General features: G+C 34.9%; 11 protein-coding genes, 2 long non-coding RNA genes and 2 pseudogenes across 29 annotated transcripts in view; 4 read left to right on the top strand and 11 right to left on the bottom strand.

Moving 5' to 3' along the window:
- Nucleotides 1-2,003, bottom strand: part of LOC125216780 (uncharacterized) — a 4,055-nt gene extending 2,052 nt beyond the window's left edge. The window contains exons 1-3 of the mRNA XM_048118545.2: nt 1,856-2,003; nt 1,545-1,705; nt 760-1,084 (exon numbers count right to left, since the gene is read on the bottom strand). Of these exons, the coding sequence (XP_047974502.2) occupies nt 760-1,002 (243 nt within the window). The 5' untranslated portion in view covers nt 1,003-1,084; nt 1,545-1,705; nt 1,856-2,003. The remainder of the gene's footprint in view (nt 1-759; nt 1,085-1,544; nt 1,706-1,855) is intronic.
- Nucleotides 2,004-15,316: 13,313 nt separating this feature from the next.
- Nucleotides 15,317-20,681, bottom strand: LOC125213690 (uncharacterized). 2 transcript variants are annotated; one of them, XM_048114365.2, is made up of 9 exons: nt 20,209-20,681; nt 19,652-19,697; nt 19,507-19,576; nt 19,358-19,403; nt 19,172-19,270; nt 17,895-17,963; nt 17,487-17,808; nt 17,075-17,262; nt 15,317-16,986 (listed from the first exon to the last, which is right to left on the bottom strand). In XM_048114365.2, the coding sequence occupies exons 1-9, from the start codon at nt 20,551-20,553 to the stop codon at nt 15,577-15,579; spliced, it is 2,595 nt and encodes an 864-aa protein (XP_047970322.2). In that variant the 5' UTR covers nt 20,554-20,681; the 3' UTR covers nt 15,317-15,576. The 2 variants fall into 2 exon arrangements, with proteins under 2 accessions (XP_047970322.2, XP_088924437.1); XM_089068311.1 differs by lacking the exon at nt 20,209-20,681 and adding an exon at nt 19,847-20,166.
- Nucleotides 20,682-37,207: 16,526 nt separating this feature from the next.
- On the bottom strand, nt 37,208-38,375 carry LOC148930532 (uncharacterized). Its single transcript, XR_016136250.1, has 3 exons — nt 38,268-38,375; nt 37,526-37,601; nt 37,208-37,268 (listed from the first exon to the last, which is right to left on the bottom strand). It is a non-coding gene; the product is annotated as an uncharacterized LOC148930532 (long non-coding RNA).
- A 15,973-nt stretch (nt 38,376-54,348) lies between these two features.
- Nucleotides 54,349-61,652, top strand: LOC125215661 (uncharacterized). 2 transcript variants are annotated; one of them, XM_089069143.1, is made up of 14 exons: nt 54,349-54,578; nt 54,712-54,764; nt 55,227-55,424; nt 56,015-56,106; nt 56,412-56,605; nt 56,752-56,930; nt 57,769-58,107; nt 58,176-58,240; nt 58,924-58,972; nt 59,149-59,302; nt 60,373-60,457; nt 60,538-60,607; nt 60,798-60,938; nt 61,092-61,652. In XM_089069143.1, exons 1-14 carry the CDS (start codon nt 54,470-54,472, stop codon nt 61,380-61,382), a joined length of 2,019 nt encoding a protein of 672 aa, XP_088925269.1. In that variant the 5' UTR covers nt 54,349-54,469; the 3' UTR covers nt 61,383-61,652. The 2 variants fall into 2 exon arrangements, with proteins under 2 accessions (XP_088925269.1, XP_047973103.1); XM_048117146.2 differs by having other exon boundaries at nt 55,221-55,424.
- A 10,694-nt stretch (nt 61,653-72,346) lies between these two features.
- Nucleotides 72,347-73,910, bottom strand: LOC125212160 (mitogen-activated protein kinase kinase kinase 18). Its single transcript, XM_048112248.2, has one exon. It carries the CDS (start codon nt 73,799-73,801, stop codon nt 72,638-72,640), a length of 1,164 nt encoding a protein of 387 aa, XP_047968205.1. The 5' UTR covers nt 73,802-73,910; the 3' UTR covers nt 72,347-72,637.
- Nucleotides 73,911-80,224: 6,314 nt separating this feature from the next.
- LOC125212120 (uncharacterized) lies at nt 80,225-86,075 on the bottom strand. 13 transcript variants are annotated; one of them, XM_089068593.1, is made up of 5 exons: nt 85,933-86,075; nt 85,790-85,843; nt 83,647-83,910; nt 81,780-82,011; nt 80,576-81,647 (listed from the first exon to the last, which is right to left on the bottom strand). In XM_089068593.1, exons 3-5 carry the CDS (start codon nt 83,804-83,806, stop codon nt 81,458-81,460), a joined length of 582 nt encoding a protein of 193 aa, XP_088924719.1. In that variant the 5' UTR covers nt 83,807-83,910; nt 85,790-85,843; nt 85,933-86,075; the 3' UTR covers nt 80,576-81,457. The 13 variants fall into 13 exon arrangements, 9 of the variants coding, with proteins under 9 accessions (XP_088924719.1, XP_088924716.1, XP_088924718.1 ...); XM_089068590.1 differs by lacking the exons at nt 85,790-85,843; nt 85,933-86,075 and adding exons at nt 84,925-84,964; nt 85,068-85,783 and having other exon boundaries at nt 83,647-83,917; XM_089068592.1 differs by lacking the exons at nt 85,790-85,843; nt 85,933-86,075 and adding exons at nt 84,925-84,964; nt 85,068-85,783.
- A 1,087-nt stretch (nt 86,076-87,162) lies between these two features.
- On the bottom strand, nt 87,163-87,494 carry LOC148930531 (small polypeptide DEVIL 3-like). Its single transcript, XM_089066736.1, has one exon. The coding sequence runs from the start codon at nt 87,451-87,453 to the stop codon at nt 87,331-87,333; it is 123 nt and encodes a 40-aa protein (XP_088922862.1). The 5' UTR covers nt 87,454-87,494; the 3' UTR covers nt 87,163-87,330.
- A 1,396-nt stretch (nt 87,495-88,890) lies between these two features.
- Nucleotides 88,891-96,630, top strand: LOC125209579 (SNF1-related protein kinase catalytic subunit alpha KIN10-like; annotated as a pseudogene).
- LOC125209576 (uncharacterized) lies at nt 92,295-94,110 on the top strand. Its single transcript, XM_089068368.1, has 9 exons — nt 92,295-92,405; nt 92,516-92,587; nt 92,812-92,901; nt 92,949-93,030; nt 93,123-93,229; nt 93,383-93,478; nt 93,584-93,774; nt 93,862-93,928; nt 94,003-94,110. Exons 1-9 carry the CDS (start codon nt 92,295-92,297, stop codon nt 94,108-94,110), a joined length of 924 nt encoding a protein of 307 aa, XP_088924494.1.
- A 1,349-nt stretch (nt 96,631-97,979) lies between the features above and the next one.
- Nucleotides 97,980-100,420, bottom strand: LOC125210654 (uncharacterized). Its single transcript, XM_048110206.2, has 5 exons — nt 100,117-100,420; nt 99,118-99,274; nt 98,782-98,832; nt 98,554-98,646; nt 97,980-98,345 (listed from the first exon to the last, which is right to left on the bottom strand). The coding sequence occupies exons 1-5, from the start codon at nt 100,239-100,241 to the stop codon at nt 98,286-98,288; spliced, it is 486 nt and encodes a 161-aa protein (XP_047966163.1). The 5' UTR covers nt 100,242-100,420; the 3' UTR covers nt 97,980-98,285.
- A 10,867-nt stretch (nt 100,421-111,287) lies between these two features.
- On the bottom strand, nt 111,288-113,374 carry LOC125209113 (uncharacterized). Its single transcript, XR_007174308.2, has 2 exons — nt 113,095-113,374; nt 111,288-111,564 (listed from the first exon to the last, which is right to left on the bottom strand). It is a non-coding gene; the product is annotated as an uncharacterized LOC125209113 (long non-coding RNA).
- A 3,002-nt stretch (nt 113,375-116,376) lies between these two features.
- LOC125214021 (GDP-L-galactose phosphorylase 1-like) lies at nt 116,377-118,608 on the top strand. Its single transcript, XM_048114856.2, has 6 exons — nt 116,377-116,807; nt 116,881-117,005; nt 117,080-117,139; nt 117,257-117,499; nt 117,589-118,023; nt 118,098-118,608. Exons 1-6 carry the CDS (start codon nt 116,702-116,704, stop codon nt 118,437-118,439), a joined length of 1,311 nt encoding a protein of 436 aa, XP_047970813.1. The 5' UTR covers nt 116,377-116,701; the 3' UTR covers nt 118,440-118,608.
- Nucleotides 118,609-120,626: 2,018 nt separating this feature from the next.
- On the bottom strand, nt 120,627-121,928 carry LOC125215268 (Ribosomal protein L31). Its single transcript, XM_048116639.2, has 2 exons — nt 121,785-121,928; nt 120,627-121,035 (listed from the first exon to the last, which is right to left on the bottom strand). The coding sequence occupies exon 2, from the start codon at nt 121,027-121,029 to the stop codon at nt 120,799-120,801; it is 231 nt and encodes a 76-aa protein (XP_047972596.1). The 5' UTR covers nt 121,030-121,035; nt 121,785-121,928; the 3' UTR covers nt 120,627-120,798.
- A 12,322-nt stretch (nt 121,929-134,250) lies between these two features.
- Nucleotides 134,251-137,565, bottom strand: LOC125217143 (uncharacterized; annotated as a pseudogene). Its single transcript, XR_016136534.1, has 2 exons — nt 136,311-137,565; nt 134,251-136,099 (listed from the first exon to the last, which is right to left on the bottom strand). The product of XR_016136534.1 is annotated as an uncharacterized LOC125217143 (transcript).
- A 627-nt stretch (nt 137,566-138,192) lies between these two features.
- LOC125209581 (endoglucanase 11-like) lies at nt 138,193-141,419 on the bottom strand. 2 transcript variants are annotated; one of them, XM_089067331.1, is made up of 5 exons: nt 141,176-141,419; nt 140,897-141,109; nt 140,204-140,404; nt 139,663-139,929; nt 138,193-138,867 (listed from the first exon to the last, which is right to left on the bottom strand). In XM_089067331.1, the coding sequence occupies exons 1-5, from the start codon at nt 141,368-141,370 to the stop codon at nt 138,229-138,231; spliced, it is 1,515 nt and encodes a 504-aa protein (XP_088923457.1). In that variant the 5' UTR covers nt 141,371-141,419; the 3' UTR covers nt 138,193-138,228. The 2 variants fall into 2 exon arrangements, with proteins under 2 accessions (XP_088923457.1, XP_047965133.1); XM_048109176.2 differs by having other exon boundaries at nt 139,663-139,917; nt 141,176-141,418.
- Between the last annotated feature and the right edge of the window lie 2,760 nt (nt 141,420-144,179).

Here is a 144,179-nt window from a genome sequence, read left to right as displayed (position 1 = left end):
TCATACAAAAAATAATGCTTAATGAGAGTTAACTTTGTAAGTATGGTTGAAATGCATAGACATAATTAATGAGAAAATAGTTTAGTTAGATTGAGATATAAAACTAGCATCACATAAGAGACTTCACTGAACAAGAAAAAGCATTATCCCTTTTATTAATCACATAGCTACCACGATCTCTAGGAATTCTTTTTTTAGTAAGAAACAATAAAGCATTCTAGATATCAACATCAGCCAATGCAGAACTACAGATAGGACATGCAGAACAGGAGGAGGGTGTTGTTCTAACTCATTGGGCCTACGCCTACTATCAGCAACACTGCCGCTAGCCAACCACCCCCTGTCACCACCCTCCTCCTCCACTGTTGATACCAACCTCTGCCACTGATGCCACCTCTATCATTGTCGCTCTCATCCACCACTACCACCCTCCACCATCACCACCCTATCTTCCACCATTATTGCCACCTCCTCCATCAACGGTGACCCCCCAGAACTGCCGCCAGAGTTGATTCCCATATGTCAGTTAAAAGTAAAGAATGGGAATAAGAAGGAATTCAGTTCTCTTTGGAAATCATTTGTTTTTTCTTTTACTTTCCCTCTATGTTAATTCATTTCCCTTTCCCAATATCAATTTAACTAAAGTTGCGGAAACTATAAAGAGATGCATAAAAATCAAGCCCAACTAATAAAGCAAGGTCAAATGCTACAATTTAAAATCATGTGGAAATGGGAAGAGTTGAATATCAAAGAACATACCCAAGGCATTTCAGAAGCTTTGAGAGCCATTAATTTTCTGAGACCAAGAATCTGAGTCCACAAAGGCTGAATGTTATCAATTGCAAATTGTGGCATAGAAGGATCACGAGCAAGCCCTTTTAACTGAGTTATAATCTCTTTTTCTGAAAACTGTCCAAAAATTGAGCTGCATCGGATATTCTCCACACCTTTACTGGAAGAAGCTTTAACTTCATATTTCTCCTGTGCTTGATGTCCACTCATCTCTTCCAACACAAAATCACAGAAAACGATCTGTCACTCCTATTTCAAAACAATTCAAGCTTGGAGCTCCTAAACCCAGAACCTGGAACGAGAAGATCATAACAAAAAGTTATAAAACCAAGTCGACTGAAAAAAAACCAGATTCATTGAGCTTACAAACAAAATTTGGAGGATATCACATAGCATAAGAAATGCCTTGAGCAAGAATCTGAACAGTATCTGATGCAACAAAGCAACAGTTTAGCATATAAAATCAAATGTAAACACGATTCATGACCAATCCAAACAATCTATCAAAGAGACATTATATGATGAAATCAATGATTAGAACAATCGCAGTTTAATAGAGTCAGTATCTTCACATATGTATTATAGAAGCCCTATATCCTAAAATAGACACTTCCAAAAATGAAGGAAAACAACTAAACAATGGAATTCCTGAATTGAGCATCGTAGAGCTTGCACGACTCCTCCGTCATTAACAGCATACTTCAATGTTATATATATATAAATATAAATACTTCTGAAAAAGTAACACTTACTGTGCATCAGAAACATGATACGAAACCGAACGCAGCTTCGGGACAACTGGTGCGGAAAAAAATTCTGTCTAAGGATCAATTGGCAGTAAGATGAGCTGGAGATTACTCTTTCAGTTCAATGGGTCCAAGCTTATATGACATCCTTCGATCTTCAACTGGATCTGGTAACGAAATTCGATAAACAAATTAACAAATTGATTTTTCATTTAGTCATTTGCACTGTAGCTACTGCATTTCACTTTATGAAGCTTCTGAAAATTGCAATTGGATCCCTCATAATTATGTATTTTGGAATAGAAGCTAGGAATTACCTGATTTATGGAGATGCTGGACGATTAAAGAAGTTGGCGAATAAATTTTTCCGAGATGCAGAGAGAGACGAAAAAAGAGAAGAGGGGAAGAAGGAAGGAGCGGCGAAATTTTCTACAGAGAGAGAATTATATTTCATTTTAAATTAGCATAATGGGCTCGATCATAAATAAAATTCTTATACTCCATGTATTTGTAGATGGATATAGTAGATGGATTTAAAATAGTGAATGTTTATGTTATGAAGTATATTTGGATTTAAAATAGTGAAAGTTTATGTTATGTAGTATTTATTTATTACGACCTGTTTTTTTTATCAATTATTTAGTCAAAAATTATTTAATATTTATTTTAAATTATATAAATTAATAGTACTTAGTTCTTTATTTTGTATAATTATGATATGGTATTTATGGAGTCCTATTCTAATGCTTATAGGACCCTAATCTAAAATCAAGACTAAATCTTCACCCTTGGATTTTAAAATCAGTGGATGAGATTAAAGCTCACAAATCTCAATAAATAGTAGACAAAATATCAACAAAAGGGTAATATCGTCATTATGTTATCATATGATAATTTTCGTAGGTGTTTTTTTATATCAACATTGTGTATTACAAATATCAACAATATGATATTAGAATATCAATACAAGGACAAGAAAATATCAACACATTTTTATTAAGATTGGACATGCATAATATTGAGATTTTGCCTACAATATATTGAGATTTTTTTTTGCATTTGTTGATAAAAGCTACTTATCAACATGTACGAAAATTGAAATATAATTTATCAAATTCTTTCACCCGAATATCGTCGGAACATATGCAATTGAGATCTCGTTGGAATCCTTATTAAATTATCTTTAATTTGATATATTTTTTGCGAAAAAATAATTTAAATTGAGAGAGTTACGTAAATTTAAAGATTTGAGATGATTTTGAGAAGAGAGAAAGTAGTTAGTTATAATTACTACATATAAGATTTGACATTAATACCCTTTTAATTTAATTAATAATTATTTAAATTTAAAATATATTACACTTGGCATTATATTAGCCACAAGATCTTCTAATCTAATGGTTGAAAATTGGTCTCAATTTGAGATTGGTAATTAGTTAGCAATTGATTACATCCTTATAGGAAAATAAATTAAATAATACTCCTCATAACATAAACAATTGTATTAAATTATTTAATTATGTTTGGAAAGTTATTGATAAAGTGTCGTGGGGTTAATATGTAGTTTAAATAAATATTTAGGTAAGATTGAAAAAGTAAAAAAAGTAGGTGAATATGGATAAAATTTTAAGTATGAGTTTGGTGTAAATGGTTGGAGTAGAATTATTGTTTGATGTGACAGAACTGAAAAAATAGGTTTGAGTTTGGAGTAAATGGTTGGAGATGGTCTAAGCAATGTGCTTTTTTGGACACATTTCGGAATTTGGGTGCTGACTTTTCGAAATTTAGGATTAAATTTATCGACTTTACAGAATATAAGATCGAGATATTAGAAAAGAAGAAAGGAATGAGCAGTTCTTCAGCATCTCAAGTTGAGCCCTTTTTCCATATCCCAAATTCCCAATCCAACGAGGTAATTTTCCAGCCCCACATCTCTCTAATCTTTTATACGCACTCCTGAAATTTAACGACAGAAACCAGAAAGGAAAAAGTCTAGTTTCTTTACTCCAAATTCACAAAAGGTAATCCAAACCTCAAAGTTGTGGGTTGCCTCCAAAGAAAACTATAGATGTAATGGCAAAAGAATTTCGTGGAATTCAACATCTTGGTTTCACTCATATTGATTTAAAGAATTATTTGAGAACTTAGAGGACTTCGGAGATTAAACAAGGCGATTGTGGAGGTGTGTTACAATCTTTACAAAGGATGACAAGTGAGGGTCCACACTTTTACTATGCAATACAGTTGGACGTGGAAGATCTAATTACCAATATATTTTGGACCGATGGTAGAATTATACAAGATTTTGGTCATTTTGGTGATGTTGTTTGCTTTGATACTACCTATAGAAAACATCGAGATGGTAGACCAATTGTTTTTTTCGTCAGCGTAACTCATCACAAACAAACAATTGTGTTTGGTGCATATTATTACACGACGAAAACAATTGAAACCTTTGAGCGATTATTTAGTGCATTTGAAGATGTCGTGATGGGAAAACGACCAAAGACTATCTTAACAGATCAAGATCAAGCAATGAGCGTTGCTTTAGCTTCCAAGTGGCCATCTACTTACCATCGCCTGCGTGTTTGGCACATTTTTCAGAATGCAACGATCCATCTTTCAAGTGTTTTTTCGAGTTTCAAGAACACATTTGCAGCTGATTTCAGTTGTTGTGTGTGCGACTTTGAAGAAGAATCGGAATTCCTCAAGGCATGGAATGAGATGTTAGAGAAATACAACTTGCAAGATAATAAGTGGTTGACAAGAATGTTTTCTCTATGGGAAAAATGGGCATTGGTATATGAAAGAAATACATTTTGTGCTGATATCATTACAACTCAACGAAGTGAGTGTATGAATGTTGTTGTGAAACATTATGTAAATTACAAAAACAGTATTGTTGAGGTGTTCCATCATTTTCAAAGGTTGATAGATGAGTGACACGAGAAAGAAGCTGCAGAAGATTTCAAAAATGCTCAAAGTTCTCCTGTCATAAATAAGTGCATAAAGTCCCTGTCACGACCGCGACTTGCTAAGGATAGCATTGCTGGGTAAATCGTGACTCGGGGAGGGGAATAAGAAGAAGGAGTAGAAAGGGGATGAAAGAAATATCAATATGATAAGTAGATACTTCTTCCATCCCAGTTTAAGAGTCACATTTTGCCATAAAAGTCTGTCTCAGTTTAAGAGTCACATTTGAAATTTTTCATATTTGGACATAAAATTTTACCCCATTATTTATCAAAATTACACCCAAATGTCATTATCTACATAAAAATAAACCAAAAAGAAAAAAGAAACATCTTTTAAATCCAAAATGTCAAACCATTTCACTTTCCACCAACTCAGTTCATTTATTACACACTCCACCATCTCACTTCATTTATTACACACTCCACCAATTTTTAAAACTCGTGTCATAATTAATTCTAACTCCTAAACTGGGACGGAGGGAGTACTTAATAAGACAAAGGTGGTTCACAAGGCAATGAAAGATCATAAAATTAAAAAGAGTGTATAACACTAGTCATTCGCTACTAATCATTATTCTTGCGATCTATCTAGTACATTATACTACAATAGTGCACAGCGGAAGGAGTTGTAAACACATGGCCATATGTGTGAAGACATATGCCACGAGAACCCTATAAAAGATATGAGACGACCACCAACTCCACTCAGCCACCATTTCATCACTGCTCAACCTGCACATTCAGAAACAAATGCAGGGCTGAGTACGGGGTACTCAGTGGACACATTGCCGAAAGTACACATATATAAGAAAACGTTATCATTATCATGTCATCACAGTAACACACGAGGATTTTTCTTAAAGGCCCGAGCTTACTAAGTTCATTTCAATAAAGTTCGTCTGATTAGACTAAGTTCATTCCAGTAATCCTTCATATCTGATAGTTCATTGTGTGTCGGGAAGGTGGCCACCTTCCACGATCACATTGACCGGCCAACCCTTACGATGACTCACGGTTCATTCCTGTGTACACTAACTCAAATAGGATCTTGGTCCTATTGGAGTCTGAATTCGATTCATTCATTCATTCATTTGGCATCGCCAAACAATAGGTATCATAAAACAAATAATTTATGGCACGATAACATTTGAAAAAAAAGTAAGAGTGATTTTATCAAACAAAAAACATTTCATATATTTGATAATTTTATCCACACTTAATGTTTTGGATATAAAGCCCACCTCAAAGCTTCCAATTATAACTCTACACAAGCTCGTCCTTGAAAACAACTCCGCAAACACGCCCTTCTTGAAAGAGGATATTGATTCAATTAGTCTTAAAAACATACATAAGGTGCATGACATGCAATGATCCTATATGGTATATGCATCCTATGCTCGAGGTTCGATCAAGATAATTTCATTCCATCAAAACTTACGGCTCTCTATTTTAAAAAAGACTTTAAATCAGTCATTAATTAACAAATAATGAATAATTAAACCCAACAATTTAATAATAGGTCCATTCCTCACTTGGAGCCCAAAGCTATAATTAATGATGACCCAACATTTCTGTATCTTCTTCTTTAAAAAGAAACGGCCCACTTCCAAGTAATAAGCGATCACACTCAAAACACTTAAAAGGAGTGGAACCCAAATCAAATTGTAGTTCAGAGAAGATAGATTTCAATTTGAGAAAAACAAAACAAAAAAAAAAGGCCCCTCCTTCTCCCCAGAATCTCACGCCTCTCTCTCTCTTTCGTCGATTTGCCGGCGCTCGGCCAGCAACGGTGCCGCCGTTCACGGGTAAGGTAAGTCCTTTCTCTCTCTCTTCTCATTTTTCTTGTTGCACACTCACACAACACTCAGATTCCTCTCTCTCGGTTTAAATTTTCAGGCACCGGCTCGCCGAGTTTGCTCGGGGCAGCGGCTGCCGAGCGTGTATGCGTGTGTGGCAGCGGTGGCTGTTACGGAAGAGGCAGCAGCGGCGTCGTTCAGGGCGTCTCTCGGCAGTAGCAGCGGCTACAGCCCCAAGGGGAAAAACTCATAAAGCTAACTCCTCGTTTTGCCTCTTGCTCACTATGGTTATCGCAACTAAGTAGAACTTATTGCATCTAAGGCATTACTTAATTGATTCTTGGATTCCAAAGGATGATGGTTGATCCTTAAGATTTTCTTGGCACACGACACGAGCTTGAGATAAAAAGATATACATCTATGATAAATACTATGTTCATAAGCATCTAAGGCTAGTCATGATCGTGATGGTAAAAAAAAGTGTAAGTCATTGGATGAGATTTCAATAATGCATTTGATTTGGGGTGTTTCGTAGAAAGGTTGTTGGAAAGAAATGAAAATATAATTGAGCTTGCTCTAAAAGGAATCTATATTTGCATTATTTAGTTCTTGTTCATGCTTGGTCTAGGATATGAAATGCTATGAATAAGTTTGTTTGATGTTGAAGAATTTACCTTGAGGAAAGGAGAAAAAGAAAGGTAGTGTGTAGAGAATTGACTCCTCTTCTTCTAACACCCATTTGAGAATCATCACATTGTGATAAATTAGTTTTGGAGATTTTGTGGTGGAACAAAAAAAAAATCAAGAGTAGAGATGGAGTGGTACTTATAGAGAAAATAGGGTGTATGCAAATACATGGTTATAAGCTTGATTCAAGGAGGAAAATGCATTGTCCAAAGGATATGGACTTTTTAACATTTGGCGTAAGTTGTCACTTCTCTCATTCACAATATCATAAATGACAATAATATTACATCTTGTCGCTTAAAAAGACGTGAGCCGTCGTTTGATAAGCATGCTTGATGTGATGTGATTTTGTCGATCGTCTCGTCTTGATTTAACATGCTTCTTATCCTTTCGTGTAGATATCGGGGTTCAAGGCAGGACTATTGAGCAAGATCCGGAGGGCATGGAAAGTATTTATATTTTTATTTTTACTCTAATGTTGAACTCGATGTAGAACATGTACGAACTTTTATTTGAAGCTCGGTCTTCAAAAACGGACTATAAGAATATTAAATATTGTAAATAACCCTATTTTCATTCATCACTCAAATTATATTTCACAACGTTTGATCATATCGAGAAGTAAAAGAAGTTAGGTGCGAAACTAATATATATAAATAGGTCGGTTTCCAAAAGTCTTAGGGAATAAAAAGGGCGGGTGTTACAGTCCCATTAAGTGAAATACAAAAATTGGACTAAGCAATTTAAATGAAATACTACATCCGTCTCATTCAAGATGTTCACCTTTTCTTTTTATTTTGTCACACTCAAGATGTCAACATTCTACATATGGAAATAAATCTTTCTTTCCTCTTTCTTCGTTAAAGTAATTAACTACATTTTCTCTCTATTTACTCCACCTAATAACTCTTCCTAAAATTTCGTGTCAATCAAGAATATGAACATTTTGAGTGGAACGGAGGGAACGGAGGAAGTACAAAGTATCTTGAGGCCAAGTTAATAATATAATTTAGGCCAAGTTAATAATATATTAAAGAGTGAACTACATAAATGGTACATGATCTTTCACTTTCGCACGCAAATGGTACCTGATCTTTATTTTATATCGTTTTTGGTACCCAGTGACAAAAATAACCCTAGGTACCAAACTTGTGATTATTTTGTTATGGAGGATATTTTTGGAAATTTCCATTAAATAGTATACCAAACATGTGATTATTTTTTTCTTCATTTCTTATTTCTTTTTTTCTTCTTTAGTTTCTCCTTCTTTCTTTTTTCTTCATTTTATTCTTTCTTTTTAGTATTTTATCTTCCTTTCTTCTTTCTTTTTTCTCATTAGTTTATGTTTCCTCTTTGTTCTTTTATCCTCTTTTTCTTCTTTCTTTTTAGTGTTTTATACATACATCTAATTACATCCATAATATAAATCAAGAACAAAATACCTAATTAAATTAATTATTTAAAATATTTAAATCAATTAAATATTTTGTAATGAATTGTTTTATACTCATTTTATGGTTCCTAACTACAAATATTCAACTCTTAATATCATTATAAATATAATTCACAATTTTAAATTTTTATTAAGATTATTTTGATTAGTTATTAGTTTAATGTAAAATAATAATAATAATAATAATTATTATTATTATTATTATTATTATTATATAATATTGTGTGATTCATAATTTAAATAATTATATTATTATTATTTATATATTACAACTAGTTTTTAGTTTATAACAATAATATTATTACAATAATTAAATATAATTATAACTATAACTATAACTATAATTAAGTAGTATATTTGAATGATATTAAAAAATAAATTAATTATTAATTTATAATATCAAAATAATAATTTTAATATTGATTGATAATAATAGTATAAAGAGTGAGAAGAATGAGTGAAGAAATTATAATATCACTTTTGGTACTTAGTTTTGTATACCCAAAATAATCTTAATGATACAAATGGAAATATATATTTGTTTAGAGGGCATTTGGGATCAAAATTGCATCAGGTACCAAAAATGTGATTTATAAGTACAAAAAACGATATAAAATAAAGATCAGGTACTATTTATTTGCGAAAGTGAAAGATCATGTACCATTTATGCAGTTCACTCTATATTAAAATACTATACACCAGAGAGTCCAAATTCTAAATTCTTTTTCTTGAGCGCAAGTACTTCATTAAGTGTAATCAGCACAAGAAATCTTTTTCCACCATCATCACACGTTAACAACACCTCCCCTATAATACGCAAAATAAATCCCAAATTTAGTACTCATGAATCAATTCATGAGTTTATTCTACCTCACCCTAATTTGCTCTATAAATATTCACAGCCGCCCTCTCCCAACCACAATACTTTGTTCAAAATTCACAATCACAATGGAATCTAAAATAATATAGGAGTAGTAATTTTCTAACGTGAACAAGTTGGCTCGAATAAAATTATAAATGAAAGAAAATAAAAGTTTTTTTTTGTCAAGAACTCAACTAAATCACTAAAAATATATACTATATATATGGTTACATTACAATTTATTGTGATCAATTACAGCTACAAACGGTTTGGTAATTAGGGGTTCTCTATTATAGTATTTAATTTGTTTTTTAGTTTTTTTTTAATTTGTTTTTTAGGCATGATTTGGGGAACTCTATTAAATTAATTTCCTAGGAGTATTAAAATTAAGATGATAGAGAAAGAGCTATTGACGCAGTATAACCATATATCCGTCATTACCTTGTGAATATGATTTACTTCCCTTATTACTCTATTTCTCTTAATTTTTTTTCGTTATTATGATTTATTTCTAGTATTAGATTTGACCTAATTTACTTCCTTGTTATAGGATACCTCAAGTATTATAAATAAGAAGATTTGATCGCCTCTCATGTCATCAAATCTGCCGTTTTCGTTCTCAACTTTGCGCCCAAATTTTTCTTGACAAATTGTGATTTTATTCTCAGCATAATATTAATACTACTATTTGCAAAGAAGAAAGGAAGGAGCAGTTCTTCACCATCTCAAGTTGATGCCTTTTTCCAAATTCCCAATCCAACGAGCTAATTTAGCAGGCCTCACACCTCTCCAATCTTTTATACTGACTTCTGAAATTTCATGACAAAAAGAAAAAGTCCCGTTTCTTTACTCCAAATTCACGGAAGGTAATCCAAACATCGATCTCTTCTTTTCATAATCTAGTGATAGGCTTAACATCATGCTTTTACAACCAACAAATTCGATAACCAAATTGAGACAGAGGAATGAGGGAGGGAGAGTTGATTTTGGATGTGCCCTAATTATTTTTAGAATGAAAGAGACGATGGAGAATAGGAGTTTCCTTTCTTTTATATTCCTTACTTTAAATGTTTCCAAAATTTACTCTTACTTTTAAAAGAGAGATAAAATGAAAAATTTAGTGCTCTACCATACTGTTAATAGTTTTTAGTTTTGCACGGCTATATCTATAACAATATTCAAGAGCAATGTTGAATCGTGACACCAGTTAGGTAATTATTTCATGTATGTACTAAATTTGATTGTTAGTTTAATGATTTACTACGATTTTATTTTGTAGTTCTTTATAACTGATTTTGTTAAATTTTGTGTAATATATAATTTAAATCTCTAAATGATATAGAATTTGATAAAAGCGTGTAAATATGCCATTGCACAACCAACTGCAAGTCTAAGTCTTGATTCGAATATGGGATTGGACTTTGAGTCAAACCTTAATATGGGGCCGAAAACCTCCATAGTAGGGCTTGACTCAAAGTCCAATCCCCTGTAGAATCAAGACTTTTTTCCATGCCTTTATTAAAGCCTGTATTATTTAGATATTAAATTATATTGCTCCATAGTTTAACAAAGTCAATCATAAAAACTACAAACAGAATATTAGTAAACTATGAAATTGACTATCACATTTACCACGTACTATAATTAACAGTGAATATGTATATCTTGTTCTCTTTTGAGTCACTCGCGAATCTTGTGGTACCCATCTCAACCGTATATAGCATCACGATTGGCATGTAGCATCGGAGGATGAGTACTTGATTTATTAAGAAGCTCATTAGGTCCTAAAGTTGTTGAGTATCTCATTTGTGGTCAACATTGGCTTTGTAGATCATCTTCCAAATTTAATGTCAAAGAACTTGTTCTAGATGTCGAAAAAAATAGAAGAGTATAATTAGAAGATTAATGAATAATGCATTTTAATTTATTATTCTCGATTATTAAATTTATTTTACTTGCATAACTCTTTTTTCCTTTATAGGTAAAGGAACTTTATTATCTCAAGCTTTAACAACTTAATCGATCTTCATTTTTATTTCAAGATTTATTAGTTCAGAAACACTTTTATTTTACATGATTGAATTCTCAAGCTTTTTTCAAGTTCAAAGACACTTTATTTCAACAACTTAATTCATCTCAATTATTTGCTTAAACTTGAAAGATATTGAGGACTTGGGGGATATTTTCCAAGGCACTTTATTATGGACATTCTTACCTTAAGTTTAAAATTTGAAACCCTTTTTGTTCATGGATTTGCTTTATTATAATTTGTTGTATGAAACTTTATTTTTGTTGCCATTTGAATATCTGTGTTGGTGGATTGATGTCAATCATATTATGGTTTAATGGATTTTTTTTTTTAAGTTTTTTATTTTTGAATATCTTTTGCAATTTTTTTATTTTTTGGTGTGGTTCTGTCACTACAAAAAAAAGAGGTGTTTTCCGAGCACCAAAGTGGTCGGCAAAAAGGGAAATTTGCTCGGCATATCCAACTTTACCGAGCACTTCGCGATTACTTTAGGTGCTCCGCATTCCCTTCGTTGGCATTTTTATCCAAGCGCTTCTTGGTGCTCAGCTAACTGGTCAACTAACAGCATTGACGAGCACCTATGAGTGCTCGCTATTTTTGAGATCAAGGTTTGGATGGTGCGAGCTTTGGTGCTTCGAGCAGGTTGGCAAGCACCTATGGGTGCTCGAAATGAAGCAAGCACCTAGTGGTGCTCGGCACTTTCGAGAGGTTAGACACGAAACAAGCGAGCACGGGCCTACTTCGAGTAGGTGTGCGAGCACATACATGTGCTCGTGATGCAGCAAGCACCTAGTGGTGCTCGGCACTTTCGAGTGAGAACTAGTTGCACCGACCACTTCGAGCATGTTAGCGAGTACGGCCATGTGCTCGGGAGTATATATATTCTGAAAATTTTGTATGTATAAAAATTTGTGGATCATTCACCATCAATATTAAAATCTATTTTGAACATAAAATATTAATTTTTTATACAATGCCGAGCACCATCCAAGTGCTTGGCAATTGCCGATTACCTCAAAAGTGCTCGGAATTATATAAAAATAATATAAATAATAATTATTTAAAAATAATAAAATTTTCAAACATGCCAATATTTTTTATTTGTATGCAGAAATATGTAGAAAATTTTGTATGTATGAAAATTTGTGGATCATTCACCATAAATATTAAAATCTATTTTGAACATAAAATATCAATATTTTAAACAAGCCGAGCACCTTCCATGTGCTTGGAAATTGCCGAGTACCTTAAAAGAGCTCGGAATTATATAAAATAATATAAATAATAATTATTTAACAATAATAAAATTTTTAAACATGCCAATATTTTTTATTTGTATATAGAAATATGTAGAAAATTTTGTATGTATAAAAATTTGTGGATTATTCACCATAAATATTAAAATCTATTTTGAACATAAAATATCAATATTTTAAACAAGCCGAGCACCTTCCATGTGCTTGGAAATAGCCGAGTACCTTAAAAGTGCTCGGAATTATATAAAAATAATATAAATAATAATTATGTAACAATAATAAAATTTTCAAACATGCCAATACTTTTTATTTGTATACGTATATATGTAGAAAATTTTGTATGTATAAAATTTTGTGTGTCATTCACCATAAATATTAAAATCTATTTTGAACATAAAATATCAATATTTTATACAAGCCGAGAACCTTCCATGTGCTTGGAAATTGTCGAGTACCTTAAAAGTGCTCGGAATTTATAAAAATAATATAAATATTTTTTATACAATGCCGAGCACCATCCATTTCTCGATTCTGAGTACCTTAAAAGTGCTCAGAATTATATAAAAATAATATAAATAATACTTATTTAACAATAATAAAATTTTCAAACATGCCAATATTTTTTATATGTATACAGAAATATCTAGAAAAATTTGCATGTGTAAAAATTTGTGGATCATTCACCATAAATATTAAAATCTATTTTGAACATAAAATATCAATTATTTTAAACAAGCCGAACAACTTCCATGTGCTTGGCAATTGCCGAGTACAGTACAAGTGCTCGGTATAATTATAATTAAGAATTATTTAACAATAATAATAATTTAAAACATATGAATTTTGAATAATTACATATGGAAATTCAAGGAACACTGCAATTAGTTAATTTCCCGAGAATAATTATACAAAGTGTGCTTTTTTGCGATCATATATTGAATAATTATACAATTTAGTTTCGGCGAGCACATTCGGTGGTGGTAGGCATTTTCCGAGCACGTTATAGGTGGTCGCTAGTTTTAAAATTTTCCGTTCCCTAACTTAAATTGCTAAACCGAGCACGTTGACTGCGCTCGGTATTGCTCGCAAGTTAACTCCCTCGTTCATGATATTACCGAGCACCATCAATTATGCTTGGAATGTTGCCGAGCACAGCTTGAGATGCTCGCCTTTTTCCGAGCACAATTAGATATGCTCGCTAATGGTGCTCGGTAAACAGTCTTTTTTTTTTTGTAGTGTACAATCATAATTATAAGAATAAATCCAATGCATAGCAGAGAGATAATGAAGGGTTAGTACGGAGGAAGACTTATCGTGGGGTTAGAAGTTGAATAATGTAGTTTTCCGACGTTACTCGTGGATCGTCGGTGTGATCAGATGAACAGTCGACCCCACCGGATCTTACCTGATTTATCCCTGATACTCCCTCCGTCCCAGATTTATAGTCACATTTAGTTATGGCACGGATTTTAAGGAATTAGTGGAGTGTGTAATTAATGAAGTGAGATGGTGGAGTGTATAATAAATGAAGTGAGATGGTGTAGTATGTAATAAATGAAGTGAGTTGGTTGAAGGTGGGTCCCTCTTGACTTTTTCGTTTTTTATTTTTATTTTGGTTTATTTTTGTCTTGATAATGGCATTTGGGTGTAATTTTAGTGAATAATGGGGTAAAATTTTATGTCCAAATATGGAAAATTCTAAATGTGGCCATAAATATGGGACGGATTTTTATGGCAAAATGTGACTATAAAACTGGGACGGAAGGAGTATTAGGTAAGAATTTGTTAAAATCAATAGATTGGGAGATGTACTTTAAGTCAAGATAGATCCAACAATTAGTATGAGGTATTGGAAAGTATAGATTAATGACTCTTTATTAGAAAAAAAAAATACTTCCTTCATCCCACTCTAAGTGGAGCATTTCTATTTTTCCACGAGATTTTATATAGCGTTGTTTTGTGAGTTAAATGGAGAAAAGAAAGTAAGAGAGGGAGAAGAAGCAGGGAGAGTAGTTTCCATGTTTAGAAATGTGTCGTTTAGAGTGTCACATCCCAAAAATAAAAATAGTTAACTTAGGGTGGAAAGGGGGAAGTACTTATCTTTATGAATAGAGTCGCGGAATAATATTTTCTTCATATTAACGGAGTGATAAATTGACGGGGAATGCATAAAAGTAGCCCATTTGGATAACACAACATTTTTTAAATGGCCGCCCCCATTATCAACATTTTTCTAAAAGAGATTTTTTAGCTATTTTTATTATACAAATCATAATTATTGATTTTAAATAGAGGGTAGACTTAGTGATATACTCCATCTTTTCAAGGTAATTGAGTCGCATTCTTTTTTCAGGTGTCCAAAGTAAGCAAATACTTCTTTCTCATTTCAACTTTGTTCTTTTTTTCTTTCTCTGTCCTACTTTTCTCTCTCATGCATTATTCTCTATACTTCAACCTTTATTACATCAATTTCTTAAACCTCCGTGGCCAAATGAGGTTCCAAGTGGATTTTATTATCGAACTTAGCCAAAGAACATACATTTAGTACCAAGTGGACTTATGCTAGTATGAAAGTACAATATGTCATCAAACCAATCACAACCCATAACAAAAATGAGCTCAATGAACATACATTTAGTACCAAGTGGACTTATGCTAATTTAGTGAAAATTGCAAATATACAAGTTTCACTTTTTTTTCTTGTAATTGAATTCATCCCATAGAAGAAGCGAAGCCTATAAATGTTGATCCCGTAACTTGAACATACATCTCCAACTCCAAGAGAAAGGAAGTTGCCAAAAATCAGATTAACGTCAGAAGCTGCAAATACTAAATTATTCTCTCTGCTAAAAAATGCAGCTTCCCACTAGAAATCAATACCCTCTTAACACAAAATGAAATCATACATATATAAACCAGCAGCCTCCCACCATTTTCTATCTCTTATCTACCCTACACCTAAACTGAAAAACCGGATAACTCAGAGCTGGAGAGCCAAATCAGGCTGCTGAGAATCAACCAGAACGCCTGAAGATGGCCTTCCTGGTGACCCCGATGATTGGAAGCCAATGTTCAAGTCGGGAGGCAGGGATTCCTGTTTCTGTTTTGAATGCATTTGCGGGCTCACATGGCGCCACGACTGGAACAGAGACAAGTCAGCAGGAGCCAGCTGTGGGAACATCATTCGCTGGTTCTGAAACTGTATTTGGTTTCCTACTAGCATCGGTATCGGCCCTTGTGGTACAAACGCATGCATTGGAGCACTGTTCTTGTCTGGCCGAACATGCATTCCAGAAGAAGGAAATTCTCCGCGGACGGGTGACTGGATATTACTAGGGGGGTTGTAGGCTGGATCACCGTACATGTGGTTCTTGTTCGGATTGGCATTTTCAGTGACTGGCCTTAGCCCTCCTGCCCCCACAGACATCCACGCACGTGCAGCAGCCATAGCTGCATTATATGGATCATTACCATTCCACCCATTGCTGCCCAAGGGCGGTTGTGATGTTAAAACTTGAGCATTGCCTGATGGCTGAGTCGAGGATTTTTGTTGATTGTGATCTGCCAACATTCTCATCATCTGGACTGGGTCGCTGAGACCCTGACCTTGTTCGCGGGAATAATAGCTAGGCGGTTTAGTCGAATCAGCAGACGAACTAATCACTGCAGTACCATCCACCTTATTAAGGACGGCTCTTCCATTACTATGATTGGGCTGTTTAAAAGATCCAGATTCCGAAAAGCTAATGTTCTTTGGAGAGAATTCCACAGCCCGAGACGCTTCCACTTCCGAACTCCTAAGAAACTGCCTGTTGCCAACTGAATCAATGGCAGTTCTACTTGGTGTCCGTGGACTGTTTGACTCAACCTTCTTCTGAGCCTTTGTGTCAGATTCGAACAGATCTCTGGATTGTAAATTCTGATTAACGTAACTGAGATTATGGGAACCACTAGGTCTGATCCCAGGAGACAGAAAGAATGGCGGCTTTGTCTCTGACATACTCCCTCTGATTGGTTGAGCCATAGAAACAGGAGCAGGTGATCTAATTCCAGCAGGACCAAGGAACAGCAGCTTTTGTTCGAAGGAAGGTATATTACCTGGAATTTCCTTGGGAGCATTCGAGATTAAAGGAACCTTCTCAAAGTTCCTAGGTTCCACAGTAGGCTGTACTTTCGTGAAAAATGGTGGTTCCTTCACACTGCAATTTTCCAGAATCAATACTGGAGTTGGAAGTGGCTCATACTCCTCGACCCAACCCTGACCAAATTTGAATCCCTGAGGTAGTGCTTGTTCGATTCTTTTAGAAGCCACTTTCCAAACGACGGATCCAAGAGTTGCAGCAAATCGAGCCAGGCTCCTAGCATATGAATGATCTGAATAAAGCCCTACCTGGATAACCAAAGACAACAATACTTAATGTAACGAAAACTCATATACTTGGTAATAAAAGTGATACATAAACCCCTGAGATTCATACAGGCATCAAATGCTTGGTTTCACCGTCAAATGTTGAGAATATGGATGCCGAGCTGGCCACAGGCTGAGACAATGATATATTATATGTCGCACGGCGATTTTCGTCTTGTGATATGTTATATGTTGCACGGCGATTTTCTTCTTGTACAAATGATGATCTCCTGCCAAATCGGGATAGGAGGGCCCTACCTATGACAAGAAGAGCGAGTTGTGATCAGAACATACAGCAAGAAACCAGAAAAACTTGTGCTGGAAAGGAAAATCAAATGCTAAGGTCATTGGTTCTATTTCCCAGGGAGCCCTTAATGTTACAAAGCAAGCCGGTTCCACATGAAGAGGGACCAATCAAAATACTATCCATGCTGGTAACAAAGCAGATAACCAGATCGCAAATATAATAGGTCAGGAGGTACCTGGCAGTAAATCTTCCACTTTGTCCAAATTGTTGTCATTCAAGAAAGAACTTCCATCAATAAGCCCATCCACACCACCAGCTTTCTCAGACCCAACACCGACAACATTCTGAGTATTGCCCGGTGTTGCAAGAGTAGCTCCTGATGAAAAATCAGAGCAAATCGGTTCTTGCCCTGCCCGGATCACAGGTCTTTTCATTTGATTTTTCGAAAGAGAGCCAGATCTTGCTTTCTGCTCAGGTTTGTTCTCCTTATCATTGCGTTCAAAATTAAGCCTTATCTTGTTAAATTTCCGTTTTGCCAACTCTTGGATGGTGCGCGCCTTTTTAGATGAGTATATATTCATATCATTCAACAATAGAATTTTATAATAAATTGTCTTCAAAAGGAGCGAGAGCAGACATTTACCTGTTTGTGGTATATGGTATCCGGTGCATTATATTGCATTGCATTTGAGCAAATGAGGAAAACATCATCCTGCATAACAGAAAAAATATTTCAGAATATTTAAAGGCCATGAGAAAGGTTGCAGTTTTGGAAACAACATGTAACAAGAAGTTATTGAAAAAAAAATAATTATGGCCTTCTACCAATGACTAACTACTGGGATAGGTGAGAGAAAATGTAATATTAAATAGTACTCATTCAAGCTGAAGACGCCGAGGAATTAAATAAAATACCAAAAAAACACACCGAATGAAGAGGCCATGGTCATATTAAGAACATTCCAAATTGTTATTACAAAATTTACATGTGAAAGTGTCCCCCAAAATTGCAGAATAAAGCCGTTTAACAGACCATGTAGGCATAACCATATAACAGAGAACGAATATAAGATTTAACAAATCTTACAACCATCATATTACATACACCACCTAGTTATCAGGATACGGCTGCTCATTATCATAGATCCAATGTTTCAAATATTCTTTCCCAATTACTTGTATTTGAGCTAGTAAGCAGTAGCACAGCACTTCAAAAGTTTTAGTAGTCATAGAACAAGAAACTAAAATTAACAAAGGAAATTAATACCAGCAAAGTTGTCACTTATCCAACTTCTGGCCTATAAATGACAACTAGAAACAAAATAGCCCATTATTGCATTTGAAATGATAAGCACCAAAAGCAGAAAGTAAAATCGCATATACTCCATAGTCCATACAAAATGTTAAAGAAATTTTCCTCCCACAAAACACAAATAAAAACAAGTTTTTTCCATAGCAAAGCACACTGTATAAGTGTAGGCACACGATTTCATATTTTTTGTTTACAATAAGAGATGCGGGTAGACCAAAAATATCGCTGAGACATCAGAAGATAAGGACGCATATTTCAGCTTAGCTAACAGAACACCTAACAAACAGCATAAGAAATCATGCAAACATAAATCAGCCAAGCAGGATGGTTTTCGAAGAGTATGAATAAAAGACGGAACAAAACAGAAGATGAACAAGAAAATTGACAACTAGGTGACTCGTATTAGAAGAAGGCAAGACAAAATATGTTTGGCACAACCAAACAGATACACCGTAATCATTACATGTCGACCCTGCCTTTCTCAACCAAAAGCTAACACAGATAAATACAAAAAATTCAGTACATGTCTCCTCTTTAAAAATTGAAACAAAGGGACATTACAAATAAACAAAACAAAGTCAACAAATAAAAGACTGGCGGGATCTAACCTCAAACTGCTTGAAAGTTGCGTACAATCCATTTCGCAGATTGTTTCTCACAGTAGCAAAATCCATTGGATGATCAATCACATCAAAGTAATCTGGAAGCTACACCAACAATGAATCAACCTGATTTAGAAACTCAACGAAGCACACTGCATTGCAAAAGCATCTCTCAATGAACCCCGAGGTTACCTCTTCCGGATCAACCGGTTCTGCATAAACACCATAAATATCTTTCCTGCGCAAGAAAGGGATAAAAGGAGAGGCATTAAACATTACAAATATACTGCATTATGCAATCCTTTTTCACCATCCATTTCACAAAAGAACTAGCAGCACACCTCTGCAGCTTGTCCAAAATCAACTCCAATGCCTTCTTATCAGGCAGCGGCAGCTCAGATGGCGGCGTCCCTGCACCATCCGAATTCAATCCAATTCAAAATTTTATCAAGCTTATTCCTGTGAACATGATGAAAGAAACCACACCTGGTGGTGAGTCCTCTGCTTTGAGATGTCGCCTTGTTTCCCTAACCTGTGAAGAATAAAGAAAAGCCACCATTAAATAAAGAGGTGAAGCAACATAAACTAATAAATGCTAACCCAAAAACGCTACTCCTAGAGCGAAAGTCGGCGTGCCTATGAGACAAGAGTCAGAATAAGTGGGAACGTGAGTGTGCGTACATCACAATACATGCTGTCTGTAACATTCTGCTTAGCGTGATGTAGAGAGAGAATGTGAAAGAGGAGAGAGAATGTGAGAGAGAGCAAGATCAGATTCTGTGGGGGTTAGTTTTTGACAGTTGACCCGACCGTTACATATACATACACCATTCCCTCTCTTCCTTCCCAAATAGAAAAATATCTGAGCTGGAACTTTTCAGAATCCCTCTCACTACATCTTTGCAATTAATGGATAAATGAATCCACTCCACTCCAATTCAATTCCGCCTCAATTGAATCCCCAATTACTCAATAATTTCCCTTTTCCGCCAATATTTCCACATCCAGATCGAAACAATTATAAACTGATAATCATTAATCACCTCTTCTTCGTCTTCATCGTTATAATTTTCTTCCTCATTCGCGTCCTCGTCCATTTCCTGGTCGATTTTGCGCTTCTTCGAGGGCTTGCCGGCGCCGTCGTCGGAGGAGGAGCAGGAGGCGCGCCGATCAGTTGACTCCTGGAGCTTGAGCAGGAGGTCGAGCTTCTTCTCCCTCCGGCGCTGGTCATCCTCATCGACGAAGACCTCGTCCTCGTCGAAGTAGTCGTCGAGGTCGAAGACGTACTTGACGCTGCGGCGGCGGTGGCTCCGGCGCAGGTCGCGCTCCGCGGCGGGATCTGCCTTGGGAGGTCTACCTTTGTTCTTCTTCTTCACGATCTGCCCCATCTTTTCCGAGATTCCTTCGAGCTCGAGCTGTTTCTCTCTCTAGAGAAAAAGACAACCACACTCTCTCTCTATCTATCTATCTCTAAAATTATTTTTTCTGGTGACTTTCTCTCTCTTCCTTTATTCCATTATTATTATTTGGGGTTTTGGTTTGGCGTCAGCTTTATTGCTCTTTTTCGAAACATTAGTGGTCCGGACCTGGATCCGAAGCAAGGTGGCTCGGAGTGAGGGCGCTGGCTGCCCGTGATTCATTATCATTTGTCGATTAGCCGTGGCGCCTGGCCTCACCGCGCGTTGTTGTTACTGGCGCTTGTGACGTCGCTGTCGGGTGGGGGCCACAGCATTGAATTCTCAAACTAAAAGTGGTGTCTGTTTCTTCACCATTTCATATTTCAATATGTATTTTCTACGCTCAATACAAAAATTTGTTCAGTTTCTACACTGTTCAACTAAATTGGATTTTTTATTATATACTCCTTCGTTTTACAATGGAGTGACTCCTTCCGTCTCCGATTAAAAATCACATTTTTTCATTTTAGTTCGTCCCTAATTAAGAGTCACACTTCATTTTTATCATAAATAGTAAGTAGGTCTCACATTCCACTAACTCAATTCACTCGCATTTTATTATAAAACCAATATAAAAATATGGATCTCACATTCCACTAACTTTTTCAACCAACTTTTCTTTACATTTCTTAAAACCCGTGTCTGGTCAAAGTGTGACTCCTAATCAGGGACAGAGGGAGTATATTTGTATTTCGGGAAGGTTCTTCATAATTGAGTCATTTTCATATATGGTAATTTTTTTCTCTTTCTTACTTTACTCTCTTTTACTTTATTCTCTCTCTACTTTATTCACTTTATACTTTATTCTCTCTACCTTTTTCTTTCTCTTACTTTTTTATCTATTTCTTTAACACACCCAACGTCCTTTTCTTAGACTTCGTGCCCAAAAGTTCCACCTCAATTATAGTGAAACGGAGGGAGTACTTCCCCCGTCCCGTTAAATATGCAACATTTGAGAATCGGTACGGATTTTTATGTAGTGTTGTTTTGTGAGTTAATGAAGAGGGAGTAAAGTAAGAGATAATGAAAAAGTAGAGATAGAGATGTTTCCATTTTAAAAAACGTTTCATTTTTAATGGAACAAACTAAAAAGGAAAAGATTTCATTTCTAATGGGACAGAGGGAGTAGTACTCTATTCATTTTTCAAACAATACATTATTGCCTGTAATAAAGATTACTCCTTCCATCCAAAAAAATAAAATAAAGCACAATTACCATTTTTTGTCGTCCACAAAAATAGAGCACATTTATTTATAAAAAGTTTTCAACAAATAATAACCTTACACATAGGGGCGGATGGAGGGTAGGGCCAGGGGGGCCCATGGTCCCCCCACCAATTCTTAAAAAAAAATTAGGGGTATTTTAGTAATTTAACATTAATTATAATGTATAATACATATAATATTAAAGATTGCTTTCAACAAAATTTATATGAACTGTTTATCTTTAATTTAGCTTTCTGCTTCTGAGTTCTTCACCGTAGGTATAGGTATGTAATTTGAAATTCTTTATTTGATGCGAATGTGTTAATAGTTTTGTATATATACTATTTAATTTGTGAGTGTGAGTCCCAGTGTTATTAATTATTGTTTGCAACGCAAATTTTTTGATTTGAGCATATTGTATATTTTGGTTACTATTATTCTTTTAGTTGTAAGGTATAAGATGAATTTTATCCTTTTTTGTGTATGATTTATATTTTGCTAATCTTAGTACAGAAAATAACAAATATTTTGCAAACTTAATCAGTTTTGACTATTTTTATAGGTACGTGGATCGTTATTTCAAAAAACTTTCTTCCATTGATTCTTCGTCAGTTGAACCTCCACTTTCGTTGAGCATATGTCTGAACTTGAAAGTCAACTTGGGAACTTTATTTTCGATGTGCACATAAATAAAAAGTTTTCACAAATATCAGGAATCAGTGGTCTTGCTCAAAGATGGTTTCTACAAGGAAACATGGAGTTTTTCCAATGATTTATTATTAGTTAAGTTGTTATTTGATCTTACCAGTTGTCACTGCGTCAGTAGAAAGAGCCTTTTTAGCAATGAAATCATCAGACTTCTCTACATAATAGCATGGGAGACCAAGTATTAAATGACTGCTTAGTTCTTTCTATATATAGAAAATGACGTGTTTGTTAAAGTTACCAATGATATTATTATGCAGCTTATTTCAGAAGATGAAGAATAGAAGACAAATGTTATGATGTGATTGTATTTAACTTTTACATTTTGAACCTTATAATTTAATTTATGTAATTTGTTTTGAAATTTAATTTTGGATCCCCCATGATTAAATTTCTGGCTTCGCCATTGCTTACACATCATTCCACTAATACTACTTCTCACTTACTTTTTCTTCTTCTCTCTTATTTTTTTTCCCTTTCTCTTACTTTACCAATTCTATATTAAAATCCGTGTTATACATAAATTGCTCTATTTTTTATGGACGAGAGAGTATGAAACTTCAAAACCGTGTTGCTATATGAGAATTCTGTTTTTTGTATAGGAGGACGAATAGGTTATTGTATTGCACAAACTCATTGCGTGGTTTCTTTATATCTTGCAAGGGTAAAAATGACAGTATAAGAGCATTCCCAATGGAGGTGGCGAATTCTCGGCGATAAATCGCCGGTTATCGCCGAATTATCGCCGGCCATTGTGGCGAAGTCGGCGATAATTCGGCGATAATGTTGCCGTTGCTTCGCCGAGTGGCGTTCTAACGCCGGATTATCGCCGAGCGATCGCCGGCCACTGTGGCGACGCTCGGCGATAATCGGCGATAATTAAAATTTTTTTTTTTTTTTTTTGAACCCAACGGCTATTTTACATTCCACCCCTATAAATATTTCCTCCACTTCCTCCATTCATCACCCACAATCTTCATTCTCTCCATTTTCAATCTCTTCTCCCAATCTTCAATTTTCATCAAAATTATGAGCTTTTGGAAGAAAAGTTCCCGATCGGGTAAGGATAAGGGTAAGGGGAAAGAGTCGAGTTCACAAATTCCCAACACGGATGAAGCAAACGAGCAGTGGATGCAGTCGTTGTTGGCGATGGGTTCTCCTCCCGGCCAACTTCCATACGGGGGTCCGTCTCCTTTGCAGACTCCTCCGGCGCGGAGACTTTCTCCGTACTTCAACTCTGCCGGCAGAATGCCCTTTCCAGCCGACGATGTGTATCGGCCCCAGTTCGACACCCCCGGATCAACCCCAGGCGACCAAGAATCTCAGGCCGCGACACTGAGCGCGGAGGACTTCGAGGTGGAAGAAACGCCCACCGAGCCGCCTTCTAGGAGCGGGAGGGGGAAGGCGCCGGCGTCGTCGGCTGCGACTGATACGGGTTCCGATGAGAGGCCGAAGCGGGTAAGGACTACTTACACTCTGCAAGAGTCCGAGCTGATAGCCGACTGCTGGGCGGACACGTCACAGGACGCGGAGCGCAGCAACTACCAGACTGAGATCATATTCTGGGAGCGGATTGCCGCGAAGTACAGGAGCCACAAGACTGCCTCAATGAAGGACCATGGCAGCGAGGCGATCCGTCGGCATTGGGAGCGCCTCATGAGGGACTGCGGGCACTTCAACGGTATTTATTCTAACTTGATGACTCACATGACGAGTGGCCAGAACGAGCACATGGTCCGAGATGAGGCCATCCGGATGTATAGTAGCCAGTACTTGTCGACGAAGGGCTTCAAGTATTGGAACATCTACGATAAGCTGAAGGATCTCCCCAAATTCCGGACGGGAATGCACGACGCGCTGCACGGGAAATCGGTGCGCTCGCGACTTAGCGTTTCGGAGAGCGAGGGGAGCGCGGCCCACATCGACTTGAGTGGGGATGGTCCGCACGAGCGCCCGGAGGGAGTGAAGAAGGCGAAGGGGAGGCGGAAGGGGAAGGGCGCAACGTCGGAAGTCGCGTCGGAATCCGTCATCGACTTAGAAAAAGCCACTTATTCGAGCAATGTCGCCAATCTGACCCAGATGTACACGCTGTACTTCACCGGCGGCGGGACCCCTGAAGAAAAGGCGGCCCTCTGGAAATGCATCCAACACCTGCAGAGTACGCTGGGGCTCGATCCCGACGCCCCTCCGGCCCCTCCGTCTTAGATTTTTTTTTTTTAAATCTTTGTTTATTTGCGTTTTTTATTTGTAGTTTTTTTTTTCTCGTTGTATTATATTTTCCAATGATTAATACAACGATGAATTGTTCATTATTAGTCTATTTATTAAATACATTTGTAGGGAAAATTAAATAATATAAAAAATAATGATGTAAAAATGAAATGTTGAGTTAGGGAGAAATAAGGGAGAAATAAGGGAGAAACCAATGTAGCACTTGGCTAAAAACTGGGGATAAATTTTGGTGCTGATGTGGCGCTGATGTGGCAGGAGTTAGGGAGAAATAAGGGAGTTTTTAGGGAACTCCATTGGGAGTGCTCTAATACTCAAAATTTAATAAGTATAGTAGATGGCTGTAAACTTGATGTAATGATTATAAAAAGGATAGCTGAATCCAATATATAAAAAATCCAATCAGCTAGAACAATTTTTATACGAGGAATTTGCATTCTATTGCAATCCTATGCTTTAATAGCGATGCAATGCGGTAAAAATTGAAAAAAAAAACAATATTAATAAAAATTAATATTACTACTATTATTATTATTATTGAATTTCAAAATTAGTCTAAATATAGATTGACATTATTTAAGTCTCAAACTAGGAAATGTACTGTTTAAAATGCTTTTGATAACTATTTTATCCCTGAAGCTACGAAGGATCCATTTTGTAATTAGTACCGGGCAGATTCTTTATGATTGTATTCATTTCTTATTTTTTTATTACTCCCTCCGTTCCGGATAATTCGAGTCACTTTGACCGAGTACGGGTTTTAAGAATTGTAATAAAAAGTGGGTTGAAAAAGTTAGTGCAACGTGGGTCCTACTTTTATATATTAGTTTTATAATAAAATGTTAGTGGGAATGAATTAGTGGAATATGGATTCACTACCAAAAATAGTAAAGTGAAATGAGACAAATTATATGGGATGGACTGAAATGGGAAACTAAGACGAATTATCCGGGACGGAGGGAGTAAAAAAATATACGCGCGTAACGCATATGCAAAGCTATTTCTCTCTTTTACACTTTTTGCAAGAGACATTCCTATTTTTACTACTCCATGTCACACGCAAGATTTTCTCTTTCTTATAATTTTTTATAGATATTTAAATAATTTCATATTTTAATTAATTAAAAAATGATTAAATAAAAAAATTAAATATAGCACATTCAACGTTATACATTTATACTCCATGTGCTATAAACTCTAGAAGATTTAAATTGATATCGGTCTAGTTCCTTGGAAGCCGCTTATTAGTTGAATTTTCAGTTTTCACGAATATTTTTGTAAATTGTAGTCGTAATTTAGTAATGGTAGTTGAACAAGAAAAAAAAATTCTTTGAATTTCTTTTGCATGTATATTCTTTTTCTTATTTAATGTTTTTGAACGAGTGCCCTCACATCTCTTTTTACTGTATCATTGTGTAATAATTGAGTATATTTATATAAACCTCTTTTAAGTGATTAAATATGAAGAGACAAAAGTCAAAATCAGTCGAAGCACGAAAACGCTCGGCTAAGATCACCATACATAATTTCATGACAATGGGCAATGAGACAATTGGTGATTTTTTTACAATAACCCTATTTACCATCCATTTGTAAACGTTTTTACACCCAATAAAAATGCAAGGGAGAGAAAAAAATCTTACATATATTATATATATTTATCTTAATAACAATTGGAGTTAGAAAAATAAAAATAAATTTATACGCCCTTTATATATGGCCTTATATAGGGGCAAAATGGTCATCAAAGGTGCTTTACATAATGTTATGGTTGGATGGTTAGTAGATTGGAAATATAGAGAATCATTTCCAATTATTCATTTCAAATATCTGTTACGAATGATTCTATGATAATATGATATGCAACCAATGTTTTAAAAACCGAATCGGCCAGTGAATCGGCGAGGCTACTGGTTCACGGTCCAACCGGTTCAATCACTGGTCGAACCGTTTTACTGTTACAAATTATATATAATATATAAAATATATTCAATTTCAATGAATGATAAAATTTATTAAATTTTTTATCCATAATTATTAAATGTACAAATTACAAGTTAGTATGGATAAAATTTTTAATATTTTAGATATAAAAAAAGATAATTCATAATAATTCAAAAAAATTATATGACAAAATATATAAATAAATATGAATGTTTAATTAGTTTTGATGAAAATATACTATATAGTAAATAATTTATTATAAACCTTAGGTATAACTACTTATATTTACATAAGTATCTATATTATACAAATAATAGTTAATTTTAGTAAAAAAAGAGTGAATTTTAGATGATAAATATATTATCATATTAATACCTACTCACTATAATATAAATTTAAACTTGAATGGTTAGTTTGGGTAAATAAAAAAAATGTTTTAATATAATAATAACTAATGTTCATGTTATTAACAAGAAATGCTTGTGGTGGAGTGGTAATGGACTTGGTCTCTTGACCAAGAGGTCATGAGTTCGATCCCCACCAAAAGCACTTATTTTACAAAAATTTTAAACAATGAAGAAAACCGGTTTCCGGTTCCCGGTTAGACCCGTTCGACCGGCCGGTTTCGACGGTTCACGGCGGCTCAACATGCTAGCGGTTTTATGGAGAGAATCGGACGGGACCACTAACCGGTTGGCGGCCGAACCGGTCGAACCGGCCGGTCCGGTCCGGTTTTTAAAACACTGTATGCAACCAAGGTTCAAATCTCACTATGCCCAAAAAGTTTATTTAATTTTATTTTTTGAAATACAATTAATTTCACTATATATATAATGACTTTGTGTTTTTATTTTCTTAGAGCAACTCCAACAAAGAAAGGTAAATGAAAGAGGTATATCATCTATTTACTTTCTCAAAAAGTGAATTATACCCTTCCAAAAAGTAATACATTTCAAAGGAAAAAGGTATATAGAAAGGTATATCATTTTAAAAAATTAAAATAATAGTATAAAATGCATTAAAAGATATAAAATGTAATACCTTCTCAAATATCTTCCCCCTTGGAGAATGATTTTTCATGAAAAGAAGGCAAATATGGTGGTTATATGATTTTACCTCTCCATCAATGGAGAGGTAAAGATACCTCTACAAAATGAGAAAAGGTATAATACCTTCTCAGATACCTTTCCCCTTGGAGAATGATTTTTCATGGAGAAAAGGTAAATATGGTGGTTTATATGACATTACCCCTCCATTTACCTCTCCCCTTGGTGATAAGGATCCATGTATTTTATGATCCATTTCCCAAGAATTTACCCTTTGATGGTTGATCTAAAATATTTTTGTGAGGCTGTTTTCAATTTATCAACACAGGGCAAAAGATAATAGATGATCCAACCAAACAAGAATGGATGGTAGATTAGAGATGAGAAGCATGTGTGTAATGATGAGATAAAAGAGCTACAACCATAGGACCTTGACCAAAACAATAGAAACAACCCTAGGTAACTTTCATTAGCTCTATCACCCCTTGGCTCCACTACTCAATGGATACACCTCATTGATGCATACATCTACTTGAATCAATCTATGAAATTGAGACAAGCAACCTTCAAGGAAGGAATTGGATACATTCCTCAAAGAGGAAAAACTCACAAAGAAGATATCTTAATCACAATCTTCTCTAGCAAATGAAATGACATCAAAAGGTATTTATACTAAGGGTCCAAAATGTGGGAAAAGGCCCACAAAATCTAAGTCTCGGATGATTCACCCGGTCGGGTGAATTGCAGGGTGCAAAACACCCGCCCGGGTGTTCTCTCTGGACTCCCTCGTCATTTCGCCATTTCACCCGGTCGGGTGATTTTTAGAATGAAAACACCCGGCTGGGTGTTCCTTCTGGAACTCTACGCTAGTTCTGCGCGACTTCTGTAAAACCGCCATAACTCCCTCATTCGAACTCCGATTGAGATGTGCAAGATACCCACGTGAAGCTGTTTCCAAGACGAAGACGATGGTGACAGTTTCATAGCTTTCAAATATCATCTCGATAGGGCGGTTGCCGGTTGAATCCAGCTGTAGTTGAAATCCTTGACGCACGGCTTCCATGATCGTATCATCCCCCCCCTTCTTGGAAAGGATTTGTCCTCAAATCCAAGCCTTCTCTATTCCTCGCATCCTCGGGAGACCCTCTAGCTTTATTGAATCCTTGGCACGTCTTCACTCTCTTCCTTGGACCCCAATCAATCCATGGCTCACGTCGAGGTGAAGACACTTGACGTCTACCACACATGTTCATATCATTCTCCCCTTCCTGGAAAGGATTTGTCCTCAAATCCGGATTCCGCACACCTATGAAATGGAAAAAGAGCAAATCAAATATCAAAGTATGATGAAAAGGATTAAGACCACTAACGGCTCTAAGAGACAATACTACACCAAAGACTTTGTATGGACCTTCAAATTCATGTTCCCTCAAGCTAAAGGCCAAGTCACAATAAATATGAGAATACAAATTAATGAATCATTTCATGTCCAGATCCCACCCAAAAGGAATCAAGACAAACTCATCAAGATATCCTTAATACCAAAACTCAAACAACCTCACAATATAAGTACAAGATGTGGGTGCAAATAAACATAGGCATTCCTTCACAATGTAGTCCCAAACCAAGCCATTAGGTATAAAGTTCTTAACAAAAAGACCATAAAACATCTCAATTCCATTGAGCGGTTTGATGGACATGCAATAAAAGTAATCAACATGTCAAAACACATGCCCCAAACACCTTGTTTCTATTTGGCTCGATCATTCCCATGCAAATGATGCCCAAATTATTGAACATCTTGACAAAAGATTTAGCATTCTCATCAAGACTGAGCATATACAAGAAAGGATCCTCATAGTGTGTATATTCAAAGATAACCAAACAAGGTCTATTCACAACATTCATATTCTCAAGGTTAAGCAACAAAAGATCATAAGGAACCATTGATACATCATTCTTGCTCAAATAAGAGCTACTCCACAAATTGACAAGCTCATATTCAACATATAGAGTAGGTTCATCACAACACACATCAAGTTTGCAAGAAGATAGTACATTCAACAAGACAAGTTCATCATAATGGATCGAACCCTATTGCTCCAACAATTTTAAAACAAGACCACTATTATGGGAACAATGCAATTTTATGCCAATATTCACAACATCATCCTCAAGAGACATATGAGTGGAAAAATCCTTCACAAAACGGCCATAGAACACTCCAATCCCATTGAAGGGTTTAACCACCTTGCAATGAAAACATAGCAAACACCAAGTTCTAAAATCATTATCCATTTTACTCCTCTTGGTCCTACTATTCTCATCCACATACTCATGAAGCTCAAAATTACTAACAAAAGAAAGATTAGGCATCTTAGCATGAGAAGAAGTCACTCCAACATTTAAGGTAGATTTCACATGAGAAATTGCATGTCTATCAATGCTTGGATTTATCAAGAAAGGATCAACATATGAGGCAAAGATAGATTTAGCATTCAAAGATTCAAGCTCATGAGACCACTTTTTACACAAGTCATCAATAACAAATCTATCAACACAAAGGGACTTCTCTAGTATAATCATATGCAAGGGAGCATCACAAGGAGACAAAGATAGTGCACTTAAACCTTGGGCAAGGAGTTCATCCACTTGCCCTTGTTCCTCTTGGTCCTTCTCCGGAGGCATAGTTTCCAAGCCATGTGCAATTTGATACTTTCACTTTCATGTCTTCAATTAAATTTCCTACACATTCATCAACACAAAAAGACATAGAAAAAATGTTAGTGGGTAAGGACTTATTTTCCTCACCAAGGGCAAGAGGCAAAGGATCATTTGGTGCCCACCCAAGGTAGGCCTTAGAATCTAACAAGCACCCTTTACTCACTTGTGCTTGTGGTTTTTCTCTCATTTGATATTTTTCTTTTCTCTCACCCCCACCACTCTCTCTTGACTTTTTCACCTCACACTCTTATCTTTTATCACGCTCTCTTGGCTTTTTAGACTCACTTTCACTCTCAAGCCTTTTATCTCTCTCTCGTTCTTTTTCTCTACTAATTTGGTTTAAGCTCATCGAAGAGGGAACATTTACATACACATCAAGAGGCTTATGTGAGAAATGGAAAGAAGATGATGTAGTCAAATGATTTGATGGGGTACCCATGTGGTTTGTATCAACACCACCATGTCGATGGTTAGGCCTCAACCGAGCTCTATATGTGACTTCCTCTTCAATTAGCCTCTCAAACCCCTTATGACTAACATTATCTCTATCCCTCCTAGAATGCCACTCTCCATGAGACATTGGAGCTTGTTTCCCACCACTTCTCCTATCAAGTCCATCTTCATGGTACCTTGATTCATATCTAAATCTATCCCCATAGGGCTCAACTTTCCCTCGTTGGTTGCCCATCCCAAATCTATCATTCCCTCCATATCCTCCTCCAAAAGGCCATCGACCAACATTCTCCATCCCAAATCTCCCAAAGCCCCCATTCTCATCCCGATTTCTCATATTCCCTCCTTCAACTTCCCCACAAGACTCCACCCCTCCATGTTGGTTTCCTACCCCAAAACGACCTACCCTTCATTTCCTCCTCCAAACCGCCTATTGGCTCCATTACCCCTCGACACTACATGTTCTATGACGGGAGCTTTGAGATGTAGATGGTCACTTTTAGGAGTGACGGATCTTGATGCACGAACCTCCTTTAAGGCTCCAACCAAGGTGTTTTGAGCGGCAAGCATGCGAGCTTCGGATTCTCTTGCCCGAATATCCATTTGGGTCATCACCTTTTGTTCGAATTCCTTCATCATTCGGGACATCATGCTCACTAGATCACCTTCGGGTTTGGGACTACTTGAGCCTGTTCCCTTCCCTTCCTCTTCCTCTTCCTCGTGGATGTCCCCCATCTTGTTGGATCGAGTAATAGGAGGCATCAAAGTTACCTACAAACACAAAGAAGAAGACTAGAGACTAGCCTTAGAGATTAGTAAAAATAAGAAAAAGATATTTAAGAAGCTAACTCACCCCAATGTAGTATCCCAACCCCCCCCCCCCCCCCCCAAGTTACTCACCAATGTCACTCGGTAGGTTTTGAATATGGTGGGGCTAGTATCACACACTCTCGATCCAATTCTCACTCGTTAGCGCCCAGACAACTCAATCAAGGAATACACCTCAAGAACATATGGACACCAAGTAGTAAATACCAAGTTAATAATGATTAAGCATATGAAAGCAATGAAGAAAAGGACTACGGAAGACACACACACCAAAGAAAACGGGACATGGGATGAAGCTTTTTGTGGAAATTTAGCTGATCTTTATGGAATTTTTTTGGTATTGTTCCCCACGCCCAATTTAGATGAATTTTGGTGGATATATTTACAATCAAGTATAGACCAAGGGAAAAATATTCATATATAGTCAGATTTGATAATTGGATGGGTTTTGTATGGTTTTCCTCAACTATGCCAAAACAGGGCAATGATGTTAATCTCCACAGTTAACTAGGCAACCGAAGGAAGTTTTTGATAAAATTTTGCAGGTAGCTAGAACGCATAACATAGATCATAGAAACCGAATTTCAGCTTAATCCAAGCATATTTGACCAATCCGATCATCCCAACAAAAACAGAGCAAAACAACGAATAAAATAAAACTCAAGGTAGCAATAGATCAAACACCTAGTGGGTACTAGGCTCTGATACCAAATGATAAGGATCCATGTATTTTATGATCCATTTTCCAATAATTTACCCTTTGATGGTTGATCTAAAATATTTTTGTGAGGCTATTTTCAATTTATCAACACAAGGCAAAAGATAATAGATGATCCAACCAACAAAAATTGAATCTAAACAAGAAGGGATGGTAGCTTAGAGATGAGAAGCATGTGTATAATGATGAGATAAAAGAGCTACAACCATAGGACCTTGACCAAAACAATTGAAACAACCCTAAGTAACTTTCATTAGCTCTATCACCCCTTGGCTCCACTACTCAATGGATACACCTCATTGATGCATACCTCTACTTGAATCAATCTATGAAATTGAGACAAGCAACCTTCAAGGAAGGAATTGGATACATTCCTCAAAGAGGAAAAACTCACTAGGGAGATAGCTTTAATTCAATCACAATCTAGAATGAAAAATGACACCAAAAGGTATTTATACTAAGGGTCCAAAATGTGGGAAAAGGCCCACAAAATCTAAGTCTCGGATGATTCACCCGGTCGGGTGAATTGCAGGGTGCAAAACACCCGCCCGGGTGTTCTCTCTGGACTCCCTCGCCATTTCGCCATTTCAACCGGTCGGGTGATGTTCAGAATAAAAACACCCGGCTGGGTGTTCCTTCTGGAACTCTCCACCAGTTTTGCGCGACTTCTATAAAACCGCCATAACTCCCTCATTCGGACTCCGATTGATATGTGCAAGATACCCACGCGAAGCTATTTCCAAGACGAAGACGATGGTGGTAGTTTCATAGCTTTCGGATATCATCTCGATAGGGCGGTTTCCGGTTGAATCCAGCTGTAGTCGAAATCCTTGACGCACGGCTTCCATAATCGTATCACTTGGAGATGCTCTTAGGATAAAAATGAGTTTTTATGATGATCCAACTCTATTGAAATTATATATAAAAATATTTAATAATTTTCTTTAATATCCAAGTAAATACAATGTGATCAATGTCACAAAAGTAATGACCATGGGCATTTCACTCCCCAAAAAATGAAATAGCGGCCGAACATGCATTAATTTAGTTGCTATCATGTATAGTGTGAAGCATTCTAATAAGTGCAAAGTAGCTTTGTAATTAATGAAAAAATCAATACTCATTATGATTATACACTACTAAATCGCGTAATTCATATCTTAAGAGTAATGATTTTGGCCCTCTTAAATTGTTCTGCATTGAATTAAACTGTCGTCTATATTGAATTTGTCGTATTTGTTATTAATAAAGTTTAAAGAGTCTAGGTTATATATTGAAGTTTATTTATAGGAGTGTGAATCATACACGTGTACATTCAAAATGTATATTACTAGCAATTTAGCATGTCGCGAGTGAAGAGACTTCCTCTATTCAGTTTACTACTAATTTTTTTCAAGAATTTTATTTGTTGATTGATTTTCTGTTTTTTCCCTTTTCTTTTCTTATATTTTTTTAATCTATTTCTTTCATTAATTTTTCCCTTCTGAAATTTTCAGTTATTTGATTTTTTTTCTGTCTCTTAATTTATTTAAGTCCTTATTTTTCTTAATTAGGGTATAAGGAAAATAACTTTAACCCTTAAAATTTGAACTGAATCAAACTAAAATTAATGTTCTGTTCAGATTATTTGGATTTTTCGAACCGAATTGGATCAGGTTTCATTTTGAGAAATTTGAATTTTTAAATCGGATTGGATATATTAAAATCATATGAATCTAAAAATTGTAAGCATATATTTATAATTTTATATAATAATAATAATAATCATCATCGAGATTATGTTTTAATGTCCAATGATGTAAACATTGTATTATATCACATATAAATTAATTCTATTAATTTTTCTTTAACTGAGAAAAATATTTGATGAGTTTTTAGTTCGGTTGTTACATAAAAAATCGTGTTCACCTATAGTGAGTAAACGATTAATACTGGAAACCAGAGTTTCCTATAAATTTCCAAACTTTGGTTAGATTCTAACTTTATATACTTTTTAACTTTAAAATATGCTTAAAAGATTATAAAATTATTGATTTATTCTAATTTTGCGAACTAATCAAGATTTTGGTGCTAAGATGACTTAATATAAACTTTAATTCAACAAATAAATTTATTTAATTTTGTAATATGATATAGTTTCGCCACCTAAAACATGACACTATTTTGATTGATGTCTGGTAGTGTCATATGCGTAATTAAGCTATGTCAACGTCGAAATATTGATAAATTATAAAATTAACAAATTAATAATTTGATTGCAAAATCAGGACTAATCAAAATTTTGTTAATTTCATACAAACCTCCTAGAGGGCACCACTAGACATGGAGTATTATTTGATAGAAATAGGGATATAGATATACATGTTTACACTTTACACATATGTTGATGTTGATTGGACACGTAACCCCGCAGGCAACAGGTGGTTATTTCATACATTTTGAAGGAAACTTGGTCTCAAGGAAGAGCATAATGTTGTGGCTTTATCCGGTGCCGAAATAGAATTTTGTGAGATTAAAAGTTGCTTAATAGGGATATTATAGTTTCAAAATCTAATGTGGAAATCCGGTTAAACATAAGACCATCCGCAGCGGTAAGCTGTCCGTCCGTGCCAGCGGCACGGCTTACCGCTGTTCGCCGTTATAACTCGTCCGTCCGTGCCACTGAGCAGGCTTACATGGCGGGCTGCGATTGGCCAACGGCTTTAATTTTTTCTTTTTTTCTAATGTGGTAATCCTTGAACAAAATATTGGTGCAACCTTGTTTTTATAACAGCTCCCTCTGCATCTCATTTCAATAATGTGCAGGGTCACAGCGGCCACAGATCCACAATCCTTTTTTTTTGTTTTTAATTTTATTTATTGCAACTGTTTTCAAATGCATCACGACTCTGGCTTCTATGGAAAAAAATAGGGACTATAATATGTTATTTTAAAATTGTATTTTAAAAATATACTTTTGACTAAATTTAATTTATGACTTATTAAATTGTTATTTTTATTATTTTTCTACTTCTAAATTTAATATAAACTAAACTTAAAAGAAATTAAATTGTAGATAAAATGATGTTGATATTATAATTGACCTTACAAAATTTGTTTGACAAAAATGGGAATCACTGACAAGCTTGTAGGTAAACTTCCATACATAAATTTTAATAACTATAATTGTCGCTAACAAGCTTGTCTACGGAGGTGGTGTTTCCACCATTAATCTTTTTATAGTAGTAAAATCAAACAACTGATACAACCTTGCTCTAACACCACTTGTTAGGATCGTCGAGTCATTAGTTTGATATTGTCCGCTTTAAATCAAGTCCGTCTGTGCGGATTTATTTTTGGGTTACTCCCAAAAAGTCTCAATCTAATTGGACTTGAACAACACTTAAATATAACTTCCAACTTTGCTCACTCATCCGATGAGGGATGAGTTTGTAACTCAACAACCTTCCCTCAGGCCGAGACCACATTAGGAAGTCAAGAACGCAGTCGACACATCGAAACATTACACGCCCAACTCAAACTTGAGTAATCCAGAGTCCAATTCGAACATGGGTCATCTAGGCCGGCCCAAACCACCTCAACTCTGATAGCATGTAAAGATATATATAGAAGCAGGGCATATCGAGGAATAAGAGAGAACTGACAACGCAATTTCTTTGCTGAACACAAAATAAATAACAACAATTACAAAATATTTGAACAGAATCCTAGCATATGACTAATTCTGTTGTAACTCACACGTTTGCAGCTCTATTGCAGGGTCGATTTTTCTTAGCCGCCTCATTTTCAGCGAAACTGTTTTGCATCCCTATTGCAGAGTCACGGCTGCTACAACCCTTTTTTAAAAAAAAATTAATTTATTGCAATAGTTTTCAAATGCATCACAACTCAGGAATTTTTTGACGATTGGGGACTATATGATATTTAAATATATATGTTATATTCATCATAAATTTAAGTAATTTTAGTTTATGACTTGTTAAGTTGTTATTTTATTAGTTTTCTACTTCTAGAGTTAAAATATAAACTAAATTTGAAGTATTTAAATTGATAAATTGAGTTGTAGTTGAAATGAGGCTGATATTATGATTGACATTAAGATGGGAATTACTGAAATGTAACATATGAAATTAGAATAATATGGAGAAAGTAGTAAAAGTAAAGTTTAAATAATTTGGCAATCCCCAAACTTTGCATCATGCTAAAATCCCAACTTCAGGAAATCGGCTGTTAAATAAATGGCCAAATTTGTATGCTGACGTTTATAATTAATTAACTATTTCAATTCTTAGTTTATTCGTTTTAATTTATTCTTAATTTACATACACATATTCAAACTAAGTCAACTTCTAATAAATTAACTAATATTAATATATTCCTTAATTATAAAGCATTGACATAATTATTTAGATTAAAAAAGAGAAAACTGAAAAGAGAATATGAAGGAGAAATGGGTTCCTTTTCTAAATAAAATTCACTTGTCCAATTTATAATAGTGCATTAGGAAATATTGTCGCAAATACTTTGGCTAATCTTTTTCGAGAAATAAAAGTACATCAATTATTTTTGACGATTTTGTCGTAGATAAATAATACAAAAATAAGGAGCATATCAAGGGCATTTGGGGCCTCCTTCCTGAGTCTTCCAGTCATTGTAGCATGGGCAACAATCCTTGTTTCCATAGGTTCCCGGTGGCACACACAGACATTTCTCACAACATTTGTTGCAGAACAACAAACAATTGTTCAAGTGCTCTGTATTCGAACATCTACGATCACACTCATTTGCACAATCTGTCATAAAATCATCATCAAAATAGATTAATTCCTAATTAATTAATACTCCTAATATGTAGTACTAATATTTTTATATTCTTGATTTTTAATGATTGATTAAATCTAATTAATATATTAGAAGTTAGAAGTATTGTATCGGGTGATGCAATTGACAATTGTCAATTAAATTTTTATAAATCTATACAAAATAGATAAACGTTTAAATGTATAAAAAAGGACGATTAGAATATTAAAAAAAAAAAAAAAAGACTTACTGCTTTGAGGCACTGGACATGTAACAGCTTGATCAAGACTTGCCGTTGGGAAAACTGAGGGTTTAGCGTCGCCACCCTAATTAAACAAAGAATTAGTAATTCATCACATGCTTCTAAAATATCATTGTTTGGAAAATGTTGTTTTTATAGATTCTTTCTTAATTCCTTTTTTTTTACAGGTAATGTAATTATTAGAGATATTACTTTAAAAAATTAGAACATATTACTTTCTAGAGTAATTATATATAAACTCATCTCCTTTTATACTCTTTCAGGAGCACCATAAATATTCAATCTATATTAACATTATTTTATTAATTCTATATACTTTTGTTTCTAATACTCCGTATCTCACAAATTAATAACGTATAGCAGTTTATAAATTATACAAAATAGAAGTTCGATTTGTTCTTTAATTTTATTAGTTGAAGCTTAAGAGAAAGGAATAAATTGAGCTTCAAGTTTTATATATTTATAAAATTAACAATAAAAATTTAATGTATACATAGTAAAATAAAAATATAGTATTAAAATATATTAAATGTGAGCAATGCTCACAAATGATAATTAAAAGATTACAACATATCATTTCTCTTTACGTTCTTTTTTCACTCGGATATTAAAACAAAGCAAAATATGTGGGCTGGAACAAAAGAAGTAAAATCATAATAAAAATTAAATAAAATATTAAATATAAAATGCATATCTATTGGAAAAGAAAAATGTATTCATTAAAACTTACTAGGGAAGCCATGATAACTGATAAATACGAGGCAACACATAAGAGGAGAAAAATGCAGTGGAACTTTGAAGAGGACATCATTTTTTATGTCTTCTAAGTTTTGTGAAGTTTAAGTTGTGATGTTTTTAGTCTTAAGCTCTTTCACCTTTATATAGAGGAACTGGCCTAAAATTATACAATTTTATTAAATACAACTTTCTGTGGTAATTAGATACTTCCAATTCAAAGTTGTCAGATTTTGGAATTATTTGTATACATTAACATTTGCTTAGCAATCATGACTAATGTAGTTAAATCTTTTTTCTCATATTTACAAAATGGAAAGTAATCATTATTATATTTGAAGAATAGATATGTTAGAATCAATCTTCTAAATAATAATTTATTTGTTTCATGTTAATAAAGCCTTTTTTTTATTTTGAAAAATTCCAATCTAATTGGGTCAATTATTTTTGACAAAAGGTAATACCCTCTTACTTTATTCTCTCTTCATCTTTCTTACTTTATTCACCATCCACTGAACACATATTTTTAATCTCCGTGCCAAAAAAAAATGTCTCTGTTAACAAGGAATGGCGGAAATAGCAGATCTAGACTGGTTGCTAGCATATGAACTTTTTGCTCTTAAGATTTTCATACCAATCAGATATATGCTCCCTCCGTCTCAAGGAAGATGACCAGTGACGAAACCAGAAAAGTAGTTAAGCCAGGGCTGAATTTTTAAAAAAAAAATAATAATAGTATTAAATATATTTAATTTTACATGTAATGTCTGTTCAACGTTTACGACACACTAGATGATAACTATTTTCCACGAGTCGTCGTGTCTTGAAATGATCGAAGAATAGTCACATTTGCAATTTTTTTTAAAATACTCTATAACTAAGATATCATTCATCCATTCGGCCTTTCTTTCTATTCGCAAATATATCTTAATTAGTTTCATTATAGAACTTGCAATCAAATCATTCTTACAATAAAATACCAACACATAACTACAAATCATTAACAACAAGATTTATTACGAATAAATTTATTACTCTCTCCGTCAGCCATTAAATGTCCCATTTTTTTTCCTTTTTCGCACGTCCGCCAATAAATGTCTCATTTCACTTTTACCATATTTGGTAGGTGGATCCTACATTTCACTAACTCATTCCACTCACATTTTATTATAAAACCAATATATAAACGTAGGCCCTACATTCCACCAATTTTCTACCCACATTACTTCATAAAGTCAAATAATTTTTTAAAACACATGCCGGTCAAATATGAGACATTTAATGACGGACGAAGAGAGTGACTAAATCATTTTGTATTAATTCTAATTTAAATTTAAAACTACCAAGTGGTTCAAATCCAAATACCAATACAATAAGCATTGAGGCAAATAAAATACTCTTTAAAATACATGAGAGTAATGCACTAAACTATTGCCGCAAATAATAAGATTATTTTATTTGATAAAATACTTTTATAATTCTATCAAATAGTCAAATACATGCCTGATACCCATCAGTTTTTAATTGAATCAAGCGAAGTGCGCCGCTGCAACTCTCCGGCAAGCGACAACCGTGCATTGTGTGTAACTCGTAAAGTCTCTAGGCGTGAACTTGTTAGGATTTGGGCTAACTATGTCAATGCCTAAAGGCAACATTAGTTTATTATTGCCCAATAGGACAAACATGAAAAACAACCCAACAATAAAATATTTGGCCCAAATCTAATAAGCCCAAATTGTCTTCTTCTGCCCTAATCCTAATCCTAACCCTACCCCTAATTCATTTATCAATTTCAGAAAGCGGCGCTGCGGCTGGAGTACGGTTACATGGCTGCGTTGGGGCGGAGACTGCTTGGAGGATGGCTGTATAAGGTGGGGTCGGGGTCTGATGGCGGCCAAGCCCCCACGTCAGCATTTTATGTAAGGGCCTATCTCCTTGCATGGTATGGCCTATCTCAAGGCCTATCCCATTCTCATTTCATTTTTACATCATCCCTATTTTGTTTTAATTTTTTTTCACTTCTATATTTCATATTTTTCAAATTAAAATGCAAAAATATTAAATACGCAAATCTTCATTATATTACAATATTGGAAAAAGGAATACAACGAGATACAAATTTAAATAAAACTACAATAAAGCATCAGTGTCTCTGCCTGTATGCTCGAATTTCTTCAATCATATTGTGCTGGTGTGGATTGTAGGCTTCTTTTTGGCGCATGTCAACAAATGCTCGAAAACGCTTGGCATAAAAAAAATATTTTCCCACTTCCCAATAAATTATATCCATTTTCAATGCGCTTTTAATTTTTTTTCAATTTTTTTTCCCCAAAATTCACATTTTCATCTATAAAATACCTACACTTCAACACAAAAAAATTCCACCACACTACACAATTCTCATCTATTCTCTCATCTAAATTCTCATCAATTCTCATCTATTCTCTCATATAAATTCCTACCACACTACACAATGTTCGGCTCCGGCGATCACCCCTTCGACTCCCGCAGTTGGAACCACGAATGGTTGGGCTCACAACCATTTTCTAGTCCGGAAACGCAATTCACGACCCCTCCTCAAACCCAAGGTTCTCAAGTTCCCGGCCTTACCCGGTGGACGACCAAGATGCCCCCGATGGGAGATACGGGTGGGCACCCGAATCCGGCTCGGGAGGGAGCGACATCTCTACTTCTACTCCTACTTCTACTCCTACTCCTACTCCTCCTACTCGTGGTACCCGCACCCCGTACACTCCGGATGAGATGATCCAGTTATTCAAAGCCTACTTGGCAATCTCCAAAGATCTGGACGTTGGCACGAACCAAAGCGGGGAAAGGTTTTGGTGGCGCGTCACTCGTCTGTACAATGAAAACTGGTCGGAGGGAACCATATATCGCAATGATAGTATGGTGTGCAATTCAATCTACAGAGCTAACGACGCAATCTGTAAGTTCCAGGGGTATTACCTCCAGGAATAGCGGTCGGCGGGGAGCGGTAAGAGCGAGCTCGACATCATTAGTGCCGCCTTGACGACCTACCAATCCGTGAACTTGAAACCGTTCAAGTCCCTCAGCTGTTGGTAGGAGGCGCGCCATCATGAGAAGTATAGGAGTGGCGTAGTAGCATCCTCCTCCACTCCTCCAGCAAACGGTCGAGGTCGGTAGCCCTATCAGACGGCGCCTACGATGAGGTGGCTACCCAGTTTACCGAAACTAACTTGGGTAGCCCCGACGCTGGCCCGAGCAGTTCCCGCCGGCCGCAAGGAAGGAAGAAGGCGACGACAATCCCTGTCGCGCCCTGACTCCATTCGCTCCCGATCCCGCTCCCTTTGTGCCACCTCAACCCCCAACAACTCGTTGTGGACCCTCTTGGGTCAACTCAATGCGGCCTATAGGTCTAACATGACTCCCGACCAACTTGTAACCCATGTGGGAATGATACGGGGTCTCCGAAGAACATTGGGGATAGAGGACTAGTCTTCCACGAGAGTATTTTTTAGTCTTTAACTATGTAATTTTTAATTTGTAGGATTTTAATCATATATTTTTTATTTTCTAGGATTTTAATTATGTATTTTTATTTTTTAGGATTTTAATTATGTTATTTTTATTTTTTAGGATTTTAATTATGTAATTTTTAATTTTTTAGGATTTAATTATGTATTTTTTATATTTTAATGTACTTTTATATTGTAAAAATGTTTTTAGTAATTGAAGTATTTAAATTAAATAATAGAATGGTGAGACCCTTGAGCTTGTCCTTGTGGAAGAGCATGGATGTGGGTGTTGCGCTCTTGCCTAGGACAGAGAGTAAAAATGGGTTCGGGCCCATCTCCGTGCTCTTATTTAAGAGCACGGATGGGGATGCTAATACTCACTTCGTCTCTGAAAAGTATGAACTAGTATTTCTTTTTTGTTCTGTTTCTGGAAAAATATGAACTTTCTAAATTTGTGAACTCTTTTTTCTCTAACGAGGTGGGACATATTCTCCAATAAAAAATATTTTAATTACTTTTTCTTTCTATATCTTCCCACTTTACCAATCATGCATTAAAAACGCGCCGAACCAAATGTTCATACTTTTCAGGATCGAGGAAGTAAGACAAATCATGTCCGGTTTGACAAATACTCCCTCCGTACCCAGGAAGATGGCCCCTTTTTTGGGCGGCACGGATTTTATGCAAATTTATTTTGTGTTGAGAGAAGAGAGTAAAGTAAGAAAGAGAATAAAGTAGAGATAAAAGTGTTTCTATTTTAAGTAATAGATCATCTTAGTTGAGACAAACTAAAAAGGAAAGTGGATAATCTTCAATAGGACGGAGGGAGTAATATTTTATAACTTCATTATTAGTGGAGAAAGAACTAGTTGTCATGTAATTATATTTAATTAACTCTATCGACGTGATATCATAAATAATTTCTGTTTAGAATTATTGTGGTCTAACTTCACGAATTTTGAGCGTATTTAGTTGTGGCCAAAGTTTTTAAAATAAATACTTGTATGTTTTTGATATAACACCAAAAAAAATCAAAATTAAATTTTATAATCCGTCAAGAGTGAGAAGGGTGGAGTTGGTGAGGTAGAATTTAAAATTTATTTTGATTTTTTAATATATTTGCAAGTAAATCAGACTGTGAATACATTATATATTTAAGTTTATCTTGTTAGTTTTTACAATTTTTAAAATCGTGCGTAAAATCAAAATATATCCCTAATTTATGAATGTAGGCACCCATTACTCTTTTAAATTTTTTTATAAGGTTGACCAATATATCTACCTACCATAATTATGTAAATCACATAGTTAAGATATTCAAATCTAATTTAAATATCTTAAATTCATAGTACTATTAATAAACGACACTTGGGCACAATAAAACCTTACTACATGCAATGGATGAGACCATACTTTAGGAAGCTTGCATTCACTCCAATAATATGATGTCTTAATAATGTCGAATTGTCGATGAGTTGTTAACTTGTACGTCCGAATTTAGTGCTTGACGCCAAGATAAACGAATATTTCCAGACACTATAATAATTTAGAGCAGTGATAAATATGCATAATTGGATATTTTAGGTATTTCATCTTATAAACCGATTTATAATTTTAATTAATTTTAAATAAATTAGCATATTACATGATGTCTCTCCAGTGGCGGAGCCACGGTGGGGCCGGGGGGCCCTTGGCCCCTCAGCCATTCGAAGATACACTATATATATTATATGAGTCTGACAGATTTTATAAGTAAATGCCTAGCTAAGTTGGTCTTGATGCCAGTCTTTGGTCCAGGCCATCGTGGGATCAATTCCCCTCTCTGCATATTGTTTTAATATCGTTCTCTTGGATTAATAAGAATTTTGGATTTTAAGCTAACAATTTTGTTTTTTATTAGTATAAAAAATAATTTTCATAGTATAGGAATGGGAATTATTTCTTTAGTTCTATAAATATATAATTTGGAATATAATATTACTTAAAATCAATTGCAATGATACGCTCTTTATAAATACAGTAGTACATAATTACAATGATATGTTCTTTGATTCCATAAAAATGTAAATCAGTAAAATCAGTTTGAATAATATGCTTTTTATCATAAAAGATATTGTTTTTAATTATTTCGAGGTCGACATTGTCATTATATCTGTAATTTTTCCTCTAATTATTCATCATATTATCTGTCTCTTTCCACGTCATAGACACTGAAAATAGTTATTCCCTTTGTTCTACGGTAGTAGAGTTGTTTTATCATTTTAGTACGTTTCATTATAGTTGAGTCATTCCCGATTTTAGTAAAAGTGAGCACATTTCTTCTACTTACTTTTCTCTCTCTCCTACTTTATTATCTTTTTATTTAATACATTACACATTTTTTAAAATTTTCGTGCCGAAAAAAATACATCCACTACTATTGAATGAAGGGAGTAATAAATTTTAATAATTGTAATTTGGCCCCCCGGGACTAAAATCTGGCTTCGCCACTGTGTCTCTCCTTTGAAAATAAATAAGCTAGAAAACGTAAGAGTATTTTTCTCTCCTCCCTCTCTCCTCTCTCCTCCGCATATCTCCTAAAATCGTGTGAGCAGTTTCTCTTCTCTACTCTTCCATATTCTATCCTCTCTCTTCCGCATTTTTGCTAAGAAATGTGTGTGCAATTTTCTCTCATTCATCTCTCTCATGCAGTAGTATTTGGTACTCGCTCCGTCCACCGTTAGGAGTCCCAATTATGGGCGGCATGAATTTTAAGAAATGTTAAGAAAAGTGAGTGAAAAAAAAAAGTTGGTGGAATAGAGGTCACACTTGTATATATTAGTTTTAAATAAAATGAATGTGAGTGAAATGAGTTAGCGGAGGGTGAGACCCTATTACCATTTGTAGTAAAAGTGAACCGGGACTCTCATTCACGGACGGACTAAAATAAAAAAACGGGACTCCTATTCACGGACAAACGGAGTATCTGCTAAAATCGAGTTTACATTATTTACCAGATTCTTTTTCCTTGCCTACTATCTTCAATTTGAGATCATGGTGTTTTAAACGCACCAAGTAAATATTTTTTTTAATCAAATTTTTTAAACGCACGAAGTAGAGTATGTAAAACATGGTGCATTTTATTTTATTTTTTAGTGAAAGTACTATAATTTAATCAAATACAACTATATTTCAACGTAATTTAAAATAGTCACAAATTGTAATTGTGATAGTATTATATATTGTTTGTGTGATTTGTTTTTTGTCGTACACCATAAAAATTAGATTAAGTTTATAGATTAAGATATATTATAAAATTAAATTTAACTTATAAATTAAAATATTGACAACTTCAAAATTCTAATGATGTTATAAATATCGTTAGTATATCTTTACTTTTAAGTCTAACTACAATATGAAATCTTTTGTATATTTTGCTTATTTTATAAGTATAATTTATAAGTTTAATTAAATTTTATAATAATACAATTAAAAAATAAAAAGTTAAACTATACATCCAATTCTATTTTTCAGTCTCTCTATTATAAATACTGTACCAAATGAAAGTTCTAATTAATTTCAAAGATTTAGTGGACTTTTTTATTATAGTTTACATTGAAACTTTTTATTATCGATCCTAATAACAAATATATCGAATAAATATTGTAGACATTAATAAAGTTAAATGTGTCATTAAGTAAAAAATATAAGTAAATTAAAATTATATTTTAATTAAAATTCGATTGTTTGATACACTAGTGTTAACCCACGCGCTATGCGCGATTTAGAATATTTTTGTACTATTATTTTGATATTATATTATAAATAAATAATATAAAATAAAATAAGTGACATTACCATTACATAAGATTAGAAAAATATAAGAGTATATACCAAGAATATAAACAAAATATTAGGAGACTATAATATAGTTGTAAAAAGATAAAATGACGAACTACAAAACAAATAAAACAATAATTTAAATATTAATAAAACTACACATTAGTAAATAGAATAATAATTCGTAAGTTATGAAAAAAATTAGTTCTTTTTATAAACAACCTTAAAATTACAATAATAAGAATAGCATAATAAAGAAAATAAAATAGTAAAACAAAAACCCAACAAAACACACATCATCTGAGCGTTGTAACTTCTCTCCTCTGCATACTTTTAATCGAAACTATCGTTGACTCTTTACCTCAGCCTTATTTTGCTCCTTAATCTCCAAATTGATTATTTATGTATGTACACAAAAAATCTGATATTTTATGTCTTCATCTTCTTTGCTCCCTTTCGTCATTTCGTTGATTTTGAGTTTTTTCTTTGCATGAAACATGTGGAAGTAATAAAGTTGGCGAAGAACATGCAATTTAATCTTCAAAACATTGTAGATAATCAGCTTCTGCAATTTCTTTATTTGAGGGAAAATAACTACTATTATTATAACTAAGATGAAATATATTCAAACAAAACTAAAAAAAATAAAATAAACTAACATTAAGAAAATTTAAATATGAACTAAAAAGCACTCAAATAGAGAATGATCCTTAAAATAAGATTTAAAAGTGTTATTTTCTTTTCACCTTCTCTTACATGACCTTCTCACCACAGCTATACTGCCTCCGTCTCCATTAACCGTTGAAGAAGAGCTCTCATCGTTGACCGCTGGAGTTGAATCATTTGAGAAAGCATTTTTTAAATTTAACTAATGTTTGCACTGAAAAGATAATTTCACAATGAAAAGAACATGTATTTATAGACAAAAACTAAAGGCTAATAATAATTTCTAAAATCTTTTAAATTCCACTACACATTATAGAAACAAAAATGCATTTTCTAGGTAAACAATGATAATTAAAATGAATATTCATTTATGATTTAAAAAGTCAAGAAATGCATATATTGAAAACTCCTCATAAATCGATAAATTGAGTGATTTAGCTATACTATAATCACACTATAATTAGCGGTTACATATATGTTACATTATACTATTATGAATGGTATTAACATTGATTTGACCATAGATTTGAAAAGTCATCAAATTTAATATTTTCCCTACCCCATCAGCAGTTACATATGTTTAAATTATTATTTTATTAATTGCATTTACTTTAGAGAGTCATTATCTATAAAAGTAAATTCATGAAAATGTTTTGTAACATTTTATAACTATCACCCAAAACTTCTAAATATTTTAACCTATACCCAAAACTCGGCTTTTATATTAGTATAGATTTAATTTCTTTATCATCCATTAAATTTCATGATGGTGTATCAACTTTAACGCTAGTGGTAACAATCATTACATTTTTATGTAGTTTTCATATGTATCTCACGTATCCTTCTTTTAAGTACTCCATCCGTCCAATAATCGATGTCACACTTTCCTTTTTAGTGTGTCCCATAAAAGATATTACGTTTTCTTTTTTGAAAAAATTCTCTCTCATATTAATATAAATATATTATTTTCTCTCTTCACCTAACACACAAAACAACATCTCCTAAAATCTCGTGTAATTTTCCAACTCTGACAGCTATTATGGGATGGAGGGAGTAGAGAATTAACTATTTATAAATTTAATATATTTTTATAATAAAATAAATATTATATTAATATTCAAGTAGCTAGTGTCTGTTGATCGAAACGACTAGAATTTAACTACGATATAAATAACATTTAAAGTCAAATATATTTGAAAATTTTGTCACATATATGCAATAAGAATAAGCTATTTAAAACATATAGGTATAAAATGAAAAAAAATCTGATATGGCACAAATACATATTTAAGTAGCACGTACCTTAAATAAAATATAAATATATATTAGGTTGCATATTATTCATTTAAAAATTATATGTAAATTTAAATAATAATGGTTTCATCTATTTTCTTGTTATAATTAAGCATTTCAAAATAAATAAAAACTATAAAAAATCAATAAAATTAATTTTAGTGAAAAAAGTAAGTACAAAACTTATGCATTAAGTAAAGGAGTAAAATGTATAGATCTCATAAATATTTTAAATGTATATTTTGGTACAGATAGAACAAGATGCAATATAAATCTAAAAATAGAATAAATAAAAAATGGTATAAAATAAAAAATTACCTAAGAAATAAATAATACTCTCATGCCCCACAAAAACTGTCACTCTTATCTGTTTTGGTCTGTCCCACAACAATTGTCACACTTCATTTTTAGTCTCGCATTCCACTAACTCATTTCAGTCATATTTCTATTATAAAATCAATATTAAAAAAAATGGGTCTCACATTCCACTAACTTTTACAACCAACATTTTTTTACATTTCTTAAAATCCGTGTCACCATTAAGAGTGACAATTATTGTAGGACGGATGGAGTAGTTCATTGAATTTTAATTAATTACGTTAACTATAACTTATAAATTAATTGATATTTATGTCAATTGTTATACAAAAGTCTATATCGTCAAAATTAGATATATGAAATTCTTATTTTTAAGTAATTGAATAGTATTATTTAAATTATTAATTGAATATTAAAGTGAATAAATTAAATATGATTCAAAGACAATTCTATAAACTCTAGTGAGTTACAACTTGTCAAGTGATGTTTTTCATCAATGTTAATTAGTTGTTTTTTTAGTTAAATAGTACAGTTGCACCCCTAAAAATAACGTCATAATATATGTGCATCAATCTCTAGCCAATTCATATAATTAGTCATCGTGGCATTCTCTACATATTTTACAGGAGAGGTGGTGTGGGTTCGAAACTTGTCCGAGTAGGTATTTAGTTTTTTTTTTCAAATTTCTTGTGTTTTATGCAATCTATAATTCTATACCCTTATTTTTGTAGAAAAGATTTGATTTCGAGATTTGGACACCAAGTAAATGTCCCCTTCGTCATTTTGAAGGTTTAGAACAAATAAGCCTTTCTCGATTCATAAAAACTTAGTACTCCCTCCGTCCCGCTTAAAATGAACTTTTTCCTTTTTAGTTTGTCCCAACTAAGATGACATATTTCTTTTTTTGGTAAATTTCTCTCTCCAGTAATACACTCAACCATTTTTTCTCACTCCTATTAAAATATTCATATTTCTTTATCTCTCTACTTTAATACTTACACCCAATGGCGGATCCAGAAACTAATTATCGTGGTTCGAACCATATAGTAAATATTTATATAAAAAATATATTTTAATTTAAATACCGTAACTCATACTAGTATCGATATTCTAAAATAAAATATTCACCCTATCGCATAAAAATAGACTATATCGCCACTCTATAAATACACTTCTATTTTTTTTTAACTATTTTTCTCTTTTTTGAGACATGTCTTATTTTTCGCAAACAATATTTCAATCACTTTTATTTCTATATCTCTTCTATTTTACTAATTGTGCATTAAAAATCTCATGCCATCCCAAAATGTGTTAATGGGACGAAGAGTGTATAATTTTTCCGTAACATCTCCAATTTTGAAATTTCAAAACTAATTTTAATATGAATAATAAGGTTGAAAACTTAATTACTCCCTCCGTCCCAAAAGAATATACAATTTGGTTTTGGCTGTTCGGCACGAGTTTTAATACAAAATGGGTAAAGTAAGACATAGAGATAGATAGAAAAAATAATTAAAGTATTGTGAATGGAGAATGGGTCCCACCTCATTAGAGAGAAAAAATTTCCGAAATTGGAGAGTATCTTATGGGACGGAGATAGTATAAACAAAAATTAGATAAAATTGAGATATATTTATTTTATATTATAAGTATTTATTAAAAGTATTATGTGTTTATTTTAAATAAGTTGATTTATGGATACATAAAAATAATAATACTAGTACTTGACTACTTGTATATAACATTAATTGAAATTTTAGATTTGAATATATATTTAAATGACTTTCGAGAACTAATAGTACAAATTAAGAAAGAAAGAAAAGTTCAAAAGCACATTCTACATTTAGTTAATTCAATTTAATCCAAATTAAATTATGCAGTCACGTGTCATCTTTATTGATGTCTTTTAATTTATTTAATTTTAGTTTACAAGGTAAATATAGGGAAGATAATTATCTCTCTTCACCCAATACACAACCTACCCATTTCCATTTTTCTCTCTTCAAAGAAAAACGAAAAGGCAGGCTCTTCTTTACTCCATTTCTTCTTTCTCGACTTCCGCCTCATTTTCTTCCTTTCTCTCTGCTCAATCTCATCATCTCACACTGGGTGAGGTGGGGTCGGAGGCCGATGAAAGGAGCTTCCCGGCGGCACTCCGGGGCTGGTGGTGGGTCGGCCGACCCCGCCCGACCCCACCCGGATCCGCCGCTGCTTACACCCACCTTCTCTCTCCAATTAAACACTTTAACCAATATTTCTTAAAATCTCGTGCCGGCTAAGCAATGTGCCATCTTAGCTGGGACGGAGGGAGTAATAGTTTTTAAATTAAATAAAAGTTTCATAAGATAAAATAAGATAATAAAATTTAATTTGTAAATGAGACTTTGCTTAGCTGTATAACTAATCTATTAAAAATTAAATAAGATTTTTCTTTACAAAAATAAACCTTTTTAATAGTTCATGCATAAAAATTTTCGCTAATTAAAAAGACTAATTTTATTGTATTAAAGTGCCTTATTTTATTTTAGAAAAAAACTTATTTAATTTTATGTGATTAACGTTGTATTTATTAACAAATATTTTATTTGTATCTAGGTAAAGTTTAATCAGTTGTAAATAGAAGTATTATTTAAACTTATTGACATTTTTTTCGATTACATAATAATATTATTAACGTTAAGTATAAACGTTGCTCTAAGTTCTAACTATATCTAAATAATTTTTTCATTTTATTGTTTCTATTTGGGAACAAAATCTGCATAATTTGTAGCCCCCTCTCATCCAATTCTTATAAATCGCAGCAAAGTAGAAATTATCAGAGATTTGTGCTGGGTAATCCAAAAAACTTTCAAAATTGTCGGTCAATTTTATGTTTAAATCCACTTCTGACCTTATTTAATAGCAAGTGAACATCAAATAACTCTAGAAAAATATTTGTGCAAAGAAAAAAATACTCCGTAGAACAATGGCAGCGATGGAGGGCTGAAATAGAATTAGGAGGTTTGACTTTCGTTTTCTACCGAGTGGCGTCATGGCCTTGCGGGGTTACGCCTGGAATGTCACTGTAGTTTCTTACGAAGATGGAAAATTAAAGCTCCCTATGCCATATTGATAAGGATTCATGTATTTTATGATCCATTTCCCAAGGATTTACCTATTAATGATGCTTGATCTAACTATTTTTGTGAGATTGATTTTCAATTTATCAATAAAACAAAGGATAAGGTAGACCCAACCACAAAAGTTGAATCTAAACAAGAACGGATGGTAGATTAGAGATGGAAAGCATGTATATAATGATCAGATAAAAGAGCTACAACCATAGGACCTTGACCAAAACAACGGAAACAACCCTAGGCAACTTTCATTAGCTCTCTATCACCCCTTGGCTCCACTACTCAATGGATACACCTCATTGATGCATACCTCTACTTGAATCAATCTATGGAATTGAGACAAGTAACCTTCAAAGAAGGAATTGGATACATTCCTCAAAAAGGAAAAACTCACTAGGGAGATAGCTTTAATTCAATCACAATCTAGAATGAAAAATGACACCAAAAGGTATTTATACTAAGGGCCTAAAATGTGGAAAAAGACCCACAAAAACTAAGTCTCGGGTGAATTGCAGGGTGCAAAACACCCGCCCGGGTGTTCTCTCTGGACTTCCTCGCCAGTTCTGCGCGACTTCTATAAAACCGCCATAACTCCCTCATTCAGATGTGCAAGATACCCACGCGAAGCTATTTCCAAGACGAAGACGATGGTGGTAGTTTCATAGCTTTCGGATATCATCTCGATAGTGCGGTTGCCGGTTGAATCCAGTTGTAGTTGAAATCCTTGATGCACAGCTTCCATGATCGTATCATCCTCCCCTTCTTGGAAAGAAATTGTCCTCAAATCCGAGCCTTCTCTATTCCTCGCATCCTCGAGAGACCCTCTAACTTCATTAAATCCTTGGCACGTCTTCACTCTCTTCCTTGGATCCCAATCAATCTATGGCTCGCGTCGAGGTGAAGACACTAGACGTCTAGTACTCATGGTCATATCAGTGGCATTCTGCAATATTGATATTACATTGTCTCCGACTTATTCATTCATGATACTAACTAAATGGACTTGAAATAAAAATTTAGAACAATAAGTGATAATAGAAAAATAACAGAGGAATATGTTAGGAGAAGGAATGGTGAGCATGCAATTTATAGAACCAATGCAGGTTCCCATAAAAAACACAATAACTGGAACGACCTTAAATAAAAAATAAAAAATAAAAAATAAAAAATAAATAATAAAGAGCACATAATAATATTTTTCTTAGATAGAAAAATACTAGATTTCATTGATTTTTAAATTTAATTGATTTCTTTCTTGCTTATTTTATATTTTGGATAATCATTGAATTATTTTCATAAAGATTAACAACTAATTTCCAGTTTTATTCAGTATTGTACTTTTCCAATGATGATTCAATAAATTGTGCTTAATATTTGTATCAATTTATTGCAACTTCAAAGGAGTATCGCATGATATAGTTATTCTACATCAAAATGTTAGTATATGCAGAAGTTATTTTTCCTATTTCGCTCACGAATACTGTACTTTGAGACTATCCATAATTATGAACAAAAAATTCTTCTAAAAGTAACAAACAAATTTTATATGTTTCATTACTTTTCTAAGTTTCTTGAGCAACTATCGAGTTTCATAAATAAATATTGATGTTGTCTTGGACAGATCTTCATAAACCCAAATGATTAATTGTGTTGTTATTTATGATAAATAGAAACTGAATGTTAACCAAAACAACTTAGAATAATTTAAAGATTGTAGTATTATAATGGATTCAAATATAAGATTTTTGACCTTAAGCAGCATATATATAATTAACAAAATAGCTTATATTTTAACTCGCAGTATAGACATCCAAAGATAAATAATCTTGATAGGCATTAATGAACGTATGGATGACTAGTCCTTCCTTGTAAAAGTATAATCTTTATTTACGTAATAATAATTGTAATGTTATATAATCTCAATTATATCAGAATTGGGTGGTCATTTATTGGTACCCAACTTTTATTTTTGATTTAGTTGCAACATAAATATAGAATTATGCAATTATTATAGTATTTCTTTTTTGTTTATGTAGTTTGTATCAGGATCGTCGAATGATATAGGTATGAAATTGTCCACTAGGCAAGTATATACAGATTGGTTTTTGGGTTACTTCCAAATATTCTCTAAGCTAATTGGGGTTAGATAATATTTATATACTGCTTTTGGTGTTCCTTCAGTCTCTAAAGTGGTACTCCCTCAATCCACGGACATGAGTCCCGTTTACTTTTTTACACCCGTGTTTATAAAAATGATAATAAATAGTTAAAGTGGATAAACAATGAAGTCTCTCTTGCTTTACTATTTCTACACTTTATCTATTTATTATTATTTTTATAAAACAAGTGCAAAAAAATAAACGAGACTCTTATTCGTGGACGGAGGGAGTATGAGTTTGCAACTCAAAATATCTACCCTCAAACTGAGGGCTCATAAAAAACTCAGTCAACACATCGACACATTACATGTCCAATTTGAACTTGAGTCATCTTGGACCCCACTCGAACATTGGTCAACATGAGTGCTTCAGAGCCCAACCCTAACTGAGGCTCTGATACGAGCATTATTTAGTTAGTAAAATTAGGGATTTGCGTATCTTTTCCATGTCTTTGTTTTCTTGTTCATTAAATTAGTTATTAGCATTATAAATAGGAGTTATTGTAGTCATTTGAGAAATCAATCAAGAATATCAATATTATTTTTCATTCTCTTCTCCAAAGTGAGAAAATCGTCTTCCACAGTAGCAAAAGTTATCGATCGCCGATCTACAGACAACACTTATACATTGCTTTCAACTTCCCTCTATTTTCCAATGTTGTACTCCCTCCGTCCCATAAGAATATGCACTCTTTCCTTTTTAGTTCGTCTCGCAAGAATATGCATTTTCTAGTTTTGGAAACTCTTTTCTCTTTATTGAGATGAGACCCATTCTTCACTAATAATATTTTAATTACTTTTTTCTCTATCTCTCTTACTTTATTAATTTTGCATTAAAACCCGTATCGAATCTAAAGTGCATATTTTTCGGGGATGAAGGAAGTATGAGTTTGTAACTCAACAATTATGTGCACTTCAGATGATACATACGAAATTTATAAGATTTTAAGTTCTAGATTTAACTCATCTTGAATATATGAATCACGAGATCGTAAAAGAAAAATTGGAAAAAAAATAAGAGAATAATAGAAACAATAAATAAAACAAAACAAAGTGCTGAGAAATTTTGACTACTATAAAATTAGGAGGGATTATGAAATTTTAAAATTGGAGTGATTTAAACAAGAAATCTATTTGTTTGGAGTAGGTTATAAGTTAGCATAGAAACAAACACATAAGTCAAATATAAATCTGAATATTGATTGCACATTAATTGAAAATAAAAATAGAAAGTCGTAACTTTCACTACTGTGGAAGTTCCGCATCATCAGTCAGCAGATTTCTTCACGATTTCATCTCCGATTGCGGCTATGGCGTCGATTTTGTGAAAATGGAGGCTTCCTTCGTATCCCGAGCTCGGTCAGCCATCAATTCTGCCGCAGCTAAAGCGGAGAAGGCCTTCACGGACATTAAAAAATCTGATTCCAACGCGCATCGCGGTATGTGCTAAATATATGTATACGACTCTCCTATTTCTCTGCGCTGCCTCCACTCCCTATTTTGGTTTACTATTTTTAGGAATTCATTAAAAATTTTCCGTTTTTGGTGTTTTTCAATTGGACTTTGTTGAAGATTTGGATAAACAATCGCCTATCGCGTCAACGGCGGATGCGGATGAGCCCAAGGTGATTTTTCTCTTCGCTTCTATGTTAGATTCGCGTGCGAATTTCTGATGTCGCGATCGTGGAAAATGTTTGACCACGATTTTCGTAAAAAAAGGTTGAGTCTTTTCGTAGTGACAAAGACTCAGCTTTGGATAAAATTGGATTTGGAACCTGACTTTGATGTTTATAAATCAAGCTTGTTTGCTAATGATGTTAGAGTTGTATGCATTGTTGAGATTTCAATTTGTTTTTTAGTTACTCATATTTTAATATGATTTCACTTATCCGGTTATCCTTTTTATGGGTGAGTTGAGTTTGTTCCTATTGTTTTGAGAAAAAGCTTTAGTTACTTTCATCAAGTCCTTGCATAGACTTCCTGAAAATTCTATATTTGTGATTGAGACCTGCTTCCATGGTTGCTATATCATTTAGTTGCTGAGTTAGTGGATATTTGGATGGAAATCATTTGTGTTTCAGGTGCAGGATTTCGAAGGAGCAAACAATAAGAGAGTGCGGCCTCAGCCAATAAAAGCCAAGCAGGATTGGCATGAGAGATTGAGGAACTTGAGATTAGGTAAAAAGGGGGCTGACTCTGGGAAGCCCGATAATTCAGCAATGGCATACGCAATTTTTGATGATAATTTATACCTGATGCATGAGAGAGGATTCTCTCAGCCAAATGTAAGTTGTCAATTATTTACTTTGTTGATTTTTCTGTATTGCTCAAATGACTGCCTGCTATTTATTTGGTTTAAAATTGTGAAAGATATTTTAGCAGTCTGGATTCTCTCACACAAGTAGTAGTTGTTGTGAATGAGCTAGCTATATGTGTTGTTTTCAACCTACTTGAATCTAATAATTTCTTAGAGGTTCCGGACCCAAGGCAAAGCTCATAACATCTCGTGGTGGTTTATTACCATGTTCTTCTATTGGAAATAATGGTAAAAGAATTGTGCTCTCAATATCTTTAACCTTTTTCTGTATTATTTTAATGATGATAATCTTCTGGATTATACACAAATGCTTGTTGTAGTTTTTTTGGCCTCAGACGTTTAAGGCTATTTAATTTAGCAAATAATTGCAAGATTGCTGAAACTAATGTTTGAAATAATGGTGTTTTTACACTGTTGTGTTTACACATACTATATGATACTCTACTATTTTTTTGGGGGTAAACTAAAACTCACAAAAAAGCTATAGGCCTTGTATGCTTTGACTGAACTATTGAGTTTCTGCTCTTCAAATTACTGGAAGTGCTTGGTAAATTACAGGATTTAGAAGAGGAGCTGGAAAGTACAAAGGCTGCAAAGGCAGATATCATTCCATCATCTGCTATCTTGAAACAGTTAGCCGTAGCAGTCGAGTAAGCATTTATGTTAGCTGTTGAAACGTCTTTTTTACTACATTGTATATGTACTCCTCCATTTGAGCAGCTCGGTAGTCTAGTAATGATTTTGGCCCTATATTCTTAAAAACTGAAACTACTAGTTTTCTCTTTTGTCTTTCCAATATTTGATATTTAGGTTAAAACATGGACACATGGTTGACCTGCCATATGTTTATTAGGAGTACTATTTTAATCAATTTGAGTGATTTGCGTTGATCCATTTTAATCTGTTGTCTGACTGCTGATACTGATACAGTCTTTTTGACTATTGGACTCTTAAGGGCTGGAACTGGATATAGCACCATGAAGGATCTCCTTTCCTCTTCTAAAAGCTCTTCCCCCATCAGAGAAAAAGCTAGCATGAGCATTTCAGTGATGAAATCATTAGTTCTGCGTGAAAAGGATGATAAGATGATACAGGAGTTTGGTTCTGATGACAAGGTTCTTGGACTGATGAATGCATTGTTAAATGCAGGTAGATAATTTGGTAGCCTTGCAAAAATGTGTGCTCTATTACTACCCCCTCCTCAGTGCATGTGAATTATGATTGATAGTTTTCAAGCTTTTGATTATTCCTTGTTGATTTTCACTTCTGATTTGATGCTGGCAAGGTACTCGCAGAAGTAGAATTTACTGGTAGGACTGTCCCTGGTATGGAGACGCAGCTTAATTCCACTTCTCTAGTCAAGGATATCCATGGTGTGCCATTGGAGAGTTTTGTAGTCAAGCTCGCTGAAGCAATTAGTTGCTTAAAAACCCTGCGGAAAATGGCTTCATATTGGTCAAGGGTTGTTTCTGAAGTAAGTGGAGAGATGGAATTATATTTGAATCAACATGTTGTGGCTAACTTATGAATGCTTGGCCTTGTTTGTCAATTTAAGTAATTGCAGCAGCTAAATGTTCAAAATGTATCTATTTTGCTTGGCCATTTGAATTTAGACTATTAGGCCCTCTCAACAATTTCACGGTATTGGTAAGCTATGTCTTCATTTCAATTGAATTTCTTTAGAAACCTTGAGAAAATGACGACGCCGTGAAGTCTTTCCATCTGAAACAAACATACTCTATGGTTCTTTCAAGCGACGAGATGAGAACAATAAATATGCATTTTATTGATCAAAATAAAATATGAGGATTATGACTCTCGTACTACGCTTTATTGCATGGACTATAAGGAAAAGAAAACCCACGTTTTAACTACTGGAGAGCTTTGAGGATGTCTCGGGGTTGACTTCCAATTAACATGTTCGAAATACAACATATGTGGAAAGTTTTTAATAGATCATACAGTTTGATAACTTAGATGGTTCTTATACATAACATAGCTTTTGAACTAGAACTTATTACAGTAGTGCTGCACATATGCTGAAGTGCATATGCAAAATAAATTACTGATTGTTAGTGACTTCATTTCCTGTAAAAGTTCCATATGTGCAGTTGATTAAACATGACATCACTGAAAACATTGCAAGATGACATCTTGCACTTGTAGTCTAATGCATTTAAATATTTAACTGCTCCCTTGTTTCTTTGTTCCCGAACTTTAATCAGTATCCAAATCTGTTGATCTATAAGTATAATTCTAGCTTCTGTACTGTATCAGCCGATGATTTATTTGTTTAATCCTTCACCTTGCAGATCAGAAGACTTTGGTATGAAGGGCAATATATCCCAGGAATTCCGCCAGGAGATCTGCCTGACCTAAATTCATGTCTCTTGTACCAGCAGTTACAGGTCATCAACTGTTGCATTTCCAGAAAACAACGGCATACTGCCGCACTTGAATCACTGGAGTCTATTACAGCTCAAGCAGATGCTACAGGTTCTTCAGATTCTGAAAGCAGATGTCCCCTCGATCCTAGTTTATATGCCAAAACCAAGTCTGGAGAACTTGTGCTTAGATTGGGAGCTGATAAAAGGTTTGAGAACTTGACAATGCTTGAAACTGGTGAACCTATTTATTCACCTGTGGTGCAGGTTAGTTAAGTTATCTTAAATATAGGAAATTATGTCAATAAATGCTTAGCATATGGTCACATTTCTAGGAACTGCCTCTGTTGACTGAAGACTTGATCAAGGAGACTGAAGAGTTTGTGCTAAGGACAGGAAGGTTGGTAAAGTTGCATATAACTTTTCAATTATGTTTTTTAGGGATACTATTGTATTGTGTTTCCTGCCAAGATTAATGCTCAAGCACTATTATCAAAATCTAACTTCTCAGGGTCATATTTTCTCATGATTTGCATTAATGTTACACTCGCTTATGATATTGAATGCTGACTATTCTTCATGGTGGCCGAATGGTCATCACCATTGTCTGACATAGAACATTCATAAAAACTAGTCATTGTCAGTTATGATAATCTGAAGTTTTCTTTTGCTCTTTAACTCTAACTTCACTTGTTTAAAACTATCTATAACCTATCTCCCCAGCAGTCCACTCCCGTGTGCATGTACATGATATTATATGGGTTCAGTCATCCTCTTCAAATTTAACCAAATTCCATGAAATTATGTAGTATTCAAAATCTTTAATTGCACTATTAGAACTTAATTTAGTTCCAGTTGATGATATCTTGACATCACATTAAACATGTAAACTCCTCTGCTATCAGTTGATTATTCAGTGACTAATTAAAGAAACAAGTTTACGATTGGAAACCTATTTTATAATTTCGGCTAACAAACTTGGTTTAATGCAAACTAGTTGCTAGAGGACCCTGTTGAACCAATTTATTTCATGGCTATAATAAAATAATTCTCTGACATAAACTACCTGTTTTTGTTGCTCAGTGTTGGTGCAGGATGCTCACAACTGCTTTCAGATATGCAGGCCTTCAAGGTGAAGTTCCACTGCAGGCATGCACAGTATTGCTGCCCCCTCATTTCTTTTTCATCTTCATCTCCTTGTGTTATTTGTTGTGTTTGTGTGTGTCATGTAGGACTTTCTAGTTTGTATTCAGTTTATGTTTGAGGACACTACGATTGATACATAGTTTGCTATGCTATTTTTGTCAGGCAGCAAATCCAGGTTGCACATTAGAAGATTTTGTAAGATGGCACTCTCCTCCTGATTGGATGGAAGATGAGACTAACAGTGATTTGGATGATACCTCTGAGGGTGGTGGTGATTGCATCAAAGGTCAACTTAGTAGGCGAATGCAAAAAGAAGGTAAAAGCAATATTATTTCACTTGTTCTTTTGGTACTTTTGAGTTTCTATCTTCCTATTTAGGAATTATTTATGCATGCTAAATACTGAATGCAGCTTTAGCAGTAATGTGATTTTTTACCTTGCTGAAGTAAAAACACAATATCAAATTTTATTCCTTTCTTCTAAAGACCCCTAGAAGTCCTGGTACATGATCACTTTATGCGCCAGAAAGGCTTGAACCTGTCTATGTTTCAATAAAAATGACGAAAATGAGTTCTATGAGATAGGTTAGGTAGAATGCTGATGAAATTTGCACAGCTGGGTTTTTCCTGATAAGGAGGAAAGCGCTTAGTCTGCTAGAACTAAGGCATGCCAAGAGGGTGTTTAGTATGCTTATTTTGAGGGGCTTAAAGCTTCTATGCTTTGTGAGACGTTTCTATAACTTATAAGATGTCATCTTACTTAAAAAATTTGTTTGAGTGCTGAATAGTTGAACTTGTTAGATATTACTAGTAGATTGTAACTATAATGAGTAAAATATAAAACACTAATTACTTTTATAAAAAAATGCTTATAAGCACTAAAGCACAAGCTTAGCCACACACCATCCAAATGATGAATGGAAACTTTCTTTTATAGTTAGAACAGCTCTCCGAAGTTGAATATGCTTAATGAGTCAAGCTTCTTTTCTGCTGTTTTACTTGGTGTCAAGCCATTTAAAGTAATCAAAGTTAACCTCTTTCTTTTACTGTAGTCTATATAAGATCCTAAGCTCAGCCTTCAGGTTTTTCCTTACACGGGAAACATAGGTGTTATCCCAATAAGTGGTATTTGTCCGGTGAGACTTTATAGTTGTTATTATGGCTAGATATATATTCTGTATGAATATGAATAATTGTGTCAGAGCCTTTTCATGTAGAGAAATAGACGACATAAACAATTTCCTTGAGTTCACTACCATGGTCAAAAAGCTTTTTAATGTCACTGAACATAGCATTGAATGGGCTTATTTATTTTCCGAATTGACGATGAAGAGGGTGTTACTTCTATTCTGACCTAAAGATTTTTTTTTTGCTAATTGGTTGCTAGGCAATTTATGGCGTGAATTTTGGGAAACATCAAAACCATTGCCAGCCGTCAGACAAGCTCCTCTTTACGATGAGGACCTGGCAGTGTAAGCAAGCTAAAGTTCATGATATTGTAATCTTTACTTGTTACTGCTGTCAAATGAGCAATAATGCCACATCAATGTAGGGAAGGCATTCTTGACTTTCTGGAAGTAATTCCACCTTCTGAGCTTTTCACGCAGCTCTTCCTGGCTGTTGTAAGTACTCGATTTCTGTGCATTCTCTTTGATAGATATCATGTCAATACGGTAAAATGTGTGCCTGTCTAATACAAAATACTAAGTATCTTACAAGAGATACGTATAGATGTTTGCTTGCTAGACTGTTCATCTAGGGAGCACAGATTTTGTTTCGTTCCAACTCAAAATCTGCTTCCCGACTTTCCAGTTGGGTGCAGGACTGATAATTGGTGAGGCCATGCTCTCTACAAATCCAAATTTGTCAAATATTTTCAACAACTGCAAGAACTACATAGTTGTCACCTGTCAGAGCAGCACCTGGGTCGAGAAGCTTGACGATATATGCCAGGTGAGTTTTATGCAGCTGAGGCTTGTGTTGGCATCAATTTTGGAATTACTGTTCATAGGGATGTGGTGAAAGTAGAATGATATTTTTCGATTATTGTCTCCGTGCTTGGAATTCTTCACTTACACTACTAGGATGTTTTCTGCACTATAACAGGTTTATGAAACAGTGGAGACAATGGTCCACAATCCAGACGAAACAATAAACATAGCCCCTCAACAAGAAGAACCCACAACTACAGGCGAAGTGAAGAGCCGCTTCAAGAAGCTTACCCTAATCTTCGGAGGCAAGTCGAAGGGTTCCCCCAAAGACTCGCCAAAGACGACTGAGGAGAGCCCTGACAGGCAACAATTCTCAATATTCTCAAAGAAGCCTCCGAAACCCATTATGTCTCCGTCAGAGAAACCACCATCGGGTTCGGGGGAAAGTGAATGGACACTCGTGTAAGTATGAAGTTGGATTTTGCTCCACAAGGCAGCTCAAGGAAATGTGCAATATTCAGTCACCTCAAGTTGTTCCATCTGTAAAACAGAGAGCAACTGATTTCCTAGGGCTTCGTTGTGGACCATCAAACATTAGATAGCCTTATACCTTTTATTTATTCTCCACCTTATTGTTGAAATCAATTGTGACTAAAAACCCTAAACGAGTGAAATTGAGTTTTCATTTGCTCATTGTAAACAAGAAAAAGAAAAAAAAGTTGTATATTTTGATTTACTCCCTTCGTCTCACTTTAAGTGACATTTTCTCTTTTGGAATATATCACTCAAAATGACACATTTCTAAATATAAAAACATCACCACTCTAAATAAAATCTTGTGCCGAATTAGAATTGTTGCACTTAGAGTGGGACAAAGAGAATATATTTCAGTTTAAAGTTGATAGTTAGAGTCTGAATATGAGTCTAGGGGGATTGTGAAATACCCATGAGCGGGCCACATGAAGCATTGGTGCCCCTCCTAAAAAATTTATAACCGTTCTATTTTTTAAAATCAAATTTACTAATTTATTTGAAATTTCTTCTTTAAATACCCCTTCTCAATACTTCAAAATTTTGTTTATAGTATATTTTACCCCTCCTCACATCAATTTCTGGATCCGCCCATGAAAATACCCCCTTACTGTATCTAAAAAAATATCGAAAATATCAGTTTATCAGTATACTCCAATTTTTGGTACTATTATACCGTATGAAAAGATTTCGGAATGGCAACGGTGTCAATTTTCCTATACTGCGGTATACTGACTCTTTGGTATATAAGGAAAATTCAGTATACCCTAGTATACCAGTTTTCAGCATATACCGTATATGTGGTATACATGTGGTATACATAGGTATACCACATAGGTTTGTGTTAAAATGACAACCCCTCATAAAGTGACTCCGTGACACCACTTATACAACAATATTATAAACGCTACACAGCAATATTCAATACGCTAGACAGCTATAGATTGCTGTCTAGCGTGTTGGATATTGATGTCCAAGAAAAATTGCTGTATAGTGTACAACATATTGCTGACCGTCTTTTTTAACTTTTTTTTTTTGCCACATGACAGCTTATTATTCGTCCACGTATACAAATGATTGACTAGGAATGGTGGTAGGTGTTATTTTAAGAGGTGAAGACACCCTAATATGCCCCTTACCACATATATTGAAATTATATTTAATTTATATTCAAAATAGAATTATAAAGAACAAAACTTTCGAAACCCTACTTTCAAACGAAAAAAAACCGTCAAACATTCTCGTTGCCCAACAATGAGGTTTCAAGAAATGAAGACAAAGCTGACTATGACTTCATATATTGTTTTGGATTTGATTATAAAGTGTTATCAATTTGAATGTCAGGAAAAGATTTGATTATGATAGTGTTTATTATTTTGGACGTTATTTAAATAGTTGCATTAAACGTTTTTCTTTTGCGATCAGCTATAGTTTTAAAATATATACTACTATATTTATTTTCGATTGTGATCAAACCAAAACTCTAAATATTGTACAAACTCAAAATTATGATCTGAACTATTGAAAAATGTCAACAGATCACAAAAAAACATCAATAGGAAAATGTCAACAGAATTTCAACGGTAGTCAAAGATTGATGTTGTGTTGACATTCAAATCTTGAAATTTTACACTGTATTGATATTGTATTGAAACAGTGTTGAAGTTGGGTTGAGGAGTTTTTTTGAGTTTGTACAATATATAAATTTGCATTTTATCACTACCCTATTTTCATAAATGTATTTTAAAAGGGTAGTTTCTTTAGGGCCCGTTTTAATTGTAGAGAAGACACGGCTTGATTGGATAGTTTATCATATTATTTCCAGCAGTTTGGTACCTTTTACACATAGTCTGAATGACCAGGGATTCAACCCATGTGACCCGCCGAATTTCACTGTTCGTATAGGAAAATAGGAGGTTTCTATCCATGACAAATTTCAGGGTTTATACTCTTGCTTCGTAATCACCAAAAAAATCAAATCGGTACCTGAGAAGCGAATTATCTACGAGAGCATAAGGCGAAGGAGTTTGTGGAATAGCAGGGATCTTCAATCGAAGATTACCCAAGGTAATATAATAACCCAATTAGTAGTGTTTTTGCAGCAAAAACTCAAACTTTTTGCAAAAATTGTACTATCTGTAAAACTCAACCTCTTTGCAAAAACTCAAGACAAAAATTACCGCAAAAATTGTGCAGCAAAAATTGCTTCAGTTTAGAAGCTTATTTCATTCTCTTTGTAAGAATTCCCCATGTGATCCTCTATTTGCTTGTGGTTTGCAATCATATTCAATTTAGAAGCTTATTTTCTTGTTGCGAAATTTTTAAGAATGCGTGCCTGAATAGCAGAGAATGGCGGGAGGGAATTTAGCTAAATTAAGTAGGGTTTCTGTAAGGGGCAAAAGGGGTTTAACAACAATTTTTTGGGGACAAAATTGACAAAAGAAAGTACAATATAAAGTGACGGGTTTGCTACCAAACCATGGATATGATCATTATTTAATTTACCAATGTTACAAAACATGGGACATGATTATATAGTATCAAGGCTAATCCGCTTCCATAAACTCATTTTGCATCCAACCCAGCGAAATCCTAGCCCCACTACAAAATGGACTCTTGGATTGTAATAGTAAAAACCTATCTGTGGTTTCTTAACTCTTTGGTGAGCTTTAGATGCTTAATTAATTTCGCGTGGATTTCTAGTGTTAGGTTATTTAGAGTTTGAACAAAATACCGATTTATTAAACCATAATAAAATTTCCGCTCATTCTAGACGATGATTTGGATGAAATTGTAATTAGAAAAATACAATTGGATGATGATGCAACTTCTGCATTTGTTAGCATAAAAGTAGGAATCATTGAGTGGTTTTTACTTTTTACATTAAAAACACTAAAACAAGAAAGAGAATTTGAACATGCATGTTTGTGAGAATAGAGCAGTAACAAATTAATTAAAGAAGCTTTTTGAAGAGATGAGTGTGAAAGAAATACTAGTTGTTGAGTTGAAAGTGATATTTGAGAGACAAGGGTGACAAGGCATCGTATATATGTTGGGTTGTTTGATAAATTTAAACGTGACAAAGTTGCAGAAATGCAATGCAACTCTTGTGGCTGGTCGGCTGCCCATTCAACATATTAATTAATTCACATCTTTCCCATAATTTTCTTTTATGTCTATCCTTCATTAGCTCAATCAGTTTTATCCACATATTAATAATCACTTAAGTTTTAAAAACTCCTTCAAAAAATTCAAACTCAAACTCGACCGCGTATACATTGAACTCTAAAAGTATTCCACATCTTTCCCTCTTTTTTTCTTTTATGTCTATCCTTTCTTGGCTCAATCAATTCAATCCACATACTAATAATCACTATAAGTTTAAGAAACTCCTTCAAAAAAATTCAAACTCAAACTCGACTCCATAGAATTGTACACACGTATACATCGAACTCTATTTGATTTCTTGTATTTTTAAGATAAATAGTATAATACTAGTACTCCATTCGTATCCGATTAAAAGTTGTATTTTAGGATATTCATGATTTAGAGTCCCGCTTTTTTTTTTTCATTTTAGGTAGTGAACTCATCATTCAACTATAAAATAAATACTCCTTTTGTTCATCATTATGAGTCTTATTTCTCGGTGGCACGGATTATAAGAAATGTTAAGAAAAGTGGGTGGAAAAAAGTTAGTAGAATATTAGTCTCACTTATATATATTAGTTTTAAACGAAATGTGAGTGGAATAAGTTAGTGGAATGTGGGATTTGATTACCATTTATAGTAAAAATTAACTGGAATTTCTATTCGCGGACGTACTAAAATGAAAAAATGGAACTGCTATTCGTGGACGGAGAGCGTACTGTATAAAAGTAAGAAATAAATTCAACTAACTCATTTTACCATTTTCTTTACAACATCAAACAATTTTAAATCCGTGTGAAGTCAAAATGATACTCCCTCCGTCCACAAAAAAATAGGGCACATTTACCTTTTTTAGCCGTCCACAAAAAATAGAGCACATTCATTTATGGAAAGTTTTCAACAAATAATAACCCTACACATCATTCCACTAACACTACTTCTCACTTATTTTTTCTCCTTTTCTCTTACTTTTTTTCCTTTTCTCTTACTTTACCAATTTTACATTAGAACTCGTGCCATATCAATTGCCCTATTTTTTTGGACAAAAGGAGTATTATAAATAATTGACAAAGAGAGTATTAATTAATTAGATACCACCGCAGTGTCAGCATAAGATCGTAATTAGAATTATCAATTGCGAGCATCCACAATAGCAATAGGCTAGCCATAGGCCAACCATAAGCTAGCCACAAACTCCTTCTGCCACATCATCAAGACAAGCAACTGGACAAGCAAAAGGATGGCTAGCCACAACAAACAAAATTAAAAAATAACTAAATTTACGGAATTAAACACAAAATACGGAAAATGCAATAATTTTATTTAAATTAAAAAAAAGTACATTAAAAAAATTACATAATTAAAAAAAAAACCCTCCTGCTTCCACACACGAGCCCCGCCTCACTCCTCGTCGCCGTCGTTGCCGCTACGTGCGCTAGCCGCCATTGCGGCCCGCATACTCTGGAGGATATAAAAAAGAAGCCCCTTTTTCACAGGGTCAGTTGTCGCCTTCCATTCACCTATGATTTTCCACATGTTCACCTGCGTTTGTAGACGCGCGAGGCGGGAGAGCTCGGCTGGAGGAGAGTCATTGTTGTTCTTCATTTCGCGATATTGCTCTTGTACAGAAATTCAGAGAGAGAGAACTCGTTAAAACAAGCGGTGCAAATGAAAATGACATTCAAATCGCGTATATATAGTGTTTCGGAAATTAAATAATAATAATAATAATAAAAAAAAAACCACTGGCCGATCGCTCGCTAATTGCCAGCCTACAATGGTGACTAGCCAATCGGCAAGCGCTTCGACGAGCACTCGGGAATCGGCGAGCGCTCGCCGAATTTTTCACCGATTCCTCGCTCGCCGCCCACAATGGTTCGGCAAGCGGACCGGCCAGCGCCGGAAATCGGCTAGCCGGTCGCTCGCCGACCATTGGAGATGCTCTTACTATTTAATCTTAATTTGGTCTTGGGTTTTGGGATGGATAATGTTGTTATATACTCTATTCGCATCAATTGAGAGTTTTATTTTGTCATTTTTGTCAGTCCTTTTAATCAAGTTATATTTCATTTTTATTCTAAATAATAAGTAGATTCCACGTTTAAACAACTTCTTGTGCACATATTGTACTAATTTATTTATCTACTTTTCTTTATATTTTTAAAAACTAGTGTTAAAATTAAATAGGACTCTTATTAGATTTTGAGATAGTAGTAGAAAAAGATTTTAGTAATAGTAGTTGTTAGGACATTCACAGTGGTGGCCTTAAACTCAGAGCTCATCTCAGAGCCTATCTCCATTTCCTCCTGCCACATCAGTAGCCCATCCAGAGCTTATCTCCGTGCAATGGGAGCCCATCCCACAGTCTAGCTCATTTCTACATCACCACTATTTTATATATTTCACTTTTAATTGTTGGTGTGAAATAAATAAATTAAAGATAACTCAAAAAAAAAAGAACTTTCATTAAAAAAACATCCTACATTTAAAACAAATATAGAAAAAAAAAAACAAACTAAAAACATTGAAAACATTGCACTAGAGATAAGTAAAATGTAAAATGAGATAAAATGAAGTGAGATGAATGTGAATAATTGGTAGGGATGGGGTATATATAGGGAATAAAAAGCGAATAAAACTACAAAAAAGATAATCGCCGCGGCCGCTGAATCGGTTTCAGGGCGGAGGCGATGAAGAATGGTGATCGTCCCCCTCACCACAAAGGGGGCCGATATGGGTGATGGGGTGGCCGGTCGCTCGGCAGTGGCGGACGACCACCATAATGAATGCTCTTAAAGAGTCAAATTATATGGTGTTGTCAAATGTCATAACTTTTGCCATATGTATTACTCCCTCCGTCCCGGCTAAGATGACACATTCTTAGCCGGCACGGGATTTTAGGAGTAATTGGTTAATGTGTTTAATTGAAGAGAGAAAAGGTGGGTGAAAGTATTAAAATAGAGAGAAAGAAAGGTGAATATTTTAATAGGGTAGGGTAAACGTGGTTGAGTGTATTAATTGGAGAAAGAAAGTTTCCAAAAAAGGAAATGTGTCATCTTGGTTGGGACAAACTGAAAATGAAAACGTGTCATCTTAAGCGGGACGAAGGGAGTAGTAAGCAAAGGCATGGCAGATGCACTTTTACACATTGCACTAAGGGCATTCACAATGATGACCTTAAATCCGGAGCCTATCTCAGAGTCTATCTCCATTTCCTCTTGCTACGTCAGCAACCTATCTTAGAGTATTCTTGAAAAAATTAAAAATTCTAATTTAAATCTCTAATCTGGTCAAAATCGACTAAACAACTGTTAACTGTTAATTTTAAATAGTGTCGTTCAAAAAGGACTAAATAAGGTCTGTTTTTAAATATGGTGGACGGAATCATTCAAAACGTAATATTAAGGATCAAAATTACAAAATCATCATATGTAGGACTATATTTAACCCTTACTCTTTGTCTAAAAGGCCTACATAATAATTGCCAATATTTTCTATACCCAATGTCACCCTCATAATTAAACATATTGGAGTTTGGATTATTCTCAATTAACTTAATGGTGAAAAAATTTAGTTGCCTATATATAATACTTTTGTTATTGTTTTTTCAACTAAACGATATTATCAAACTTCTTTGTTAATGACACTATCTTTTATATATGAATGTACGTTATTGTTTAATTTGCTGATGATGGCATCCACATGTGTATCTCGGCATTCGTATTACATGTACAATTTATCGTAACTTTTATCTCGTGAGTTAACTAAAAACAAATTCAAACTTTATGATTTTTTAAATTAAAGGATTGATCAAAAACTGCATCATTAGTCCTTAATTTTGGGTTGTGACACCATCGGCCCCCAATCGATAAAAATAGCGCCAAAGTTCCTTAACATTAAATCTAATCACGAATGACGTTTTTTAGCCACTTTTTGGACGAAAATGTCAAAATGGCTTGAAGGGCATTTTTGACAATCCCTATATTCACTGACATAGAACTCTGTCATATTCTGTCAGTAACTTCTTATGTGATTTACTAATAAGTTCTACTACTCCGTACGTTGGAGATTTTTCTTTTTATTAATAGTAGTATTTGAAATTAAGAGAATGTAAATTTACTGCAAAGAATAGTTTAATAATAAATAAAATTGATCCACAGACCAAGGTAAAAAACAAAGAAAAATTAGGGGAAATAGAAACACGGAAAAATACCAGAAAATGAGTTTTATAAGTAAGAAAAAGGTCGCATTTTATTATTTTCATAGTATTAATTAATGCACATAATGATAAATCTGTTAAAAAACATTAAAAAGTGTAAATAATGACAACATTTTAATTACGTATGAAGTACCAGAATTAATTAGGAAATTACATAAGAAGTTGCTGAAAGAAATGTGACAGAAATCACATGTCAGCAATATAATGGAGTGACAAATTGCCCTTATAGGGCCTGATATGTTTTAGTCCGAAAAAAATCATTCGTGATTGTATTAAACGTCAGAGTTCTCTGATGCTATATTTTTTAGGGATCTATGATATCACAATCCAAAAAGTTAAGGACTAATGATGCAGTTCACTCTTTATTTAATACTTAATAGCATGATTTTTTTTTTTGATAACTTGTCCAAAAACTTTATCTTGATGAAATCATATATACCATTGTTTTTTATGTGCACATTAATGAATTTTTGAATACCACAGTACTTCTTCCATGTTGATGCTTTCTCTTTATATATAGTGTTTGGATAGAATAAAAATAAATATTAGATTACTATAAACTATTAGTAGTAACTATTTCTAGTACTACTTAATTCGATCGTGAAAATTTACAATTGAATCATCAATTTGCTGAATATATTTGTGGTCCCAAGTTCAAAATATATGGGAGGAGAAAATTTGTTTGCTTGAGTTGATCATTTTCACATCCAATTGATTATATTCATAGAGAATTCATTATTCTACAAAAGTTTTCAACTTATAAACAGAGTTGGAACCTACTTTCTCTATCAGCTAGAGTAGGTAAAACTCAATCTGCATTAGGGGGTATGGTATAATATTCAATGGTTATCAAAACATACATATTAATTATAATCAATCAAAATGTAAATTTGTTAAAGAAACAATAATTCGGATAAAATGACGAAGATGTCAACGTAGACTTCAATAAAATTCAAGAAATTAAGGCCAACTTTTTAAATTGTGTCGTCGGTGTAAAATAATTAGGACACAAAGACTATGTTTACTTAAGTTGTTAGAACTAAAATTAATTATGCTATAGTGTTGAGATTTAGGGTTGACCAAAATAATTAAAGCGATGAAATTAAGATGCAAGTTTAAGAGGGAAAAATAAAATGGAGACAAAGCGTGCAGTGCAGCTCAGGCAAAGTGGAAACAAATAAATATACATAACATGAAACATGACAAGAAAATAAAGTAATGAAGCACTAATAGTGGTTGTGTTTGGGAGTCAACTAATTATATAAATGAGATGAAGCAAGTGGAATTCCGAATGTTTTCTTCGATCAATAATATATCATAGGATTCGTAGCTAACATGTAATATTCCCTACATATATAGAGCCTCAAGATTCATGCTCCACTACAATTTTGTTTTACACAAATTCCATAGAATAACATTGGAATATCTATTACTATTGTTTATATATAGCTTCAAGATTCATGCTCCACTACAATTTTGTATTACACATCTCAATTAAGATGTGAATTGTTGTTAGAGATAATTATGTAATTAAACTATGAAATAGTAGTAATGATATTTTGAGACTAATATTATACTTGAAGGTGTCATTTGGTTGTCATGACTAATTATCATACATTCATATGATAATCCATCTGGAATTAAGTTGTGAGATTATTTTAATTGGAGAGGAGTCACTATGACTAATTATCCATCTTAAGATAAATTAAATTGTGAGATTCAATCTCATAACCAAATACAATACATATTTAATCATGAGATATATATTGCAGAGCAAACAACCTATAATAATATAACTGCCACCAAGAAAAATAATACTCCCCCCGTCCACAAAAAATAGAGCAATTTGTATATGATACGAGTTTTAATGTAGAATTGGTAAAGTAAGAGAGAAGGAAAAAAAGTAAGAGAGAAGAATAAAAAGTAAGTGAGAAGTAGTGTTAGTAGAATGATGTGTATGATTATTATTAGTTGAAAACTTTCCATAAATGAACGTGCTCTATTTTTTGTGGACAACAAAAAATGGTAATTGTACTCTATTTTTTGTGAACGGAGAGAGTATAGATTTCACCAATTCTAAAAAAAAATATGCATATAACTTTGGACACTGTTTTTAGCTATATTGATGTGGACAAATTTTTTTTAATGAAATTATCTCACTTTAACCATTGTTTATGTAATAAAGTCTAACTTTTTGGTTTTACATATTAAATGTGTTTTTTTTGTTATTAAATAATATATTTTGGGTCATATTCAACGATTTCATTAAAAGTTAATGGTCAATCATGTTTTAAAGTCCAAAATTAGTCTTGCACATTTGAAAAAAAATCTATACAATCCTACACATAATAAATTTGTTAGCTTTTAATCATAAATAAAGGTTGATTTGTCATTGTATTCGGGCTTTGCCCGCTTTTTTTTATTTTTTTTTATAAAAAAATAAAATTAAATGGATTTGTTAGCTTTTAGTTGTAAACAATATGTTTTGGTCTATATTTAACTCATCAATTAGGTCAAAATGTGGTTGACCTTAACTTTTTAACAGAACCTTTAAATATAAATAAAAACATATTATTTAGGAACAAAAAGTAACACACTTAATGTTATAAGATCAAAAAGTTTTTTGAGCAAATATGAGACTAATTATATACTTTAGTCTTATTTATATGGCGATAGACAGAAATTGTCTCATTTTAGGAGTACTGTTGTGTAAAATTTTTAATACTAAATTTTTTTTCAATAATTTATAGTGAAATAGTGTAAAAAAGAATAAATAAATGAACATGTTTTTATGGAATAGGTTTAGATGTATATTTTTATGAGACTCAAAATGTATCTTGGCCAACACCTTGGTTGTCTTTAAATTTTTCTCACTTTCGGATTAGGATAGCATCGGACCTAATCTTTATATGCAAAAGACCATGAAAAGAAAAAAAGAATTCTTGCAACATTTTTCTTGAATCATGCTTTTCTTGATTAAATAAAGTACACTCGCTAACTAAAGGTTTGCTAAAAATCCAGTTTCTCAAAGTGCCATTTTCCATCACAACAAATCGACAATCAAATAAAGTAATCAACTTATCATCTTTAATGTTAGTTGAGTTCTACTATTATTGACCTAACTTTATATTTCTCAAATAAAATAGTAGTTGACTTGTTTAAAGTTTTCATATTTGATACTCCTTGCCTATTTACCTAACTTTCTAGCATTTCTCTAATAAAATAACAGTTGACTTGCTTAAAGTTTAAATATTTGGAACTTGCCTATTTCGATGCTTTAAGTATTTTATGTTCACATGAAACTGCCCAATTGTTCGAACAGGCAGGGTAGACTTTGTTATAAAATCAAAGTCAAAATTGCACTACCTCCCCTGCCATGAGAAAGTCAACTTAATTTTTTCACTTAAAAAGTCAACCTTAATCAGGTCTCATTTTTATTGTAGAATGTAGGATTTATAGTTTTTTTTTATTGTTCACCGGAGCATCCATTGTGGATATGCTCTTAAAATTTTAAACATTTATGGTCGGAAGAGTTTGAACTTTGAACTTATAATCTTCCTTCTATAAACCAGAACTCTACCTACCACTCTACCACAAAAGGTAAATAACCCCAGGATTGATAGTTCATCTCCCGATAAGTTGTGTGAGGAGAGAGGAGTTAGAGTTGGCCACTACAAAGACCATACATCTAATTGTGTAAACTGAAAAAAAAATTTCGACCACACGAACTCTATTTTCTAGGTCGGTCACTATGCGACGACATATTCCTCATCTTTATCTATTTTCTTTCATGATCATGCTTCTCCACCATAAAACTTTTTGTCTCACCTTATAGTAGTAAATAATTTGTGAAGAAATAGTAATTCCATTGACATAAACTTCAAAATTGATAAGATTAAATAAGTAACATAATTTACACTCTGTTTCTCTCCAAACGATGATGTTACAAAATCACAATCTCCACACCAAAAATCAAACCCAGAATCATCCCCAATCCTCACCGAATCAATATCTTCTTCTTCTTCAATCAAATCATGATTCAAATCTTCAACTTCATTAGCCCTAACCATCAACCACTCTTCATCCTCCCCCAAATCCCACCACCTCGGACCACCACCACCGATCAACGCTTCGATCCTCCCCACCGGAGAATCCGACGGCGACGGCGACGCCTCCATCTCCTCCACCTCAAATTCATCCCAAAATCCTTGATCCACCACACTCGTCGGAGTCAATTCCTCCGCCGAATCCAAAAACGGATGCCGCAGCAGCTCCGCCGCCGTCCACCGCCTCCTCGGATCCCTCACCAAACACTTCCCAACAAAATCCCTCGCCTCTTCAGAAAACCACCCCGGCAGCTCCGGCGCCTCGCCGGAAAACCCGATCCGGTAAATCGCCGCCGCCGGAGCCTTCATCTCCGGCCAGGGATGCTGCCCGGTGGCCATTTCCACCACCGTGCACCCCGCCGCCCACACATCCGCCGCAAAACCCTGCTCCTCGCCGCGGCAGACCTCCGGCGCCATATACGCCGGCGTACCGGAAAAAACCGCATCGGATCCCGCCCATTTGGCGCATCCGAAGTCGGCGATTTTGACCCCGTCGCCGACGAGGATGTTCTGCCCTTTAATGTCGCAGTGCACCAAGCCGCTGCGGTGGAGATACTCCAATCCGGCGACCAGCTGCCTCGAGTAAAATCGAATCGATTTCTCGTCCAGCGAGCCTCCGCGCTTTCCGATCAGATCGGAGAGCGAGCCGCCGCCGGAATATTCTAGAAACAAATTATAATCGTATCTATCGCAATCAGAGCCTAAGCAGCGGATGATGTGAGGAGAGGAGAGCTGAGAGAGGAACGATTCCTCCTTTTTCAGCAGGGCGGAGGAAGCGAGATCGGTGGATTTGACGGCGAAGATGTCGCCGGCGGAGGTGGTGGCTATGGAAACCGTCGCGGTGGAGCCCCGGCCGATGGTGGGACCCCTCGTCCACGTCATTGGAGAATTGTGGAAGGGTTTGTTTGAATTGCTAAAGTTTGGTTTGTTGGAGGGAGTATTTATAGGCGAAGAGTGAAATTAAGTTTGGGGGAATCTTTTTTTTTTGGGGTGTATTGTATTTGTATATACAGTGACGGCTGGAGTCTCTTAATTTGAGTTTATATGTATGGAAATGCCACGCGGCGGGTGGAGAGAGGAGGGTTGGGCCGACTGTGGACGGCGAGGCGCGCTGATTACGCAATCGACCAACCAATAAACCGAACTAATGCGCCAGCTGGCCATGCAATACATAGCGCCGCATTGTTGTACACTTACAGTTGTGAACCAAAATTCCAAATTATGGTAAAATCAAAACACGACACACATGCATAAACTGACTGTCTACCTGGATTTCACTTTTCATATTAATTTTAGCGTTTTACTATCCTTTCCTCTTGTGAGAATTTGATACAACCAAATTTTTTTTTCAAAAGTAAATTATACTCCCTCGTCCCTCCGTCCCAGAAAAAATGTCACACTTTTCTTTTTAGTTTGTTCCACAAAAAATGTCACATTTTCCTTTTTTAGAAAAAGTTATCTCTTACATGAATATAAAAATTATATTTTCTCTCTCCATTTAACACATAAAACAAAACCTCCTAAAATCCGGTGCCGTCCCACAAGTGTGACATCTTTTATGGGACGGAGGGAGTACTCATCACGTAACTCTATTGTATAGTTATGTCACAATAATCGTCTAGACGTGTACATTATCAAAGATATATGACTGGATTAGGATATTAGAATTAAATTAGTTAGAGTTGAACTTTAATTAGTTAATGCAAACAAAATGAAACAAACCCACTGACCAATAGCCCGTGGTGCAAATACGTACGGTATATCTTTCTATTGTAGAGAAATAAAATGTATCAGAATGTTTATTTTGCCATAAAAATAATATACATGTTCAATCCGAGGTTTCCTAGCTTTCTATGATTGAACCGTGTACCGATGAATGATTCCTGCAACGGTTTGACAATGCACATGGATAACGAAGTAGTGGATTCGATTAATCACAAGAAACAAACTACGCACATGTATGTCTAACGGTTCTGTTATATACTCAATGCACGTAAGTATTTCTAACTGTTCTGTAATTTCTACTGCGTATCATTAGATCACGGTAGGAATTCTCAACACATCACACATATATATTCAGTCAACGTGTAAATATGGGTAGAAGTTTTCATGTAACTATAAACAAGAGTAGAATTTGTTGGGTTTGAGTTGAATTTTAGAGGTGTGAAGAAACGACAAGTCACAAGCTTTGCTTTTTGCTAATTAGCCTTTTGTTTGGCGCTAACATCAATTAGCTGGAATATGCCAACTGTCAATTAATTTCCTAATTGACTACACATAGACGAGTAGCAGTAGCATTGTGGTCGTTACTTGTATTGATTTTGCCAATTTAGCAAAAAAGGTTACATTAATTTTTGCTTTTTTCATATAATCACATCTTGTCGACAAAAAATTTGATTTTAGTGGAAAAATATTTCCACCATATATGAGTTGGGGTATGATAGGGCCGGCCATGTACTAATTACTATAATAAAAAGACCATATTAATTCTTTTGTGAACAAACAACGTTTGTATAATATCACACTCTTGCCGGACAAAATAAGTGGAGCAATATTTAAATTTAACCACGCACTGGAATTAATTAATTCTTTCAAGATATTTTTCAAGAACTTGACAAAATTAAAACATCAGTGAAACTTATATCCACTAATTGTCAATCTCACTTGCTACTATAGTATTTTTTTAATATGGCCGCCTATTTTTCTCTATTTTCTCCTTTGCGGCTGCTTATCACAAAGTATAATAATACATCCACTTGACTCCAATTAATACTACAACTAAAATAAATACATCCACTTCACTCCAAGTAATTACTGTACACGTATAATAATACATCCACTTGACTCCAATTAATACAACAACTGAAATTTGTACATCCACTTCACTCCAAGCAATTAGTGAACATGTATAGCCAAGGAAACATGACTTTAAGTAGTAAAGGCGTAAAGCTAGGTCATATATTTTTTCATATTGTATGATAGTATCGTGGTTCCACTTTTATGATATACTAATGCAATTAATAATATGTAGGTTTGTGTTAAAATGACAACACCTCTTAAAGTAACACTATACCATCATTCCTAGCCAATCATTTGTACATATGGACGAATAATAAGCTGTCATGTGACAATCATAAAAAATGCTCAAGGGTAAATTTTCAAGTCCTGCTAGACTGCAATTTTTCCCGTCTGCAATATCCAATACGCTAGACTGCAATATCAATTATTAACTGCAATTTTTCCCGTCTGCAATATCTAATACGCTAGACTGCAATCTATAGATTGCAGTGTAGCGTTCATACTATTGCAGTCTAGCGTTCATAATATTGCAGTCTAGCATGGTATCACAGTGTCACTTTAAGAGGTGTTGTCATTTTAACACACCCCTATGTATGTATGTATATACTAGTTATTATTAAAAATATTGAGGATGTATATATAGTCTTAAAGTATAGGAACGCCTCAAGCAAAAGTTCTAAATGTTGTTACCACCTATAAGAAAGTAACGATGAATACTTTCACCCTTCAAATTTGAAACTCGATCTGCCGGTAAATTCCATTTAAAAACATGAAACCACAAACGCTCGGGTTGTACTGACACAAGTTTACGAGCATATGATTAGTTGTCCTTAGTTGTCTCATATAGCGATATAGCAAGCACATATGTACTAGTTAACTTTGGCGAGCACCATGGAATTGCTCGCATATGATGGCGCCAAAGGTTTACGATCCCTTTTTGGTCTAACGACGAAAACATGTGCTCAATAACATACAACAATATACCCCACCACTTCAATTAGTTCATAATCAATATTGTGTGTTCAATATAGAAAACGCTTTCTTGTTGTGTTATTTGTTTCCACGATTTTTGCACAATTCAATACAAAAAACTATGAAATTATTGATTGAGCATATGTATTATTTGTTTGACAAAAAAAGTAATTCATAAATATGTTCTTCCGTTCTAAATATTTTTAACTATTGTATCTAAAGTTCTAAACTTATTCATCTATTTCTCTACAATAGAGATATACTATTTTAGTATTAACTTCGTCATAGGCTCTGGGACATGGAAAGTTGAACCTTAACTCTCATCGCCCTAGATATGTGGAGATTTTCTTTTGGGTTTGGGAATAAAAAAATAATCTTTAGTTAGTTAAGTAGAGAATAAAGTAGATAAATATCAAAAGAATAAAATATATAAATATATAGAGAATAAAATAAAATAAAAGTTTAATTTTGCTAGAAGAGAAAATGTGTCACTCAAAAAGGCCCCATAAGTAATATGAATCCGATTGTATACTAGTACTATTACATAAGTTGTCTAAATGAACCTCAGTTGCATCCTATTACAAACAACTAAAACTGAATGACAAGTTAGTGAATGGAAGTGGAATAAGGTATCGTATCCTTCCACAAAAAGCATATTCTCATGCACAAAAACTCAAGAAATACGCAACCGCCCTACTATTGACACCAATAAAGAATATTTTATCAACATGAAGAATGAAAATTATGGGCCTTACCTTACCCTTATGCTTGAAGTAATGTGATGCCTACCAATATCCAATTTTTGAATGTGTAGTCCACAAGCAAAGCCAATCATCAAAAGTGCATTCTTTATATTCAGTGGCGAAGCTAGAATCTTGACAATTGAGAGCCCAAATTATTGTTAATAATTATAAAGCAATCTTTATTTTTCGCTATCAGTGTCACCAGAAGCAATTGAGATATTGGTAGTATAAGATGCGAGAGATGGATAATGAGAAAGAAATAATTAGAGAATAGTAATAGAAGTTAGAGGCATTTACATTGATTTTTTTAGCAGTGTCGATGTTGAAAGAGCCGTCAATTTAATAAAGTAATGAGAGGAGAAACGGTATTGGTTGATCACTTGGATCCATATAGTAAAGTGGGAATCAAGCAACCGAATCTTGGATGAAAAGAAAAGCACGCTTATTATTTGTGATGACACTTTACCTCTGTGGATTCATCGCCCACTTCTTTCCCTTTCGGTTATTGCTTACTTGGAAAAAACAAATGAAAAAGGTGCCATCCCATAAATCCCAACTTTTCAACTAAGATTCAATCTTTTATATGTTGGGAGATTAAAATAAAAGCTGACCTAATGATAATTACATTAGAAAAAGCAAGCAAAAATATAAATTCTAGTAAGAACATTAACTATTATCTTATAAATTTAAAAGGTATTTATGTAAGATGTTGTCCTGTCTCTAGAAACACATATCTGAAGTCTGGAGTGAAAAGAGAAGCATGAAAGAATCTACTCAAGTTCACACAACAAAAAAAAAAGAGGATAAAAAATGATTGAGATAGAGAAAGAATGTGGCATAGCACTAACAACTCAAAATTAGTTCCTTAATTTTGTGTGACTTCTTATGCTCAACTATCATAATTTTGTGGTAGTTTTTGGGGACCAGGATGAGACAATGATTGCACTCATCACGTTATTTCAAATTCCTTGTGTGCTAAAATGACATTGCACCACTAATTAGGAGATAGTTATGAGTAAAATGTCACCTTAATATTATCCCTCAATCATTCTTCCTATTCAAAATTCCGACAATATGAAACTGGGAATCACAGGTCATCTGCACTCACTAATTCACTATAGGCAGTAGCACTCAAAAGAAAGACAAAATTAGTGGGCTTGAATTTATAGGAGTAATGTAGGGCAGCATAAATTACAGTTTAGTCTAGCCCAACATGTTAAATTTTGGGTTAATTATATGGAGTACTTGGTAGTCTAAATTTTAAAGATAATTTATTTTATAAATTGTTTACAATTAATGTTCCAAAAAATATTACTACCTGCTTCATTAGTTTAGGCCATTACATTGCATGACGTATGTGTAGGTATGTTCTTTCTATTTACATATGTTATAGGGATTAGATTGAGTAAGACCAAAATATGATAAAACAACACAAAATCTTGCAGGAACCAGTCAGCGGATTGCTGGGTTAGCAGGCCGTGAATTCAGTGGCTCGCTGGGTTTGCACTACCTCGTGCAACTTTTGTAAAACGGACATTACAACATCCCCGTCCATGCTCTTTGGAAAGAGCTTTGATGTGGGTTCGGACCCAGTTTTATTCATTTTATACTCACTACTCTTCCACAAGAGGACAACACCCACATCCGTGCTCTTCCGCAAGAGCATGCTCAAGGGTCCCACCATTCTATTATTTAATTTAAATGCTTCAATTACTAAAAACATTTCCACAAAATTAAAATACATTAAAAATACCCAAAATACTATTACAATTCACTAAAAAATAAAAATTACATAATTAAATCCTAAAAATTGAGATTGAGAGGGTTGTTTGGTGTAGTGTGATTTTTTGTTGAAATAGGGGTATTTATAGAGGAAAGTGTGAAATTTTGATAAAAAAAATGAAAAAAATAAATTAAAAGTGTGGAAAAAATAAATATATTTTATTGGGAAGTGAGAAAATATTTTTTTTATTAAATCCGAAATTTCCAAATTTTTTCATATTTTTTAAAAAAATGATAAACCAACGACCAATCTGAGCATGCCATGTCGGCTCCTCGTGCTCTTGTTGTCGGCACGGCGCTAAGAGCACGCCGTGCCGATGGCAAGACCGCAGCGGTGAGCACAGTTGTGCTTTTGCCCAATAGCACCGTTGGAGATACTCTTATTTTACTATACTTTACTCCGATTGAGGTGTGTCGGTCGGATACTTACATGATGCTCTTTCAAAACCAATTAATGACAATTTTTTTACCTTGAAAGGCCGATTGAAATCTACTATTTTTAGCAATGTTTTTCCTTCAAAATGTATCAAACTCGTCGAAACAATCAAACGATAGAAAGTTGGACAACAGTATACTAAACTAATGAAATACTTGACCAAATCAAGCCAAGTCCAACCCATCAAAACCGTAAAAACGTATGAAATTTTACAATTATTTTTTGGATACTACTGTGTTTTAATACTATCTTATTTCTGCACTTGGAACTCATTTTACTCTAATCCTTGTATATAGTACTTCCTCTGTCTCATAACATATGTCACACTTTCCTTTTCAATTTGTCTTACAAAAGATGTCACATTTTCTTTTATGGAAAAAGCTCTCTCTCACATTAATATAAATATACTATTTTCTCTATCCACCTAACACACAAAATAATATTTCCTAAAATCTCATGCCATTCTCCAAGTGTGCCATCTATTATGGGACGGAGAAAGTCTTTAGTTTTATTACAGATTATTTGCCAATATTTTTGAGAGTGAACTCCAAAATTAAATATTACTCTCCCGTCTCACAATAATAGTCACATTTTACCATTTCAATCCGCCCATAATAAGAATTACATTTCACTTTTACCACATTCCACTAACTCACTAGACTCATATTTTATTATAAACAAGACAAACCAAAGTTGGCTCCGATTACAAGATCCTACACTTGCACGCTTTTAGAGCATCCGCAATGGTGCTTAGGCCAGCAATAGGCCAGTCATTCTCTCCCCTGCCACGTCAGCAACACTAAAAAATCCACCTGCCACATCAGATTTAGGTCAGCCATACCCGCAATAAAAATAATTCAAAATATACTACATTTACGGAATTAAAATTACAATTAAATTACGGAATTAAATTTACGACACATATACGGAAAAATTCATTAATTGCATTTAAAAAAGTTACATAGATAAAAAAAATTACATTTAAGAAGGTGCATAATAAAGAAAAAAACTATCGCCGTGCAATCCTCCGTGCCCACAACTCTTCAATTATATCATTTTGGAGTTGAATATGAGCATCCACTTGGCGCATTTGGCAAATTCCTTGAGGCGGTCGGCTTCATCGAGAGGTACCCCACGTCGTACACTAGGGGTGACCGTTCTGTGGCTTGGACCGGCTTCATCGTCACTGACCCAACTAGTCAGTTGTACGCCTTCGTCTTCGACGATCATGTTGTGCAGGATAATGCAGACGTACATTATCTGGGAAACGCATCCGACATCCCACAAACGCGTTGGACCCTTAATTGCCGCCCATCGAGACTGGAGCACACCAAATGCGCGCTCCACGTCCTTGCGCGCCGACTCCTGTTGTTGCGCAAAGTAGGCCTTCTTTTCATCACTTGTTTGTCTGATCGTCTTCACAAAGACCGGCCACCGAGGGTATATCCCATCCGCCAAGTAGTAGCCCATATCATGCCGGTTGCCATTGGCCACAAATGAGACGGTTGGACTGACGCCCTGGCACTTCTCGTTGAAGAGGGGAGACGAGTTCAGGACGTTGAGGTCGTTGTTCGACCCGGCTACCCCAAAATACGCATGCCAGATCCACAGCCGGTAATCAGCTACGGCCTCGAGGATTATCGTGGGGTTCTTTGACTAGTAGCCGGTCGTGTAGGCCCCCTTCCAGGCAGTCGGACAGTTCTTCCACTCCCAATGCATACAATCTATGCTGCCTAACATCCCGGGGAACCCATGCTTCTCCCCGTGCATCTGCATCAAATTCTGACAATCTTCGGGAGTAGGGCTTCAAAGGTACTGCTCACCGAAAACGCTTATCACGCCCCCACAGAACTTCTTCAGACATTTCAGGGCTGACGACTCACCGATGTGGAGGTACTCATCCCACATGTCTGCCGCGCCTCCGTAGGCCAACTGCCTTATTGCCGCCGTGTACTTTTGAATAGGGGTGTTGCCGGGTCTGCCAGCCGCATCGTGCCTGAAACGGAAACACAGATATTAACGCTCTAATGCCCCAACGATGCGCATAAACAACTCCCTGCGCATTCTAAAATGCCGCCGGAACATGTTGGCGGAAAACCGCAGGTTCTCTGAAAAGTAGTCGTCGTACAGCCGCTGATGTGCAGCTACGTGATCCCGATCAATCACTGCTCGGTGGTGGACAACTCGTGGAGGGCGAGGTATCGCCTGCTGTTCCACCCTACGCATGTACCGCTCCATCTCGCGGTTCATGTAGGCATTCATAGCCTCGTTCATCCTCCGTTCGTACTCCTCAGCATCCCCACCACTACCACCACTACCACCACCGCTACCACCCGCGTTAGTCATCGCGCGATGATGCTCTTGTACAGAAAGTTAGAGAGAGAGAAAACTCATTAAAACAAGTGGTGCAAATGAAAATGAAACGAAAATCGCGTTTATATAGGTTTGTAAAAAAAAATACAAAAATACAAAAATCGGCGCTGGCCGATCGGGCAGCCACAATGGCGGCTGCCGATCGGCTAGCGCATCGGCCAGCGCCCACCAATCGGCCAGCCCACGCCGATCGGCTGGCCGGTATACCGCTGGCCGCCTACAATGGTTCGGCTAGCCGACCGGCCAGCACGAAGAATCGGCTAGCCGGTCGCTAGCCGACCATTGCGAATGCTCTTATCCAAATGAAGAAACCATCAAATAATAGACCAGTTGTTTCAATACGAAGATCAAACAAACTAATTGTAATGGAAAGAAAAACAATATGGGAAACAGAGGCAACTAAACTACTAGATACAGTACCCCATTTCCTTCTTCCATTTTCACTTGTTTCATTTTTCCAAATAATAAAAATCTAACATGTCTTAAATTCACAACCCAATATGATATAAGGACTGAGTGACAGGTTTCAACCCAAAAAACACATTAGACAGCACGAATCGTGCATGAATTGTGTATTAATTGGGTACTAAGTTGGCCTTTTTGTGCAGGCACAAGACAAACCAGACATGAATTCGACCAAGTTGGTTTTTTTAAAATCAAATAAACATCCCAACGTCATGAATAACCAGATCTAACCACATTAACAATTTTAATATTGCACAGATCTATAATTACAGCGAGTGCAATAAATTAATACTGGGGATTTAAGAAACCTCTCGGTAAGAAGTGAACAAAATCTCCGATTGCAAGATCCCACACTTGAACGCTTCTATCCGAAACAAGAAACCATAAAATAGATGACCAGTCATTTCGATACGAAGATCAAATAAACTAATTGTAATGGAAAGAAATGGAACCAAAAACACGGGGAAAATGTTAACCTCTTCTGCTGCTATGTAAATGCCGCCGGCGAAAAACCCTATATTCTGTAATAAAATTTGGAACCTTTAAGGCGTATATATATAAGAAATGAAGGTCATATCTCATGTTGTCTTCCATTAAAACATGACTGCTTCATATATAGCTTGGCAATATGCATTTACTCATTTTTGCCAATTAATTCAGCCAGCCTTTTACACTAAAACAAGACTTTAACCAGGAATGACTAACAGTACTTTTTACAATAGTAGAATAATGGAGGCAGATATCTCCATCTTTCATCAAACCAAAATGCTGATGAAATCGACTCACTCTCCTTCAATATTTGACTCTAAAACTTAAATTAGCTGGATGGATCTAATAGATTTAATATTCAAAGCATATCAGTTCACTCAAAACAATGAGTAAATAGAGCCAACCTTCCATCGAAACTAAAAGTGAACTAATAAAGCAAAATGGTGAAAAATAGTGCGAAAAGTATGAGAGATATTATTATACAAACATGAAACATTCATTTGAAAATAGAATGCAACGTACAAAACCATAGATAGAAACATTCCCCGATGAAGATAAACATCAAACTTAGTCCCAAATTAACATTAATCTAAACGAGAGAAGAGTCAGTTTGATGCCAGCATAGTTAAACTTGGATCAGTAGTAAGGAAATGATTCTTTATATTTACCTACAAACTCCAACAACGGATCTTGCAATTCCTTTTGGTCCCCAGTATACTCCAAAGGCACAAATGCTGGTAGTTCTAGAAAGAGTTCCACCATGGCTCCACCACTGCTGAATTTCACCCTCACTGAACTGCAGATGCTGCGAAGGCATGTGAAGTCCATCGAAATAGATCTGAGTTCCCTGAAGTTCCGAAGGAATGACAAGAACCCCAACTCCTAAATCGGTGATAACTTGATGAATTCACTCATTTCTTCACTGGTAAAGCCTGCCAGCTTAGGGAGAAGTTCGCAGATTCAAATAGTACCAAAAAATGGAAAATAGAGTGAGATGAGAGAAAAAAAATGGGGGAAAAGACAAGGAATCAGAGAAGAAAATAAAATACAAAGATTCAAATAACAAAGAGTGATAAGAAAAAGAGTAAAACGGTGCAAATATAGTGCAAAGATAGTGCAAAAATAGTACAAAAATAGTGCGAAAGTAGCTCACATGTTGACGATTAAGTCTTTGTTCAAAGTACAAAATCATAGAAACATTCACAGATGAAGAAAAATATCAAACCAAATTATCATAAAATCAAATCAGAGAAAAACCAGTTTGCTGTCTGTCAGCTTAGGGAGAAGTTCACAGATTTTATCAGCTGATTCAGTAGAGTGTGTAGTACTTGGAAGAGTCAAATGAACAGATTCCAATTCATAAATAGCCAAAGCAAAACGCTTCGAGACAAGGGAGTATCCACACAGATGCTTTAGGTTTTCAAACTGGCTTAATATCAACGAGAGTAGTTCCTCTGTGATGCGAGCAAAGTGATCGACCCCATTTCCTTCTTCCATTTTCGCTTGTTTCATTTTTTTCAAATAACGGCCAAAAAAGTGATCGAAAAAACACATTAGACAGTGTGGATTGTGCAAAATCGTGCATGAGTTGTGAACTAAGTTGGCCTTTTCGTGCAGGCACAATTGCACGAACTATACAAGAAAAATCAGACATGAATTCGACTAGTTGGCTTCGTTAAAGTCAAATAAACTTCCAAACCATAAATTAAGTTCAAGACACAGACAATCCTCGACACGACATCATGATAGCAACATCTAAACAAGATAATAACAATCATGAATACATAGATAGGAGATTATGGAAAGGCACAAAATGGATAACCAAAACATGAAAAGTTGATACACGGCATCATGAATTGCCAGATCTAACTAAGATACACTTAATATTGCATAGATCTATTATTACAGTCTAGTGCAATAAATCAGTACAGGGAATTCAAAGAAACCTCTCGGTAAGAAGAGAACAAAATCTCCGATTCCAAGCTTCTATCCAAAAGAAGAAACCATAAAATAGATGACCAGTTATTTTGATACGAAGATCAAACAAACTAATTGTAATGGAAAGAAAAACGTAGGGGGTAATGCTTACCTCTTCTGCTGCTATGTAAATGGAATAGCAGCAGTGGCGGCGAAAAACCCTAAATTCCTTATTTCAATTTGGAATGCACAAGACTAGGCGTGTTATATAAGAATCGGAAAGTCATATCTCGTGTCGCCAACCATTAAAACGCGACTACTTCATATATAGCTTGACAATATGCATTTACTCATTTTTTCCTATTAATTCAGCCAGCCTTTTCCACTAAAACAAGATTCTTTTACCAGGAATGACAACTTTACTTTTTACAGTAATAGAATAATGAGGCAGATATCTCCAGCTTTCACCAAACCAAAATGCTGATGAAATCGACCCTCAGACTCTAAAACTTAAAATAGGTGGATGGATCTAATAGATTTATTATTCAAAGCATATCAGCTCACTCAGACCAATGAGTAAACAGAGCCAACCTATCATTGAAACTAAACAATTAGAAACAGATGCCAAAGAAGAAATGGGATGGGACAAGTTTAAGGCTTAACTAAAGTAGTTGTGAGTGGTAGATGAAGCAAGACCTACTTTTAATAGTCGTGAAAAGATTTCTCAAGAAAACCATTCTTAGTAAACAAACAACAGAGTTGTGACTTTGACTGAAAATTGCTGTAGTAAATCTGAATTGTAAATCTGAAGAACAAGTGAGTGATAAGACAAGCTCAGATTCAGGTAGCAATGTTAACACAATCAACACATGGAAGAAATTAAAAGGAACATGCCTTTGTCTCCTGCTAATTCATCTTCAGTTTATTTGTTTTGCCATCAAGCACAAACTGAAATATGAGAAATATGACCAATTCATCAGCACAGTTCTAGATAAACAAAACCCTATAATTTGTGAAATTACAATTGGAATGCTAACATTATAATTAAATCCTTCCTAATCACATTTTACATTCACACAATGAAAGATGCAGTATGAAGCATTATCAGACAGGATTGTAGATGCATCCATCAACGAAATCGCTGATGAAAATAGACTCTTTCATTTTGTTTTTAAGGGATGCAGATTTGTGTATGTATTAATATTACTCTCGCAGTCGACGTTTCAATTTGTTATTTTAATACGTTCATAATTTAAAATTTCACTTACATTTTCCATTTCGATTTTAGGTAGTTAACTTTATACTCCACTAAAATTTTTACACTCAATTCTATTTAAAAACTAATACTCACTCTATACTAGCTTTGTCCAAAGTAGATGTCCAACTTTCATTTTAAAAACTAATACTCACTCTATTTAAATGATGATATAGTTTTTTTATTTTAAAAAATATTCTCTTTTATATTACTTAATATATTAAAATATATTTATTTTTTTACTTAACATACAAAATAATATTTTCTAAAATTCAATGTTATTTTCCAACAATTATGGTATTTATTATGAAACGGAAAAAGTTCATAAAAATAGACACTAAATTCCACTCCAATTAACCTCTTCATCATTTTTTTACTATTTTTTCAAAATCCATATCAAATTAAATTGAGACTTTAAATTGGGATGAATCTTCACTTATTCAATGTAATCCTGGATATTCGAGTCTCCTATCCAAATAATTTAAAAAAAATCCTTCAAATTTGTGAAGTTGGAAGCCCAAAATATTAGATGCACACATGTGTTACGGCCCATGTTCCATTTTATTCTGATATGGCCCAAAAACTGTACATTTCCATTTTTTAAATTTGTTTGTTTGATTTTTTAATTATTAGATATTGGAGAATTGTCTTACCAGTTAAATTATCTATATAGATATTATATAGAGGAGCTTATCAATTTAACTATTGTTTAAATGAAATTTTATGTTAATCTTTTAATTATTTTCTTATTTTTTAAAAATGGATTCATCTTTATTTTTTTACAAACGAAAAGTAACAATCATTCCCTATTTATTTCATGACGACTCAAACTTTCTCTGTATTAGATAACAAACGTTTTACCAATTAAAGTGTTTCTTCAAAATGAATTTTTCACCTATAGATTTTCCATATGTACCATTTCGATATGGGGATGCATTGGAATACAAAGTAAATAAAAACAGTGAACGGTGGAATAGTTTTAAAAAAAATATGGCAAGAACGTTTTCACATATTCATGCGAATTGCAATAATTTTATTCCATTCCTAACCGAGCACTACATAAAATTGTGGAATGTTCAAATATATAGGGGTGAATGATGAAAAGAAACTCCCCAATTTGAAGGCTATTTACAATGTGAATAAAGAGAATAAAAAACACTAAAAAAAACACTAGAAAATATCAATCGTGCCAGCAAAGAAGCATGACTACACATCTTCTGACAATGTAGAGCCTTCCTCTTTGTTGCTTGAGAAATCTTCCCAGCTTCTTGCTTGTCAAATTCTTCTTTGATTTGGTTTCCATTTTGTGAGCAAAAATATAGGTTGAGGGAATGTTGAGAGTTGAAGAGGTTGATGGTGTTATTGAGTTGTTGTATTGTTAATTAAGGGGTATTTATAATGGGGAATTGTAGCTAGTTTGGGAGTGCCACATCATTGTTTAACATCAATATTGAATTCAGGCATCAACTTCCAAGATGATGTGGTCGGCAAAAAAGGGATACATATTTTCCCCTTTTTTTTGTTTAAACTAATTGTTGTTTTCAGAGATAGCTCGTGCAAATTGATGATCAAAGCCACAACTTAAAAGTACTCGTTTAACTACAAATTTACAAGCAAATGGCTTTAACTATAAAGTTTTGGAATTATTTTGCTTTAATTTTAACAAGATTATTTTGTTTATGAATATCTTGGTTTCCCAATTAGAGGCATTTGTCTGACTGACATGTTTAGCTGTTCTGATACCTTTACATTGTGCACTGCAACATTTTTTTATAAGTTTATTATCCGAAGAAAAATAAATAACCTATGATTAGGAATGGTCAAAATTACGAATTAGTATAAGTTATTCTTACTGCAGAACAATCAATGTCAATGAAAAAAAAATATTTATTTATTTTGGGAATAAAGTACAAAATGTGCCACTGATATTTATAATGGTGCAAAAATATACATATTCCAAAATAAATAGCGCAACTGCAACTGCTCCATGAAGTTAAATCCCTTAATTAGTTAATTTAATCCGTAATGTATAGTTATATAGAAGATGGGTAGTGATAAAATGCAAACTTATATATTGTACAAACTCAAAACTCCTCAACAGAACTTCAATACAGTTTCAATACAATATCAACACAATGTAAAATTTTAAGATTTTAATGTCAACACAACATCAATTGACTACCGTTGAAATTTTATTGACATTTTCCTGTTGATGCTTTTTTGTGATATGTTGACATTTTTCAATGGTCCAGATCATAGTTTTGAGTTTGTACAATATTTAGAGTTTTCATTTGATCACATCCCTATAGAGGGTTAGGTAACGTAAAAAATAATTATACAGTGGAAAAGTAAAAAAAAATAAAAATATAATCACTCCATTTAAATATATAATGATTGAAATAAATTAACTGCACTCGGAAAAAATTTAAAATGAGATGTAACATTCATTCTTTAATTGTTTCATGTAATTTTTAATTAACTTATTTATAAATCTTAATTTTAATAAATGTGAATAGCATTATATTTGTGTGCTTTATTTTAAGTATTTTTGCATGCATTTATACATATTAATTATTGAAAAGTTAGTAATACATGAATTGCATTTCTTTCCCCTGTCATGTATTCTTTAGACAATGAAATGAGATTGTGGACCAGGTTTCTTGGTCCAATTATTTAATTGTTGTTGAATATAATTCTGAATTTCATAATGTAGCAAAAACGAAATTAGTAAAAATGAGACATGGTTGCACGGTACATAAAAAACATGCTACAATCACGTGACAACCGCGTGAGGGACAGCCTTAAATTACCATGAAACTTCCTGGTGTCTTAATGCTGCTGATCATCATACTCACTGTTTTTAATTATTGATTCATTAATGGATTAGCACTTTAATCTCAGCATCTTCGTTTTGATTTGATCGAAAGATTGCGATCACTGGAGTTCTCAGTTCAATGTATGGATCAAGCTATTCATATTTGTTGGTAGATCCTCTTTGGATTTGGTGTCTCTCGATCAGGATTCTTGATTCTATAAATCCCACTTTTCTGCTTTACATTTTTATCAAATAATAAATTTAATTATCTTTATCATAAATTTCGATCTATTTATCTATGATTCATTTGACCACAGTGGTCCATGTACCAAATTGATATGCTTAGTTTCATTTGAATTCTTTTGGAACATAAATGATAGTAATAGTTTGATAATTACAGTAACAATACGATGTACGTTACGCACGACCTTATATTATGTAATATGAAATCAAATGTTATAACTTATAATTAATTGGAATGGACCACTCTCTCACACAGAAGAGAGAGAAATAAATAAACAATACTCCCTCTATCTCATAAAAATATATATAGGCATATGAGATGGCCTGTGAGTTAAGACAAAATTAGTAAAGTAAAAGAGAGGAGGGGAAGTGTAATTAAAGTCAGGGGCGGATGCAGAAATAAATATGAGTAGGGACTAAATTTTCAAAGTTTAATTTCAAATTAAATTTTCAAGTAATTTAGATTATCAATAGGGGCTTTTATACTATAATATGCGTAAAATATGAACATATTTTGAAACTTAATAATAGAATTTTTTTTAAAAAAATTAGATTAATTAGGGGTTAAAGCCCTCCCCTTTATATATAGAACTGCCCTTGGTTAAAGTAGTGTAAGTAGATACTGAGATCCACATGGGGTAGTATTTTGATAGTGATATAAGTTGTAAATAACTTCTCATAAATGGAAATGTCCATATTTTTATGGAACGGACAAAAATGAAAAATGCACATATTTTTATGTTAAAAGAAAATAATGCATTTTTCTACCTATTGGTATTATGTAAATATATGTTAGAATTGGTATATAAAAAAAATCATGTTTTGAATCGTTTGTTGCATGCACTGGTACTGGAGCCGCGGTGGGCATGAGCAAGCCCTTTGGGCCCGAGGCATTTGAACTATGCAATATGTATTTTATATTTATGCAGTTTTTGCATTTGGTTTGGATTTTAGTCTTGGGACTGAATCCTGCTTGTGCATGATGTTTTGAGTCATTTTTTTGTTCCTATATGGATTTTCTTTAGATTTCTTTATATTTTTGTGAATTTTCTAACATTAGTAATTTTGTAAATTTTCTCTAGTAATTTTATATAATTTTATGACAGTGATTTTGGTATAATTAATTTTATTCTGTAATAAAGAATGATTTTCATAATTTAATAGTATAAATTATTTCTTTAATTCTATAAATATGTATATAATGTTATTGGAAATTAATATCAATGATATGCTCTATAATATAAAAAAATTATAATAAAAAATAATTTTTTAATCTGGTAAATACATAAGAACAGCCTTTGAAGCACATTCACAAGCTTTAAACAAACTCAAATAAACAAGCAAAATCACAAAGAATAATTAACTAGGCAAAAACGGAAAGTTATAATCTTGAAGGCAAGAATTTATGAACTAAAAACACAATAACACAACAACTAAAAGTAATTGCTAAACACAAGAAATAAATATAAAAAAGCTCCTTAAATCAACCCCAACAACCTTAACTAAGAGTTATGATATTGAAAATAAGTTCCAAAATCTACAATGAAACTAGATCATTAAAGACACTAAATATTAATGCATTACACATATTTGTTTCAGCAAGAGGCGAGTTGTTGGTGTCATTTCATGTCCTAGAATTGTTGGTCCATTATTTTTTCATTGAATTATATTCTTACCAATTACCATATACGTCTAAGCTGTGGTTTGTTATTATTATTTTGGCCTATAATATACAAGTGTAAATAATTTCATGTATTGGCAATAGTTCTTTTGTACAAAATTACAGATAATTTGTGTTATTATTATTATCTCATTTGATGTTTGAACATTGTTAGTTGTTAAAGATTTATTACGGACAAAATTGAAATAGGTTTACAAATTAAAATTAGTTTTATTAATGAGTAAAGTATTTTCTAAAATTTGGTGGTATTGAATTATATATATTCTTAATTATACGTTGTTAGATGTGTGTTTGTAGTTTTTTGTTAGATATCTAGGTGATTTTAGTTAACATTTACTCCATTCGTTCCATAATAGGAGTCACTCTTATTATGGACATGAATTTTAAGAAATGTAAAGAATAGTGGGTTAGAAAAGTTAGTGGAATATAAGATTCAATTTTTTATATTGATTTTATAATAAAATATGAGTGAAATGAGTTAGTGGAATGTAAGATCTACTTACCATTTATGGTAAAAATGAAGTGTGATGCTTATTGTGAGACATGCCAAAATGGTAAAGTGTGACTCTTATTGTAGGAGGATGGAGTAAGATCTAAATTTAATATAAAAAAATAATATTTTTATTTTTGACGAATAATAGTTTGATACTCCTATTATATGTTTTGGAAGAAAATACAAATGTGAGTCATTGGCTGATATAACGTATAAGTAATAAATTTATAATTGGAAAATTTCCTGTTTTATGAGAATAAAAATTTTGTAATCGAAACATAAGATCATATAATATATTCGACCAACTATATTTACATAAATACGTGTACTTTATTACACTACCATCTGCTCCTTATATAGTTATTATTTTCCTTGAATAAAAGGTACTCTTTTATGGGTGAATTTTGAAAAAAGATTTGATGTAATAATTATTAACGGAATGAATTCGTATTGAAATTTTATTTCAAATTAAAAAAAAGTAAATCTTTGGGCTTGCACAAAATCTGCTCCTTATATTGTTAGTAGTTTCCTTGAATAAAAGATTTAATGTAGTACTCCCTATTTCCTATAATAGAATAGAGGTCAGACTTTCTTTTTTAGTTTATCTCATAAAAGATATTACATTTTTTTTTTTTGGAAAAAGTTCTATCTCAGTTTAATATAAATATATTATTTTCTGACTCCGCTCAACATACAAAACATCTCATAAAATCTCATGTCATTATCTAAGTGTATCATCTGTTATGGGACGAAGGGAATAATAATTAATGACCGAATGAGTTCATATTGAAATTTTATTTTGGAATAATATACTCCTAAAATGATTTACTAGGAAATTAGATAATTCATAAACCCTATATAACTCCTCAGCACGTAATCCTCAGCACGTAATTTAATTAGAAGTGTTTTTGAATGGCAAGCGTTCCTCCGGCGGTGAAGTTGAAAGAAGGCCGGATTGAGCAGTTGGTTCTCGATCTCTGCACTCCGGATCGTAGACAAGATGCGCTTCTCCAACTTTCCAAGGTCAAATTTTGAGTCTCAATTTCTATGTAAAAATATGAACAAACTTTCTCAACACCAGTATTTTTATGTAAAAACATATCCTTTCTCTTCATGATCACTTTTAATTATAGAAGAGAGAAATTTTTCAAGATTTGGCTCCATTGCTATGGAATTCCTTGGGCACCATAGCTGCTATTTTGCAGGTTTGTGAATTTTTCTTCCCTGATATTTGTAAAAACATCTTAAGAGGCACCTATGTCTTTCCTATCACTGTTTCATCTCACTGGGATGCCAGTTAAAGCAATACGACATGAAATCCAGGATGAAAAATTCGTGCTTTTTCACCTAATCTTTTGCTTGAAATTTGCTTTCTTTACACCATTGAGAATAGTACTAATTCTGTTTTTTTTGTATCGAGCTCCTCCAGGAAATAGTCTCCATTTACCCATTTTTATCATCACCAACTCTGACTCCGGCACAGTCGAATAGAGTTTGCAATGCACTTGCTTTACTTCAGGTTTGTTTTCTTCTATCTGCCTATTCATGATTTATTTATATATGAAGGACCTTCTTAGGCTTACATGCTTTTCACTTTTGTTGCAGTGTGTAGCCTCTCATCCAGACACAAGAATGCGATTTCTCAATGGTAATTTTCATGGACAAATGCTTAATCGATGTTGCTACAAGAGTCTTTCATTCTTTTTGCCATGTATTAGAAGTAATGTTTCCCTGTTGCAGCGCACATTCCTCTCTACTTGTATCCTTTCCTTAATACAACCACCAAGTCAAAGCCCCTTGAATATCTGAGGCTTACAAGTTTAGGCGTCATAGGTGCTTTGGTCAAGGTATTCTTCATTCACCTCTAATTTCACATCTTACCTATGCTCTTTTGTAAGGACGGAAAACTTTCGCTTCTTTCCTTCACTATACATACCCTTTCAGTGATGGTCATTGCTTGCATTATCCTTCACAATTCATTTTGCGTTTTTGGCTCTCAGGTCGATGATACCCAAGTTATCAGTTTCCTTCTGTCTACGGAGATCATTCCCTTGTGCTTGCGCACCATGGAGATTGGATGTGAATTGTCAAAAACCGTGAGTTTGCTTCTAACAGTTTTTGGTTATTTCCTTGTTACTGAATACACTATCAATTATATTTGGCACATAAATTTAATGATACAGATTTGTTGCATTTGGCAGGTGGCAACTTTCATCGTGCTAAAGGTTTTGCTCGATGATGTGGGCTTAGAGTATATATGCACCACCGCGGAACGTTTCTTTGCAGTAGGTAGAGTTCTGGCTAACATGGTTGCTGCACAGGTCGAACAGCCTTCCCCACGGTTGTTGAAAAACATAATCAAATGCTATCGTCGATTGTCTGATAATCTAAGGTGATCGTCTCTGAACTGCATATGCGATCTTACCCCCCTTTCTTCAGCCGTATTACATAACCAATCTCCTCGTATATTTTTTTATAGAGCTTGCAATGCCCTGAGGAGCTGTCTGCCCGACATGCTTAGAGATGCGACCTTCACTAACTATCTTGTACGTTGATCTAATGGATGTTTTCTTGTTTAGTTAAACGTCGTGTATCAATCTTTGTTAACGTTCTGTTTCAGCAGAATCCGTCTACGATAAATTGGCTGCAGCAGTTGCTTCACAAAGTGCAAGGGCCTCGTGTTGCTGCAATGCAAGCCGGTGGTTTCGATCATATGTTGGTTAATTAATTTAGCTGCACCATCTCCTCTCTCTCTTTACACGTCTCTAAATTTATGGTTGATCCAAAAAACCAGAATATTCAAAGCTCAAAGCTTTGTATTATAATTTTCATTTTGGCTTAGTATTCTAGCATAGCATTGAAGGTTGTAGGTTTATTTCAATGTTACATATTAATTCTCTCTCCACTTTTTGTAGTGTTTTTTTTGTAAGATTTTTTTTTTGTCTTAGAACATTGTTTTTTTAATAATTCAAAAATAATTAATAACAACATAATTAAAATGATAGGACATTCGTAAAAGTTATTTTCTGGAAAGCTTAAACTAAACCTATATTGTGAGTTAAGCAATATTAACATGGAGTACTCAGTTATTTCTCGTTATTAAAAATATGCATTAAATTTTATTTTGAAGATTTTTTATTTGACAAAGAATGGGATCAATCTGGAGAAAATGTAAAGCGACAATTTCGAAAAATCAAGGCAAAATTAGCGAATGGGACGATCTACTTATTTCCCAACGGCTTAAGTATCACTCTCTAATTTTTTAATGTTACAAATGGTTGCAATAATATTAAGCACACCAATTTTGTATTTTACTATAGCAAAATAAGTACTCCTATCTTAATTTTTTGCACAACGGAAAAGTAATTTTTATGTATGTTGGCATTGTACACTCGTCACATATATGCTGCTATTTTAAGAAGGATGAAACAACGTTTACAAAAACTCGAAATAAATTTATATACTACTGGTATATATGATGATTATTTTCGTTATGATTTATTTCCATAATTGTGAGATTTGGTAGTTTAATTAATAATTAATTCCATGTCATACTACCGATGAATTGTGATAGACTTTTGGGTTTGTAGTAGTGGGTATTGGGTTATTTATTTATATAGTTGATACTATTTTCCTTATTAAGATTTATTATTTATTTACATAATTGTGAGATAAATAAGATTTATTTACATATATATATACACGACCACATACTTTATATATGTATTAGTTTGCTAATCCATACCTCTTTACTCTCACGCCAATTCTGAGTTTTTTTTTTTTTAACATGATTTCTACTTAATTATTTGATTAAGAGAAAGATGTATTAGGTTGAGTAGTAATTGTGATAGTTTGTTTTGATACATGGAGTCTGCAAATTTACTTGAGAGGAACTACATAGTTGGGGAAGTGCTTGGGGTTGGCACCTTTGCAAAGGTGAAAATTGCACAACATGTTCGAACTGGGCATAATGTTGCCATTAAAATCATCAACCGTGTGATGATGGGGAGCCCCGAGAAGCAAGAAAAGGGTAAAAAAACATTTATTTACGTTTTCATTAGTCTCTGATTTTATCATAATAAGTGTTTGTTTTTTTCTAAGAGTGAATTGATTTTTGCAGTGAGACGAGAAATAAAAATAGGCCAATTGTGCGTGCATCCAAACGTGGTCCGTGTCTACGAAGTTATAGAGACACCAACAGATATCTATATGATCATGGATCCCATGATGAAAGGAGAGCTCTTTGATCATATTACAAAAAAGAATAGGTTGCACGAAGACGAAGCTAGACACTATCTTCAGCAGGTTTGTTGTGTTTTCTTGATATATTAAGCACAAGGCGTTGTGCTAATGAGTAATGATTATATTTGTGTGGCAGATTATCGCAGGAGTGGAGTATTGCCATGGGAACAATGTGGTTCATCGCTTTTAGATGACAAAGGTAATGTGAAGATTGCTGATTTTGGACTAAGCAATATTATGAAGGATGGCAATCTTCTCAGAACAGCTTGTGGAAGCCCTAACTATGCTGCACCAGAGATTATTTCCGGACAACCTTATGGGCCTAAAGTCGATATTTGGAGTTGCGGTATTATTTTGTATGCTCTTCTCTGTGGGGCTCTTCCTTTTGATGATTCAAACATCCCCTTTCTCTTCGAGAAATTAAGGTATACATACTAAAAAAATTTCATTGTTCGACTCAGAGAGAATTTATAGAACTAATAATGTTTTTGATAAATTTTAGGCTGGAAGGTATAGTCTTCCGAACCAGTTGTCTGACGGAGCTCGTGATTTGATTAAGAGAATTCTTGTGGTCAACCCTGCGAGGAGGCTGACAATTCGTGGCATACGACAACACCCTTGGTTCATATTAAATCTTCGTCCCTGTTTAACTATCAATGCAGCCCAACATGTACCAAGGGTAAATTTTTTGTCCAAACTCCAAACTATTCTTATGATTTTAACATTAAAAACTTGCTGATGTAGTTTGATTATTATTGTTGCAGATTGATGATGAGATCGTTGAACAAGTTGTTGTGTGTGGATTTGATAGGGGCCAACTTATTCATTCACTACAAAGCAGCCTTCAAAATGATGTATGTAAACCATATCTAGGTTATTTTAGTCCTAAAGGTCATGAATTGCTTATATTATGGCCTTATATATGATGCAGGCTACCGTTACTTACTATCTACTATTGAACCACCGGTCGAACAATGCAACTGCCTCCTCTTCTGCGCCTTTTTAATGTATCGGCTTGACTTCATCATTATGTTTACTTGTGACAAAAAGCTTGTGACTGGGCCACTTATTAGCTAGGATTTATAATTTTAACGTTGCAGCCTAACCATTTGTTTGGATTTTATTTTTGTGCTATAAACATCATAAATTATACCTAGGCTTTGTATTAGTTATTTATAAACAAGCACTCGATTGATTTATATTCAGCAATGATGATTTACGGAAACACTTAGAGTAATAAACTTTATTGTGCAGTGTAATAGTATGTTTTTAATTTTTCATTTTAGTTTAGAAAATAGATCTAAACTTTAATCTTTTTTGCTTTTTATAAGTGTAACTCACCTCAAATGACATAAATAACATTAAACCTTACCTAATATAAAGTGCACACACAATATATGCCGAATATCATTATTGATACTCTATATTGACTAAAAGTTTGGTAATTCGAGTATGATGAATGAAATTGATTGCACTTAATGCATTGAAAGCCAAGATAAGGATGTGAGATTTTCTTATTCTGAATTTTGTGAACAAGTAAGACTATAAAATGTTGACGTGAGGACTATAAATTAGTATAGGGCGAGCTATGTCCGCCCATTATGGATGCTCTTAGGAGTGTCAGTGTGTGTGGTTAGGGCTGGGAAAAATACCGAAAAAATGATATATCGCTCGTATCGTATTGAAAAATATCGAAAAATTTATCGAATTTTCGGTATATCGTAATTTTCGATACGATACGGTATCGTATCGTAAGTTTTCGATACGATAACGATATGCATTTCCTTATATCGCGATATATCGTTTTATATCGAATATATGATATATATCGATATTTTCGATATATCGTTTTATATCGAATATACGATATATATCATATATATTGAAACATATTGAAATTCAATACATATTGAAGTTTAAAATTATAAATATATTCAAATCCATTTAATTCATTCATATATTTAGAAAATATATACATGAAAGCCTAATAAGAACACTATTTATTTTATTGTGCTGAAGTTTTATTAATTTTTGTGTTATTTTTCAGTTTGATATTATATTTTTCGATATACATTTATTCGATACAATAACGATATTTCGATATATCCTATCGATCTTACGATATATCGAAATATCAATACAATAACGATATTGATATTATCCATATCGAAAGTTCGATATATCGAAAATTTCGATACAATAACGATATGAAATTCTCTCATATCGATATTTTCGATACGAAACACGATACAACATTTTCGATACAATATATCGTATCGACCCACCCCTATGTGTGGTGTGTGCACGATTCATAACATCGTACACCTTTTTTGGCGTATGACAAGTAAAACACACTAACCAGTACCAAGTAGCCAACCATATTGCACATGAATTCGAGTCGGGTGAAGGTTGAAACAAACCCATACGACAAAAGGCTAGACGAATCCACTAACTTTATCAAGACAAAACTTTAACCAACCTTATATACTATACACAGTTTCACAATGAATATCCGACTAGTAACAGGATCAAATCTAAATCAAACCAGCTTTGCTTAAAATAAAATCTTCCCCGCAGCTTCTTCATTCTCTTGTAATTTCTTTTCCATTTCTTCAGAAGATTATAAACAATTTTGATATATTTTGGGAAAGTTAAACACTGTTATGTCGAACTTTTCAAGAGGAATGCCACCATACATCCCAACAATGCACCAGCAACAACCTGGACTTGGAGAGGAAAAAACCATTAGTTTGGTTAGGTCTAGGATACAAAGCCATGTCTTGTTCTTATCATAACCAAACCAGTTGAATAAAAGTTTCTTTTGTTTTTTAATGTATAGAGGGCGCCAAATACTCCTTCATCAGATGACAATAAAATGGTAGAGGACAATTCAGCCATCCATACTAGGATGTAATTTAGCAAACTGTACCTGCAGTGGAGTGTGGCCAAGTGAATCTCGAAGAGGTCTGACATTAGCAACAGGATGCTCAGGAGGCAATTCACACACAATTTGATTCAATAGCTTCAACATCAGTAGGAATAAATGGTATCAGATATGACAGAAAATACTGTAACCATATAAATGATCTAATTTACGGCAATCTTATGTGAAATGACAAATGAAAGATCATCGTGTCATCGTGAAACTGACTCTCACCTCAGCTTGCCGACCAGCGTGAAGTCTGATACCAGTAGCATCATACATCACCTGTGGTATATCAGTATGGTTAGCAAGGAAAACAATTAGGATAAAGTTTAAGATGCCTATTAATATGAGATCCTCTGCTTAACTAAATTACAATGGTTTCTATTGCGAAACTTAACTTAATAACGTATTCCACTTTGTGAAAGAAGAAGATAAGACTATCAAATAGTATATACAAGAAAAAATACCTTATCTGATGAGGTCATGGGATCAAACATAGTTTAGAACTCGATAAACAAGCATGCAATGCTAAAAGGATGGAGAAAACCTGGTTTAGAAAGTACATACAACACATGCTAAGACAACTGCAATGGCAAATGATGCCGCTCCTACTCCTTCTTCCAAGCCAATTGCAGTTGCAAGAGCTGTGACAGTCGCTGAATGTGATGATGGCATTCCACCTGAGCTAACCATCTTTCTGGAATCCCATTTTTTATCCTTCAACCTGCATATCTAAAGGGGCCATATTGAAAAATCAAACAAGAACTAGCATGATGATAAGGACTATAAGTTTCCATCTAATACGAGTTCGCAAGTTAGAAAATTGAATCGTTCTTCAGATAGCTAACTTTGTTCGCAAATCGCAACTGACTCTAATAATTGAATACCTTAATAATAGCATTTTTAGCAACTGCAAAGTCTAAGCGAAAGGTGAAGACTCACAAGTTTGTTTTCAGCTAATGCAATCTATATCCACTCATGTTCACCCATCTATACAAAACTTTACATAGTACTCCTTCTATGGATAGTAGAGTCATTTCATTTTTTAGTAAAAAGTACTATTCTCACTTAATTTTCTCTCTCGTACTTTATTCTCTCTACTTTTTCCTCTTTCCTACTTTATTGGAGTATCTTTTTATTTAATATACATTACACACCTTTTTCTTAATCTCGGTGCCAGATAGAAATGTATCCATTATTATGGTACAGACGGAGTATTACATTTCAGATATCAAATTTAGCATCTACAGAATCAACAGCATTCAGATTAAATACTTTTATGCAGTAGAAAAGCCTTCTTTAGGTATTGTTAAGCTCTCATGGTAATATACAAACCAATATACACATAATTAAGTAATTTCTCAAAATTGCATCTCCTAAAACCTAATATAGCTGCAAATTTATGATGCAATGCTTCCAATAGAAAACAAAAGAACGTATAGCACGGGCAATCCCTTCTTCGGTGGGTATTTTGAAGAATCATAAGGAAAATTAGATTCACAATCACACAGTATCAACACAAGAGACAAATCGCAACAGTGTTAATAGAGACAAGAAAAAAAGTACCAAATGGTGAAAGGTTTAAGGAACTGAGCAATTGCACAGGCGAGCAGGGCGGAAATGAGCGACAGATTCGTAGGTGCAGCCGCGGAAAGGAGAGTCGCGACGGCATCAGCATCGGCGCTGGCCATCAGTATTCGAAGGAATGAAGAAAATGAGAGTGATTTTAGCTGGGCGATTCGGAACCGGCGGCGGCGGAGGGATTTGGAATTGGGATTGGGGAAGATGTGATGAGAGGAGGGAGCGTCACGCGCAACCCAATTGGATGGAAAAACTTTTTGACGTGGACTCCAGGAATTAATTCATGTTTGCGTATTTAAAATTAATGAATTAATGTTATTAAATGGAGGCTTATAAACTGTGAATATTGGTGTGGCTTTTTCTTCACAACTACCGGTAATAATATCCGTGCCACGCACGGGCTCTATAATTTTTAAAATAATGAAAACAAAATTGTATATAATTGGAAAAAAATATACAATAAAATCATTATATACATATTAAAATAATATATATATATATATATATATATATTAGGTAATCTTTCTAAATTTAATAGTACATTTTTAATTTGTGAAAAGAATAGAGAAAATATATTTATTAGAAATAAATATTTGTCAATTAGAATAAGATAAAAAAAAATAAACAAACAAACAAACTGAGCGATGCATTGAGTTATGAGGGCAAAGTATATACTCCTAGTAAAATACAAATAAAATTAAATGTTAGTCAAAACAAAATAAATAGTTCACACGTTTTGATCACCAAATCTTATATTTTCAAAACATTATTAGGGTGTGTTTGATTAGACGAGATGAGTAGGAAAAGGATTAAAAATACTTACGTGGACCAACTTAAACCTTGTTTGTTTGCATTAGTTGTATTTTAGTAGGTCTGTTTGTAAAAAGTCGGCCCGCATGAGATAAATGTTACCTGACACAATTCAATGTGTAACTCTAACCAATGCAAGAGGTGGTTTAGTGAGAGTGAAATACATCGTTCCAGCCCATGTTTTAAAAATCGGACCGGACCGGATCGGCCGGTTCGATCAGTCCGACCGCAAACTGGTAGATAGGCCGGTCTGGTTCATCTATTTAATCCAGTGTGCTGTTGAACCATTAAGATCCGCCTGAACCGGCTGGTCGGACCGGACCGACCGCAAATCGGAAATCGGTTTTTTGCTTTTTTTTCCAAAATTTTTAAAATTGTTGTTGAAAGGGGTTGAACTCATGACCTCCACTATAATTAGTAGAAGTTAAACCACTCCAACACAAGACCATCTTGGGAAAATATAAACACTAAATATTCTTATACTAAATCATTAAACTTTTGATAATGGAAATACTAGTAGCCTCAACAATGGTTTTTGTGACATTAGTTGCCTTAATCTTAATGCTGGAAATGAAAGTGATTGAGATGATAAGTATTTTGTTTTGAGTCAGTAGTTTGGTATTTTGATAAACTCATGTATTTTGTTAAATACTTGTGTACTTTGCAAGACTTGTGTAGCTATTGGTCTCATGTATTTTGGTTTTTGAACTATCAAGTATTAGTGCAAGCTGACAAAGTGACAAGCATGACACGACAGTGCGTGGAAAAATCTTGATTGCGTCCTCAAATATTTCATTTTTGATATTTTTATAAGGCTATTTTTATTTTTATTCACATATGTTTTATATGTATTTAATAACATATAATATAAGTGTTTATTATATATTCCGGTTCAACTAATGATTCGACCAGTGAACCGGTTGAACCAGTAATGAGTCCGGTTCGCCGGTCGATCCGATTTTTAAAACATTGGTTCCAGCAGAAAATCAAATCTTCTTCCCCTTTTACCCTCTCTCCATCCCCTCAGCTGCTCGAAGCCCACCGCCCGCTCACAGCAAATCTGCTATCGTCGAAGAGAAAAACTCCATAAAGGACGGTAAATCTAACCATTTTGTGGTTGCACATTACACTTTCGAGCTCCACGCTCTTCGTCGTCGGTAGATTGTTTTTGTCTGCAACATTTCTTTCCATTGACCCTCAATTTGATCGACCAAGTTGCGGTTTCGTTCTTCTCTGTTTCTGTTAACTCTTCGTTGTCTTGGAAACTGAGAGCGCGACAGAAAGGGGTGGGAGGCGGTGGAGGTGGTGGTGGAAGGAGGGGATTCCGGCTTTGGCTTCGGGAGAGGGGTGTCTTTTTTTACTGTGATTAGTGGGGATTCTTTAATGGCGGCGGTAGGGGGTGGAAGGAGTTCTTGCTGAAGGTCTAGTGTGAGTGAAGCTAGCGGCGGTTCGGATATGGGCTCAGGCAACTGTGGAGGCTGTGAAGATAATAGAAAAAAAGATTTTATCTATAGTATAGAAGAAAAGTTTTATATTTTATTAGTAGTTGTTTAAGAAGATTTGAAGAATTAATCAATTACTATTAAAATTTTATTTGGTAGTAGTATGTAATAATATGTGTATTAATTTCTTATAAATTTATTAAAATTATGTTTATATAAAATGTTTCTAATAAATTGAGGGCAATTGTGTCATTCCCACACACAATACATGTTTGCAAACAAAATTACCAAACACATTGTACTCAATTGGTCCTAACTCTACTCAACAAATCAAACAAAACTCAAACACTAACACAAACATCTAGTTTGAATTACAACCCTACGAATGGAATTAGGAGTTACAAGGCAAACAAACACACCCTTAGCATGTAGATTACACTAATAGTAGTGGACGTAAAGTACTCCCTCCGTCCCAATAAATATGAAATATTTGGTTTCCGACACAATATTTTATGCAGTGTTGTTAAGTAAGAGAGAGGAAAAAGTAGAGATAATTTTTTTCTATTTTAGGAAACGTTCATTTTTAATGGGATAACCAAAAAAGGAAAACTGTTTCATTTCTAATGCGACAGAGGGAATATTTGTCATGATTGAATCGTATTATTAGAGTAATTAAATTGACTAAATGTATATAGTACTAGCTAAGTAGCAGTTATTTTATAATTTAGATAGAAAATACTAAATGATTTTGTTGATATCACAGTTAATAAAAAAATTATTATAAGATTAAGATAATTTGTCAATCTTTTTAAACACCAATATTGTACAATGAGAGCCGTGACCAACTATGAAAGGTTTAAGATACGTTCTTTATCAAACTTTTTAAATATTTTCTTTTCCATATCATTAGTACCATCAAACATCATTACAAACTAGAAATTTTAATCCTTCATGAACTCGTGCAACACAATTGTTCTTGACTAAAAACATGTTTTTAAAATTAAGCATACATGAGCAAACGAAAACAAATATAAAATTTTTTCACAATTAATAAATTCGCCTTTACCAAAATTAAATTCAATTACATGATAATATTCATAAACATAATATTTTGAGAAGCGCAAAAAAGATAAAACTCTCGTAAAAAAAATTAAAATCAACTCTATTATAGGAGTAACTATGCATACTACTTTTAGTAATTATCCTGAATATAAATATATATCTATAAGTAATTTCAACATCAAACAGTAATTCTACTCCAATCATTTACAGCAAACACAAACCTTAAAGAATATTCCATAAACACCTACTCCCTCCGTCCCAGCTAAGATGACACATTTCTTAGCTGGCACGATATTTTAGAAATTATTGGTTAATGTATTTAATTGGAGAGAAAAAAAATAGGTGTAAGTATTAAAATAGAGAGAAAAAGAAAGATGGATATTTAAATAGGAAAGTGGTTGGGTGTATTAATTGGAGAGAGAAAGTTACTAAAAAAGGAAATGTGTCATTTTAGTTGGGACAAACTGAAAAGGAAAACGTATCATCTTAAGTGGGACGAAAGGAGTATATTTTTTTTTACTTTTTCAATCTTACCTAAATATTATTTAAATTACACATTGGTCTAAAAGATTAGATTGGGCTCGGATAAAGTCCATCTATCAGGCCCAAAGAACAACCTAAAGACCACCCAAATACCAATTGTCAAGATCCAAATCCAAAGCCCAACACAGGGCACGGGCACGGAGCATCCGGTCTCAGCGTCAGCAAGGCGGCGACGGCACGCATGTGTGGGCTCTACCGCCCATCTTGGTCCACTTGCTAAGGTTTTCTCAACCAATGTGATTGTTGCACTTTTTATTAGCACTAAATAAACCTGCAAGTATACATAATGTAAATAGTATAGTTAAAGGTCAGTACCTGATATCGATCATGGGGAAAACGATCACAGGTTTACTATCCTCTACTAAGTTTATTCTACTATTTGGAGAAACAAAATGTTTTTGAATTTTTGAAAGTAAATAATGAAAACAGTAAATAATTGCAGATAAAACACATAAGTTAATAGATGGGATAAGAGAATTTCAGGGATGTGTTTTCACAGTTATAGTTTATACGTATTCCAACTACAACACTCTAGCACAGTTCATACTTTACTAGAACGAGTCACAAATATTGTCCATGCGGTACAAAGTAGATTACACACACTAGGGGCGTCAATCCTAGATTTGTAACTTCCAAAAGCTCCTAAAACTCCTAATGTTCTCGCTCTCAATTAACAGTACCGTTTTAAGGGGAATTAATTGTAACGTCAACTAAGCTCTTCTAACGTGCAAACCTCTCACGATTATGCTGCACGTCTATAAATCATCATATAATGTGCTCAAACATGAAACATTATCCAACACTTAGAATAAAAGCAAAGTAATGAACAAAACGGATATAAATTATTGAAAAATTGCCTGTAAAGTAATGAACTTTCAAAATAGTTTGGTTTTTCCCCTGAACTTTAAATGTTGCATGAAAAGTCATGAACTTTACCGGACTATGTAAATTTATTATCCGATCCGACACGATAGATTTCCGACACAAACTTATCCTACGTGGCGTGTCGGCGGCTGACTTGGCAAATGACAAATTTAGGGTTCAATTCGAATTGTGGAATTAATGCTACTTTAATGCATAATTCGATTTGTATGTTTATGTCGATTTGTATGATCAATTCAATTTGTACATTTTCATTTGTTCTACTTGTATGTATATGATGCACTTTTTATTAACACTAAATAATCTTGCAAGTATACAAGGTATATATAATATAGTTAAAGGTTAGTACCAGATATCGAACGCAGGGAAAACGAACACAAATTGTCTATCTTCTACTAGGCTTCTTCTACTATTTGGAGAAACAAAAGGTTTTGAATTTTTTTGAAAATAAACTTGTAAAAACAAAAGAAAGTGCGATTGCAGATAAAACACAGAGAGAAATCAAATGAGATAAGAGAATTCCAGGGATGTGCTTTCACAGTTTTGGTTATACAAATTCCAACTACAATACCCTAGCACAATTCATATTTCACTAGAACGAGTCACATAAATATTGCCCATGCGGAACAAAGTAGATCACAGACACTAGGGGCATCAATACTAGACTTGTAACTCCTAAAATCTCCTAAGACTCCTAATGTTCTCGCTCTCAATTAACAGTGCCGTTTTAAGGGAATCTAATTATAACGTCAACTAAGCTCTTCAAGCTCGCAAACCTCCTCTCACGATTATGTTGCAAGCCAATAGATCATCACATAATGTGTCACTCAAACATAAAGCAATTATCCAATACTTAGAATATAGCGAAGTAAAGAACAAAACGAATAAATAAATAGGAATTGTATAATCAAAGTCGCTACTAACACATCCCTAGAATTCTATGAATTTAGTTACACATGAAAGAATAATCTAAAAACATAGTTTGTAGGGAAAACATAGAAAGCATAAGAACTAAAAACGATAAAACCCAAATGTTGAATCTTTGTAGCCTTGATCTTCTCTTGAATCCTTCTTCAAGCACCTTGAACTTGATGAACAATGGAAGAACTCTCAAAATATTCAACTCTGGAAAATATGCAACAAAAGATCCTTGTTGATGAAGCTTGAGGGGGTATTTATAGCCTTATTTTCGTGCTCCATAATTATGACAAATATTTAGCACAGTATGATAAATCTTGGAGAGAAAGTAAGTCAAATCTGTGCTCAACGCTTTCCCAGCGGGCCGCTGCACTTTGTTCAGAGGTCGCTGCAATGTGTTCCGTAGCTTGTGCCTTTTAAACAGCTGTTGTTGCACTTTGTTTCAGCGGTCGCTGGCAATCATCCCGTAGCTACTAGATCTTTCGGAGCGGTCGCTGCGTACAACCCATCGGTCGTTGGGCATGTTCTTCTTTTCAGCTCAACTTTTCCGAAACGCACCGCTACTGGTTCAACGGTCGTTGGCGGCCAACAGTCGCTGGCTGAGTTACAACAGACCGCTGGACGGCTCGAATACTCCAGATTTCCATCTTCGACTTTTTACTATCTTTTCAGGCTCTATTTTACACATTTCTCACAAAACATATCAAAATACCAAAATAGATAAAACATGTATTTAATGGACCTATAATGCAACTTTGACACTCAAAATGAACCAAATAATGGTCTTAAAACAGTGGAAAATCCGAGCGTATCAATTTGTGGTAAGTCCAGGGTTAGATGTTGCAAAGATAGAAAGAAACAATCAGAATTAGTAGAGTTTTGCCAAGTCATGCCTCCGGTGCACCACGTAGGATAAGTAATTGTGGCGAAAATCTATCAGGCCGGGTCAGATGGGAAATTTATCCAGTCCGGTAAAGTTCATGACTCTTTATGCAACATTTAAAGTTCACGGGAAAAATCAAACTATTTTGAAAGTTTATGACCTTTCAGGCAATTTGCTTAAATAGGAACTTGATACGATCGGATTTTGCACTATTTTATTTGGTCCATTTTGAGTGTCAAAGTTGCACTACACGTCCCTTAATTGCATATTTGATCTATTTTGGTATTTTGACGTATTTTGTGAGAAGTGTGCATATTTAAGCCTAAAAAGATAGCTAAAAGTCGAAGTTGGAAATCTGGAGCTTTCGAGACGTCCAGCGGTCCGCTGCAACACAACCAGCGACCGCTGAGCCAGCAGCGGTCAGCTCCAGGAAAGTTATGGTGAAAAGAGGAATACGCCCAGCGACCGCGGGGGTCTGCGCAGCGACCGCTCCAAGAGATCCAGAAGCTACGAGATTATTGCCAGCGACCGCTGAAATAAGTGCAGCGACCGCTGTTCAAGAGGTAGAGGCACCCACAGAGACCGCTGGCCAAGGTGCAGCGGCCCGCTGAGAAAATGCGGCGCACAGACTTTCTCCCCAAGATTTATCATACTTGGCTACTTTTTGCCTTAATTAAGGATGGATAAAAATATGGCTATATATACCCCCTCAAACCTCTTCAACTTGGATCTTATTTTTGCTGCATAATTCCCGAACATATTATTTGAGAGTTCTTACTTGTTCATCAAGGTGCAAGGGTTTGAAGAAGAAATCAAGAGAAGATCTAGCCTACAAGGATTCTACCTTTTGGTTTTATTTGCTTTAGTCTTCATGTTTTCAATGTTTTCCCTAAAAACTGTCTTTAGATTATTCTATCATATGTAACTAAATCCATAGGATTGTAGGGATGTGTTAGTAACGACTTTAGTTATCCAATTTCGTTTTTCTATTTAATATATGTTTTGTTCTTATTTCGTTTCTTTTCTAAGTGCTGGATAATTGCTTCACGTTTGAGTGACACATTCTGTGTTAATTTAATAGACTTGCTACATAATCGTGAGAGGAGGTTGGTGAGTTAGATCGGCTTTATAATTAGCTTATCTTAAAACGGCACTGTTAATCGAGAGTGATGACTTTTCAAGGGTCTTAGGAGCTTTAGGGAGTTACGGATCTATGATTGACTCCCCTAGTGTTAGTAATCCATGTTTGTACCGCATTGGCAAAACTTAGGCGACTCGTCCTTCTCAAGTAAGAACTGTGCTAGGGTGTTGTAGTGGGAATTTGTATAACAATAACTGTGGAAACACATCCCTGGAATTCACTTATCTCATATATTTATCTCTGTGTTTTATCTGCAAAAGTTGTTTATTTCATTCTTTAAGCTTTTATTTTCAAAAATTCAAAAAAACTTTCAATTTTTCCCAACAGTAGATGAATCTTAGTAGAATGTAGACAATTTGTGAATGTTTTCCCTGTGTTCGATATCCGATACTGATCTTTACCTATACTATTTATACCCTGTATACTTGCAATTATTTTTAGTGCTAATAAAAAGTGCATCATAACTGTATAAACCAAAATTGTTACGAACATATACCTAGTATTCTATGAGTTTAGTTACACATGATTGAATAATCTAAAATCACAGTTTGTAGGGAAAACATAGAAAACAATAAAACTAAAGCAATAAAATCCAAATGTTAAATCTTGTAGTCTTGATCTTCTCTTGAAATCCACACTTCAAATGCCTTGGATCTTTATGAACAGTGGAAGGAACTCTAAAATATTATTCTGTGGAAATTATGCAGCAAAAGGTTCCTTTGATGAAGCTTGAGGGGATATTTATAGCCTCTAATTCGTGTGCCTTGATATGGCAACCCTTCTTCTAGTATGGTAAGTCTAGGAGAGAAAATAGGGCAATTTCTGTGAGCCGCGTTTTCCCAGTGGGCCGCTGCACTTTGTTCAGCGGTCACTGGCGATCACTCTGTAGCTTTTGTCTCTCAATCAGCAATCGCTATGCACACTCCAGCGATCGATGGGCGTGTTCATCTTTTCAACTCTATTTTTCAAAGCGGGCCGCTGCAGGAGCAGCAGTCGCTGACAAAAGTGCAGTGGACCGCTGGCTAGCTCAAAAGCTCTAGAATTCCATCTTCAACTTTTTTGCTATCTTTTTAGGCTTTATTTTGCACATTTCTCATAAAACATGTCAAAATATTAAAATAGATAAAATATATAAATAACAAACATGTTATGTAACTTTAACACTCAAAACGGACCAAATAATGGTCTTAAAACAGTGTAAAATCTGAGCGTATCAGTGTGATTAACTTTAATTTATTATTACTAACTCACCGAGAATCAATTTAAGGAAAATGAATATACCACGGTAATCTACTCCAAACATAGATTGATGCTATATCATCTAATTTTGCAAATTTAAATATTTCATCACTTTTTTACTTGGTCAAAAACCTTTGACCTAACACACAATTCCAACAATTGTTAAATTAAATTATCATGAAAATTTTATAGTGAATCTCTGGATTGACATTGCCTCAAACGCAACGTAGATACACATTGTATCGAACTGGACAAACAGTTCCGTATGTTTAACGCTTTTATATTTATGATTGTATGTGTTTATTTCTCAGGTGTTTGTGAATATACCGACGCGGTCGTGGTATACGAGCAGCAACAAGCCACACATTTTAACTAGTAACCTCATTTTCAATCTCCGCTTGGATTGTAGGCATGAACTCTATGGTGATCTCGAATGCATAATCGATGGGGCATTCTTGTACGACATCATATCGAATTTTTTTGAGATGATTTTATGGAGAGATTGTTGATAAAATTAATATGAAGTATAATTGTATATACGTAATTTTGAATTTGAAAAAAAATAAGAATGAGGCGATTTTAAAGTCTGTTATGGCTACAATATTTTGAGTCTTATGTTGTGGGGAAAAATGCAACATCACAATCTGACTTTACTACCTCTGGTTTTCAAAGAATCTTCCAACCAGGGTGTGTTATTGTAATTGTTTGAGTTTAATTGTAGTGGATATTCCATATTTGTCTTCATTGATTTGTAATTTTGTTTTATTTTGTAGTCTTCAACTAATAGAGTTTTGATTGGGAGTTTTCCAAAAAAATTCACTGGTCCAATGTATCTAACTGGGTCTGTACACAGTCATGGTGAATGGTAAATTTCTATCAACTAAGTCTCCTGTTTCTAATTAATTAATGGAGTTTTGATTCTAATTGTGTTGTTTTATAATGTAGGATCTTTGAACTTCTTAGAACCTATTAGTAAATTTGTCTTCGATATTAAGGTGAGTAGCTAGTACTTTCTAGACTGTTTTTGAAGTGTTTAGTAAACTCTATGAGTTTATGTTGCTTTCTTTTCTCTCGGTGTAATGTATTTTTTTTAGTTTAATGCACTATTCCACTGCTTAAATAAGAAACAAGGTGATGAAGAATGTCACATCTTCACAAATGTTGGCGTCATCTACTTCTTTTGTGGAGCTTTTCTTATAAGTTTAGGCCTTGATGTGTATCTGAATCGACATTTTAGAATGGTTAATAATTATGTGATTTGTGATACTTGTTAATTAGAATATTTTGTTAGTTAAGTAATTGGAGTATTGTTGTTTTTCAATCGTATAGTCAAATGCTTAATAGTGGGAGCTTTCACACTCGTGTATTTTTGTGATCAGGGACACATAGCTCTCACAAAAGCCAAGATAAGGGAAAAATAGTGCTCATATCTCAATACCACCAAATGAGTCTTATGAGTAAGTTTTCAATATTACTGATATATACTATATCAGGTTTAATAGTCCTCTTGACTGATTTGGAAATCCTTCTATTTTAGGATTATTCGTTCATACTTGAATCATCATAACTGCATTGAGACGATGAAGGAGTTAGAAATTGCTATTGTTGGGTAAGGTTCTCAGCCTCCCATTGTAGTGGAGGCCAACATTTTTATGGTTTGGATAGCAGTGAACTCCATGAGGTATGATTCTTGTTTAAGTACTTAACCTGTAATTTCATGCTTCATCTCTGCGTTTAAAAATCTTAGTACATGGCGTTATTGAAAATGTGTTGCGTATACTTGGCCAGTCATGTCCTAAGATTATAGTCAAGGAATGAATGGTTCTGATATGCTGCTTTAGTTTGGTAGTTAATACTCCTATTCATAAATTATTTTGTGCAGGAAAACCCAATAATGAATTTTCTTTTAAATTCTGAGAAATTCGTTGGGTTTGTTAAGCATGGATCACTATGTGAAGCAGCACAGTTTGCGCGAGCCAAAAACTCCATTAATATAATAAAAATTTCTCTTTATATAAGCAGAAATTAAATATAATAAAATTATTTTTAGTCATCTCTTTATTGTTAGATCCTACACGTTATATGAACTAGTATCACCTACGTGCGTTGCACGATTCATTCTATTTTCCTTAACTTATTTTACAGAGCGAAATAATTTTATGAAATTATAAACAATATCATCATACGAAATCTAAAAGCATAAAAATATGTAATAAAAATTCATTATATAAATATATATGAAACCAAATAAAAATATATATTGCTTAGTAAATTCAGTAAAAATTCTTTGTAAATAATATGACCAACTAATAGAATTAATAAAAAATTATTACTAATTAAGAATAAATCTGTCTCCATCTTCTCTTCTGGAATTCCAGTATTCATCCCAACATTTTTTATCTGCTTGTCTCTATCTCCAATAGCCTCACCTTTTCCAGTCATAATCTCCAACACTTCATCGTCGCTTGCCAATGTCATCTTCTCCAGTCAGATTGCCTCCATCTATATAAGAACTTTAGACAAAAAATAACAATAGTATAAATACATATATTTAAATTTGATGCTAAATTAGAAAATTGTTTGATAGGAACATGAACTTTTGCCACAATAGCAATGTATAAATATATATTAAAAGCAAAAATAATATCGTTGAAAATTTAGAAGAATACCTAAAACCAAGCAAAACTTTTGCAGAAAATAAAGCATCGAGTGGGTGAATTATAAACTATCAAATCATATATTTATTGTCCAAACAAATGAATTGGGAGGCTATCCTAAAACCTTTCAATTTCCTCCATTTATGATTAGAAATTTAATTTTTTAGTGAATACAAATGGACATAAGGGCTCATACTAATGAATTGGCTCATTAATTTGTGATTTAGTTGTAATTAATGTCTAAATTCATTTTAGTAGTGGTAATGGTATATTATTTGGTCAAAATCGGAAGGATTTTCCACCCTAAATAATAAAGAATTATGGATGTTACAAACAACAAAGAATTATGTTGCACATTACATGTGAAATGTATTATAATAAATATAAATATTCATGTATCAATTTAAGTTTGTAACTGTAGTGAAAATCATGTAGTAGTATTTTTTAGTTGAGAACCGGCTATTGACACAATCATAAAAGCTTTAAATTTAAAATTCAAAATGTGATGCCTTTTGGAATTATTATTATTATAACATAAAATGTTAGTATCTACCAAATTTGATAATTATAAGTACTACTATAATAATAACATATCAATCTAAGTTTGTAACGGTAGTAACTCCTTTTTTTAAATAGAGTCGTGACGGTATTGACTCATTATGTTTAAATTATGCTTAAACAATAAATAAATTGTCATCATTATTAGAAACTAAATTCACATCAATATTTGCATTTTACACCCTATATTTATAAATATTCAAATCTATACTCAGAATTCATAAATTTTTAAAAACGACCCAAAACTCGCCTTTTATATATATATAGATATATGCATATATGGATGCAAATTATATTGTAATTATAGGAAGTCCAACGTTCTTTTTTTAAGTGTATATCTTCTTTCACGAGAAAAACGGCTAAGGATAAACGAATTGGACGGGCCATCACCGCAAAGGGGAATACAGACAGAAGGATCAATTGACTATACAAACAAAATTTAAACAAATGTTTCAAGTGCCGAAAGAAAAGAAATTTGTATATCATACACCATCCGTCTGAAATAAAGCGAGCAGCTTGACTGAACAGTAGCACACAAACTGAAGGATGTATCCCACACACACAAAAAATGAGATTTACTAATTCAATACCCAAAATTACCCACTGAAATCAAAATTACAAATAATCTCTTGTATTCTTTGAAAAAATTGGCATTTGTCCAAAAAACTGATGAAATCAGGTCGCCTATACACAAATCATATATATTCATCGAATTGTAATAAAACACCCACATAACATCAATTTTCGCAACTGGATCCAAAAGATGACTCCACCAAATCCATCAAATACTCTACATATTTGCACAATATAGGTCAAAATCACAATTACCTTGCTATACACGAATCAGTTCTCTTTGTTGAAAATTTGGTCGCCCAATACTAGGTAGATATTTCTTCTACAATGATTGCGTTGTGAGTCGATGGTTTGACTTTGAGCTTTCAAATTCAAAATGATGAGATGAGGGTAATTGGGACAAAAAATGAGTTTATCAGTTCTATGCGAGATAATAAATAGACCAAAAAATGCAGACATTTTTCTGCTGAAAATAACGTGAACAGTGCGGCCCTTGCTTCTAAAAACGGGCCAGTAGATAAAATACATAAGTAACCAAACACTAGGTTTCGTGCAGATAAATATTATAAATTGGCCGAAACTAAATATCCAAACGACTCCTCATCATTGTCTACATACTCAGTTTTCTGCTAGTTACCGTTATGATATGATCGTACAACAATACGTTTTCAATCCATCTTCAAATAAAAAAAAAATTTAAATAGTATTCTTCCGTCCCAAGGTAGTGGGGGAATTACTTTTAGGTACGAGATTTAAGAATTTGAAGTGTTCAGGTTAAAGTAGAGAGAGTAAAGTAAAAGAGGGAATAAAGTAAGAGAAATGAAGAGAGAGTAAAGTATGAGAGAGAAAAGTTTTAGCTAAAAGAGAAATGACTCAACTAACTTAGAACAATCCAAAAAGAAATACGACTCAACTAATTTGAGACGGAGAGGGTTAAAAAAAGACGAAATTTAAAAGGGAAACATGATGGAAATGACAAGACATAGTTGGACACAATGACGGACCCAGGAAATAGAAATCGTGGGGTCGGATAAAAGAATTAGTAATATATACTTACTAATTTAATTATTATTATTTAATAGTAATATAAACTTACTATTTTAATTATTATTATTTAATATATATATATATATATATATATATATTATTTTTTAAAAAAATAATTAATGAATTTTTTAAAAATTAAAATTTATTTTTATTTTGTTATGCACGGTAGTTAATTTTAAAATGCGAGGAATACATCATAATACAAGTATACAACTACAATTTACTCATAAACTACTATAGCTAAATGAATTACACATAGATTAAACTAGCATATAAGTATAACTTAAATGGAGTCTATTAATTAGTTATACCACAAATTAAATTAAAAAAAAATGAATAGTAATAATACAACTGTGCCTCTCAGCTTCTTCCACAATTCTCTTTCCTTGATTGTGCAACTTTTTCTCTTCAAGCTCCTTCAATTCAACTTTCTCCTCAAGTTCATTCTTTTTCTTTACTTCTACAACAACACTTTCTTTCTCTGTATTTCTCTCCTCTCCTTTCTATTTTTCTATAATTTTCCAGTTGCTCTCTTCCTCATTTCTCTTCAATAGAGATGAAGGTATCCCTTTTCTGGGGTCGGAGGGCGGAGTTTCCCTCAGTTGGCTGTCGATTACGGAGCTTCACGGCAACACTCACGGACCTGCGGTGGGGTCGGCCGACCCCGTGCGACCCCACCTAGGTCCGTCAATGGTTGGACACGATCATGTGCTTCAGAAACCATGTATCCGTAAATCCTAAAATTAGTCGTGGCATCATGTTAACCAGCAGCCTTAAACACTTTAACCGTTATGAACGTAAATATAATATTTCACAAATTACAAATCACAACTATAATATGCTTGAATTAAAAAAACGAAATTGTGTCGTCAAGAATATAAAGTATCTCCAACCGTGTCCTAAGAACATGTACTAATTTTTTTAAAATTCGAATATTGTAATATTTATAAATTATACCTCAAGGCATAATTTCGAAGTCATTTTTCTTTATTGTGCGAAGTAATTTTATATGGTTTGTTTGATGTTTTACCATGTTAACTCTCTATTAATTATATTCAATAATGGTTTAGATGTGAGAGTTAAATATATGCTCATGTTGGTTATGGTTGAGAATTGAGATTCTAATGTTCATAGTTGTGCATGACATTTGAAAAAATATATTTTAAATAGAGAAGAAACATATCACTGAAGGAAAAAAATCTTTAAACTATATGTCTGTCGCAAAGAAAATATGAATAAAATATTTTGTTTAATTTTATTAAAAACTTGAAGAACACCTTAGATAATTTTCCTCTAAAATGAATAAAAAAAAGTATTTTTTGTAACCATGAATATCATACCCAATTTAGTTATATGATTCCACACGTGATGCCAATAATAATTTCGTTGCATTGAACATACCATCACGTGCCATGTCCAAATCGATCAACTTTTTCTAAATTTATTTGCATATTTTATGGTTAAGAAAAAACAAATAGAACTTGTGATGCAATCCAGTGGAGATTGCATCGCATCCAAATGCTTGGTCCCCATCACGCATTGTCGATCAAACTCCATGGCTATGAAGTTTCTTTATTTAGTGATTTCTAAATGGAAGACGTGGTTCTTCATTCATTCCTATGGATATTTCTAATTTTATTTTATTTTCTTTTTTCTTTTTAACCCTAAATTTATACATGCCGTATACAAACAATAAAATAATGGTAAATTAAATGGAAAAATTGCTAACGACCAAATTCTAATTATATTTTTTTAATATTTGTAGTTAAAATTAAATGTTTGCACTATCAAAGAACAATGGAAGATAATCACTTAATACTAGTAATAAAACTTCGTCTTCAGTCGTTAATGGAAAGTTTCAGCGAAACACAAATCTCTTCATTGTCACTTGCGTTAGTGGTTAAAACTTTTATAGAATTTTAAATTTATTCAATTTCTACGTAAATTGTTGTCCAGAGAGTTCCGATAAATAATCTGAATCAATACAATAATATTTTAAAATGTAATTTGTGAAATCTAGAAATTAGAATACAATTTATGACTTTCTTTTCCCTATGTTGATTTTTGTTGTTTCTAGGTGTTTTATCTGATGTAAGTTTATACTATCTTTAGTTTACCACTGCAATTTTATTATTTATATCTTTTAATTTGATTTTAAAATAAAAAAATTAAAACTATGCAGCATATTTATTGATAATTTAATCCTTTATAAAACTTTTTGTAATGAAGATCACCACGTTATTTATGTTAAGTCAATCCTTCATAAACTAATTTATCCATAATTAATTTACAAATATACAAGTATATTTAATACAACCGGGTTTGTAAGGTAATAAATCAATGTATCCGTCCTTTTTCAGTAAATATATAAATATGATGTCGATATTGGCGGAAAAATAAGAGACCACAAAATTGAAACACCAAACCACAGCCACACTCTCACCGATTTTATTCGCTACTTAAACTCAAACACCCTTCCTTCTTCTCCATTCACCATTCAATTCCCAAACCAATTCTCTCCTTCTCTCACTTGGCTTGCTATGTTGAGAGGGTTTTAAACCCTAGAAATCACATTCTCTCCAATCACGGCTATATCACAAGCAAACCCGCCTCTCATACATGTCCGTGCACTTCGCCGCAAGGGTTGTTTGACCGAGACTAACCCTTCGCCGAACGGCGGACGAGGCGCTTCCCCCGCCGAAGGCGGCAATCCCTCCGACCTCCTCTTTCTCGCCGGCGGCGGTTGCTAGCTTTCCTCCCTCTTTTTCTTTCTGTAAATTCTATTTTCAAAGAAAAAAAAACGTAATCTTTCAAGATGATGCTGAGAATCAAGAGGGTTCCTACTGTCGTCTCTAACTACCAGAAGGAGGATTCTGATGAGGGCTGCGGCCGCAATTGCCTCAGAAGCTGTTGCCTACCAGGTGTTTGATCTTTTGCTCAATTCAATTTTGATTTTAATTTTGTGGAATTTACTGATTTGGTTTGTGGAATTAGGGGCAAAATTACCTCTCTATGCTTTTAAGAAGGAGAGTAGCAATGTTGTGGAAAAGAATTCTGTTGCCATTGATGAGAAGAAAGAGCTTCAACCAGATTTCCTGGATTCTCTTCTTATTGGAGAGGTATAATTCATACTCCTTCTAATTGTTTTTTTTCACTTTACTAGAAGAGGAATTCATGATTTTGTTGGTGGCAGTGGGAGGATCGGATGCAGAGAGGCCTCTTCCGCTATGATGTCACTGCCTGTGAAACAAAGGTGTGTTCTTTTATCTGAAAACAGATATCGTTTTAAATCAGGAACTGAGTAATTGTTTGTTTGGTGTTGTTGTTGTTGATGATGATGATTAATTGATGATGATGATTTGATATATAGGTGATTCCGGGGAAGTATGGATTTGTAGCCCAGCTGAATGAGGGCCGGCATCTCAAGAAAAGGCCGACTGAGTTTCGTGTGGACAAGGTCCTCCAGCCCTTCGACGAGAGCAAGTTCAACTTTACCAAAGTTGGGCAAGAGGAGGTGCTGTTTCAGTTTGAGGCCAGTGAGGACAACGAAGTTCACTTCTCTCCAAACGCACCCATTGATGCTGATAACTCCCCCAGCGTGGTTGCCATCAACGTATGTTTGTTTCATGTCCCGTGTTAGGATTACATTTGTTGTGCTTGCTTGGTGTAGTTTCGTGATGGATGTTGTGAATGTTTCAACAGGTGAGTCCAATTGAATATGGGCACGTGCTGCTCATCCCTCGGATTCTCGAATGTTTGCCTCAGAGGATTGACCGCCAGAGCTTCATGCTTGCGCTCTACATGGCTGTTGAAGTCGGAAACCCCTTCTTCCGCTTGGGTTACAATAGCTTGGGTGCATTTGCAACCATTAACCACCTCCACTTTCAGGCCTATTACTTGGAGATGCCTTTCCCAATCGAAAAGGCGTCTTCTAAGAAGATAACCACGACAAATGGTGGCGTAGAAATCTCCAATATCCTCAACTATCCGGTCAGAGGGTTTGTTTTCGAGGGTGGCAAAACTATGGAAGAGTTATCCAATGTTGTCTCGGACGCGTGCATCTGCCTGCAAGAGAACAACATTCCCCACAACGTGCTCATTGCTGATTGCGGGAAACGAATCTTTCTGTTCCCACAGGTGAAGAATTTGTCTTCATTGAACTCTCATTTAAATATTGTTGGCCTATACTAATATTTGGGTGAAACAAACAGTGTTATGCAGAGAAACAAGCTCTAGGGGAAGTGAGCTCTGAGCTTCTCGACACTCAAGTTAATCCGGCCGTTTGGGAGATAAGCGGGCACATGGTATTGAAACGAAAGCTGGACTATGAGGAGGCGTCGGAGGAGAATGCCTGGCGGTTGCTGGCAGAGGTTTCCCTCTCGGAAGAGAGGCTGGAAGAGGTGAAGGAGCTTATATTTGAAGCCATCTGCCTAGAAGTGAAGGACGAAGTTGTCGCCCCCATCACGCCTGATGAGTCGGGTTCTGGCCCCAAGTCTCGTGAAGACGTCGATGCCCTTAAGGCCTTGCAGCCTGCTATGGTGCAGCCTGTGTAGAAAAATTGCTTATGTTTATGCGAACTGGATATCTGTGGCAGTATGCAGCACACTGTTTTTCCATTGTACTGTATTTGACATTAAATCATGGCAAACTCTGTTTTGCTGTATTAAAATGTTGATGTATTTTATACTTGTTATGGTAATTACTTGCAAGTTCTTATTGTCATTTATGGATTATTGGCTTACACCAGTATTTTACTTGGATTTCGAAATATTTGTTTCCCTCAAATTAGCATGTTAAATTGAATCGAAATGTTCAATTATCGAAGTTTTTATTTTTTCTTTTGTTCCATTTTTGCATATCTAGAACCATGCGTTGATTTAGAAGATAGATGGATTCGCAAGTCAATGATTTTGTAATCTGTAAGCAATATTGAATAATTCAACTAAGAATGTTGAGGCACAAAATTGTGAACTAGAAATGTGATATTTCAATTTCTGACCCTTAGTTCAGTTGATTCGGAAAGTCAATGATTTTTTAATCCAACGTTGATATTTCAAATTCTTCAAAGCATAATTTTTTATCGTTAGTTCAATTATTCAACAATGCATTTCTATATTTTAACATATTATTAAACTCGAGGAATAACAATTTCATCATCCTTCTCCATCCGTTAAAAATAGAAACTTTTGAAACTACACGAGTCTTAATGCAAAATTCATAAAATATGAAAGAGAAGAGAAAAATAATTGATATAGTATAAGTACATATTGGGACTCACATTATTAATAGTGAATATGTGCTGAAAGCCTTTTCAAAATAGAAATTGAACTAATTTTATGGGATAGACTAAAATGGCAAAATGAAATAATTTTGTTGGAGACGGAGGGAGTAAATCTTAGGGGCTTCTTGGTATGATGGAATGGAATGTGATTCCTACTTTCATTCTATTCATTTGCTTGGTGTGATGGAATGAATGAGTGAATGGATGAAAATGCAAAGGAAATCCAAGGAAATTGACATTCCATTCCTATCTTCATTCCATTTCATCCTCATTCCATTCCATCGTATCAAGCATGCCCTTAATAGTTAAGAATTTAAAGAAAGTGATGTCTCTTTCATGGTCATAGTGACAAAATATGGTTCAAATGCAACCCCAAGTATTACTTTGGTTCAACCTCAATCTAGTGGACGGAGTTCCATACAAAAACTGGTTGCTACCAAAAATAGTTGCCTTCCCATTGAAACAAAGGTCACATTTTGTCAAAATATGAAGCAAAGAATTAGAAAATTCTCCAAATGCAGCATTTTCCACACCCACTCGTTAGGATATTCCAAGCAGAAAATTGATTCTCGATAGGGAAAGTACAGTTGCAGCAATAAAGACAATACAATAGATGTCAATTGTTTTGAAAACAATACCTACAAATCTTAACCTCAACCATGTATTCTATTTTCCACACCAATAAACCAAGTATGGAGGAAAAATGAGCTAATTTAAGAACCTTCTCTTTTTATTATTCCTCTTCATAATGGTTTAATAATCACTTAATTGCATCAAAAGGCACGATGAACCTTGGGTCATTTTTTATATTGCACACGAGCTTCAAAATTTTACTCATGATACACAGTTTAATTTTTTTTCCCTGGTTTTACACATGAAAAATTAATATTTTTACCAAACACATGAACTTTACTTGAAACTAACACCAAAATCAAAAGAACAATCTTGATTTTCAGGTGGCTGCCAATGTCAATTTTAAAATCCAAAATAGATTGAAGTTCATGTCTTCGTGTGCAAAACCAAAAACATTGCAAGGTTTGTGTATTTTGAGGCTATAATCCCTCAAATAATAATGATGATAATAAACCCAAGGACAAAATCCAGAATTCACAAGTTTGTCGTCTGCATTCAAGCATTTACAAGAATCAAAGAGAGTAACCCTCAGCTTCTCGGAACAAATTCTTCATTTTGAGCACCAAATAGCAAGAGGATTTGAGGTCATATCCTATTATTCCTATCTAAGTAGAAAAGTAGAAGTATCCCAGGACAATTAACATCACTAGTCGGATATATTAATTACATAGTTTTACTAAGCAATGAAACATGTCAACAACTAAAATATAGCACAATAAAATTCAAGATGCAACATAAATGATACCAGAGGACAGAAACAACACAACCAGATTAAAAAATGAGATCATAATAAAACATAATCAGGCATTATATTCCTCTAGATTGATGAAGAACAAACAGATAACAAGCACATTTTATTATGATTAGAAATCGATAATGACGTGCATGCATCAGTACAGAACTGTACGAATCTTAATGGGGCGGAGTAGTAACCATCATAACTAAGTCCCAAAACAGAAAACAAGGCTGTCTACCATACATTTAGTACCTCAGTGGATTCATTTCTTTCCAGTTTCGCTTTCCTTTACAGGTTCCCCTTCCCCTTCCTTTTCTCCATATCTACGCTTGAACTTGGCTATCTGCCCTAAGTTCTGAGCCATCTGCCGCTTTGCTCGCAAATGATATACTTTACCAGCCTCGTGAATCTTGGTCATCATCACGGGCATAAGCCGGCCGCTTTGGGTCACATAGGATATCCATTGCATTTGAGGGTGAATCCCTTTCTTCATCTCTCCCTGTAGATAGGCACAATCGATAACACCATAAATACAACCGATTGATGATGAATGGAAATGCTAAGTCCTTCGAAAGTTATCATCAAACATGTACAGGGTATTACCAATTTGTAAAATAAACTGAGTCCCCTCTATGACGAATATCAAAAGGCCGAAATCAAATGCAATAGAATGTACCGAAACACACAAAAAAACAGACGTGTCTTGTACACATATTCTCGAATTCGATCCTTACGCTACTAGGGGTTTTAGGAAGTGAAATCCTGTTACTAGTTAGTTTCTAAACCAGATTCCCTTATTCACGGTTTCAGTTTAGGATCAGAGCCGACTATCAATGTGAAAATGAACTGAAAGCATACCACCAATCGAGTATTCAGTCGTACACCAGATTGCATACATTTTGAAGAAACATCTAACCAGTGTGGCTGGGAATCTGGGACTATCGAGGCAATGAGGGATTTAAGTTGCTGTCGATTAGGTGTTTCAACTATTTGACTATTAAATTACTAGATTAATTTGGGGATTTCGACCAAAATATTAGTGTAACCCTAAACTGAACCCAAACAACCAACACGATCTAAAATTGGACAGAAAAATCAATAGGTTTCGTTCGGTTTTGATGACCGACGGCATTGTGACAAAATATCCAGAAGAATTGGACGGATTTCAAAAATGAAAGCTGCAAAAGTAATAATCTGAACTGATTAAGTATTGTACGGGCTGAACACGAAGAAGACAAGACAGATTACCTTTCAATCCTGAGATGTGCGAGCGGCGAGCTGGGAGAACGGAGAAGGCGGAGAAGCGGCGTCGAGATGAGAGGACGGAGGTGAGAGTGAGAAAGTGCAGCTAGGTTTATTTTTTTTACTATTACTATTTGTTTTAGTTTTAATTTAATTTTAAATAATAATACTTCCATAAACTAGTCTGGTTCTATTTTTATGAATTTTTGCATATATTATATCTAAAAGTCTCAATATCTAAAATAATTACTTAAATTATTTATTTCCATTTCATCGTTATACAATTTCATGTCAAAATCTCTAAATAATGAGTTGTTTGATTTTGATTTTGATTTTGGTTTATTTCCAAATATTAGGCTCATTTGATAACCTAACTCAATGCTTTCCTCTCTCTCTTTCTCTACTTTTTTATATCTTTGTCTTATTTGTTTAATTTTAATAATTGATATTGTAATAATTTTTTTTTTCATTCATGCCATACAAATTTTATATTAAAATTCATAGGCCGTGATTATTTGACATGGATTATGGACTAAGAAAGTAATCTGATTTCCATTTATTAAATTCTTGTGTTTGGTAAAAATATGAAAAGTAATATGATTTCCCATTATTAAATTCCCGTGTTTGATGAAAGAGAAAGCAAAGACAAAGAATTCCATATTTGACTTAACTCCAGAATTGAACTATTTCATTCATTGATTGCATCGAACTACATTACATGCTTATATAGCATGAGAAAGAAGGATCTAGAACAAGTTCTTAAACCATGTATAATCACTTAATTCTTGCTTAACTAAAGTAATCTAAACAGAATCATCAACGGCTACTTCTTCATTGCTCCTTGGATTGCCACATCAAGCCATGTCCTTTTGTGGTCCACATTCATAGTTGGAGATTTGCCAACAACCTTAGGATGAGTCCTTGCAATGTCTCGTGCTCCACTAGCTTTCACGTGACCACACTTTGCATCAACTTCATGCAATGCAGCAACACTTGCAACCTTGGTATCCACTTGATCATCTTGGGGTTGATCTTCAACACGCCCCCTCAATCCAAGGGAAGCTAAGGATGTTATCCCGAGTTTTGACCTTAGCTTTTCGAAGGATTTTCTTCCAAGAGGCTTTGTGAAAATGTCTGCAATCTGATCCATAGAAGGAACATGCCTTAGCTCAATTTCCTTTGCTAAAACCTTGTCATGAACAAAATGGATATCCAACTCAATGTGTTTAGTTCGAGCATGCAAAACATGATTTGAAGCTAGAGATTGCACTCAAGTTATCCACCCAAATGACTGTATTTCCCTTTTTTTGAATCTTGGGTTCATCAAGTATTGAGTTCAACCAAGTAACTTCAGAAGCAGCTAGAGCCAAGGCTTCTATACTCTGCCTCAGTGCTTGATCTAGCCACCACTGCTTGCTTCTTCACACACCAAGATATCAAGTTTCTTCCAAAGTATGTACAAAATCCACTTGTTGATCTCCTATCATCAATGTCAGCTGCCCAATCTGCATCAGAGAAGGCCGATATGGCTCCATTCGATTTATAAATCTGGATGCCATAGTCCAAAGTACCAAATAAATACCTGAGTATCCTTTTCACTGCCCTCCAGTGAGTATCTAGTGGAGATGACATATATTGACTAACTTTGTTGACAACAAAGTTAATATTCGGCCTAGTAATGGTGGCATATTGCAGAGCTCCAACGACACTCCTGTATAACTTAGGATCAGTCACAGGTTCTCTTATATTCTTGCTCAACTCACAACCGGAAATCATAGGAGTTGGGCATCCTTTTGCTCCAACCATATTAGCTTTCTTTAGAAGATCCTTGATATAGGATGATTGAGACAAGTGCAACCCATTTTCAGTTTTGACAACTTGAACACCCAAGAATAGATTCACCTTCCCAAGATCTTTTAAAGAGAAGTGGGAGTTGAGTTGAAAAATTACAGCCTTGATGGAAGAAGTAGAGTTACCTGTGATCAACATATCATCTACATAAATGAGGAGATAGACTACTTCATCATTTCTCTTCCGGAAAAACATAGATGCATCAACTTTCGACTGAGAGAAACCCAAAGACATCAGAACAGAATGGATGGTCAAAAACCAGGCTCTATAGGCCTGCTTAAGACCATAAATAGCTTTCTTAAGCTTGCAAACTAAGTGATGACCACCCTGCTCAAAACCCAGAGGCTGCTGAAGGAACCGGCAGCGGAAGCGGGCGCATAATAAATCACATAATTTTCAGATCTATTTAGCAGATTATTTAGACAAAACCTATTCGCGTAATTATCACATGTATCATGCTCATAACTTGAATTAATCATGCTTTAAGAATATTGAAACCTAAAACATGCTTTTCTACGGAGCAGAAAAATACCTAATTAATTCTCCAAAGAATTGAAGATGGCTAGCTTCTTCTCCACGTGATGCTTTGAGTACTAAACCACAAATCTTCTCTCTGGTTCCCGAACTGTACTCTAATATCAGTGTGGGCTGATCTTACTAGAATACTAGGACTTAAATAAAGAAGACAGAAGAAATCCTTTTTGAAATAGGAGAGAAAATCGAAAATTCCTACAGCTGGGGAGCTCTATGATTTTCGAAAATTTGAGCAAAATAAATTGTGTTATTTCTGTCTCCTTTATTCTCCTATTTATATTAAGTTCCTTTTGGGCCCAGACAGGGATCTATGGAAGGTTTTGGATATGGGCTCATCCAATTTACTTTTTACTAATTAAATTGAACCCACAATTTAATATAAGTTATAATTGGAATATTACGAGCAGCCACTACAGAAGTAATATTGAACTCTCCCCATCCAAATCCGAAATTACAAGTAATCCGGGTTTCCGTTTAACTTTCATTTCCCGTGCTTAAGATTAAAATGTCCATTAATTAATTAATGTCTGCTATTGACTTAATTAATTAACTTCTTATTAATTCCAAGAATGGATTTAGCATGAAACGCTTATTTATTATTCATAGAGTAATCATACTCCAACTAGCTAGGTTCCGAATAATAAAACCTTGTTTCGCGCTCCTCTTGAGGACATTATCAAACGAGACTCAGCTCGCGCACGATTCAATATAATAGCAATCCTAGCACCGCTAGATATCGATCACCACTACCCAATATATCAGGATAATTGGGTTACGTAAAACCCGCACCATTTGATAAGTCAAAGCAGTGCATAATCAATACCGTATGCTCAATGCTAACCTACATTGATTAAGAAATAAATATTTATCAAGACCTCGCCTTTCAGTAGATAGCCTAAGGCAAGTCTTGCTGTTAGATCCGTTCAGTGCTATACCACACCAATGTCATCTTATTTCAGTAAGGCTTAGAAATATGCGGACTGACATTGCAACCTTTCTCGATGGATAGTCAAATTCCATCTAGGTTGTGAAATTCATCTTTTTCTTTGTTTTAGAACTGACCGTATTACCTTAAAGTGGACGACGCCCACAACCGGTCTACTAAAACAAAGACATAGACTTTGTTAAGTTAACTTATACACTTAAACATGCATTAACATCCATTAAATGTAAAACATAACAACATTATGACAAAAATAACCTGTTTTATTTATTGGAAAATAAAATAAGAGTTTTACAGTATTCAATCACTCGAAACGTGATTTCTAGTATACAAACTCTAACAATCTCCCACTTATACTCAAAACACTTTCGAGTATACAAAAAATGTGCTAACGTCTAAAATCTCCCACTTATACTGAAAGCGGATTGAGGTCTTGAATTAGTCGAACTCCCATTCCTTCAACATGGCTTTCATACGGCTTTACCGCTAATGCCTTCGTGAAAGGATCTGCCAGGTTGTTCTCTGACTCAATCTTGACCACTTGTATGTCTCCTCTCTGCACTATATCTCGAATGATATGATACTTCCTCTCTATGTGCTTGCTCGCTTTATGAGCACGTGGTTCCCTCGAGTTTGCCACAGCACCAGAATTATCACAATAAATGGTGATGCTCTTGGGCATATTCGCAACCACACCTAAGTCCAGAAGGAAGTTCTTAAGCCATACAGCCTCTTTTGCAGCCTCCGAAGCGGCCACATATTCGGCTTCCATGGTAGAGTCTGCAATGCATTTCTGCTTTACACTCTTCCAAATTACGGCTCCACCTCCTAAGGTAAACACATATCCGGAAGTTGATTTCCTCGAATCTACATCAGATTGAAAATCTGAATCTGTATATCCTAAAGGACAGAGCTCGGCTGCATTGTAAACTAGAACATAGTCCTTAGTCCGATTAAGGTACTTGAGTATGTTCTTTACGGCAGTCCAATGTCCTTGGCCGGGATTTGATTGATATCTTGCTACCATGCCAACAGTAAAGCAGATATCGGGTCTAGTACAAAGCATAGCATACATGAGACTACCAACTGCCGAGGCATATGGTATCCTTCTCATCTCTGCTATCTCAGATGCTGTTTTAGGACACATCTCTTGAGATAAATGGATGCCATGTCTAAAAGGTAGGAAACCTTTCTTGGAATCTTGCATGCTAAAGCGTCTAAGTACTGTTTCAATGTAAGATTCTTGGGATAAGCACAACATTCTCTTACCTCGGTTCCTAAGAACCTTGATACCGAGAATGTGCCCCGCATCTCCCATATCTTTCATCTCGAACTGGCTGGACAACCAAGTTCGCACTGATGACAACATCTTTTTATTGTTTCCAATTAGAAGAATGTCATCTACATACAAAACTAAGAACACAACATTTCCTTTTTCAATCTTCTTATACACACAGCTTTCATTAGGGCATTTTTCGAATCCAAACTTTTGAACGGTTTGATCGAAACACTGGTTCCATGATCTAGACGCTTGCTTGAGGCCATAAATGGCCTTCTTAAGCTTCCAAACCATATGTTCCTTGCCCTTTATCACATAGCCTTCGGGTTGTTCCATGTAGATGGTCTCCTCAAGACTCCCGTTTAAAAACGCAGTCTTAACGTCCATCTGCCATACTTCCCAATCCATGTAAGCTGCTATAGACAAAAGTATACGGATCGATTTGAGCATGGCCACTGGGGAGAAGGTCTCATCGTAATCGATGCCTTCCTTTTGGGTATACCCCTTAGCCACTAGTCTTGCCTTGAAGACTTTAACTCGTCCATCGGGTCCACGTTTACGTTTATATATCCACTTGCTCCCAATGGCAGTACAGCCTTCGGGTAGGACAGACAAATCGTAGACGTCTTTGTCTACCATTGATTGTAGTTCCGAATCCATTGCTTTCACCCATTCGCAATGATCGACATCTGCATGCGCCTCTGCAAAATTCCAGGGATCAAGTACATTGCTGTCCGAGGAGTGATCCATGCACTCACCCAAACCAATGTATCTATCGGGCTCATGAGAGACCCTCCCACTGCGGCGCGGCACTACAATATCTGGAGTATTAGTTGAAATTTCTGGAATTGTTGTTACACTAGGTGATTGTTCTTGGTTAATGGAAGTTGTGACTTGAGTTAGCTCTTCAAGAGCTATCTCACTGCTGGACTTATGATTCATTACATAGTCTTCCTCTAAGAATGTGGCATGAGTGCTCACAATCACTTTCTGATCTCTGAGACTATAGAATTCATAAGCTTTCGTTCCTCTAGGGTATCCTATAAACACACAAACCTCAGTCCTAGACTCCAGTTTAGTTGGATCCTTTTCCAATACTCTGAGATGTTCTAGATTGGGTTTTCGCCCATTCCACAACTCATATGGGGTAGTAGGAACTGATTTAGAAGGTAAGTGGTCAAAGAGATAAGTTGCGGAAAGCAACGCATGCCCCCAAAACGAAACAGGTAACCGTGCATAACTCATCATCGAGCGGACCATATTTAATAAGGTCCTATTCCTTCTTTCAGCTACGCCATTCTGCTGGGGTGTGCACGGCGCAGTCGTTTGGGATTGAATTCCTGCCACTGATAAGTAGTCCAAAAACTCGGCACTTAGGTACTCGCCTCCGCGATCAGATCGCAGGCATTTGATAGTCTTGCTATGACGCGTCTCTACTTTAGCCTTAAACTCCTTGAACTTGTCAAAAGTTTCAGACTTGTAGCGCATCAAATAGACATATCCAACTTTCGAGAAGTCATCTATAAAGGTGACAAAGTATCGATAGCCGCCCCTTGCCTCGGTTGACATTGGTCCACACACATCAGTATGAATGAGCTCAAGTACTTCCTTGGCCCTATTCCCCTTTGACCTAAAAGGTCTCTTAGTCATCTTGCCTTCGAGACAGGATTCACACTTCGAAAACGGTTTCTTCTCAAGACCTTTAATAAGATCTTGATCAACCATCGCATGAATCCTTCTTTCGTTGGCATGACCAAGTCGTAGGTGCCATAAGTACGTATCATTCATTGAACTTGAAGGTTCTTTTCTTTTCTTAGAAATTTTCGATGTAGCATTGAGTTCAGATTTGCGTTGATTAAATTGTGTAGAAGTGATCGTGTACAGATTATTTTCCATGATACCACGACAGATATAAGAACCATCTTTCTTAATAACGCAATTGTCATTAAAAGAAATCGAATATCCATCAAAAGACAATTTAGAAACTGAAATTAAATTTCTTCTAAAAGAGGGTATCAACAAAACATTCTTCAAAATCAAAAATCTATCACTAGAAAAACGTAAATAAACGTCTCCCACTGCAACGGCCGCCACTTTCGTAGCGTCGCCCAGCTGGACTTCGATCTCACGATCATGTAGCCGTCTTGTCACCTGCATTAAGTCAGGATCAAAACATATATGATCAGTTGCTCCAGTATCAATAACCCAAGTATGAGTAGATGTCGAAGCCAAACATGACTCGACTACTAGAGCATGGTGCATACCTGTAGCCTTGCCCTTTTTAGGACAATCTGGCTTCCAATGACCTTTCTCTTCACATTTGAAGCACTTTCCTGTTTGCTTCTTGTCACCCCGCTGTTTCTTCTTTCCCTTAGCATTCTTAGCTGCCACTGGGTTCGGTGCCTTTTTCTTTCCTTTTCTAGGCTTAGAGCCAGAGGAATTAGGCGCCAAACTCAACATAGCTACCTTAGCTTGAACCATTAGGTCCTCCGCCGACTGAAGTTCAGTCAGCAGCTCTGCCAAAGTGTAATTCCGCTTGTTCATCTCGAAGTTGAGCTTGAACTGTTGGAAGCTAGGGGGAAGACTCTGAAGGATAATAGTAACCTGGGACTCGGGATCGATCGTCCCTCCCAGTACCTCAATTTGGTTGAGGTGACTCATCATCTCGAGGACGTGTTGCCTCACAGACGAGCCTTCCTTCATAGACTTCGTCATGATACTCCGAACAGCTTGAGACTTAGCCGTTCGATTCTGAGTACCAAAAAGATTTGCGAGATTTGTCATGATCTCGGCGGCAGTTTCCATGGCTGAATGCTGATGCTTGAGTACTGATGACATAGAAGCCAACATATAGCACTTAGCCATCTCATTCGCCTTATGCCACCGTCTATGCGCATCTCGCAGTGCTTGCGCGGCATTAGCTGCCGGCACAGCTGGGCGTGGAGTAGTGAGCACGAACTTGTACTCTTCGGCTGTGAGAACGATATCCAAGTTTTGTTTCCATTCGATGTAATTTTGGCCTTCGAGTTTGTTTTCTTTGAGAATGGCAGAAAGAGGATTAAAAGACATCTTGACGGATTTTATTGCACTGCAAACAGAAGATTTTACTATTTGTCATAAACTTATGTAAGGAAATTGAGTAGATTAACCATAGAACTTTTCAAAATCTTACAACAGCAAAATTAATAAATTTTATCCTCCTTTGGAGGTTAGTACGCATCAAAAACTTTACAATATTACTGGTCACAACACCGACGCATCAATATCTTCCTCATTTGGAGGTCAACACGCCAAATGCTGCCTAAGCATGACCATCAGATTTAGCATTACAGAATTTTGTTTCTACAACACACTCCCATAACAATGTTCGTGCGCTGATAACAAAACCAAGCTATCTTATAAATTCTGATTGAACCCTGAAAATTGCAGTTCCTTAGGATTATTGTCCCCACTTTGCAGGTGGCAATAATATTGGGAACCACTTTCTAGTTCATTCTATTTATTATGTGAGAAGTCCGCCCTTATGAACTTACCGTTTTCGTAGGATTATTGTCCCTACTTTGTAGGTGGCGATAATATTAGAAAATCAGCTTCACAAAATTTGGCAGTCCAACCGATGGAGACCATATATAAACCTTAAGTTCATAATTATCGCTTAGACATTTTAGTTATGGTTTTTCATTAATTATCCTTTAGCCTTAAGGCAGATTAAGACTAATTAAATTCTGTTGGTATTTAATTGACTGGATAATTAAATCTTTTAATATCTTTAGTATCTTAGTTTAGGAATCATTAAACTAGAATTTAATTCTTATTCATGTCTTACTATAAGATATACATAAAATAAAGTACATTATTTATAATCTTAATTAGACATGAAAAATTAAATTCATATAATTTCCAAGTTCAAGATTAGGAAGATAATTAATTATATTATTTAATGTAATCTTATATATATATCTTATTGATTCTAGATATATATTATAATTAGGAAACCATTTAATTATTCTTATCTATATCATCTAGGATATAAAATATTCATAGATATAGAAAATAATCAAAATATTCCTAAAATCTAGGAAAATCTTTCCAAAATATTTTATTTCATTAAATAATATTATTTTTAATGATATCTATTAATTAATGAATTAAATAATCATTAAAATAATCTTTCGTCAATATCTAGTGATTCGAGGTTCGCACGAATCATCAATGACGAAGATTTGAAGACGCCGCCGGAGACTCTCGCCGGAGCGGCGTGTTCGCCGCCCGACAGCCGCCGGCGGTTCGCGCCGAACGGCGCGTCGCTTCCTCCCTCCTTCGCGGCTTCGCCGCGACTCCCTTCTTCCCGGCGGTAAAACCGCCAAGTCACCATCCATCGTCGATCACCAACCGCGCGGCTAAAGCCGCGAAGCTGCGGCGTTCTCCCACTGCTCCGGCGGTCTCACGCGAGCCAGCAACCGCCGCGCTAGGTGCGGCTGCTCTCGGTCGCGTACCACCGGCGCGGTCGACTAGGGTTCTGGTGGGTTAGGGTTAGGGCTAGGGTTCATCACGGCTTTTTCCCGGTGGCTTCGCCACCATGTCGCGCCGTCGATCACCGTTCAAGCTGTGAGAAAATCGGCGCCGCGGTCTCATCGGCGGCGTAGACGTGCCCTCGCACGTATTCACGTCGCCGGATGATCGCTCCGAAGCTCCCACTGATCGGTCATGGTTCGTGGATTGTGCCGGGAACGGCGGTCTTCCCGGCGGCGTGCATGAGTCCACCCTCGTCTGCACGTCGCCGGCTGATCGCGCCCCTCGCTCCCACTCAATCGACGTATTCGTCGATTAGATCGAGGCCGGCTAGGGTTCGACGGGTTCGGCCGGCACGAGCCCCTTTTCCGTCGACCCTCGGCTCCTCCTCTTTCGACTACCCTACTCTGATCGTACGTAGTGCGATTCATCCCGGCGCAAGCGCCGACGAATCGCACATCTCACACGTTCGAATAATTCAAGTTCTATGATTCGAATGTTCTTGAGTTCATCATGCATAAAACATAAATAATAAAAAAAAACGCAAGAACATGCTTCGCAATCAATTAAAACATGCATACATGAATTTCGCGAAATTTAAATCCAAATAATCAGAGCCAAAGACTGGCTCTGATACCAATTGAAGGAACCGGCAGCGGAAGCGGGCGCATAATAAATCACATAATTTTCAGATCTATTTAGCAGATTATTTAGACAAAACCTATTCGCGTAATTATCACATGTATCATGCTCATAACTTGAATTAATCATGCTTTAAGAATATTGAAACCTAAAACATGTTTTTCTACGGAGCAGAAAAATGCCTAATTAATTCTCCAAAGAATTGAAGATGGCTAGCTTCTTCTCCACGTGATGCTTTGAGTACTAAACCACAAATCTGATCCATAGAAGGAACATGCCTTAGCTCAATTTCCTTTGCTAAAACCTTGTCATGAACAAAATGGATATCCAACTCAATGTGTTTAGTTCGAGCATGCAAAACATGATTTGAAGCTAGAGATTGCACTCAAGTTATCCACCCAAATGACTGTATTTCCCTTTTTTTGAATCTTGGGTTCATCAAGTATTGAGTTCAACCAAGTAACTTCAGAAGCAGCTAGAGCCAAGGCTTCTATACTCTGCCTCAGTGCTTGATCTAGCCACCACTGCTTGCTTCTTCACACACCAAGATATCAAGTTTCTTCCAAAGTATGTACAAAATCCACTTGTTGATCTCCTATCATCAATGTCAGCTGCCCAATCTGCATCAGAGAAGGCCGATATGGCTCCATTCGATTTATAAATCTGGATGCCATAGTCCAAAGTACCAAATAAATACCTGAGTATCCTTTTCACTGCCCTCCAGTGAGTATCTAGTGGAGATGACATATATTGACTAACTTTGTTGACAACAAAGTTAATATTCGGCCTAGTAATGGTGGCATATTGCAGAGCTCCAACGACACTCCTGTATAACTTAGGATCAGTCACAGGTTCTCTTATATTCTTGCTCAACTCACAACCGGAAATCATAGGAGTTGGGCATCCTTTTGCTCCAACCATATTAGCTTTCTTTAGAAGATCCTTGATATAGGATGATTGAGACAAGTGCAACCCATTTTCAGTTTTGACAACTTGAACACCCAAGAATAGATTCACCTTCCCAAGATCTTTTAAAGAGAAGTGGGAGTTGAGTTGAAAAATTACAGCCTTGATGGAAGAAGTAGAGTTACCTGTGATCAACATATCATCTACATAAATGAGGAGATAGACTACTTCATCATTTCTCTTCCGGAAAAACATAGATGCATCAACTTTCGACTGAGAGAAACCCAAAGACATCAGAACAGAATGGATGGTCAAAAACCAGGCTCTATAGGCCTGCTTAAGACCATAAATAGCTTTCTTAAGCTTGCAAACTAAGTGATGACCACCCTGCTCAAAACCCAGAGGCTGCTGAAGGAACCGGCAGCGGAAGCGGGCGCATAATAAATCACATAATTTTCAGATCTATTTAGCAGATTATTTAGACAAAACCTATTCGCGTAATTATCACATGTATCATGCTCATAACTTGAATTAATCATGCTTTAAGAATATTGAAACCTAAAACATGCTTTTCTACGGAGCAGAAAAATACCTAATTAATTCTCCAAAGAATTGAAGATGGCTAGCTTCTTCTCCACGTGATGCTTTGAGTACTAAACCACAAATCTTCTCTCTGGTTCCCGAACTGTACTCTAATATCAGTGTGGGCTGATCTTACTAGAATACTAGGACTTAAATAAAGAAGACAGAAGAAATCCTTTTTGAAATAGGAGAGAAAATCGAAAATTCCTACAGCTGGGGAGCTCTATGATTTTCGAAAATTTGAGCAAAATAAATTGTGTTATTTCTGTCTCCTTTATTCTCCTATTTATATTAAGTTCCTTTTGGGCCCAGACAGGGATCTATGGAAGGTTTTGGATATGGGCTCATCCAATTTACTTTTTACTAATTAAATTGAACCCACAATTTAATATAAGTTATAATTGGAATATTACGAGCAGCCACTACAGAAGTAATATTGAACTCTCCCCATCCAAATCCGAAATTACAAGTAATCCGGGTTTCCGTTTAACTTTCATTTCCCGTGCTTAAGATTAAAATGTCCATTAATTAATTAATGTCTGCTATTGACTTAATTAATTAACTTCTTATTAATTCCAAGAATGGATTTAGCATGAAACGCTTATTTATTATTCATAGAGTAATCATACTCCAACTAGCTAGGTTCCGAATAATAAAACCTTGTTTCGCGCTCCTCTTGAGGACATTATCAAACGAGACTCAGCTCGCGCACGATTCAATATAATAGCAATCCTAGCACCGCTAGATATCGATCACCACTACCCAATATATCAGGATAATTGGGTTACGTAAAACCCGCACCATTTGATAAGTCAAAGCAGTGCATAATCAATACCGTATGCTCAATGCTAACCTACATTGATTAAGAAATAAATATTTATCAAGACCTCGCCTTTCAGTAGATAGCCTAAGGCAAGTCTTGCTGTTAGATCCGTTCAGTGCTATACCACACCAATGTCATCTTATTTCAGTAAGGCTTAGAAATATGCGGACTGACATTGCAACCTTTCTCGATGGATAGTCAAATTCCATCTAGGTTGTGAAATTCATCTTTTTCTTTGTTTTAGAACTGACCGTATTACCTTAAAGTGGACGACGCCCACAACCGGTCTACTAAAACAAAGACATAGACTTTGTTAAGTTAACTTATACACTTAAACATGCATTAACATCCATTAAATGTAAAACATAACAACATTATGACAAAAATAACCTGTTTTATTTATTGGAAAATAAAATAAGAGTTTTACAGTATTCAATCACTCGAAACGTGATTTCTAGTATACAAACTCTAACAGCTGCCTCATGTAGATATGCTCCTTTAAATCTCCATTTAGAAAAGCATTATTGACATCAAGATGAGTCACTGCCCAGCCAAGAGACATAGCTAAACTGAGGATTAATCTGATAGTGTTTGGTTTTACAACTGGACTAAAGATCTCATTGAAATCAAAACCAGGTTGCTGAGAGAATCCTTGAGCTACAAGTCTTGCCTTATGCCTAGTAATAGCTCCTGAGAGATGAAACTTAATTCTGAACACCCAGTGCAGCCAATGAGATTCTTCCCAGGAGGCAAAGTAGTTAAGATCCAAGTTCCATTTTTTTGAAGAGCAATAAATTCAGAGAGCATAGCTGCTTTCCAGATAGGAATGAGCAAAGCTTCAAGTGCAGACCTGGGAAGCATATTAGGAGAAATAGCCAGAGAGTAAATCTTAGGCTTGGAAATGTCTGTTTTAGCCCGAGTAGTCATGTGATGAGTGGACTGAGTATTGTTAGGAGGCTGAGTATGTTGAGGAGGTTGCGACACTAATGAAGAAGAATCGGAATTTTGTACAGGAGAAGAAGAAGACTCAGGAGGATCACCATCAGCTGGAATGGATGGTGGTGGGGAGTTAAAGAAGAAGCACTGAGGTCTGGATTGAGAGAATTAGGTTCTGGATTGGGAGGAGATGAAGGTGGTACTGAATAGTGTGAAAGAAATCTGGAAAAAATTATGGAATAGGCTGAATAGGAGATGAGCTAATGTTGTCTGAGCTATTAACAGAAGAAGAATGGAAAGGGAACACAGATTCATCAAAAGTAATATCCCTTGTGATTATCACATTTCCATAAGGAAGCAAGACCTTATACCCTTTATGAGATGGGCTACACCCAATAAAAGTATCCTTCATTGATCTAAAAAGAAGCTTATGTTTGCTATAGGGCTTGATCAATGGATAACAGAGACATCCAAAAACTCTGAACATGGTGTAATCTGGTTTTTGAGTGAATAAGGCTTCATGGGGTGAGACATTTTTAATGGTCTTAGAAGGCATTAAATTTATAAGATGGACTGCTATAAGAAAAGCATCATCACAGAAGTTGTGAGGAAGGGAAGCTTGGGACACAAGAGCAAGTCCAGTCTCTACAATGTGCCTATGCTTTCGTTCTGCAAGACCATTTTGCTGAGGTGTATAAGGGCAGGAAATCCTATGAATGATCCCACACTCCTTGATAAAAGATGAAAGTCCCTTAAACTTAGCTCCCCAATCTGATTGAAGGGCTTTAATCTTAGAGTTTATGCTACTGCTTTAAATTGCTTAAAAGCTGAGTAAGCATCATTTTTGTGCTTCAAAAGGTATATCCATGTGTATCTAGAGAAATGATATATAGTATGAAAATCCATTTCTAGAGAAGATAGGTGATGAACCCCAAAGATCACTATGAACAAGTTCAAGAGGAGAATTAATCACAGTAGATGAAGCTGAATAAGACATTCTATGTGCTTTAGAGACACAACAAGGATCACAAGGTGATGAATTTTTTTTATTGAAACAAAAGGAATATTACAGCTATTTAAAGCAAGTTTCACAACATCTATTATGCCACAAGACAATATCAAGGCTAGGACTATTGGAAGAACTACTTGCAGAGCTGGAGTTTGGTAGATTTAATGAATAGACTGCTGGAACATCTTGATTTGGAAAGAGGACTGGAGCTATGGCTTCTCTTGATTGGGGAATAGTCAACTAGGAAATGGTAAAGACCTTGCTCAAGAGTTCCCTTGAGAACGACTTCCTTGGTGCAAAGATCCTTGACAAAATAGAAGTTTGGATGAAACTAAAAAAACACATTATTATCCTTTGCAAAGTAAGAAACACTAAGAAGATTTTTGGTGATGTTTGGGACATGTAGGAGATTCCTAAGATGAAGTTTTCTAGAGAAATTAGAAGAATGAGGCTTAATCACTCTCCAACATTGGCTATAGAAACCGCAGAACCATTTCCAAGAATAAGAGTTTTACCTCCACTTACTCAGAACTGATGTTGAGGTTGCCACATGGTGTGTGGCTCCAGAATCCGGATACCAGCTTGAAGATGCACCAAGATCATAGCTGGTACTCAGACTGATTTCCAACAGAAAGAGGGGCTGTAGGAGTTCTAGGCACTGACTGAACAATGTGAGCTGAACTTTGCTACTGATGTGAGTTTCCTCTGATCTGCTGCATTTGAGGAGGAGTATAATTTTGCTCAAAAAGATGCCAGCACTTAGCTGCTGAGTGTCCTGGCTTTTCACAAAGCTGACACATAATCTTGTTGCTTCCTCTCCCAAAGCCTCTTCCACCTCTGCCTCCCCTTTGATTCCTTGAACCACCTCTGCCACCATTTGAGTCAAATCTGGGATTGTAGGAGTTTAAGTCCCTCTTCTGGGATTGTTGTTGCTGGAGCAGATTCAGTGAAGGTTGGGAACCTTCAACACTAGTAGCATGAGCTCTAGTAGACTCCATTCTTGACTCAAAGCTCAACAGAAAAGAGCTAACATCAGCAATGCTCCATGGCTCAGTTCTGGAAGTCACTGCATAGACAGCATGATCATAGTCCTGCCCTAAACCTCCCAAAAGGTGTAACACCTGTTCACCATCAGAGATTCTACATCCCACTGAACCAAGAAGGTCAAAATAAGACCTCATCTTGCTCAGATATTCACTTATTGAAAGAGTGTTTTTCTTGGGATTTTGCATCTGTTGCCTATATTGCATCACCTTGGTTGTGGATCTGCTGGCAAAGTTGGTTTCAAGGGCACTTCAAATGTCTCTAGCAGATCTGAGACCAACCACAAGAACTAGTGCTCCCTCTGAGAGTGAAGATAACAGCCAGCCTACAACTCTTCTATCCTGTCTTTGCCAAGCTATGAATGCAGGAATTAGCATCATGCCTTCAGCCGGATCTGGAATCATTTTTGCTACTACCACATTAGGAAGTTACCATCTATAAACTTCACTGAAATAGGAGTGCAGAGAGTGGAATAGAGTTGGCATTTGAATCGTTTGATTCTGCCATTTTTAGAAAGATACAAGAAACAATAAAAGGTCCAAGAGTTAGGATCAAAGAGATCCAACTCTGATACCATGAAAAGAAACAAACAAACTCATTGAAAAGAAAGCAAAGACAAAGAATTTCATATTTGGCTTAACTCCAGAATTGAACTATTTCATTCATTGATTGCATCGAACTACATTACATGCTTATATAGCATGAGAAAGAAGGATCTAGAACAAGTTCTTAAAAGAACCGAAGTGATTGAACTCATAGCCACTGATTCGGTCAATCTTTTGTATTTGGCTAGGCTGAACTCAATTCTAATTTGTTGAGGTAAACAAGGGTCCAAATTGAATCAAATTATTCAATGAACTTTCATTTAGAAATCGAATTAAAATAAATTGTCATTCAAATAGAATCGATCGAAGCATGTATGAATTTAGGTCATCCTTAATATAATGAAATGGATGAGAGAATAAATAATAATTTCTACTTTCATTCTATACCTTTTAGAAATTAATCACCATTCCATTATGAGAATATTACTATGAGAATGACCATTTCATTGTATGTGACATATAATGGTGGTGAATATTTAAAGGAAACAATACACTGAGACATTTAATGGTTAGTTTGAGAAAATAGTTAAAAGTGAGATTGGTGTGAGGTGTTAATAATTGAGATTGTTGCTAATACTTTGGATTAGAACTGTACAATATGATTTTCGCTATTTTCTTTTCTTTGGGCTATTCAGTTGTGTATAGATTTGAGAGTTGTCTTCTCACTTTAATTTGAAGAACTTATGATTTTGGTAATCAGTGTATATAGTATGTTTGTGAAAGCTTAAAAAAGTTTGAAATTAAAGAATGGTTTTTATTATATAGTTTGAACAATTCCAAGTGTCTATGTGTCAGAGAGAGATTTATTTGGAGTAGGTACATTCAATTTGGCCAAAACTCCAACAAGAGATGCAGTGTTGTAGGTGCAGGCTTCGGTTTGTGCAAAGTTAAACCTGCTGTCTCTGAATTGATCGTACAGATCGGGGCCCCCTACAAGGGCCCCGACCAGTACATTAGGGTTGGGAGCTTCGCGAAGGAGCCAACTATAGTAGCCCTGCATGCACCCAACAAAAACCTTGCTATCTCTATATGACACGGCCGATGCTCCCCTGTGGTGCACCCTCTTCGGGTACGACAGCTCCACTCCCACCAAGTAGCTCACTCCCATGGGGTTCGCGCCCAGAATATAGTCAATTTGTGACTTTACAAACGACAGGATCTCATGCCACCCCACCACACCCGCCTCGCACCCAAGGCTCTGCTTGCTCCAACGGAGGTGGTCCGAGTAGGTTGTCAGCACAAGCAGCCCGTTCGATACGTATTGCAAGTTGTTCCATTGACGGGTGTAGAGTAGGCCACCCGGGCTGCGCTTCACGTTTGTCGAGTTGTTCATGTTCAAGCAAGCACATATGTAGAATTCTGCCTTTGATCGGTATTGCTTTAGGATTTTCTTTTCTTCTTCACTCCTCCCTTCCGTTGGTAACTACAACATATATATATGCCGATGTTAAATCAATAGACAGAACCAGTAGCGAAGCTAGGAATTTAAAGGTGGGTCCAAACTGTTGTTACATCTATTAATTATTGAGAAAAACAACGTAAGTTTTGAAAAAACTAAAAGTGTCAAAAAAGCTGCAGTGACGCAATTATAATTTATGAATGCATTCTATTAGTTAAAGGAAACGTCCCTACTAATATAACTAGTTTACTTGCCTGTGCAATGCACGACCCAATTTATTTCCTCGTACTAACTTTATATTGAGAAACAAATACTGCACAATATAAAGTTAAGAAATATACTAATAAGGATTTAGACAAAAATATAATATAACATTAAATTAATTTTAAATTAAAAGAATACAAATATTTATATTAATAAAATCGCATTTAAGAAAATAAAAAATATTTAATCGATTGATGCAAAATTGAAAAAGAATTTGATAATTTTACTTGACTACAATGGAAAAAAATCAAGTAAGAGAGGGAAAATCATGTAACAATATTTTTCTACTATGTTATTAACCAAGTTTCTCAATGTGTAGTAAATGTAATGTACAATGTTGTGTGAGAGTAAACAATGGCAGTCAAGTATTTATAGAGGTTTTAATCAAATTTGGGAAGCTAATTTCTTTACTTTGTATTGGACAATTGTATTGCGCAATAGCTTTTACTTATTAATTTGATCAATGACCATGTTTTTCTCCAAAATGACATTGATATTTATAATTTGTAAATATTAATAGTAAATATTTGGTTAGAAGAAAATAATGGAGATTACCATGGCGGCAATGGCTTGAACACCAGCATACTTAACATCCCAGCTGAACTCAGCGATGGCCCAAGTGGTTCCACCAAATGACTCCCCATTTTGAATGGCATAGTTCAAATAAGTGAGATTGTCGGTGGCTTTGTACAACCACAATGCAGCCCACAGCAGCTCATCTTTGTACCCACTCGCTGATGGATAGTACCCTTTCACCACTGGAATGCTCTCATCATATCTCCCTCTATATTTATCCCCAAACTCAAACAACTGCCAAATAAACTGTCACTATAATGACGTTCAGTTTATTACACAAGATAATGGTGAAATACAATAGGATTTATCTAGAATTAAATTAGTCTAACGGCAAAGCGAAATGGTTAATCATGAGATATAATCTAATCTTGGCATTTTGTAACCAGACCAAGATATATTATCAACAGGACAAGGGATAAAGATTAGTCATGAACTTAATCACAAGTAAGCATGGCAACCGAATGGCCGCTATGTGTACAAACGATTATCCTTACCAAATAAAAGAAGATTTGCTACTTACCTGTATCGCGTGTTCCAAAAGAAGTCGGGAGTAGTCCGGCTTCGTTTCGCTATACACAATGGAGGCTGCAGCCATAGCCGCCGCCGTCTCCGCCACCACCTCACTGCCGGGGTTCTCCTCATCCACCTTGTACGCGCGCCGGGATGTCGTCATGTCCTCCGGCCGCTGCCAACAGAGGTGATCGGTATCGCCATCTCCTACCTGGATATCTTTCCGATTATTATCTGTCACATGAAAACTCATTTTTGCTTTGGACTAGACTGGTCTATGAGGGTTCCACAATGCACACTAGAACTCCAGATTTGTATGATATTGTCCGTTTTAAACAAAGTCCTTAAAATTTTATTGTTGAGCGATTCTAAAAGACCTCATACTAATAGAATAAGGTTTAATTCCATAATGTGGGATAATTTGAACCCCACCATGACCCAACATGCAAAAATATGCTATGCTAATCAAATCAAAATTGCTCATTATTAAGTACCTTAACATAAGTATTAATGGCGATGCAGATAAGTAAATGTCTAATTATTTACCAATATAGTCTGATATTTCATCACGTGAAGCATGATCTACAAGATCGAGTTACACATCTCAGAGTTTTGAGGACTTAGGAAAAGTTTATAAATATATATATATATATAAAAAGAGAGAATAAATGCAAAGAAGTTAAGAAGAGAGGGTGAGAGGTACTTGAGCCCAGAGAACATGAGGCTGAGGATGAGCTTTGATGAAATAATCAGTCCCCCATTTGATGGCTTCAAGGGCCACATCGAGCTCGCCGGCGCCACCTATTTCGTCCCGATATTGAACAACACTCCATGAAAGCAGAGTAATTGTGTAGGCCATTGGCAGCCCAAACTTCACATTGTCACCGGCATCATAGTAGCCTCCCACCAAGTCCACCTATTTCAAATTGCAATGAGATAAAATACGAGATCGCAACATAAAACAAGTCATTGTCAAACAAACCCCTTGTTCGAGGCCATCAAGGAGGCCAGAGTCGTCGCGCCACTTCACTCTCTGGGTGTGAGGGAGCCGGCCAGAGCGCTGCGCCTCAAAGTAGAGGAGGCTCTTTGATAGAGCGTCCCCATAGTTGAAGGATTCGGAAAATGCGAGAGTGGTGAGGACCAAAATCACCACCACTAACGAGTTGTATTTAGGCATTTCCTCAACTCTTGCATTCTTTCATACCAACCTTATATAACTTACACACCTCGTTTATTTATCTAATTAATATATATACACGTGACATGTATCAATGAATACCAAAATATTCGTATCGAACGAGATCTCACTAGTCGACCTGAAATAGAACCAATATATTAGTACATAATTTTGTATTTCTCATGTGCCTAAAGTGAATTAAGTTACCATATAGAGAGAGAGGACTGAATTTCTGGACAAACATACCCTACACACCATTATAGTTATTTGCAATTCATATCATAAGTAAATGGTGTGTTTTGCAACTTGATAGTATTAGATTCTTGCTTGTTAGCCTACAATGAAGATTGGTTTGATTTTTTTTCTAATTATACCCTAGTACTTTGCTAATATGTATACAAACTATCCCTTTTTTAATGTTTCTAGTCTTCTATTAAGTTGGACCTTGTTCCTTTTTTTTTTTATGGTTAAATAAACATAAATTTATATGTCGCACCATGGAGAATTCGAACCTGAGAACTTTGGTATTGTTCTGAGCTTGTGAAAGGTAGTAATGATTCTAGGTCAAATAAATTATGTACAATCAATTAAAATGCAAGAAAATAGTTGTAATTTCTGGATCATTTACTACTCTACGTATCTTTAAGAGATCTCTCCTTTTAGGTAACCGTCGAGAAGTATCATTATATAAGAGAAAGGTGCCCGATTTGATAATTCATTCACCTAATTAATTAATTCTATTTGGACAAAAGAAAAACAGTTTTTGTGAAGTCAATGAGAGTTCTTGCTCTATTACTAATACACCTAAACTAATAATTGGATTTTCTTGTGCACCCATTCTAGTGTGTGCTCTAGTAGTCACATAAAATTATTTCGAGTATTCACAATGCATCCGCATTTGTCACGAATTTAAAGTCATGGGTGCTATTAAGCCTCTGGCCATTTGGAATTTAACTATATATGGTACTATTAGAGTGTCCATAAAAAGTGGAACAGCCACGCTTCAGCCAAAAAAGAAACTTATCCGCCTAGTCATCACAGTCATGCCTCAACCACATAAAAATTTCCAACTACGCCTCACATTTTTTTTAATTGTTGGTATATTATAATTAGACTTAAAGAAATTAATTGGACAAAAATAAATGGAATTGAATTGAATGAAAAAAAATGAATTAAGAATAGAATTTTTATTGATAAAAATAAAAAATTAAAGACAATACCGCCGCGGCGGTTGTGCGACTCGCAATAGACCACCGTGGCACCACCGTCTTGTCCGCCGCCTGCCACGGCTCCGCAGGGTACTCGGTTGTCCCCCATGCTCCGCGGCGCCCCTCCGGCTTGCAATAGACCGCCGCGGCTGCACTTAGGGGTTAGGAGTGGGTCGATACGATATATAGTATCGAAAACGTTGTATCGTATTTCGTATCGAAAATATTGATATAAAAGAATTTCATATCGTTATCGTATCGAAAGTTTCGAAATATCGAATTTCGATAAATCGAATTTTCGATATGGATAATATCAATATGTTATCGTATCGAATACTTGTATATCGAAAAATATAATTTCAAAAACTGAAAAATAATACAAAAATTAATAAAATTTCAACACAATAAAATAAATAGTGTTCTTATTAGGGTTTCATATATATATTTTCTAAATATATGAATGAATTAAATGGATTTATATATATTTATTATTTTAAACTTCAATATGTATAGAATTTCAATATGTTTCGACATATACGATATATATCGTATATTCGATATAAAACGATATATCAAAAATATCGATATGTATCGTATATTCGATATAAAACGATATATCGCGATATAAGGAAATTCATATCGTTATCGTATCGAAAACTTACGATACGATACCGTATCGTATCGAAAATTACGATATACAGAAAATTCGATAATTTTTCGATATTTTTCAATACGATATGAGCGATATATCATTTTTTCGGTATTTTTTCCTAGCCCAGTACTGCGCAACACGGCGACCGTCGTGGCTGGTCTCTTGTGGACACTCTTATATATGCATATAACATTACCAAGTTAGTATATTGTTTATTACATTTTGTTGACAAATCCGACAAGAAACTAGGAGTCGCCAGTTTGAATCCTTACGCTAGCTTTTGTGGATTTTCTCTTAGGTATTACTAGTTCATTTGTGCTTTATTGGATTTTCTTATAGGTGTTAGTACTGGCTTGGGTTAAGGTGAAAATGATTTTTCTTTTATTTTCAGAGTGGACATGGCAATTTTACGTCCGAATAAGAGGAAATTAGTTGCACCGCCCCCTAGATCCAGCAGTGGTATTAGTTTTTGCAATTAATTCATTTATTTTTTCATTTTTGTAAATATAAAAAATATATTCTTTAATTATTTTGACGTCGACACTATCAACGTATGTATCTTATATATTGTTTATATATTGTTTATTGTCATAGTATTTCTCTCTCATTATCCATCTCTTAATAGCAATTCTGTAATATTCATGCCAATGACTGACACTAAAAATATATTATAATATTAATTTGTTAACATTAGTTTGGATCCCACATTGTTAACATTAGTTTGGGTCTCACATTATCAAAATCTTGGGTTCGCCCCTACCAACGACCTAGAACAATACAAAAAAATAAAATTAAAACGAAGAAAGCATATGCATGTTTGCTAATAGAAATGAGATATACTACCATTCAAATAGAGATCTCCAATGACTGGATGGTTGCTCCTTCTCCACGAGTCGATTTCTCATTCTTCATAACTAATCTCGGGGCTTCTAAATATAACTAAAATTAA

This window comes from Salvia hispanica, chromosome 3, assembly GCF_029641045.1.
Source record: "Salvia hispanica isolate PSC_SH4W2 chromosome 3, Shi_PSC_v1, whole genome shotgun sequence".
NCBI lineage: Eukaryota > Viridiplantae > Streptophyta > Magnoliopsida > Lamiales > Lamiaceae > Salvia > Salvia hispanica.
The sequence above is the reverse complement of the archived record's forward strand: the minus strand, read 5'-3'. Positions and strand labels throughout refer to the sequence as shown.

Coding starts and splice junctions, on each gene's coding strand:
- LOC125213690 (XM_048114365.2), bottom strand. CDS start 20,553: ATGGGGCAGATCGTGAAGAAGAAGAACAAAGGTAGACCTCCCAAGGCA. Junction 19,698..20,208: donor ACGATGAAGACGAAGAAGAG/GTGATTAATGAT, acceptor TATTCTTCACAG/GTTAGGGAAACAAGGCGACA. Junction 17,964..19,171: donor CAACTTTCAAGCAGTTTGAG/GTTAGATCCCGC, acceptor TCTGTTATGCAG/GATGATGTTTTCCTCATTTG.
- LOC125215661 (XM_048117146.2), top strand. CDS start 54,470: ATGGAGGCTTCCTTCGTATCCCGAGCTCGGTCAGCCATCAATTCTGCC. Junction 58,973..59,148: donor CAGATATGCAGGCCTTCAAG/GTGAAGTTCCAC, acceptor TATTTTTGTCAG/GCAGCAAATCCAGGTTGCAC. Junction 60,608..60,797: donor CGCAGCTCTTCCTGGCTGTT/GTAAGTACTCGA, acceptor CCGACTTTCCAG/TTGGGTGCAGGACTGATAAT.
- LOC125212160 (XM_048112248.2), bottom strand. CDS start 73,801: ATGACGTGGACGAGGGGTCCCACCATCGGCCGGGGCTCCACCGCGACG.
- LOC125212120 (XM_089068593.1), bottom strand. CDS start 83,806: ATGGACTTCACATGCCTTCGCAGCATCTGCAGTTCAGTGAGGGTGAAA. Junction 82,012..83,646: donor TCCGTTGTTGGAGTTTGTAG/GTAAATATAAAG, acceptor TTTCTGTACAAG/AGCATCATCGCGCGATGACT. Junction 81,648..81,779: donor GTAGCTGCACATCAGCGGCT/GTACGACGACTA, acceptor TTTCCGTTTCAG/GCACGATGCGGCTGGCAGAC.
- LOC148930531 (XM_089066736.1), bottom strand. CDS start 87,453: ATGGAAACCAAATCAAAGAAGAATTTGACAAGCAAGAAGCTGGGAAGA.
- LOC125209576 (XM_089068368.1), top strand. CDS start 92,295: ATGGCAAGCGTTCCTCCGGCGGTGAAGTTGAAAGAAGGCCGGATTGAG. Junction 92,902..92,948: donor ATGCACTTGCTTTACTTCAG/GTTTGTTTTCTT, acceptor TTATATATGAAG/GACCTTCTTAGGCTTACATG. Junction 93,230..93,382: donor TCATAGGTGCTTTGGTCAAG/GTATTCTTCATT, acceptor TTTGGCTCTCAG/GTCGATGATACCCAAGTTAT.
- LOC125210654 (XM_048110206.2), bottom strand. CDS start 100,241: ATGGCCAGCGCCGATGCTGATGCCGTCGCGACTCTCCTTTCCGCGGCT. Junction 98,647..98,781: donor ACGCTGGTCGGCAAGCTGAG/GTGAGAGTCAGT, acceptor CTGATGTTGAAG/CTATTGAATCAAATTGTGTG. Junction 98,346..98,553: donor TTGGCCACACTCCACTGCAG/GTACAGTTTGCT, acceptor CTCCAAGTCCAG/GTTGTTGCTGGTGCATTGTT.
- LOC125214021 (XM_048114856.2), top strand. CDS start 116,702: ATGATGCTGAGAATCAAGAGGGTTCCTACTGTCGTCTCTAACTACCAG. Junction 117,006..117,079: donor ATTCTCTTCTTATTGGAGAG/GTATAATTCATA, acceptor TGTTGGTGGCAG/TGGGAGGATCGGATGCAGAG. Junction 117,500..117,588: donor CCAGCGTGGTTGCCATCAAC/GTATGTTTGTTT, acceptor ATGTTTCAACAG/GTGAGTCCAATTGAATATGG.
- LOC125215268 (XM_048116639.2), bottom strand. CDS start 121,029: ATGAAGAAAGGGATTCACCCTCAAATGCAATGGATATCCTATGTGACC.
- LOC125209581 (XM_089067331.1), bottom strand. CDS start 141,370: ATGCCTAAATACAACTCGTTAGTGGTGGTGATTTTGGTCCTCACCACT. Junction 139,930..140,203: donor TTTTGGAACACGCGATACAG/GTAAGTAGCAAA, acceptor TTATAGTGACAG/TTTATTTGGCAGTTGTTTGA. Junction 138,868..139,662: donor TTCAAGCCATTGCCGCCATG/GTAATCTCCATT, acceptor TATATGTTGTAG/TTACCAACGGAAGGGAGGAG.